A 122,221-nucleotide genomic window follows, 5' to 3' on the forward strand; every position below is an offset into this window, starting at 1 on the left:
TCTTCTTCTTTTTTTTTTTTTTTTTGTTTTTTTTTTTTTTTTTTTTTTTTTTTTTTTTTTTTTCACTATCATGAACCTTGTGTATTTTTCATGCTATTCCTTCTTCAATAAAATTTTTTCTTAAATATAAACAAAAAAGGTATAATGTCCAACTTAATTCTGATAAAACTACTTTGGTTAGGCTCAAGTTGTGAAGGTTTGAGTGAAGTTGGGTCATCCCAAGTTGCAACTTACCATCACCAAATGTAAGGCAATAGGAAATTCATATCATTTGAATTAGGATATCCATATAAGGTTTGGTAGTGTGAAGCTAAAATTGCTGATCAAGCACAATTATGTGTTAATTACGATCGATGTTTCATTTAATGGAAGCTTCAACCTGAGTCTTCCCCAAATCCGTATTAATTGCAAGCATTGTACAAATCTATTTCAATTCACATAATAAAATAGAAAATAAATTTTGTAGGAAAAAAGAAAGAGTCTAGGGATTAGCATTTCGATTTAAATTTAAAAGATAATATTAGATAGAAATCTGCAAATATTCTTCATACATATATATATATATATACATAACATATTACTTCTATCCTTGCTATAACTAGCAATGATAATAAATAAAACAATAAAATAAAGTAGTTTATCTAGAGGATTCAAATCGTCCAACCAGAAGCTCCTCTTCTCTACACGTCCCACAAAAGATACTCTTCTCCTTTACCAAGGATAGGCAACAAAACAATAAGCAAAATGGACTAAGAAAAGAATGAGCGTTAACTAATCGCAAAAACAATATTGTTACCAATGGAACCAACCAAGGAATATTGTTACCAATTACATGATATTAGAGGGTGAACACATTAATGAACCATTTTACTTAATGAACCATAGAAATAGAAAAAATTCACTCTTTACAGAAGAAAAAAAAGATTGGCTCTACTTCTCAACAAATTGAAGCCAGAATATCAAATGGGGATTTATTTGTATTAACAAATACAAATTGAATTGAAGTGTTTAATAAAATATACTAAAGAACTAGTTACTTACATTGGGAAACAAGCTAGGACCTTGCCATGACGATGATCTTTTGGCAGGCTAAGCACGAAGTGATGGAATTTTGATAGAATTAGTACATCTCGATGAAAGTCAGGGTCACGGTACTCCTTCTTCCTCATCCAGTGAAACTCTTGAATGGTAAATATATCAATCAAAATAGAAGCTTCATGGCAATCTGAATCACACCTGGATCTCACACAACAGATTTTGTTGCCATCATCATCATCATCATCATCATCATCATCATGAACTCTAAATTTTGATCCAAATCGAAATCCAGCAACAAGAGGAGCTAAGCAGAGCCTGTAATCTTTGGCTACCATTGATTGCTCTTGGCACAGGGGCTTAGCATATTTGTCATATGCTATGTTGATTGGGTTAACCCCAAAACGCGAGGGCTTTGGGCCACGTTTTTTTGGGCCGCATTTAAAAAAACGCGGCCATAGATGTGCTACAGCCCCGTTTTATAAAAACGGGGCTTAAAAACCTGACCTGAAGCCCTGTTTTAAAAACGAGGCCATAGACTGATTCTTCAGCCGCATTTCATTGGGCCTGGGCCGCATTTTAAACGCGGCCAGCTATGGCCCCATTTTAAAACCGCGGCTCTAGGCCATTCCGCATTTTAATTATTTCGCAAACATAAATATTTTTTTTTTCTATTAACTAGAGCTGTGTTTTAAACATGCGGCTCTAGGTTTCGTAAAGCCGCGTTTTTGAGACGCGGCTTTAAATTTGGTCTGAAGCCGCGTGTAAAAAACGCGGCTTGAACTATGGTGTAAAGCCGCGCGTTTAAAACGCGGCTTCAGCCAGGGATCAGGCTACGTTGTTTAAACGGGGCTTCAGGCCCAAACCTATAGCCGCATGTTAAAAACGCGGCTCTAGGATTTGTATAAATAGCAGAGTAAAAAATCTTTTAGCCCTATTTCGAAAGCACTCAGCTCTCAGCTCTCATCCTTCACCGATTCCGTTCATCCTCATCCTCACTCGCCATCGCCGACCCACTAAATCTCACTCCCGCCACTACATTTCTTTTCTGTTTTGTGGCTTCCTGGTGTTATTATGAATGTTAGTCTGAGGATGAACAGGAGATGTGCTCAAGAACTATTTATTGTACAAATATTGACAAGAAGGTAGTTTTGGAAATATCTATTGTAATTCCGATGTAATTAAGGGGCCATTATGCACCTGTTTCTTATTTCTTTCTTTATTTGACTCACTTTCTTCTTGAACTCTTATCTATGTCTTTTGGACATTATTTCCTTGCATAGGTTCAACGCCGAGGCTCCTGGGAGACTACCATCATTCAACTCGTATTGCTTTTGTTGAGTTCACAGTGGTAATTGCCAAGGGTGAGACTATCATCATTCTGAACCAAAGTTTATCCATTGTTAGAGTGCTTTTTATATATTATCCATTCAGCATGCACAACTTTATAGTACTGCAAAAGAAGCATGCACAACTTTTTTCACAATGGAAATTAGTATGTATTGTGAAGAAAAATATAGAAAGGTCTTGGGTGAGTGCAAAAAAGCCATGCTACTGTGGAATGGGAACAAGTGAGGGATAAAAAAAATTTGTGGATGCTCTATTCTTGTTTGCCTAGCTGTTTCCATCTTAACATATATATTTTTTATTATTTTAATTATTTATTAAAAAAAAACATCTTTACATTTGTGTCAGTAGACAATCTGTGGATGCTTTGTGCTTTTTTGTAATTGACTGTTGTGTTTTACATTTTTGTAGTGCCCCACATGTAGACAAGGCACCCTAGAAGCATCCGAGATAGCTATAGGAAGTTAGAAACAGTCATGTGTTGTATTGAACTTGATGTCTACTTTGTTGTTGTATTGAACTACATATATATATATATATATGTGAATGATAATTAGAATTGTGACAGGTTTAAGAAAATTTTGAATTTTGCTAGAATAACAAGTTAGAATTGTGTGTGTGACAGGTTTTTTTAGTAGCGTTTGACAAACTTATAGTTGCGTTTTGTATTTGCATTCGTCATCTGGCCTACAAAAAAGAAAAAAAAATCTATAGCCGCGTTTAAAAACGCGGTTGGAATATTAGTGGGTACATGTCGGGCTGGGCCTTAGGCCGCGTTCTAAGCGCGGCCTAAGGATGCGTCCTATGGTCGCGCTTTAAACGCGGTCATACGTCTGGTTCTACGGCCGCGTTTTAAACGCGGCCTGAGGACAATTTCTTAGGTCGCGTTTAAAATGCGGTTGTACGTATGGTTCTACGGCCGCGCTTTAAACGCGGCCTAACAACCAGTTCTTAGGCCGCGTTTAAAACGTGGCCGTACATCTCGTTCTACAGCCGCGTTTTAAACGCGGCCTAAGTACTGGAGCTTAGGCCGCGTTTTAAATGCGGCCGTAGGACCAGTTGTTAGGCCGTGTTTAAAGCGCAGCCATAGGACGTATCCTTAGGCCGCGCTTAGAAAACGCAGCCATACACCCTCTGAGGCCTATAGTCACGGGTTTTAGGCTATATTTAGAAGAGCGGCCTAAAGAAATGCGGCTATAGGCCAAATCAGGCTATGGCCACGTTTTTGTGACCTATAGCAGCGTTTTTAAACCGCGGCCATAGGCACTTTTTTTTTGTAGTGGTTGACCAAGTCATCATCCTTCGAGAGAACACAGGCACTCATGAGGAGGTCAATTGGATGATCTCGCAGCACACCAAAGCATAGACCACCGCCACTATCAACTAAAACACCCTCTTTACTGAAAGGTAAGTGCCCATCAACATGTTTCCATCCGGCACGAGGCTCGGTTACATCAAACATACATATACCTTTGAATGTTTGGACCCCCAATTACAAAAATACCAATTCAAGCTTTATATCAAACAATTAATGTGCGGAACATGATAAAAAGCTTATAACAAAATTGATAAACAATCTAAGCCAAATATAAACACATCCACAGTAGTAAATATAAAGCAAAGATAAAGAGAAGGAAGATGCAAACACACGGACAATGCACGATGTGTTATCGAAGAGGAAACCGAAGTTCTCGGCGTAAAACCTCTCCGCCGCCCTCCAAGCGGTAAATAATCCACTAAAGAATGTAGTTGGGATATGTGAACAGCAGAAGACCCTCCAAGCCTAATCTACCCAAGTACCTAAGCCGTCCAAGCTTCTTGCTCCAATGAGATTACACCGAACCTATTTCTTCTTTAGCTTCCCGGATTGCGCTACTATACCATAGCATCAATCAATGTATATTGGTTCCTTCCAAACTGCTTCCCTTAGCACCAAATGAACCTTCTCACAGACGTGGGTGTGGTGAGATAAGAATTTGGCAAAGAACCTCTCAAGGGTATGACAATGGAGAGGAAGAGAGTAGGGGAATTTGTAGAAACTCTAAGGTAAAGATTGTGGATGAATCAATCTTGTTTTTCTCTAGGATTTCTCTCAAAAATTCTCTCTGGAAGCTCTCTCAATTTAGTGGGTATAGGGGTCTATATATAGTGGTGTGTGTTTGGAATACGAAGAGTCAGCTTTTGTCAAACAGGGCTGATTGGCGGCTTGGCCTCACGACTAATCTGAGTTGCGAATTCAAACCACGAGATAACGGCCTGGCCAGCATGGGACTTTTGTCCTATAGTGCGACAACTGGCGCGACCCTTCAGCTCCCCTATATACATCTCACGTGCCTGCAGTTGGCGGCTTGCCAGTCGCGAGTCAGCCACGAGTCCTAGCCGCGAATCTCTGCCTTCTTGCACATACTTGAGCTTTTCTTCACATCTTCACACACACTAGCCTTACAATAATCCCACTTAAATACAAGGTTACTAAATGATTAAATTACAAGCAAATTGGTACGGAATAAAGCCAACAAGATGGTTGATAAATTTCAACCTTACAATTCATGACTATGCATGAAAGTTATTGTATATATATATATATATTTTAATTTCTATTAGCTAGATCACAATTCTTAAATAAATTGAACAACCATTTCATCACCCCGTTATGCATGTAATGTTTGAAATGTTGTTAGTTAGTACATGATTGCTTGATAAACAATATTTAGTAAAAATTATTTTAATTCTATTTAAGAAATTTTTTGTGCAAATTTTATTTTCATGTCCATTTTTTTAATCTAATAGATTTAATTTTTCACGTTAGTTTAATTGAATAGTTTTGTGTTTATACGTTTTTTTCTTAACAACGATTGATAATTCACAAAATGAGTAAACAACTTGTTGAGTATTGCAAAAGATACAAATATGAACTTTAACATGAGCATGAACATGAAGGGAGATTTCTATTCATTTTCTTGAAGAAAAAATGTACTTACAGAAAATTACAAACTTTATTAGGTAAAGAAGAATCAAAGTTATAGATAGCAAAATCAATAAACCAAAAATTATAAGAGCCTAAGAGGGGCCATTACTCATTTGAAACAATCCAAAATACTCAAGGACTTAAAAAAAAATAAAAAATAAAAAACCATCCTCTCCACACTTGCATCACAACTGCTTTAGCTCAAGGAACACAATATATATCTCTATATCTTTTTATTTTATTTTAATTATTTAAAAAATAATTACAATATGCTGCTAATCTCGCAACTTGAACTTTTTTTCCCTGACTCTTGCAATTTGAACATTTTCTCCCTTAAACCCTAGACACTTTGTGTATGGAGAGGTGCCAATTCAGCCACATGGCCCTTGACACACATATATATATATATATATTTTATATCTCATTTAATAAATATAAAACTTCCTTTAAAAAAAATTAATATGTTTATCATAATTAAGGGAAATCCTAATGGGTACTTCACTTGAGCATATGTGAAAAAGGCAGATACATACCACAAATGGTAAAGGAAAAAGAAAAAGTTGCTAATCCATTTTAATATGGTTAATTGCTTTGCCTCAATCAGTCACCCAAACAACAAACCGCTTATGCATACCACAACCAAAAATGACAATGCAACATTAGCCATCTGTAATTGCTAATTTGGAAGTATAAATTTCTTTAATAGCTCTACCTTCGTTTCTTTTGGCTAATATGTCTTTACTGAATCAAAATCAAACCACAAAAATTATATAAAAATCACCAAATTAGAGTTTAAAATTATAATTAAATTTTTAAAAGAAATCTAAGTACAATTGCACAAAAATTCCATGTAACTAAGTCACACTTAGGAATATTGAACCCTTTTTCCTTTGTATAAATAGGGGGGTCCCAATGGGATGAGGGGACTAACAATTTTCGCTCCAAAACATTTATTGTAGGAATATAAAAATTTTCCATTGTATACTTTTCACAATTAAAGAATATGACTTGTCAACTAAACAAACTAGAGTTTTTAGTGCCTATAACAATTTCACAACATCAAAAACAAACCCCAATGTATACATTGTCAAATCCCATAGTCTCCGATTACATCAAATGAGTGTTTAATTTTTCTCGCAAAGTATTGAATAGTAAAACTTCTAGGCCATAGTCTCAATTACAACTCTTAATCATGTTGGACTTGGATGACACCTATCAACAACGTATAATTATGAGATGCAGAAAATATTTGGAGTGTACACAACGTTTAGTAAGGGACCTATTCCAATTTAATGATCCTAGAATTTTGTATACAAGTAATAATCAAGGAAACTTCCGCCTAAAATAAGTCGGACTTTTGGCAAGAGAGAAAATTGATGTCTAGACAAATCAATCTAAGGCCGACCAAAATAGACCATATTCTTAATTTCTTATCTCTATTTGTTCCATATACAAGACTTACAATCAATGCTTGGCGTATAAAAGTTGAACATCTTATCTAAAGTTCATCCTCTGAAAGCTTGAGAAAAAATTCTATTATTTTAATTATTTATTAAAAAAAAACATCTTTACATTTGTGTCAGTATACAATCTGTGGATGCTTTGTGCTTTTTTGTAATTGACTGTTGTGTTTTACATTTTTGCAATGCCCCACATGTAGACAAGGCACCCTAGAAGCATCCGAGATAGCTATAGGAAATTAGAAACAGTCATGTGTTGTTTTGAACTTGATGTCTATTTTGTTGTTGTATTGAACTACATATATATATATATATAATTGATAATTAGAATTGTGACAGGTTTGAGAAAATTTTTGAATTTTGCTAGAATAACAAGTTAGAATTGTGTGTGTGACAGGTTTTTTTAGTAGCGTTTGACAAACTTATAGTTGCGCTTTGTATTTGCATTCGTCATCTGGCCTACAAAAAAGAAAAAAAAAATATATAGCCGCGTTTAAAAACGCGGCTGGAATATTAGTGGGTACATGTCAGGCTGGGCCTTAGGCCGCGTTCTAAGCGTGGCCTAAGGATGCGTCCTATGGCCGCGCTTTAAATGCGACCGTACGTCTAGTTCTACGGCCGCGTTGTAAACGCGACCTGAGGACCATTTCTTAGGTTGCGTTTAAAACGCGGCTGTACGTCTGGTTCTACGGCCGCGCTTTAAACGCGGCCTAACAACCAACTCTTAGGCCGCATTTTAAACACGGCCATAGGACCAATTGTTAGGCCGCGTTTAAAGCACAGCCATAGGACATATCCTTAGGCCGCGCTTAGAAAACGTAGCCATACACCCTCTGAGGCCTATAGTCACGGGTTTTAGGCTATATTTAGAAGCGCGGCCTAAAGAAACGCAACTATAGGCCAAATTGGGCTATGGCCACATTTTTGTGACCTATAGCCGCGTTTTTAAACCGCGGCCATAGGCACTTTTTTTTTGTAGTGGTTGGCCAAGCCATCATCCTTTGAGAGAACACAAGCACTCATGAGGAGGTCAGTTGGATGATCTCGCAGCACACCAAAGCATAGACCACCGCCACTATCAACTAAAACACCCTCTTTACTGAAAGGTAAGTGCCCATCAACATGTTTCCATCCGGCACAAGTCTCGATTACATCAAACATACATATACCTTTCGGTGTTGACAACAAGAGTTTAGGGTCATCATGAACCACATATGCTTCAACCTTAAAACGATCATCTTTTCCTACACACCAAAACTCAAGATCATCATCAAAAGGCTCAAGAAGAGCACTCCATGACTCTCCATTCAAAACCTCAAATCTCTAAGCCGAAACATGTTCCTTCCACAGACTAAAACTTGTGGGAAAAACATAAATCTTACCCTGGATGACAACTACGTTAGGGCGACACTTAGAGCGTTAAGTAGGGGTCCCTCTTCAGTCTTCAAGTAACTTAGACTTTGTATCATAGAGATAAACTTTCAAAGATGGTTCATCATCAAGACAGAATTGACCGCTTACCATGTAGATTGTTGAACCCAAAGCAGCAAAACCCATGCCACGTCGATACTTTTCATATTTCAATTCTAATTCCTAATTGTTGATATCCAGACGCTATCTCTACAAACATCGAAGTCCAACCCGTAGATTGATATATCACCCCCATGCTGTTCATAAACAATGTAAAGCTTATCTGCACGAGACTACTTCAACTATTTTGATTTAGATTTAGATTTAGAATTAGAATTAGGGCTAGGGCTTGGTTTTCTTTTAGTATTGTCATTATGAAAGAGAGAGAACGAGAGAGCGAGAAAAGACTAATGTTGGTGCCACAACTTGTATCACAACTCGTCCATGTGGCAAATTATAATTGGTGGAGGGGTGATGGGAGTCCATGTGGAAACACCCCTCTACCAATCACAACTCATCACATTGGCGAGTTGTGGCACAGGATGTGCCACGAGTTGTAGCACCAGCATAGCTAGTGAGAAAAAGAGATTGTTACCGTGAATAAATAGCAAAAACAAAGTAGTTCACCGCCTTGACAAAAATTTTAAAAATAAATAAATAAATAAATTTTTTTTTTAAAAGCTCCACCCCACTGCGGATTAAACAAATTTTTTGAAAAGGAAAATTGAAGTTATATAATAAGAAAAAATCCAAATTAGGTAAGAATTAAGTGTAAAACTCATGTTTTATACAATTCAATAAGATATTATCATATCAATTTTTTTACTTAAAACTCAATACTTCTTAATACATCTAATAAAATCTCAATAAACTCCTAGTTGAGTTAGATTTTCATATGGGTATTAGAATTAATTAAGTATGATTATGTCTATAATTTAATATGTGAAATGATGATGTGTCATCTTGGGATTTGAGGGTCTAAAACTTGGTTTTTACACTACATCCTTATAAAATTTAATATCAAAACATAAATAAAGCATTATATATTGGGTAAATTGCAAAATTCACATATGAAAGTGTTTGTTTGGCTTGCTTTTTTTTTGTCAACTTATTTTTGCTATTCATGGGTCCCACTACACTTTTTAGTACTATTTATGGGTTTCACTGTACTATTTCAACTAATATTTACCTTTATCTACAGTACTTTCAACAAAAAATTTTTAATTTTAGCAAAATAAGCGGATCCCAAACAGACCCGAAGTTTAGGGTACTTAAATTTTATATCATGAAGTTTCAAAATTTGGATTTGACCCCTAAAGATACATATTATTTTGATAGTTACACCCTCCGTTAGTTTTTTGTTAATTTTTCCATTAAGTGACACATTATCTTACCACATGTATTACACTATCTAATACTAGCACGTGTCATAAGGTTCTTTTTTATTTTTTATTTTAAGTTTAGTGTCATAATGTTTTAAAGTGAGACAAAGATAATGTCCTAATTCTTAAAATATTTCTCTACGTGAGGTCTTTTTTAATTAGTTATTTGTACGTGAGTTAGTGATTGATATGAATGGAAAAAACTACTTAAAATTCAAACTCTTGATTTTTATTTTTTTTCCAACTCTCATGAAGATAGGGGTGAAGCTACATGTTAGGGTTGGGGGACCAAAATTTTGAAAATATCTATATATTATATAGAAATATTTAATACTTTAATAATTAGCTCCCAAAATTGGGACTTCCCCTCAATGTTCTTAAAAAAATTGTCTAATTGGTCTAGTAGTTATAAAAAATATATTGTTTCTCAAATTCATTTTTTATTGTAAATTGTGTTCTCTTATCTCTTAAAGTTTTGGATTATTCATGTCTTTAAACACTTCATTAATTTAATTGATTTTTTTTTACTCGCAATAGTAGACAATTTGGTAACTTATATTAAAAATAAAAATTTTAAGGATTTCATTATGGAAGATGAATTTAATTCTATGAAATATTTAATTTTAAGGATTTCACTATAAAAGATACTAATTTCTCTGTGTGTGTATGGAAGTTTGTATAGACTAATAAATTAGTAACACAAATCAACCCCCAAACAAAAATTGTATGAGGATATTTTAGTACACAAAATGATGAAATCCAAATAATGAATTATGTTATTAGTAGTATAAATAATTAAGTAATTTTAAAAAATCTTTAATATCTATTAAATTAAAATTTTATAACATTGTATAAAAAACAAAAATGATCACATGAACAAATTGGATATTCTCCCTAGGAAAACTATGAGCATTCAAAATTTTCTTCTCAATAAAAAATAATAAAATAAATAAATAAATAAATAAATAAATAAAAAACTTAAGAGAAATATTAGTCCGAAATCAAACATAGCACCAAGAACAATTCTGGACCTAAATGTCTAATACAAACACAAAATTACATAAATTAAAAACACAATTACAAAAAATTATGGCATTTTCTTAGCATCCAAACAGGAATTAATTTCTTCTATTTATATTCAAATATGGGTTTGGTTTGATCCTTTGACTATAAAAATAATAATAATAATAATAATAATAATAATCTGGGTTTGGATACAATTGTATATATGGCATGTGGTCGGATTTGATGAATACAACCCAATAACAAACAAGTCTCTTCTCAACCTCTGATCCCTGAATTCCACAATATACAAGCCCACCATGCCACCATCTCACCCATGCTCACCCTTCTCAAGCATCACACTCTGCAAAACCATCTAAGACTTGAATCAAGTCCATGCCCATCTGATCAAAACTGCCTAAATCCACTACCACTGGCTGCTGTCGAAGTCCTCAAATTCTGTGCGCTTTCCAATCACAGTGTATATAATACGTACAAAGGTGTTCGACCAAATGCCCGAACCAAATTGCTTTTCTTGGAACACTATAATCAACGCCCTTGCTTTTTTTTTTTCTTTTTTCTTTTAGTGTTTGTTAGGAAAGAAATTTTGTTGTTCTTGGAAATATTTTGAATGCTCAAAACTTTTCTGGGGAGAATATCCAATTTCTTCATGTGATAAAATTTTAAAAAGTTAATATTTTTAATTTGATTAATTTAATAGATTTTAAAGATTTATTTTTATTTTTCAAAGATTTTTAAAATAATTTAACTATATTGAATATTGTAATACACAAGACATATTTTTATTGGATCAATTAGTCCATTTGACAAACTGATGTGTCACTTAACAGACACATTAGCCCAAAAAAAAAAAAAAAAAACTAACGGAATGTGTAACTATCAAAACAATACATAATACTAGGAGTCAAATCAAAATTTTGAAAATTCAAGTCAAACTATCAAAACAATACATAATGTTAAGAGTCAAATCAAAATTTTGAAAATTCAAGTTGAAAAAATTCAAATAACTCTAAATTTCAAGGGCGTATTTTGTAATTTATCATTATATATTTAACAAATTACAGCAAATCAAAGTAAGCTAGTCAGGCTCATTGGTCTTTCGAGGTATCTCATAGGAAAAGAATAGAATAATCCTATCAAAAGTTGTGCATCACTTCTTTATATTAAAAACGATGGGAAAATAAAAGTTAGGCAGCCTCTCATTTAGTCATTTGATCAAAAATATTTAAATTTAATTTCAGCCTAAATGTCATGAGCCTTGTAACTTAGGTGGTTCAAATCCTCACACTTTGTAAGTTTTAACTATTGAACTATCTCCAAAAAAACTTAGGCCTTTAGAGTTATAATATTTATGGATCCAAGTCTTATTTCAACTCTTAATATCTTTTTACTAAACATTAATTTTAGTTTTATATAATTATATAAATAAAAACAAGAATTTTCGGACAACTCACCTAACTTTGACATCACCCCCCAAGTACAATCAACAAGTTTTACAATGCCAACCTCCTCTAGTCCAGATACCAATCAGCACTACAAATGAAGAAAAACTTATCCTTTCAATCTCTATTGGAAGATGGAATTCCAATGACTAGACTGTACTCTTTTTTCCTACACTTAAAATAGTACATCCCCTTAGCTAAAGGCACAAGTAAGGGTTTGTAACAATACAAAAACTCATCCAAGGAGAAGCTCTCTCAACCATCACTCATGATTCCCCATAGCACTTAAGCTCCAACAAAAGCACACCAGGTGTTAGGTGCCAATTGAGAAATGGCTACGCCTAGTCTTCTTAATAACTTCCTAGTAAGGTGATTCAGAGGGAGTCTCAATCCACTTACGAAAGAAGCCTCATACAAACTGGTCCCTTCACTGCCATGAGAATAGCTCTTCTCCCCAACCTCAGCTAATCTAGTAGGTGCATTGTGGAAATCTGAAAGTTTGATCATATCTTGCTCAACTTTGTTTTGGAAAGGGAAGAGCAACACTTGTTTACCTCCCACTCTTCAGGCAAGATAAAGGGACAATCAGGACCCTCAAATGAAGAGGAGCCACCTTCTTCATCTACTGGGATGGCACCTAATGACCCAACATCAGAAGAATTGCCTCAAATGACTCAACATTAGACAATGAGCCCTCCCTTAGCTTAGCATTTGATGAGTCTTCTCTTAACTCAGCCCTAGACAAACTTGTCTGTGATGACTCTAAAGAAAGGACATCATCAATTGAATCTATGCTCACACTTGGAGGTAACCCTCATTCATCCATTTTTCTACATTTGGATGATGAGGGGCTACTGGTAGACCCAAACTCACTCATACTTACCCCTACAATGAAAAAATAAGGCTAAGTCCACCCTACTCGTCCAACTTTATGATCCTTATCTAATTAATGGAATAAAGAAGGGTCAAGATGACTTACCAGTACCAATAAACAAGGTTCGGATGATTAAGAACTTGAACATATAAGAATTCAGATGGGAAAAAGACCAAACGTGCAACAGTCGAATGAAGGGGAAGTAGGCAACTGAAGGAGCTCTCAAGAGGGCTTAGGCAAAAATTTGGGAAATAAGTGAGGTCTGAAAAGGAAATTCAACTATTTATAAGCAAAAACCTGAGGAACACCAAACAACAAGATGGCGAGCCAATCAAAAGCTGCTACATGTCCAAAAAATTATATAAATAAAATAAAAAAAGGGAGATAAAATGAGAAAAAAAGTACAACAAAAACAATGAATGGTACTGAGATTTTGTGGCTTGTCCAAAAAAACATATTTTTATTGGATCAATTAGTCCATTTGACAAACTGATGTGTCACTTAATAGACACATTAGCCAAAAAAAAAAAACTAACGGAATGTGTAACTATCAAAACAATACGTAATACTAGGAGTCAAATCAAAATTTTGAAAGTTCAAGTCAAACTATCAAAACAATACATAATGTTAAGAGTCATATCAAAATTTTGAAAATTTAAGTTGAAAAAATTCAAATAACTCTAAATTTCAATGGTGTATTTTGTAATTTACCATTATATATTTAACAAATTATAGCAAATCAAAGTAAGCTAGTCAGGCTCATTGGTCGTTCGACGTATCTCATAGGAAAAGAATAGAATAATCCTATCAAAAGTTGTGCATCACTTCTTTATATTAAAAAGGATGGGAAAATAAAAGTTAGGCAGCCTCTCATTTAGTCATTTGATTAAAAATATTTAAATTTAATTTTAGCCTAAATGTCATGAGCCTTGTAACTTAGGTGGTTCAAATCCTCACACTTTTTAAGTTTTAACTGTTGAACTATCTCCAAAAAAACTTAGGCCTTTAGAGTTATAATATTTATGGATCCAAGTCTTATTTCAACTCTTAATATCTTTTTACTTAACATTAATTTTAGTTTTATATAATTATATAAATAAAAACAAGACTTTTCGGACAACTCACCTAACTTTGGCATCACCCCCCAAGTACAATCAACAAGTTTTACGATGCCAACCTCCTCTGGTCCACATACCAATCAGCACTACAAATGAAGAAAAACTTAGAGGCTGTTTGGATGAGCAAATCTCATAACTCAATTCTTAGTTTTCATAACTCAATTCTCAAAAATTGTGGGACCCATAGTAAAATACTCGTTTGTCTGCACCAATACTCTATTTCCATAACTCTGTTTCTAATACTCAATTCTCTACTTTTTGAGTTATGAGTTATGGAAACTGAAAACAACTTTTGGCTGTTTTCAGTTTCTAATTCTCATAACTCAATGGCATTTTGTAAATAACACTATATGAGGGACCCACTGCCATACTTTTAGCCACAACTTTTGACCATCTTTTTTTTTTTTCTTCTTTCTTTACTGGGGTTCACTGTCTCCGCTTTTTTTTTTCTTCTTCACCTGGGTTCACGTCTCACATATTTTTATTGGATCAATTAGTCCATTTGACAAACTGATGTGTCACTTAATAGACACATTAGCCAAAAAAAAAAAACTAACGGAATGTGTAACTATCAAAACAATACGTAATACTAGGAGTCAAATCAAAATTTTGAAAGTTCAAGTCAAACTATCAAAACAATACATAATGTTAAGAGTCATATCAAAATTTTGAAAATTTAAGTTGAAAAAATTCAAATAACTCTAAATTTCTAGGGTGTATTTTGTAATTTATCATTATATATTTAACAAATTATAGCAAATCAAAGTAAGCTAGTCAGGCTCATTGGTCTTTCGAGGTATCTCATAGGAAAAGAATAGAATAATCCTATCAAAAGTTGTGCATCACTTCTTTATATTAAAAAGGATGGGAAAATAAAAGTTAGGCAGCCTCTCATTTAGTCATTTGATCAAAAATATTTAAATTTAATTTCAGCCTAAATGTCATGAGCCTTGTAACTTAGGTGGTTCAAATCCTCACACTTTTTAAGTTTTAACTGTTGAACTATCTCCCAAAAAACTTAGGCCTTTAGAGTTATAATATTTATGGATCCAAGTCTTATTTCAACTCTTAATATCTTTTTACTAAACATTAATTTTAGTTTTATATAATTATATAAATAAAAACAAGAATTTTCGGACAACTCACCTAACTTTGGCATCACCCCCCAAGTACAATCAACAAGTTTTACGATGCCAACCTCCTCTGGTCCAGATACCAATCAGCACTACAAATGAAGAAAAACTTATCCTTTCAATCTCTATTGGAAGATGGAATTCCAGTGACTAGACTGTACTCTTTTTTCCTACACTTAAAATAGTACATGCCCTTAGCTAAAGGCACAAGTAAGGGTTTGTAACAATACAAAAACTCATCCAAGGAGAGGCTCTCTCAACCATCACTCATGATTCCCCGTAGCACTTAAGCTCCAACAAAAGCACACCAGGTGTTAGGTGCCAATTGAGAAATGGCTACGCCTAGTCTTCTTAATAACTTCCTAGTAAGGTGATTCAGAGGGAGTCTCAATCCACTTACGAAAGAAGCCTCATACAAATTGGTCCCTTCACTTTCATGAGAATAGCTCTTCTCCCCAACCTCAGCTAATCTAGTAGGTACATCGTGGGGAATCTGAAAGTTTGATCATATCTTGCTCAACTTTGTTTTGGAAAGGGAAGAGCAATACTTGTTTACCTCCCACTCTTCATTCAAGATAAAGGGACAATTAGGACCCTCAAATGAAGAGGAGCCACCATCTTCATCTATTGGGATGGCACTTGATGACCCAGCATCAGAAGAATTGCCTCAAATGACTCAACATTAGACAATGAGCCCTCCCTTAGCTTAGCATCAAATGAGTCTTCTCTTAACTCAGCCCCAAACAGACTTGTTTGTGATGACTCTAAAGAAAGGACGTCATCAATTGAATCTATGCTTACACTTGGAGGCAACCCTCGGTCATCCATTTTTCTACATTTGGACGATGAGGGGCTACTGGTAGACCCGAACTCACTCATCCTTACCCCTACAATGACAAAATAAGGCCAAGTCCACCCTACTCGTCCGACTTTATGAGCCTTATCTAATTAATGGAATAAAGAAGGGTCGAGATGACTTACCAATACCGATAAACAAGGTTCAAATGATTAAGAACTGGAATGGGCAAGAATTCGGATGGGAAAAAGACCAGACGTGCAATAGCCGAACAAGGGAGAAGTAGGCAACTAAAGGAGCTCTTGAGAGGGCTTAGGCAAAAATTTGGGAAATAAGTGAGGTCTGAAAGGGAAATTCACCTATTTATAAGCAAAAACCTGGGGAACACCAAACGACAAGATGGTGAGCCAATCAAAAACTGCCACATGTCCAAAAAATTATATAAAATAAAATAAAAAAGGGAGATAAAAAGAGAAAAGAAGAACAACAAAAACAATGAATGGTACTGAGATTTTGTGGCTCGTCCAAAAAAGAGGGAAAACCACAGAATGGGGGGCAGCTGATAGGGAACTTTTTAGCTAACTCCATGGTCAACCTTCTGAAATAAGCTACATCTTCCGAAAATATTGACTTTTAGAAATGGAAGACTCAATACAACAAACATAACCTATCACGTCTACTCCAATGAGTCGTCCTTCACCTACAAAGACTTATAAGGACATTACAAGTCCATCATTCAATACTCATCCGTCACATACAAGAACGGGTGAGTGAGCACTTGCGAGCTTGACCTTGACACCCGTCTGTCACCCCCATCAAAGAACGGGTGAAGATAGGCATACGAAGCCTACTTTACTACTATGGTCGCATAGTAGCTATTACCTAAGACTCTCCTACATTTACATACCTACCGGCAAAGGGATAACTCTCATCTCCTACAAGTCAGCTAAGGAATAACTTCCATCTCCTACAAGTCAACTCAAGGATAACCCCAAATCCCTACGGTTCAACTATGGTGGTCATCCACAAACCCCTATATAAATACCAAGACACCCCAATTTTGAGGTACACCAAAAACACAATTCTAAATCTCTTATGCTTCGAGAGTTTTAGAGATCTTATGAGGTACTGACTTATTCATAAGAGGGTCATTGGCGAGTAGGCCGACCCTACACTCGTGCTCTCTGAGAGTGTGTTCATCCTTGTAGGTCTTCAGGAGCTCTTCATTTGGACCGTCGGCTCACTGACATTTTTTATGCATCATCAATGTGTATATATATACTGCTTGACATATATTGAAATTGTGACTTTAAGTCATAAGTTCAAACGATTTCGGGCAATGTGTGTACACACACACTATGTGCAATAAACATAGCCCATTTTTTAAAGTGGATTTGTCTTTTAGATTCTACCCGTAAAATAATATTTCTACGTGGTAGTTTAGCCATTTTCAGTGTAAATGGAAAATGTTAGAACATTCACATTGGGTCTTGCAAATGTCATATGTTGGTTCAATTTAGCATCAGAACCTCAAAACCCCTCATTACCCGATCTTGCAAAGTCTTGTAATTGCCAAAAAAAAAAAATTTGCAATTATGCTACAGTGCCATCCTAAATGTATGATGGCACTGTAGCAAGATTGAATAAATTTTTATTATATTTAATTCTCTCTTTTCTCTCTCTATATATTACTTTTTTCTCTCTGTCTTCCTTCTCTTCTCTCTCACTATGGTTCTTGGTTTGCTCTCTCCTCTCCTCAAAACTGAAACCTATTTTCTCAAACCCAAAATCCCATGTGGTGGTGGTAGCGATGGAGGTAGGTGTCGGCGTGGGTTGTAATCTATGGTGGCGGCATGGATTTTTGGTCGGTGGTTTTGGGGTGGTTTGTGATGGTGGGGTCTATTTGGGTTTGTGGTGTGGGTTTATGGTGTGGGTTGATTTGGGTTTGTGATGGTTTGCAGTGCAGGTTGATTTAGGTTCTGCGATGGTCTTTGATGTGGTTTGGTGATGTCGGTGTGGGGTTTTGATTTGTGTGGGAGTAGGTTTTGGGTTGGTAGGTGGCAGCGCCGTGGTGGGTCTAGGTCGTGGTGGGTTGTAGTGGCATGGGGGTTTTGGTTGTGAAGGTGCAGTGGTGGCATGGGTGTGTTTGTGGGAGATGGGGTGAGAGAGATTGGATTATATTATTTTATTGTGAAGTAAATATAATTTTAATGAGTTAAATAGGAAAATAAAAATTGGGATGTTTGGTGTATTATAAAATGGTATGGTATAAATAATAAAGTAACTTTTGAGATGGTAAAATAAAATATTTTGTAGAAACTAGATACGAATGCTCTTATGTTACATTAATCTGATATGTTATTTTTAAACTGTTTTGATTGATTTATTACTTCGGCAAGTTTAATGACGCAGGGGGCTCAAATAGTACATAAATGGTTTTGTAGGCAACCCCAAATTATAAGTCAGGTTCAATCATAGGAAATAAGGTCAAAGGAATTTGAGTGGGTATATATTAAACTCTTTTTGTGCAGCAAAATAGAGATGCATTATTATTAAAAAGAAAAAAGAAAAAAAAAAAAAGAAAGAAAAAGAAAAAGCTCTCAACGAAAAAGTGTGAAGAGAATTTTTCGTGACTTTCAAAAGATAGACTTTCTCCAAATTGGCTTGGATTAAAAATTGTTGAGAAAGTTATACTTTATTTCCTTAAGCTAATATTCTCGTAATAGTTGCCCACCTAAATTATGAGAGTGCACACTTACCCTCTCTAAACTATTACATTTTGCACTGCTATGAGTAATGGTTAAGAAAAGTAGGTGTACATTCTTATAATTTAAGTGGTAAGTGCCAAAAAAAAAAGTATAGTTTAGGAGATAAAAGTAAAAGTAATATAATTTATGAGAATAAAGTATAATTAATTTCCTCAAACTATTTCAACATAATAGTTATAAAGACGTGTATACTTTACTTTTAGTTACATGATCTAATAGTCAATTGGACAGTTTGTAAAATATATTGTAAAATAGTTTGTAACTTTATTATTTTCATAACTTTAGTATTTTCTATAATTTAATGATCCTGTGATAATCATATGAATGGTCACATTAATAATTGTAATGAAATTACTACAAATCATTGACAGAAAAACTTCTAATTCAAAAAAAAATTCATCATTCAAAAAGGAAAATACTATTGGTATACCAACTTTCCGTACAAAAAAAAAAAAAAAATGATCATGACATTAGCATGTGGTATGCCTTTTGCATGGACTCTGACTAAAAAAAGCACATTACTATAGAGCCGCAAATCGATCGTTGATCAGGTAAACACAAGACCAGAACGCTACACGTTAAAAGACCAACAAGATTTGAGATTAGTCTATTGTAGTGAATACTGTTAGCGAATATAGTATTCAGGTTGAACAAGTCCATGTCTATTCCTTTATCAACCAACTTCTTCACGGCTTAAAATGAGCTTGTTCCAAGTCCCCATTCAATAAAATAAAAAAAATAGTCGAAATTAGAGATTATTATTTTCCATGTTTGAATTTTACTACTCTATTTCCCATCAACTGTCAAGAAGAATTGCTACAGTACGTTCCAAATTGAAATGTTTAGGCATTTTTCTGTCATGCATTAAATTCTAAGGTTTACCTTTTGGACTTGTTTCAATTAAACCTTAAACTTTTAAAATATTTCATTTAACCTTCAAAGTTTTTAAAAACTATTCATTTACACCTTATAGTTCCACATAATTTTATTTAAACATTAGAGTTTTGCATAAATTTCATCTAAACCTAGTTTGAAATAAATTTCATTTAAACCAGTTGATCACATGATATTTAAATCGGTTAACAGAAAATATGATAAAAGGTTTAAAAGTTCTTAAAAACCTTAAGATTTAAATGAAAGATACCAAAAACTCTAATATTTAAGAGATAATCTACCATTTTTTTGGGTTTTTTTTAAAGAAAATTTTTGTTTAAACAAAAGAGCATGAGAATTACGTAAATTTTTCTGAATTCGGGGATTGGCAAATAATAATGGCAAAGAGAATTCAAATATAGGACTATTCATGTTAAATGGTATCCACCGTATCTACCGGGCTCCAAACAACCCAGAAGGTCTTGTAGACTAGTTCCTAGTAATTAGATGACCATTCTCTTTCAAGTCCCCTTGATTTTCAACGAAATCTACAGAAGTTTGTAGGAAAAGGTGCAGATAAGACTGAATATTCAAACAAATAGTTCAAGCAAGTATTTTGAGATTCTCAGAATCAAACTTTTTGTCTCCTATAAATATATCAGTCCAATTAAAACCATTTCATGCATCATTCCAACCATCCATCATTCTTTGCATGCAGAATAGTCAATTTTAACGTATCATTATGTTCCTCCTTGTCCTCGTGCTTGCATTGGTTTCTTCATCCCAATATGCTTATTCTTCTTCAGTAACTTTGGCTTCTTTTTCTGCCAATGCTGAGAATGAAGCAGCACAAGGGAAGGAAGCAAAGGCTCTTCTAAAATGGAAAGCCAGCCTTGAAATAGAGAACCAGTCTCCCTTGTCTTCTTGGAGTGGAAGCAACCCTTGCAATTGGACCGGAATAAGTTGCAAAAAGCCTGGAAGTGCTGTCACCTTTTTAAATCTTTCAAGTTATGGTGTCAAAGGTACGCTTCACAATCTCAGCTTTGTATCCTTCCCCAATTTACTCGGTCTTAACCTTTCTAACAACTCACTCCATGGAACCATTCCCTCAAACATTGGCAACCTCTCTAAGCTCTCCCATCTTGACTTTTCGGCCAATCAATTCACCGGAACAATCCCATTTGAAATAGGCCTGCTAGGTTCTCTGAGTAAACTTGATTTGTCATCTAACAATCTTACAGGTTATATCCCCACTTCTCTTGGAAACCTAAGCAATTTAAACATTTTGAAACTTACTGAGAATAATCTTTCTGGTCCCATACCTCACCAATTAGGAATGTTAAGTTCTCTGAGTGAACTTGTTTTATATACAAACAAGCTCACGGGTTCTATCCCTTCTTCTCTTGGAAACTTAACGAGACTCACTATGCTAGTGCTTTGTGAAAATCAATTGTCTGGCTCTATTCCTCCATCATTGGGAAAACTTAAATTCCTCACTGCCTTGGGATTTTTGTCAAATAAACTTGTAGGCACCATTCCCCCTGAAATAAACAATCTTACACATTTGAAATTTCTTCAACTATCTTACAACCANTGTTTGGTTGCAGAAGGGGAGCCACATATATTCATGTTTTTGCAACCACTGGAGAATTTGCTTGAAAGATTAAACTCAAAATTGTTGCTCGCTATTTCTAAACTGTATGGAACTTTCCAAAGAACATATATAAAGACTCATTATTATAGAAGTCTAAATATTTTATTACTAATCAGCAGCTAAAAAATTTAAGAATTGTACATCAATTGCAGCCAGAGAATTAAGGTAATTAAGTTCCATCATCCTCTCAAAAGTAGAACATGACTCTTGAGTGTCAATCTTTTTTCTTTGCAGAGCTTGCATACACAATGGAAGTTAATGACAAATGTGATATATATAGCTTTGGAGTAGTAACACTGGAAGTAATTATGGGAAGGCATCCAAGTGATATCATCTTGATCTCTCTTTTGTCTGCATCTTTGTCATCATTAACATCAACAACCCCCCATCATATGCTACTGAAAGATATGTTGGACCAACGCATAACACTTCCTACATATGAAGTTGCAGAAGAAGTGGTTTTTATGACAAAGATAGCACTTGCATGCTTGCATGTCAGTCCACACTCTCGTCCAACCATGCAACAAGTTTCACACAAGTTATTGGCTCAAAGATATCCTATTAATCCTTTACCAACCCCTTTACACATGATCACATTGGGAGAGCTAATTAATCCCAACAATTCGTCCGCATAACTTCTTGAATATATTTACTGTACCACACTTAATTTCCGTAATTTTTTTTCTTTTGTATTTGGTGTTCCCATTTTCATAATTTTTTTTTTTTTTTTTTTGGGGGGCTGAATGTAATGTTTTATTGTTGGAAGATTTTTTTTTGGGTCTTTGAAAGGAGTTGAGAATGATATCATTGAATCTGTTAGAATATCATGCCCAATCCATTATTAGGCCCAAGCCCATGTACATGCAGTTGTACAACTTTACACACTTTTCATGTTTAGTGTGATTTTCCAAACAAAATTAATCTGTGTTGGACATGTTATTTTGATTTACATTAAAGAAAAGAGTTTGCGCTCAACATTGTTTCATGCATTAACCATTAGTATTGAGTCAGAAGCCATTTGAAGGCTACAAGTTTAAGAGGACTCACTCAGTGAATTATCTAAGGCAGACAAAAATTTCACGACCCTTGCATGGGCAAGATTAGGAGATACAGAACACCAACTATTTAACCTAGTTTTTACCCTTGTTGCATGATTTTTGTGGGGGAGACAGTCGTTTCAATACCATTGCGAGAGCCTTAATTCCTTGAGCCTAAACTGTCTCAAAACCTCCCCCTGTGACTGTGAGTGTATTTTTTATTTTCTCTTTATGAACTTATTCTTGAGTTTCCCATTGAGCATTTTTTTTCACACGAGTAATTCTGATTATTTCAAACCATAAAGATTCTGAAAACTCTACCAGTTACCATTTTCATTGGTAGAAATGTTTCAAAAGCTTTCTTTGGGGTATCGAAGTTTTGAGTTGATGTAGACAAGTTTGTAAAAGTTGAGATTAGACGTAGAGTCTAGCCTACAAAATTTCATGAAAAAATATTGATTTTGACTATTTCTTCTATGGTGAATTTTCCTAGAAGAATGGATACCCCTGGAGCGATTTTTCTATTAAAAAATTCTTCAAGGGTTTTCCACTTTACCACCGGATGTTTTCTTTTAATTGATTTATGTTAAACTTTTTCTCTAGAACGTAGTGGTTATTAATATGGTTGCACTATATGTCAAAACTGTGAACTCTAGGCAAAAGCTACGATTAATCCGTTAATTAAATCATTGGGGGTAAATCTTAGATTTTTCAAAACGGAATGTTTGAAGCAGCGACAACAAAGATTGTTGCAGCGTTTTGGTGGATCGAAAATGGCAATATGTAATATGGCATCTCACAAAGAAGGGTTGCTAGAATTGAAGACATGTGCTTCAGCTTAAGTGGATAAATTTAACTTAGTACTCTATGTTTCTAGAGACACACAGATGAAAAGAGTTATGCAAGCGTTGTTTTTACTTTTTATTTTATTTTTCCAGATGGTAAACAAAGGCAGATAGCACTTCTAGAATATTGCCTAGCTGAGAGAACAAATAAAAAAAATGTGAAGATTTTAATGCATTCTGTGATCCACATCATTATCTGATAACTATAACCAACAACTACATGAGTTTTTCCTCTTTTCCGGTCAGATCATTTAAGTCATCAGCCCTTTCAACAGCAGTAGTCAGTGATTGCATCAGTTTTTGTTATCCAAGCAACTCTCTATCTTTGCAGCTAACATGGAAGGTCATGCAGTGGGTGACCCTTTTGGTTTCTTTCCATTATCTTTCGTGCGAGGGAAATTTGCTTGCCAACCACAAAAATGAATGCCTTACCCTTCCCTCCAGCGCCTCTAGCAGTTCTTCCAACGCGGCGCACATATTCACTTGGATCACGTGGGAAGTCAAAGACCACAACATGATCCACCCCAGCAAAGTCAATTCCACGTGATGCTCTGTGAAAATTTTCAGAGATGAAAGTTACCATATTATGGGTCTCATCTGATTGTAAGGCTAATAGCCTGGACATAACACTAGTGCTGTCTAAGCATACAGGTAAGTTCTGCATAAAAAGCAAAAAACAAATACCTGTCAGTGCAAATCAAAAACTGAGAGACTTCGTCAGACTGAGAACTGGTGAACTCCTTGATATTTGCAAGCCTTGATTCTTGGGCCACAGCAGCATGGAAGGGTAGAACTTGGGCACGAGTTCCTTTTCTATCGAAACGTTTGAATACATTCTCAACTTTTCTACATGTGTCAATCTGCAAATTGAGTGTATAAACTAACAAAAATAAGAAAGGTTCAAATAACTTATAAAGTAAATGTTTTGATGAGAGCTAACAAAGTAAATGTTACAAGAATGATTCATTCTTAGAGCTCTAACTTTCTCTATACATGTTGATTGAGTAAGATACTAAGAATGTAACATAAAAGCACAGATGCACAAGCCAGCTGTTCTCGAATTTCACAAGAGAGACTTAAGAGCTCAAATGTACCTTGTTACAGAAAACAATAGTTTTTGAAACTGGACTTCCCTCCAGCAGCTGCAGAGCAGATTTCTTATTCAAAAAAGAAGTTTCTGGAGTTTTTTCAATCCCATCTTCTCCACTGCAGTCTACAAGAACCTGGAAATGCAACATAATGATTAATATAAATTATTTGAGAGTTTGTATTTTTTTTTTTTTTAATAATTCAATAAAAGTCTGGTTAATGTATGCCCTAACTGCCCTTAGGGCAAACATTAATCATCCATTTTAGAAAACTTTTTTTTATGGGAAATTAAAAAAGCTATAAAAAAGGTTCATTTTTTTCATTTTTCCATAAAAGTTTCCTAAAATAGTTTATTAATAGATGCCCTAAGGGCATACGTTAGTAAAACTCATTTAATAATTATAGCACCTGCCTGATTTTTACCTTACCTGAACACCCATGCCAACAACAGAATCCTAACAATTAACATTAACAGAGATGTCTCCTTAAGATTCAATGTTCCATAAACAGCCTTCCTTGAAATTAGATGTTGGATTAAGGCTTAAAAAAATACATTATTTTTAAGTAATAAAGAATTTTGTTGAAGAAAGAACTCAAAATATACATAGTTATGAGTATCCTAAAGAATTCCAGCCTAAGATTTAAGATCTAACAAAATCAACAAAGAAAGCACAAGATATCCCAACAATAATAGCACGACATTGAAACAAAGAACCCCAGAGAACTGATTTGAGATTTTGTCTTGATAGTAGATTACTCAACACCTTCAAAAAATCAATTTTTTGCTCTCAAATTGTCCACATAATGCAATTGGGAGTCGCATTTCAAAATGAGGCTGTTGTTATGTTGACCAGACAGCCCTTGCCAGCAGTAGTAGACATCTATTACCTTCTTTGACTTTTTTAATGTATCCCAAAAGCAGAAAATACAAAAGAACACAAATCACTAGTGAGCAACCAATGTACCAATAGATGATCAATTCACAACTACACTTGCGCTAAAGGAACTCAAACCAGAAACCACCTTCCTGCCAGCTCAAGCAACCAAGGAGGAACTCCAAAATAGGCAAAACTGGGAGGTTCTGACCAGTAGTGCCGAATGGCTCTTTGGTCCACAAAATTAGTGCCAAACACCACTTACTAAGCCTCAATCAGCACTTTGATCCTGTTCAAGAGTGCTGATCAGCCCATTGGTTTCATTTTTCAACAGCAGCTCCTTGAAGACAAAAAACACTCATTAACAGCTGGCAACTCCAGTTAGAAACCTAGAGGGGTTATCTCATATAACAAGGCTAATTAGGAAGTTAGTTAGAGTAGCCAATTGTAGCACATGCATGGGAATTTAAGCACATGAATGGTGCACTAAAAGTGTATTGAGTCCCTATGGTGTGAGTCTTTGGAGGTCTATATGGCAGGAATGGATGACTTTTTCCCAGCACCTTCAGTTCGACGTGGGCGATGGTTCTAGAGTGAAATTCTTGGCATGACATATGGTGTGATAATTGTCCACTCAAGGAGACTTTCCCGAAGCTTTTTTGCATCAGTTCTGTTAAGGATTCCTCAATTGCTTATCTATTCTGACCTCATTGGTTGTTCGCTTCTCTAGACCAGTCCAAGATTCAGAGTTGGAGTCACTGGTTTCATTTATGGATCTTATCTATTCTGAGGCTGTTAGGGGTGAGGGAATAAATAGACTTTGCTGAAAAATTGCCAAGAGTCAGTGTTTTGAGGTGTGTGATTATTATCTTTCCCTATATTGCCCAATGACATTTTGTCCCTTGGAAGTTGGTGTGGAGTTCGAAGGTCCCATCTAGGGTTGCATTCTTTTCTTGGACTGCTGCGCTAGGGAAAATCCTAACTACTGATAATCTTTGGAAGAGGCATTTTTTTATTTTGGTTTGGTGCTGTATGTGCAAAAAATGGGGGGAGTCAATGGATCATCTTCTCCTCCATTGCCTTATACCTTATGAATTATGGACAATGGCATTTGTTTATTTGGACTCCATTGGGATATGCAGAAGAGAGTGATTGATATGTTTGCAGCTTGGCAAGGGTCTTAAGGCAAGCATAAAATATAGCTATTTGGAAGGTTGTGCCTCATTGCATAACGTGGTGTATTTGGCAAGAACAGAATTCCAGAAGTTTCAAGGGAAGTGAACGAACTATCCTTGAATTTAAAGCCTTCTTCCTTCGTTCTTTGTTAGATTTGAGCTTTCTTTCTCTGCCTTGTTTTTCTGTCTTAAATTTATTTGAGCATTTACTGGGGTTGTTTTTCTTTCTAATAAAACACATGTTAAATATGGGAATAACCATATTTGAAATTGGCCATTGGCTTAATGAACAACTAATACGAATGGAGCAAGTCCTTGTATAAATGCTCAACTTGTAACTCCTAAACTGATAAGTGAATAATGCTGCAATTTTTTGGATCTCTCTCTCTCTCTCTCTCATATTTCTTCAATAAGCTAATAAACTATAACACTCATCAATTTTGCGATTTTCTCAAAATCCAACCCTTGTTTAGTTCCATCATCAATCATATTTCTCCATCACCTAAGCAATTACACCTAAACCACAACTTGATCCTTACATACACACGCAACAACTGACGATGACAACATTACGCTTAATAAGATTATCCACAACTGCATCCTCCAGTTGATATAGAGCCTTCAACTTCTAATTCCTAATAAAATTTGCCCTTGTGGGAATTCTCCAATCTTTGAAATTAGGCCTCAGTTCAATTTTCATCCCTCAAATTTAAAAAGTTACAATTTGTCCTTGAATTTTTTAAAAGGTGACAGTATTATCCTTTTGTCCATCAACTTTGAATTGAATTGAACACATGGCTAACAGAAGGTTGGTGTGGCAAAGTTATACTCTAATGTTGGATTCAATTCATGGATAGGACAATCTTGCTACCATTTAAATTTTACAAGGGAAATTAGAACTTCTTAAATTTAAGGAATAAGAATTGAACCTAAGCCTAATTTCAAGGTGAAATTGTATTTCAAGGGCTTAAAGGATGGAGGTAGAAGAAGAATTTACTTATCACTTATAAAAATGTGTAGAAAGTTCTCCATAGACATTTATGTTCGCCAAATGATTAGGTAACATCTTTGGGAAAGATTTCGGAAGATGTTCAGCTTTAGTATTCAGGACTTCAGGGAATGTAGAAAGTTCTCCATAGACATTTATGTTCGCCAAATGATTAGGTAACATCTTTGGGAAAGATTTCGGAAGATGTTCAGCTTTAGTATTCAGGACTTCAGGGAAAGTTGGACTAAAAAATTTATCAACACAAGCAAAAGTGATAATATTGTTAACAAGGAGAACAGAATGGCAGTAAAAAAGGACAACAGAGGACAGATTTGAATCATATGTCCCAAATATTATTCATGTACCCTTTTGTCAACAAACAAGGATGAATATTTCAGGTTTAATTAATGTTGAGTAGATTACCAACATGTATGACTTAGTTTATTTTTCGAGAATCTCTGTTTTCTTGTCCCTGTTTCAACATCAAAATGCCAAGTTGGATCTTCTTCTTCTTCTTCTTTTTTTTTTTTTTTTTTTTTTGATAAGAAATGTAAAGGATCTTGATCCAACATAAGAGCCTTTGTCACTTATCTACAAATTTTCCAAGAAGTCAAGAACATAGATTACAAAATTATTCAGGTTTCATTTTTTTCATTGTACTTATCTGTGTGCAGCATAATAATATTAATAGCAATGTAATAAGGGAAAAGTTAACAGATGCCTTAAGAGCATTGGTTTAGGAAAATTTTTTAGAAAATTTGTATGGGTAAAGAAAAAAGCAAAACTGAATTCACTATGAAAGAATCGAAGTTCATACAAAAGGACTTACAAGCTCCCCGCTTGACTTCCTAATGCTACCTACCAGTAGAACTTACTGACACGACCCCGTGCAAGCTCTGAATTCACGGACTCCTTCTTTCTTGAATTCTTCAATCAGCTACAAGCACCCACGCTTGATATTCTTTAAACTTCAATGGTAGCAATCTAGTTGATCATCAAGATGTTGAAGTAATCTCTATCTTGAAAACCCTAAGTTTTGTGTAAAGGAAAACTCCTCTAGATCTCACAAGAGATTTACATAAAACAGCAATGTATGAGCAACAATACAATTGGAGCAACTCTTAAAATGTGGCTAGGGTTTTGCCTTATATACCTAGGGCAAAAATATAAAACCGTAAACGTTTAATGAGTTAAGGCTAAGTTGGAAAAACTATAGAAAACGCAATCTGGTCGACTTTCGATCAATCGAGTCTATTCTTCGATCGATCGAGCCAAACCGAAATGCCCCAATGCATCTACAGTCTCTTGATTCCAACTTTACAATAATTAATCAACTTTGAGCAAGCTTAAACAAGACTAAACATATTGTTTTGATCATGGTTTGTCAATATTACAAATTAGAGTTTTAAATACATAAATTCCTAAACCTTTAGAACCTAACAATCACACATAAGTCCTCCATTGCCACGATACTCTCAAGGTAGCAAGATATATTTAAGACATGCAAACGTCGACTAATATGATTTTTCTCTCAGGTCTTAAATCACTAACAAAAACAGAAAACCTTAAGCAGATATAATAGTGGGAGCAAACTGTAAACATCACCATTAGCCAAAACCACAAAGGTACTTCCAAATACGGGATATCTAATGATGACAGGCATGTCCTATATACATAGAACCATCTGAAAGGAAGTTAGTGTTTATTTCACCTCAATCATGGGCTAAAAATGTGATAGCTGCCATGTTTCTTCTTCACCAGTACGGTCTTTTCCAGCACCACACTTTTTCTGACATTTAAAAAGTTCAGTTAGGCAAAAATCACCAACCAAGCTGCATTCAAAACTAACATAAAGCAATTACCTTATGCATATCAAACTTTAAAGAGAAAGTTCCACAAGAGGGACTAAGAAAGTAATAAACAGAATCCTAATTTGAAACATCTTTTGTCTCTTTCTACATTCTCTTTCTCTATGTGCAGTGCTGCTCTACAACTTTTGCGGTAATGTACAAATGCTTTGGAAGCTAGGGGACCAACTATTTGTTACTCAAGTTGAGAGATCGCTTTGTTACTGACTAATTCCTAGTTGAATCCTTACCTTTGGCACCAACTGGCTCTATGCAGAGCCACACTGCTAGAAAGTAGAAAGTAGAAACTAATGCTAAAAGAGGGACACAATTTTGATACAGGAAATGATCTAATTAGGAAGGCTGTTTTTATTACAACTTCAATTTATGGTGAATATCATCCAGATAAAATATCTGCTCCTGAAACTCTGAGCAAACTCACCAAGCTTCTTTCAAATTCTAAATTTTAGATAAACCAACTCTAAAATTGGAAACCAACTCTAAAATATAGCACAAACCAACACTAAAATTGGTGTTCTTACTGCCAAGGTGGTTGGAAAAAAATAATAATCTCCTAAGTCCATAGGTTCATAGTATCGTGTCCTCCCCACACTCCCAACCAAATCTAATCTTATCCCAAGTTATGGATAAGGGTTCCCACGTCTCACTCAAGTTTCACGTCTCGCATCCCAAACTCAAAAGAAATTTTGTTGTTCTTGGAAATATTTTGAATGCTCAAAACTTTCCTGGGGAGAATATCCAATTTCTTAATGTGATAAAATTTTTAAAAAGTTAATATTTTTAATTTGATTAATTTAATAGATTTTAAAGATTTATTTTTATTTTTTAAAGATTTTTAAAATAATTTAATTATATTGAATATTGTAATACACAAGACGTATTTTTATTGGATCAATTAGTCCATTTGACAAACTGATGTGTCACTTAGCAGACACATTAGCAAAATAAAAAATAAAAAACTAACGGAATGTGTAACTATCAAAACAATGCATAATATTAGGAGTCAAGTCAAAATTTTGAAAATTCAAGTCAAACTATCAAAACAATATGTAATGTTAAGAGTCAAATCAAAATTTTGAAAATTCAAGTTGAAAAGATTCAAATAACTCTAAATTTTAAGGGCGTATTTTGTAATTTATCATTATATATTTAACAAATTACAGCAAATCAAAGTGAGCTAGTCAGGCTCATTGGTCTTTCGAGGTATCTCATAGGAAAAGAATAGAATAATCCTATCAAAAGTTGTGCATCACTTCTTTATATTAAATACGATGGGAAAATAAAAGTTAGGCTGCCTCTCATTTAGTCATTTGATCCAAAATATTTAAATTTAATTTTGGCCTAAATGTCATGAGCCTTGTAACTTAGGTGGTTCAAATCCTCACACTTGTAAGTTTTAACTATTGAACTATCTCCAAAAAAACTTAGGCCTTTAGTGTTATAATTTTTATGGATCCAAGTCTTATTTTAACTCTTAATATCTTTTTACTTAACATTAATTTTAGTTTTATATAATTATATAAATAAAACAAGACTTTTCGGACAACTCACCTAACTTTGACATCACCCCCAAGTACAATCAACAAGTTTTACAGTGCCAACCTCCTCTAGTCCATATACCAATCAGCACTACAAATGAAGAAAAACTTATCCTTTCAATCTCTATTGGAAGATGGAATTTCAATGACTAGACTGTACTCTTTTTTCCTACACTTAAAATAGTACATCCCCTTAGCTAAAGGGGTTTGTAGCAATACAAAAACTCATCCAAGGAGAAGCTCTCTCCACCATCACTCATGATTCCCCATAGCACTTAAGCTCCAACAAAAGCACGCCAGGTGTTAGGTGCCAATTGAGAAATGGCTACGCCTAGTCTTCTTAATAACTTCCTGGTAAGGTGATTCAGAGGGAGTCTCATTCCACTTACGAAAGAAGCCTCATACAACTGGTCCCTTCACTGCCATGAGAATAGCTCTTCTCCCCAACCTCAGCTAATCTTGTAGGTGCATTGTGGAAATCTGAAAGTTTGATCATATCTTGCTCAACTTTGTTTTGGAAAGGGAAGAGCAACACTTGTTTACCTCCCACTCTTCAGGCAAGATAAAGGGACAATCAGGACCCTCAAATGAAGAGGAGCCACCTTCTTCATCTACTGGGATGGCACCTAATGACCCAACATCAGAAGAATTGCCTCAAATGACTCAACATTAGACAATGAGCCCTCCCTTAGCTTAGCATTTGATGAGTCTTCTCTTAACTCAGCCCTAGACAAACTTGTCTGTGATGACTCTAAAGAAAGGACATCATCAATTGAATCTATGCTCACACTTGGAGGTAACCCTCATTCATCCATTTTTCTACATTTGGATGATGAGGGGCTACTGGTAGACCCAAACTCACTCATACTTACCCCTACAATGAAAAAATAAGGCTAAGTCCACCCTACTCGTCCAACTTTATGATCCTTATCTAATTAATGGAATAAAGAAGGGTCAAGATGACTTACCAGTACCAATAAACAAGGTTCGGATGATTAAGAACTTGAACATATAAGAATTCAGATGGGAAAAAGACCAAACGTGCAACAGTCGAATGAAGGGGAAGTAGGCAACTGAAGGAGCTCTCAAGAGGGCTTAGGCAAAAATTTGGGAAATAAGTGAGGTCTGAAAAGGAAATTCAACTATTTATAAGCAAAAACCTGAGGAACACCAAACAACAAGATGGCGAGCCAATCAAAAGCTGCTACATGTCCAAAAAATTATATAAATAAAATAAAAAAAGGGAGATAAAATGAGAAAAAAAGTACAACAAAAACAATGAATGGTACTGAGATTTTGTGGCTTGTCCAAAAAAGAGGGACAACCACAGAATGGGGGGCAGCTGATAGGGAACTTTTTAGCTAACTCCACGATCAACCTTCCGAAATAAGCTACGTCTTCTGAAAATACTGACTTTTCAAAAATCAAAGACTCAATACAACAAACATAACCTATCACGTCTACTCCAATGAGTCGTCCTTCACCTACAAAGACTTATAAGGACATTACAAGTCCGTCATTCAATACTCATCTGTCACATACAAGAACGGGTGAGTAAGCACATGCGAGCTTGACCTTGACACTCGTCTGTCAGGTGTGGTGGATTTTTACTTGAAATGTTTGTGGTGTTTGTCTGTGTTTAGGGAGAGGGGGAATTTATGGGTTTTGTTCCTGGTGGTAGGGGTGGCATTTCTTAACGATGGTGGTGGGTTTCTTGTGGCAGAGGTGGTGGTGATGGGTGGTTGAAAGAGAGAGACCATGGGGAAAAGATAAACAAATTGATGTGGGAGAAGGGGTGAGAGAGATTGGATTATATTATTTTAATGAGTTGAACAAGAAAATAAAAGTTGAGATGTTTTGTGTATTATAAAATGGTATGGTATAAATAATAAAATAATTTACCCAAATAATAATAATAATAAAGTAACTTTTGAGACGGTAAAATAAAATATTTTGTTGAAACTAAATATGAATACTCTTATGTTATATTAATCTAATATGTTTTTTTTTTAAACTGTTTTGATTGATTTGTTACTTCGGCAAGTTTAATGCTGTAGGGGGCTCAAATAGTACATAAACGGTTTTGTAGCCAACCCCAAATTATAAGTCAGGTTCAATCATAGGAAATAAGGTCAAAGGATTTTTTTTTTTTTTTTTTGAAGAAATATAGAACCACTATATTAAATTTGAGTGGGTATATATTAAACTCTTTTTGTGCAGCAAAAAAACTTGCATTAAAAAAAAAAAAAATGCTCTAACGAAAAAGTGTGAAGAGAATTTTATGTGACTTTGAAAAGATAGACTTTCTCCAAATTTTAATGACGTAGGGGGCTCAAATAGTACATAAACGGTTTTGTAGGCAACCCCAAATTATAAGTCAGGTTCAATCATAGGAAATGAGTTCAAAGGGATTTGAGTGGGTATATATTAAACTCTTTTTGTGCAGCAAAATAAAGATGCATTAAAAAAAAAAAAAAAAAAAAAAAAACAGTCAACTAAAACGTGTGAAGAGAATTTTATGTGACTTTGAAAAGATAGACTTTCTCCAAATTGGTTTGGATTAAAAATTGTTGAGAAAGTTATACTTTATTTCCTTAAGCTAATACTCTCTCCTAATAGTTGCCCACCTAAATTATGAGAGTGCACACTTGCCCTCTCTAAACTATTACACTTTGCACCACAATGGATAATAGTTAAAAAAAGTAAGTGTACATTCTTATAGTTTAAGTGGTAAGTGCAAAAAAAAAAAATGTATAGTTTAGGAGATAAAAGTAAAAGTAATATAATTTATAAGGATAAAGTATAACTAATTTCCCCAAACTGTTTCAACATAATAGTTATGAAGACATGTATACTTCACTTTTAATTACATGATCTAATAGTCAATTGGACAGTTTGTAAAATATATTGTAAAATAGTTTGTAACATTATTATTTTCATAACTTTAGTATTTTCTATAATTTAATAATCTTGTGATAATCATATGAATGGTCACATTAATAAGTGTAATGAAATTACTACAAATCATTGAGAGAAAAACTTCTAATTCAAAAAAAATTAAATAAATAAAAATCATCATTCAAAAAGGAAAATATTATTGGTATACCAACCTTCCTTACAAAAAAAATGATCATGGCATTAGCATGTGGTATGCCTTTTGTATGGACTTTGACTAAAAATGCACATTACAATAGAGCCGCAAATCGATCTTTGATCAGGTACCAGAACGCTACACGTTAAAAGACCAACAAGAATTGAGATTAGTCTATTCTAGTGAATAGTGTTAGCGAATATAGTATTCAGGTTGAACAGGTCCATGTCTATTCCTTTATCAACCAACTTCTTCACGGCTTAAAATGTGCTTGTTCTAAGTCCCCATTCAATAAATAATTTAAAAAAAATAGTCGAAATTAGAGATTATTATTTTCCATGTTTGAATTTTACTACCCTATTTCCCATCAACTGTCAAGAAGAATTGCTACAGTACGTTCCAAATTGAAATGTTTAGGCATTTTTTTGTCATGCATTAAATCCTAAGGTTTTCCTTTCGGACATGTTTCAATTAAACCTTGAACTTTTAAAATATTTCATTTAACCTTCAAAGTTTTTAAAAACTATTCATTTACACCTTATAGTTCCATATAATTTTATTTAAACATTAGAGTTTTGCATAAATTTTATCTAAACCTAGTTTGAAATAAATTTCATTTAAACCAGTTGATCACATGATATTTAAATCGGTTAACAGAAAATATNAACCACTATATTAAATTTGAGTGGGTATATATTAAACTCTTTTTGTGCAGCAAAAAAACTCTGCATTAAAAAAAAATGCTCTTAACGAAAAAGTGTGAAGAGAATTTTATGTGACTTTGAAAAGATAGACTTTCTCCAAATTTTAATGACGTAGGGGGCTCAAATAGTACATAAACGGTTTTGTAGGCAACCCCAAATTATAAGTCAGGTTCAATCATAGGAAATGAGTTCAAAGGGATTTGAGTGGGTATATATTAAACTCTTTTTGTGCAGCAAAATAAAGATGCATAAAAAAAAAAAAAAAAAAAAAAAAAGCAGTCAACTAAAACGTGTGAAGAGAATTTTATGTGACTTTGAAAAGATAGACTTTCTCCAAATTGGTTTGGATTAAAAATTGTTGAGAAAGTTATACTTTATTTCCTTAAGCTAATACTCTCTCCTAATAGTTGCCCACCTAAATTATGAGAGTGCACACTTGCCCTCTCTAAACTATTACACTTTGCACCACAATTGATAATAGTTAAAAAAAGTAAGTGTACATTCTTATAGTTTAAATGGTAAGTGCAAAAAAAAAAATGTATAGTTTAGGAGATAAAAGTAAAAGTAATATAATTTATAAGGATAAAGTATAATTAATTTCCCCAAACTGTTTCAACATAATAGTTATGAAGACATGTATACTTCACTTTTAATTACATGATCTAATAGTCAATTGGACAGTTTGTAAAATATATTGTAAAATAGTTTGTAACATTATTATTTTCATAACTTTAGTATTTTCTATAATTTAATAATCTTGTGATAATCATATGAATGGTCACATTAATAAGTGTAATGAAATTACTACAAATCATTGAGAGAAAAACTTCTAATTCAAAAAAAATAAAAAATAAAAATAAAAATCATCATTCAAAAAGGAAAATATTATTGGTATACCAACCTTCCGTACAAAAAAAATGATCATGGCATTAGCATGTGGTATGCCTTTTGTATGGACTTTGACTAAAAATGCACATTACAATAGAGCCGCAAATCGATCTTTGATCAGGTACCAGAACGCTACACGTTAAAAGACCAACAAGAATTGAGATTAGTCTATTCTAGTGAATAGTGTTAGCGAATATAGTATTCAGGTTGAACAGGTCCATGTCTATTCCTTTATCAACCAACTTCTTCACGGCTTAAAATGTGCTTGTTCTAAGTCCCCATTCAATAAATAATTAAAAAAAAATAGTCGAAATTAGAGATTATTATTTTCCATGTTTGAATTTTACTACCCTATTTCCCATCAACTGTCAAGAAGAATTGCTACAGTACGTTTCAAATTGAAATGTTTAGGCATTTTTTTGTCATGCATTAAATCCTAAGGTTTTCCTTTTGGACATGTTTCAATTAAACCTTGAACTTTTAAAATATTTCATTTAACCTTCAAAGTTTTTAAAAACTATTCATTTACACCTTATAGTTCCATATAATTTTATTTAAACATTAGAGTTTTGCATAAATTTTATCTAAGCCTAGTTTGAAATAAATTTCATTTAAACCAGTTGATCACATGATATTTAAATCGGTTAACAGAAAATATAATATAAGGTTTAAACAAAAGTTCTTTAAAACCGCCTTAAGATTTAAATGAAACATACCAAAAACTCTAATATTTAAGAGATAATTTACCCTTTTTTTGGTTCTTTTTTTTAAGAAATTGTTGTTTAAACAAAAGAGCATGAGAATTACTAAATTTTTCTGAATTCGGGAATTGATAAATAATAATGGCAAAGAGAATTCAAATATAGGACTATTCATGTTGAATGGTTTCCACCGTATCACGCGGGCTCCATACAATCCGAAAGGTCTTGTAGACTAGTTCCTTTGTAATTACATGACCATTCTCTTTCAAGTCCCCTTGATTTTCAAAGAAATCTACAAAAGTTAGTAGAAAAAGGTGCAGATATTCAAACAAATAGTTCAACCAAGTATTTTGAGATTCTCAAAATCAAAATTTTCATCTCCTTCTATAAATATCAGTCCAATTAAAACCATTTCATGCATCATTCCAACAATCCATCATTCTTTGCATGCAGTATCTTCAATTTTAACGGATCATTATGTTCCTCCTTATCCTCATGCTTGCATTGGTTTCTTCATCCCAATATGCTTATTCTTCTTCAGTAACTTTGCCTTCTTTTTCTGCCAATGCTGAGAATGAAGTAGCACAAGGGAAGGAAGCAAAAGCTCTTCTAAAATGGAAAGCCAGCCTTGAAATAGAGAACCAGTCTCCCTTGTCTTCTTGGAGTGGAAGCAACCCTTGCAATTGGACCGGAATAAGTTGCAAAAAGCCTGGAAGTGCTGTCACCTTTTTAAATCTTTCAAGTTATGGTGTCAAAGGTACGCTTCACAATCTCAGCTTTGTATCCTTCCCCAATTTACTCGGTCTTGACCTTTCTAACAACTCACTCCATGGAAACATTCCCTCAAACATTGTCAACCTCTCTAAACTCTCCCATCTTGACTTTTCGGCCAATCAATTCACCGGAACAATCCCATTTGAAATAGGCCTGCTAGGTTCTCTGAGTAAACTTGATTTGTCATCTAACAATCTTACAGGTTATATCCCTACTTCTCTTGGAAACCTGAGCAATTTAAACATTTTGAAACTTGCTGAGAATAATCTTTCTGGTCCCATACCTCAACAATTAGGAATGTTAAGTTCTCTGAGTGAACTTGTTTTATATACAAACAAGCTCACGGGTTCTATCCCTTCTTCTCTTGGAAACTTAACGAGACTCACTATGCTAGTGCTTTGTGAAAATCAATTGTCTGGCTCTATTCCTCCATCATTGGGAAAACTTAAATTCCTCACTGCCTTGGGATTTTTGTCAAATAAACTTGTAGGCACCATTCCCCCTGAAATAAACAATCTTACACATTTGAAATTTCTTCAACTATCTTACAACCAATTCACCGGTCATTTACCAGAAAATGTATGCCTCGGTGGATTGCTTGAAAATTTTACCGCTAGCGGCAATCATTTCACTGGTCAAATACCAAAGAGCTTGAGAAATTGCACTAGCTTGATAAGGTTTAGGCTTGATAACAACAAATTTATAGGAAATATAGAAAATGATTTGGGCATATATCCACGTTTGGACTATATGAATTTGAGCAACAACAGATTTCACGGTGAGCTTCCAAGGAATTGGGGACAGTTTCATAGCCTAACAAGCCTAGATATATCTAACAATGATATTTCGGGTAGGATACCTCCTGAGCTTGGGGATGCAATTCAATTACGTGCAATTGACCTCTCCTCAAATCATTTTAATGGGGAGATTCCAAAGGAGTTTGGAAAGCTGACATCATTGCTAACACTTCATCTAGACAATAACAAACTTTCTGGCAACATTCCTCATAGTATTGGAACGCTATCCAAACTAGACAATCTTAACCTGGCAGCAAACAATCTAAGTGGCCCAATTCCTCAATTGATTCAATCTCAAAACCTATTGTTCTTAAATTTGAGCAAAAACAAATTCAGTGAACACATCCCATTTCAAATTGGTAATTTGCAATACCTCCAACTTCTTGATCTGAGTCATAATTGTCTAACGGGGGAGATGCCACAACAGCTTGGGAAATTACAAGTCTTAGTAACTCTAAATCTTTCCCACAACAACCTTTCAGGGCTCATTCCACCCAGTTTTGATAGAATGTCCAGCTTGATATCTGTTGACTTGTCCTACAATCAATTGGAGGGTCCTCTTCCAAACATTCCAGCATTTGGCAGCAAAGGATCAGGGGACGCATTTAGAAATAACAAAGGCTTGTGTGGCAACGTCACTAACTTGAAGGCTTGCCCCTCTAAAGTTAACCACAATATTGTCCCGGTTAAGAAGGGCAATAAGGTTGTGATAATAATTTCAGTCCTTGCCGCGAGCATTGTCATATTCATTGTTGTTGGAATTTCATTAATTTTCTTTCGAAGACTTCGGAAAGTGCAAAACAAGCCAAGAGAAGCACAAAAGCATAATCCATTTGCGGTGTGGAGCTTTGATGGCAAAATGGCGTATGAAAACATCATTGAAGCCACGAATGATTTTGATGATAAACAGTGTATTGGAGTGGGCGGCTATGGCAGTGTATATAGAGCTGAGTTACCAACAGGTCATGTTGTTGCTGTTAAGAAATTTCATGGACTACGTGATGACAACATTGCCAATCTGAAGTCTTACACAAGTGAGATACAAGCTTTAACAGAAATTCGCCATCGTAACATTGTGAAGCTTCATGGTTTTTGTTCACATCAACGACACTCATTTTTGGTTTATGAGTTCATGGAAGGTGGGAGTCTATGGAACATACTAAACATTGAGGAACAAGCAATGAAATTTGATTGGCTAAAGAGGATAAATGTTGTTAAAGGTATAGCAAAAGCTTTGTCTTATATGCACCACGGATGCTCACCTCCTATAATTCATCGTGATATATCCACTAAGAATGTTCTACTAGATTCAGAATATGAGCCTCATATCTCTGACTTTGGCACGGCGAGGATCTTGAGACCCGACACATCCAATTGGACTTCATTCGCTGGCACTTTCGGATATACCGCTCCAGGTATGATATTTTATGTTGGCATGCATGGTTTATCTTTATGTAGCCTCTAATAATAAAAGTTGTGCAGTTGCCAAATAGGGTGTAAGCCGTCATATGTTGGAGCGAACTAATAATTACCAGAAAATTATTAGATATCTTATAGTATAGTTCATATGGTACTCTAAACCAATAAAAGCAAACCGTTTAATATAAATTTTTTCATATGAGCCTTTTTAATTTATATCATATTATTTTAATAGGTGACTTTTTTTTTTGGTGCAAATTATCACATCAGTCAAAACTCCAACACTAGATTACTCCTAGTATTTAGTGAGAACACATGTTCCTTTGAATTTGCATCTTGATTGGTGTGTATATATATATATATATATATAATCAAATAGGATTTTATTTTAGAAACAAAACCAAACCAAGTTTATTTACATCAAAAGAGGTGTTGTGCCACTAGGATTATCTACCACAAAAGAAAGACAAATTAAAGTCTATTTACACCCAACCCATCCTCTCAAACATTAGAACATACTTAACAAAAGATGGGCTTTGAGCATATTTTCTTATTCTTTCTGCTTGATATGTTCCTCTCATCTGCAACACCGTTAGCTTCACGGTAGATGTGTTGCAGCTTAAAGTCCCATTGTCGACCTAGAAGATCCCTACAATCATAAACTACCAGAGACATTCCAACGGAATGATTGGATTGAGAAGTTAGGAGATGAATAACAAATGTAGAATCAGTTTCCTAGTAAATATATCTAAAACCCAACTCTCATGCCATGAACATTATTGTTTTTGATGATTTAGGATAATAGTGCACACCTCACAGGGTCTTCTATAAACTCTAGTGTTTGGTTGCAGAAGGGGAGCCACATATATTCATGTTTTTGCAACCACTGGAGAATTTGCTTGAAAGATTAAACTCAAAATTGTTGCTCGCTATTTCTAAACTGTATGGAACTTTCCAAAGAACATATATAAAGACTCATTATTATAGAAGTCTAAATATTTTATTACTAATCAGCAGCTAAAAAATTAAGAATTGTACATCAATTGCAGCCAGAGAATTAAGGTAATTAAGTTCCATCATCCTCTCAAAAGTAGAACATGACTCTTGAGTGTCAATCTTTTTTCTTTGCAGAGCTTGCATACACAATGGAAGTTAATGACAAATGTGATATATATAGCTTTGGAGTAGTAACACTGGAAGTAATTATGGGAAGGCATCCAAGTGATATCATCTTGATCTCTCTTTTGTCTGCATCTTTGTCATCATTAACATCAACAACCCCCCATCATATGCTACTGAAAGATATGTTGGACCAACGCATAACACTTCCTACATATGAAGTTGCAGAAGAAGTGGTTTTTATGACAAAGATAGCACTTGCATGCTTGCATGTCAGTCCACACTCTCGTCCAACCATGCAACAAGTTTCACACAAGTTATTGGCTCAAAGATATCCTATTAATCCTTTACCAACCCCTTTACACATGATCACATTGGGAGAGCTAATTAATCCCAACAATTCGTCCGCATAACTTCTTGAATATATTTACTGTACCACACTTAATTTCCGTAATTTTTTTTCTTTTGTATTTGGTGTTCCCATTTTCATAATTTTTTTTTTTTTTTTTTTGGGGGGCTGAATGTAATGTTTTATTGTTGGAAGATTTTTTTTTGGGTCTTTGAAAGGAGTTGAGAATGATATCATTGAATCTGTTAGAATATCATGCCCAATCCATTATTAGGCCCAAGCCCATGTACATGCAGTTGTACAACTTTACACACTTTTCATGTTTAGTGTGATTTTCCGAACAAAATTAATCTGTGTTGGACATGTTATTTTGATTTACATTAAAGAAAAGAGTTTGCGCTCAACATTGTTTCATGCATTAACCATTAGTATTGAGTCAGAAGCCATTTGAAGGCTACAAGTTTAAGAGGACTCACTCAGTGAATTATCTAAGGCAGACAAAAATTTCACGACCCTTGCATGGGCAAGATTAGGAGATACAGAACACCAACTATTTAACCTAGTTTTTACCCTTGTTGCATGATTTTTGTGGGGGAGACAGTCGTTTCAATACCATTGCGAGAGCCTTAATTCCTTGAGCCTAATCTGTCTCAAAACCTCCCCCTGTGACTGTGAGTGTATTTTTTATTTTCTCTTTATGAACTTATTCTTGAGTTTCCCATTGAGCATTTTTTTTCACACGAGTAATTTTGATTATTTCAAACCATAAAGATTCTGAAAACTCTACCAGTTACCATTTTCATTGGTAGAAATGTTTCAAAAGCTTTCTTTGGGGTATCGAAGTTTTGAGTTGATGTAGACAAGTTTGTAAAAGTTGAGATTAGACGTAGAGTCTAGCCTACAAAGTTTCATGAAAAAATATTGATTTTGACTATTTCTTCTATGGTGAATTTTCCTAGAAGAATGGATACCCCTGGAGCGATTTTTCTATTAAAAAATTCTTCAAGGGTTTTCCACTTTACCACCGGATGTTTTCTTTTAATTGATTTATGTTAAACTTTTTCTCTAGAACGTAGTGGTTATTAATATGGTTGCACTATATGTCAAAATTGTGAACTCTAGGCAAAAGCTACGATTAATCCGTTAATTAAATCATTGGGGGTAAATCTTAGATTTTTCAAAACGGAATGTTTGAAGCAGCGACAACAAAGATTGTTGCAGCGTTTTGGTGGATCGAAAATGGCAATATGTAATATGGCATCTCACAAAGAAGGGTTGCTAGAATTGAAGACATGTGCTTCAGCTTAAGTGGATAAATTTAACTTAGTACTCTATGTTTCTAGAGACACACAGATGAAAAGAGTTATGCAAGCGTTGTTTTAACAACAAAGATTGTTGCAGCGTTTTGGTGGATCGAAAATGGCAATATGTAATATGGCATCTCACAAAGAAGGGTTGCTAGAATTGAAGACATGTGCTTCAGCTTAAGTGGATAAATTTAACTTAGTACTCTATGTTTCTAGAGACACACAGATGAAAAGAGTTATGCAAGCGTTGTTTTTACTTTTTATTTTATTTTTCCAGATGGTAAACAAAGGCAGATAGCACTTCTAGAATATTGCCTAGCTGAGAGAACAAATAAAAAAAATGTGAAGATTTTAATGCATTCTGTGATCCACATCATTATCTGATAACTATAACCAACAACTACATGAGTTTTTCCTCTTTTCCGGTCAGATCATTTAAGTCATCAGCCCTTTCAACAGCAGTAGTCAGTGATTGCATCAGTTTTTGTTATCCAAGCAACTCTCTATCTTTGCAGCTAACATGGAAGGTCATGCAGTGGGTGACCCTTTTGGTTTCTTTCCATTATCTTTCGTGCGAGGGAAATTTGCTTGCCAACCACAAAAATGAATGCCTTACCCTTCCCTCCAGCGCCTCTAGCAGTTCTTCCAACGCGGCGCACATATTCACTTGGATCACGTGGGAAGTCAAAGACCACAACATGATCCACCCCAGCAAAGTCAATTCCACGTGATGCTCTGTGAAAATTTTCAGAGATGAAAGTTACCATATTATGGGTCTCATCTGATTGTAAGGCTAATAGCCTGGACATAACACTAGTGCTGTCTAAGCATACAGGTAAGTTCTGCATAAAAAGCAAAAAACAAATACCTGTCAGTGCAAATCAAAAACTGAGAGACTTCGTCAGACTGAGAACTGGTGAACTCCTTGATATTTGCAAGCCTTGATTCTTGGGCCACAGCAGCATGGAAGGGTAGAACTTGGGCACGAGTTCCTTTTCTATCGAAACGTTTTAATACATTCTCAACTTTTCTACATGTGTCAATCTGCAAATTGAGTGTATAAACTAACAAAAATAAGAAAGGTTCAAATAACTTACAAAGTAAATGTTTTGATGAGAGCTAACAAAGTAAATGTTACAAGAATGATTCATTCTTAGAGCTCTAACTTTCTCTATACATGTTGATTGAGTAAGATACTAAGAATGTAACATAAAAGCACAGATGCACAAGCCAGCTATTCTCGAATTTCACAAGAGAGACTTAAGAGCTCAAATGTACCTTATTACAGAAAACAATAGTTTTTGAAACTGGACTTCCCTCCAGCAGCTGCAGAAGAGCAGATTTCTTATTCAAAAAAGAAGTTTCTGGAGTTTTTTCAATCCCATCTTCTCCACTGCAGTCTACAAGAACCTGGAAATGCAACATAATGATTAATATAAATTATTTGAGAGTTTGTATTTTTTTTTTTTTTTTAATTCAATAAGAGTCTGGTTAATGTATGCCCTAACTGCCCTTAGGGCATACATTAATCATCCATTTTAGGAAACTTTTTTTATAGGAAATTAAAAAAGCTATCAAAAAGATTCACTTTTTCATTTTTCCATAAAAGTTTCCTAAAATAGTTTATTAATAGATGCCCTAAAGGCATACGTTAGTATCATTTAATAATTATAGCACCTGCCTGATTTTTACCTTACCTGAACACCCGTGCCAACAACAGAATCCTAACAATTAACATTAACAGAGATGTCTCCTTAAGATTCAATGTTCTATAAACAGCCTTCCTTGAAATTAGATGTTGGATTAAGGCTTAAAAAAATACATTTTTTTTAAGTAATAAAGAATTTTGTTGAAGAAAGAACTCAAAATATACATAGAATATATGAGTATCCTAAAGAATTCCAGCCTAAGATTTAAGATCTAAACAAAATCTACAAAGAAAGCACAAGATATCCCAACAATAGGCAAAACTGGGAGGTTCTGACCAAAGTGCCGAATGGCTCTTTGGTCCAGAAAATTAGTGCCAAACACCACTTACTAAGCCTCAATCAGCACTTTGATCCTGTCCAAGAGTGCTGATCAGCCCACTGCTTCCATTTTTCAACAGCAGCTCCTTGAAGATAAAAAACACTCATTAACAGCTGGCAACCCCAGTTAGAAACCTAGAGGGGTTATCTCATATAACAAGGCTAATTAGGAAGTTAGTTAGAGTAGCCAATTGTAGCACATGCATGGGAATTTAAGCACATGAATGGTGCACTAAAAGTGTATTGGGTCCCTATGGTGTGAGTCTTTGGAGGTCTATAAGGCAGGAATGGATGACTTTTTCCCAGCACCTTCAGTTCGACGTGGGTGATGGTTCAAGAGTGAAATTCTGGCATGACATAGGTGAGATAATTGTCCACTCAAGGAGACTTTCCCGAAGCTTTTTTGCATCAGTTCTGTTATGGATTCCTCAATTGCTTATCTATTCTGACCTCATTGGTTGTTCGCTTCTCTAGACCAGTCCAAGATTCAGAGTTGGAGTCACTGGTTTCATTTATGGATCTTATCTATTCTGAGGCTGTTAGGGGTGAGGGAATAAATAGACTTTGCTGGAAAATTGCCAAGAGTCGGGGTTTTGAGGTGTGTGATTATTATCATTCCCTATATTGCCCAATGACATTTTTTCCCTTGGAAGTTGGTGTGGAGTTCGAAGGTCCCATCTAGGGTTGCATTCTTTTCTTGGACTGCTGCGCTAGGGAAAATCCTAACTACTGATAATCTTTGGAAGAGGCATTTTTTTATTTTGGATTGGTGCTGTATGTGCAAAAAATGGGGGAAGTCAATGGATCATCTTCTTCTCCATTGCCTTATACCTTATGAACTATGGACAATGACATTTGTTTATTTGGACTCCATTGGGATATGCAGAAGAGAGTAATTGATATGTTTGCAGCTTGGCAAGGGTCTTTAGGCAAGCATAAAATATAGCTATTTGGAAGGTTGTGCCTCATTGCATAATGTGGTGTATTTGGCAAGAACGGAATTCCAAAAGTTTCAAGGGAAGTGAACGAACTATCCTTGAATTTAAAGCCTTCTTCCTTCGTTCTTTGTTAGATTTGAGCTTTCTTTCTCTGCCTTGTTTTTCTTTCTTAAAGTTATTTGAGCATTTACTGGGGTTGTTTTTCTTTCTAATAAAACACATGTTAAATATGGGAATAACCATATTTGAAATTGGCCATTGGCTTAATGAACAACTAATACGAATGGAGCAAGTCCTTGTATAAATGCTCAACTTGTAACTCCTAAACTGATAAGTGAATAATGATGCAATTTTTTGGATCTCTCTCTCTCTCTCTCTCTCTCTCTCTCTCTCTCTCTCTCTCTCATATTTCTTCAATAAGCTAATAAACTATAACACTCATCAATTTTGCGATTTTCTCAAAATCCAACCCTTGTTTAGTTCCATCATCAATCATATTTCTCCATCACCTAAGCAATTACACCTAAACCACAACTTGATCCTTACATACACACGCAACAACTGACGATGACAACATTACGCTTAATAAGATTATCCACAACTGCATCCTCCAGTTGATATAGAGCCTTCAACTTCTAATTCCTAATAAAATTTGCCAAATTTTTTGGATCTCTCTCTCTCTCTCTCTCTCTCTCTCTCTCTCTCTCTCTCTCTCATATTTCTTCAATAAGCTAATAAACTATAACACTCATCAATTTTGCGATTTTCTCAAAATCCAACCCTTGTTTAGTTCCATCATCAATCATATTTCTCCATCACCTAAGCAATTACACCTAAACCACAACTTGATCCTTACATACACACGCAACAACTGACGATGACAACATTACGCTTAATAAGATTATCCACAACTGCATCCTCCAGTTGATATAGAGCCTTCAACTTCTAATTCCTAATAAAATTTGCCTTTGTGGGAATTCTCCAATCTTTGAAATTAGGCCTCAGTTCAATTTTACATCCCTCAAATTTAAAAAGTTACAATTTGTCCTGGAATTTTTTAAAAGGTGGCAGTATTATCCGTTTGTCCATCAACTTTGAACTGAATTGAACACATGGCTAACAGAAGGTTGGTGTGGCAAAGTTATACTCTAATGTTGGATTCAATTCATGGATAGGACAATCTTGCTACCATTTAAATTTTACAAGGGAAATTAGAACTTTTTAAATTTAAGGAATAAGAATTGAACCTAAGCCTAATTTCAAGGTGAAATTGTATTTCAAGGGTTTAAAGGAGGGAGTTAGAAGAAGAATTTACTTATCACTTATAAAAATGTGTAGAAAGTTCTCCATAGACATTTATGTTCGCCAAATGATTAGGTAACATCTTTGGGAAAGATTTCGGAAGATGTTCAACTTTAGTATTCAGGACTTCAGGGAAAGTTGGACTAAAAAATTTATCAACACAAGCAAACGTGATAATATTGTTAACAAGGAGAACAGAATGGCAGTAAAAAAGGACAACAGAGGACAGATTTGAATCATATGTCCCAAATATTATTCATGTACCCTTTTGTCAACAAACGAGGATGAATATTTCAGGTTTAATTAATGTTGAGTAGATTACCAACATGTATGACTTAGTTTATTTTTAGAGAATCTCTGTTTTCTTGTCCCTGTTTCAACATCAAAATGCCAAGTTGGATCTTCTTCTTCTTCTTTTTTCTTTTTTTTTTTTCTTTTTTTGATAAGAAATGGAAAGAATCTTGATCCAACATAACAGCCTTTGTCACTTATCTACAAATTTTCCAAGAAGTCAAGAACATAGATTACAAAATTATTCAGGTTTCATTTTTTTCATTATACTTATCTGTGAGCAGCATAATAATATTAATAGCAATGTAATAAGGGAAAAGTTAACAGATGCCTTAAGAGCATTGGTTTAGAAAGATTTTTTAGAAAATTTGTATGGGTAAAGAAAAAAGTAACCAACTTTTTTGACAGCTTTTTATATTTCCCTTGAAAGTGGTATTTAACTGTTTTAAAATGGTCCACTAACAAATGCCCTAAAGGCACTCATTAACAAGACCCCCCTATAATAATAATAATAAAAGAAAAATGGGGAGGGGTGGAGATAATACTTGAAACCAACCTCTTCAAGGCCAGGGCTCATACGGTGCATACCAGGTCCCATGATCAATTCACAATCAGGAAAAATTTCAACTAGTTCGTTGTATATGTCTCTTGGCAAAGTCGCAGTCACAAATAGATACTGTGTGGTAACAGGTGAAGAATTTATCAAAGTTTTCTGTGCTACTTCAAAATCCTCATCATTGAAGAGTATATCGACCTCATCCAACACAGCACTGCAACGCAAGGTTTCAATTATTTTTAGTGCTGGGTAAGTGTCTTGTAAAACATAGTTGTGCCATGCAGGTTGATGCACACACGTGTGCACAAAGCACACACACACATAGGCAATAAAATTGAAACGCGCTGTTGAAGACCACATTTGATGGGTCACAACTAGGAGTTCCTAACACCAAAGTTTGTTCCCAAAGATGATGGCAATGTAGTTGCAGCATTAAAGGAAGCATGAGGCACATTCAGCACAGCTGTTGGTTAGCTATTGTCAGATTAGTATGACCACAAACCAGCCAGAGTGTTTGATGTCCTAATCATGTTCCACATGCCACGCACATAACATAACATATGTTGAATTGTTTGATAATAAAAAAACATAAGTTGAATTGTTTTCATTTCTTAATAGTCCTGAGGAAGGCATGCATATATAAATATCCCTATGGTTGAAATTAATACTTTAATACAGGAGATTGGGGGATATGCTTGTAAAGAAAGTAGACAATTACCAGCTTGAAGCAGCATGCATGACCATATTGGGACTATAAAAGGACATTAAAAATAGAAAGGTAATGATATTATCATAAGAATTTAGTTTGAACATGATCAGTCCCAGGATATCTTTGACGTGGCTCAGTTCTTTATTCTACATTTTCGTCAGTCTCCTCCACAACCCCTTTTTAACCATTTTCAAATACAAACTCTAAATCCATTCAAACTTCCAGATATATAAGTACTTACATACATATATCTATGTGTGTATATCCACATGCGTATATTTCATTAATCACACAACACTCAAACTACATCATCCACTCCACACTATGCAATCCATGTATACTTTTGCATTGAAAACTTTTTCTCCTTTCAAAAAAGCTTTACACTACTGTTTTATTGCTCATTGCAACATACGCTACACTATTCTAAAACATGCTGGTTAACTTGCTTGCCCATTTCACACTCTAACAAATTATGGTGCTGCTTATTATAAACCTAGATGACAAAAAACAATACAAGATAGATGGGGAAGGCATACATTGCACAAAGGTTCAGAATAAAAGGCTTATAATGTTCAAAACCCTCAACTAGGCACAATTACAGGACAAAGAAATTTGTAGTAAATTAAAGGGAAATAGGTTACCATCTTAGATTTGTTAACTGCAAGAAGCCCTCTTTAATCAGAAACATAAAACGACCAGGTGTTGCTATTAGAACATCAACACCTTGTTCTAAATATTCCAGTTGAGTTCTCTGTCGAAAACCACCTGTCGCAACCACAGATTTAAATGGAACCCCAGACTTTGAAATCGATCTGCAATTACTCAAAACCTGCAAAGGGTTTTTGCTTTTATTAACATCCATTCTGTATTAGAGGGATGAAATGAGACCAAATATCCAATTTTTTTTTTCTAATCTCAAATGAAAACAAGCATCATATCGCATTTGTAAATGGTGAAATTACCTCTACGTGTCCTGGTTCTCAATTACCTATTTAACAATTCTTTATGGAATAACTTGAATTGCCCTACAAGCAGAGGGCCCATAGTAGAACTTAATACAACATATACACCTTAAGATTTCTATTTCCACTAGAAGGATATTGAGATGGTTCACTACAAAACTTTTTTTTTTTAATAAGTAATGCCACTACAGAACATACATAGAAAAGAGTGCAATGTGAACGAAGACAGTACTACAATAAAATCCTTACATGCAAACCAACAAATGATTCATACAAATCAAAAAATCACTAAAATCAAGGTGGCTTTTGATACTCATAAGGAAATAGAATTAGAGATTCTACATAACAAACCCAATAACTCTACACATTTATAACAACATACTATTATATTACACAATCACATCCCATCATGATACTCAATACCAGAGTATCATCTCAGTAATGGATGAAATCCATTATTTTGATGTCTCAATCTCAAATATGTCTTTGTCCCTATTATTTGGGCAAGCTTCATGACTTCCACTTCCCAAGTCTGCCGTATCTAGGGCTTCTTTTCACTCTTTTTGTTAAGTTCCCTATCTAGGGCCATTCCATCTGCCAAATCCCATCTCCTGTCTTTTGATTTCCACTCATCCTGGCAGCCTATCTGATCAATGACAGGGATGACCTTTGGTAAATTTCTAGTAGTCCATACATTCAGGTAGCGAATGAAAGACCTAGATTTTGGAACTTTTTTTTTTTTAACATAAGTAATAAGGTTTATTAGAAAATTATGAAAATCAAGTCCACAAGAGGTATACCAGATGAAAAATACATCTAAGCTTTAAAAGCACAATGATCAATAAACTCCAATAAGTTTGAGAAAGAAAATTTCCCCAAGGCCAATAACCACTCAAACAAAGTCCTCAGAAAATTAAATTTCACATCTAAGGTTGACCTCTCACATCCTTCAAAGTTTTTGGCATTTCTCTCCCTCAAAATACACCACATCAAACAATGAGGAATGGCCTCCCAAATCTCACTATTGGGAGACCAGAATATTGGATCTAGAAAGCACTTGGAGGGCTTATGGCTGTGTGGCCCTCATTCAGCTGGAAGTAGGAAATCAGTTCCATCACAAGCAATGACATAGTATTGTTTTAGGGTTTAGGGAAACTTTAATCGCTTAATTTACTAGAGAAGAAATACTATCCAATAAGTTTAAGGAGAAAGGTAGCTAATCAGGCTAATGAGGTATAAATCCGATCCAACATTAACAAAGTCATGGCTATGATTCTGTTTCATGTCTATAAGCTTAAAATTTGCAAATTTCTTTCCTTCAAGGTTTAAAGTTTATTGTCAGCCTACACGTTCCAGAGGTCCGTAAGAGTGATGGAAGGTGCAAGGAGAATGTTCTAGTGAATACAATCAATAAAAAAGGTGCAATGACAAAAAATTTAATATACAAAATTATATGAAGTATATATTGTTTTGTAGCTTGTGCTTTGTGGAGTGAAGTCTTGAAGATGTTTGGGATTCAATGGGTAATGCCATCGTCTGTAGAAGATCTATTAATTGACTAGAGAAATTGGTTTGGGAAACACTCCTCAAATATAAGGAACCTTTTGCCAGCATGTTTGATATGGAAAGTGTGAAAGGAAAGGAGTAGCCATATGTTTGACTTTGGATTATCTTCGACCCTTGTTCAGTCATACCCTGTTAGATTGGTCTCGGGTTTGTGTTTTAGTGTTTTACACATTGTAATCCCATTTTTACTTTTAAAACTCTCTTAGATATTCTATCTAATTTATTGTAATTTTTGAAAGAATCTTTGTGCTCATCATCATGAAAATAATTTTTTTTTTGGCATCAATAAAATTCATTACTTTCCCAAAAAAAATTGCATATACAAAAGGCACCGGTATACTATTTTTACAGAGAGAGACAAGGTAAAACAAAAGGAAGAACTGGCAATAAACCATGAGATAATAGGTCAGCTGTCATCTAAGCAACCATGTATAGAAATTAGCAACAACATTAAAAACCAAATAAATTAAAATGAAAAAAAGATGCAGCAAAGCAGTGAGTTGAACACAATAGCACTGACCTGAGAAGCCAACTCAGCAGTTGGTACCATGATGAGAACTCGAGGACTTTTTGATGAAGATTTGCTAAGCTCTTGAAGTTCTTCTTGCCTTAGACACTGAATTATTGGTGCAAGATATGCCAATGTCTTCCCTGAACCACTTTGATCAGCTATAACACAGCTCCTTCCCTCAATAATAGGTGAAAATGCCATGGCCTGTCAACCAAGATAATCACACAGGCATCAGTTGCACTCAAACTTAAGAAAATCTGCTTTAGGGCATAACTTTCTACAAGAACAACATAAAGTTCATAGTCCAGTCTATTAGATGTGTATCATATACAATTCAACTCAACAGAGCCTTAATCCAAATTATATTAATATTATATGTTTATCATATGTTCTAAAAAATAATAATAGTGCATTAAAAATGCGAGGGACCAACCTAACAAACTACTATTTGAAATATAAAAATCGAGGTGCCCATTTACTTGAACCTAAAGCAGAAGTTGTCATTCCCACAGTCGTATGATTAGGTATCTAGATGGATGCAAGAAGTCTGACATGACAACCTCCCAGAAACTGGAATGCAATATGATTATCAGTTTATCACCATAGACACAGATCAAAGCAAATGAAAAAACTATACGCTTCCATCAGTTGATTAGAATACCAGAAGACAATATACAAACATGACATTTATGAAAAAGCTAAGAACTTTGTGATAAGTGAGTGAATTTAAATAAAAGGCCAAGGAGAGTGCAATCCAATTACAGAATTACACAAGAGAAACTCTACTAATACTGTTCTTTATACTTGCTTGCCTACAAATACTATGACAACCAAAATTATGAAAATCCAGGTCTATTGCAAAAGAAGAAGAACATCTTGAAATACAATCACATTACAAGGCGGTCAAAGTGGCAAGTCAACAGAACTGCTGACCATAGGTCAGATAAATGTTACTTGCAAGTAAGAAGCTATTAAGTACAAAAATGGTAGCAGAATTAATCCATAGACCAGATCATTCACAATAAATGAGTAAATTTGTGGGAAAATATTATGATTTTGACAATTCTGGAATTGGATAGGACCTGAATTATGGGCCCAATCAAATTCTTCTAATGAAGATAATGTGTGTGTGTGTGTGTGTTTCAAACTTGGTCAACATGAAGATGAGGTTGATGTACCTGTATATGGGAAGGGCGCAAGAAACGCAACCCCCTTAGAGATTCAATCATAAATTCACTGCAGCCCAAGTCTCTAAAGGATTTTTTACTAAAGAAGCCACTGTCAGTGGATAAGTTCCACCTTTGCTTTAGAAGGTCAGGCACTTCAGATTTGAAGTTGCGCGTGGATCCTCCCGTGCCCCAACCTCTAAAGTTGCTGGCAAAGCTTGGAACTGAAATCCCTGATGTCTGAGTTTTAGTGTCAGATTTGTAAGGTTTACCTCGTGTGGTCGGATGCTCTAAGCGTTGTTCAAAACCATGTTTCGGGGTCATGTCAGAATGATCAAAATCTTCTGTTGTGCCTGTTATTTGTACCATGTCACTGACTTCTTGTGATTGGGAAGCTCTTGGAAGCCTTCCTCTATGTCGAAAGGAATTTTCTTTCTGCTTTCTCCCAATATCTTTAAGTTTAGGGTGTGAACTGACAGACTTGCCATGTGAACTATCTTCTACAAATAGTTTGTTATCATTTTTGCTTACATCTTGCTTCATCTGAGTATTCTTGACTAGAGCTCTCACTCTCTTTGCTTTTAATCTTCCAAAATTTCCAGTGAACCCCCTGGTGCTTGCTTTTGGAGAATCACTGGTTGAAATAGCTGGCACACAACCAGTGTCAGTCAAACCAATACAACCTATGTGAGCATGGGAATAAATGAACAAATGTGAGGTTATTAAGAGGGGAATAGGGAAGAGGTGTCTTACAGGTTTCATGGCATAAATATAAAAGAATATGGTACGCATCAGAAAATCACTAGTTCATCAGTAACATTTCCAAGTTTAATGCATAGGGTACCTCTCTAGAAGTTTTACAATTCAATCATGCACAATAAAATCATCAAAGATTTGAGCTTTTTGGACTCTTTTCTGGTTAATTCTTTTTTTGGAGTCCAACCATTGAGGTCTGAATATTGAATATGAATTATAAGGTATATTAGTTAGTAATCAGTGTCAAAGATTCTGCACATTCCAGAGAGTAGAATGAATATCCTGTGAGGTAACACCATCTTTTTTCTTTTCTTTTTTTTTAAAGGAGAGTTAACATCATCTGTATCAATATCCATAGGATCAATTATAACAAGTCATGTGAATTAACTAAATCATTTAGCCTTTTTGGAGCCCTCCCTTAGATGAGGCAAAATTCAATTGCAATTGAGTTCTTTCAAAGCCATTCATTTGGAACATAAGGCCAATAGAATTCAATTCACTTTGGGGCCAAAGAGAAGAGATTTTGATTGGGATAATAAAAGTCAGAACTACCCAGAACCCCTTCTTCACATGCCCATGGCATGGCAAGTTGAGCTAATCCACTCCTCATTAATCACCACCCATCAGTCTTGTGATTTGCTTTAATACGAGATCTACTAATATGATTTCCATAGCAGATACCAATAGAGAAAATTTTCTTAATTATTACGCTTTATTATCTCTAGGTCTAGGTCTTTTCTTTGAAGCTAGAAACATATGCCCTTGATATTTTGAATATAAATGCCTCTGGATAAGTTGAACAAGAGTAACAATCCGATGGTGATAGATTATAATTGTTTCTACAAGCTGATTTAAGTTTTTCTCCAAAAAGAAGTGTTAAATTACCAATTGTCCCAAAAGTTTAAGCTATTGGGAAATGGTAAATTTAATCATTTAACCAATACTTCTAACAAGAAGGTTTCAATTTCAGATCAAATCATTGGGGTCCATTCAATTGAGATTTTCAGTTCTATCGAAAGATGATTCCAGTTTAATTGGAAATAAAGTGTGGAAGTAGCAAGAAACTGAACAACAGAGCAGAATATGAAATTTTGAATATATATATATATATGAAAAAACAAATAGCACCTTCATTGGCATAATTGCTACTGATGGAAGTTGTGGTATCTCTAGCATCATCCCTATTATTGGGAATGACAGTGGTGGTCGTGGTGATGGAGGGTTGCCAAGAGAGAATGTCTTTTGAAGGAATAGGAGAGTCAGGATGACCATCATCACTTCCTCCCCAAACAATGAACTTTTCACCAGTGTCATTGTCGATAAGCTGATAAGCTCCAGGAGTTTCCATGGGGGTGCGAGTATACCTAGCTCTAACAACCAATCTGACCCCCCTCTCATTGCAACGGTGGGATGACTTCCAGTTCAGCTCACGGAGTCTGGATTTAGTTTTGAGGCTCAAGTTTATAGGTATTGGAGTTGGAGGAGCTTTTGCCAGCAGCATTGCGTTTCTTCTCTCAGATTCTCAATGACACATAACAACAAATTTCAAAACATTTCTGCAATAACTGGGAAGAAAAAGAAAAAGAATTAAGCAAAGGAAACAGTAAAAAAAACTCAATAATTGAAGCAAAAGGTAGGCCAAATAAAGAAAGAGCGTGCTTGTTGGTGCCATCAATTACCTGCACATAGAGATGCTTGCTAGAGCTAGAGACAAATTTGACCTTTCTGGTGTTCCTTCTACCTGCGAGAACAAAAACATATACCAGTAAATAGAGAATTAGAGAGTCATCAATGATCAAGGAAAATTCCATTTGAAGAAATGTATTTCACCAAAGTACAAAAACAGAGAAGAACCAGTTCATGCTCCCATCCTCTTGAAGGAAAACTAAATAAAAAATTTTAAACTAGTAAAAAATCAAATAAATATCCCTATAGTGACCCAGTTTGCAAATATTTATTTTCTATTCAAAGGGAATAATAATCTGGTAGGTAAGCAATCTGCTTTTGTAATTTTAGGTTAAGCACGGTCATAGATTCCAGTTTAGATCCAATCTTATATGCCCAATTTCCGAGTCCTTAATTATTGAAAGAATGTAAATTATTCTGATCCATCCTATTTTCCTAATCTAACCTCATCTCCTCTTGAGGTGGATAGCAAGTAAAAAATTTATCCACTTGAAGCCCCCCCCCCCCCACCCCCGGGCAGGTCCATTTGTTGCTGCTAGTATTCTTTTTTCTTTTTTCTTTTTTTTTTGGGGTAGAATTTGCTGCTAGTATTCTAGTGAAGACAAGCAGGGTCCTAGCAACTATGCTACCTCACTGAGAATAGAATACCTGCAATCACTGTATAGCACCTCACCAGGAGTACCACACTCAGTTAGAGAACATGCCTCATGAAAGTCATTGGTTCAAAATGTCCTCCCCACCCCTCCCTTTAGGGCTGCTAATCCATTTGAATTTTTTTAGCACAAATCTCCTTGGTGCGATGGCAAGTGCCTTCCACCAAAAGAGATTGGTCGAGGGTTTGAATCCGAGAATCAACCTTCCAAACAATTGGGAGTAAGGCTACCTACCATAATCTCTCCCAGACCCCCATAAAAATGGGAGCTTTGTGCACTAGGTACAACAAATATATTTCCAGACCCTAAAATTTGGGTTAGGTTCTAATTTATTGTGTGAAATTTAAAAAGTTCTTTTTTATTCCTCAAAAAATAGTAAAAGTAAGTTAGTCCTTTTGTAGCCTTGACATTATAATTTGTACTACGTGGTGCTCCTTTATAGTATTAAGGTTACAAAATGACTAAACTGGTACGTTTACAATCTTTTGAGGACAAAAAAATGAACCTTTTCAAGTTTGACAGGCCAAAATAAAACCTAACACAAACTTTAGGGGTCAATCATATATTTTCACTCTTTTTATTATTAATTTAGAATTGCACACGTATTGGGTTTTGAGCACATAACCTCAAGAAGGTGCCCCTAGTGCCCCATTGCTGTTGCTAGTTTTCTAGTGTAAACAAGCAGGGTCCTAGGAACTTTGCTACCTCATTGTTAGAAGATTATATGTGGTCACTATATAGCCACTCCCCGAAGGACCTAGTGGGTTTGAACCCACGACCTCACCTTCAAGCCACACTTTTAAGAAAAGGAAGCGCCCTCTGAGGCAAGGCTCACTAGTCAAAAAACAGGTAAATTGCACTAACATCCCTCGGGGGTTAGGCAAATATCAAAAGCCTACTCCTATATTCAAATGACACTTAGCGCCCTCAAGTTATTGTTATTATTTTTATGTTATTTTTCTTGATTTTCTCCCATCATTGAACTAGTTTGGCTAGTTAACACTAACTGTGGCTGTTTTGGATAAGATTTTAGTTTGAAAAATGTATATTTTGACTCAATTTGAAATGGCACATAAATGGTTGTAAGAATGTATTTGTTATATATATATCGAAACCTCAAGGATGAAATGTGTTTAAGAAAATAGGAGTCTGACTTTTTCTCAAAGGAGAGGAGTGTATTTACGAAAAGGTCCTAAAAGTTCATAGCCAGTGCAAAAAGCTCTCACTTTGGCAGGGTCTGGGAAAGGTAATTCGTAGACAGCCTTAGCCCTAATTTATTTTGGAGAGATTGATTCCCCGACTCAAATTCGTGACCTGTTGCTTTTATTGGAAGGCACTTGCCATCCCACCAAGCCCAACCTCTTGTGTAATTTAACCCCAAAATAAACACCTCTCTTGTCTTTCAACACCTGAAACAGCAACTCTCAAGCCACTGGTACACCTCCATATAAAGTTATAAAAACTTAAAGTTGAGTACTAACTTCAACTCAAAGAACACTCTATAGCCAACAACAACACAGGCGCAAGAGCTAAGTAACTCAAATAAAAAGTGAAGCTGAGCAGAGCTCACGCACACTCACTCATTCAGTCAAATTAGTAGGCATTGTTTGAAACCNGTAGCATTTTGGATTTCTGCTTAACTTTAGCAAAGACCTCACAAAATTTACTCGTCTCCCTATTAATTTGTTATGTTATACAAATTTCCTTTCCTATGTGGAAAAGGTATGTTAGATTCTGAAATCTCATTCATTTGTCCCCCATAAGGATCCATTATCATTAAATACTCTCTCTTTCTTTTAAAAACCTTTCCATATCCCTTCTAGTCCAACATTTGATATGGGTTCCTTGACAAAGTCTGATTTTGCTTTGAAGAAGTCCTTATTGAATGGTTTTTCTATATTGTAAGACTTCTAAGGGATCACTGTTGAAATCCATTCAAAGAAAGGAGAGATTGTATCCAATTCATTTCAGTTGCAATTTTGGCTTAAGTCCCCAACTCTGGGAAGCTTTCATTCATCAATGGGACTAGTCTGTCAATTCCTTCAAAAATAATTGAATAAAGGAAGCTTGGACCATCTTTTGAGTCCCATTCCCACATTTGAATGATGACTCTAATAAAGAGATCTTCATGTAGCTTATTGAAATGTATTGCCACTCGCTGACAAGCTTTGTGGCACCTTGCTAAGTGTTTCTAATATTGAAAAATCACTGTTGGTGGAACTTGAACCGGCTTGATTTTCCAGGAGAGTATGACTCCAAAGCTTGCTCCACCACCCCCCTAATAGCCCAAAACAAATCCTCCCCATTGCTTCTCTGTCCATAATTTTTCCATTAGCATCTGTAAGCATCCAGGACATTATCTGCTGCAAGGCCATACTTCCTCAACAAGGTACCTGTTAGAATGATGATTAAACAAATAAATGTCATTCAGAACTCGAGAAATTCATATGTGAAGGAAGCATTAGAATAATGGTTAAATAATTGAAATCACAATTAATTTCTTAATAGTTATGTTATGGGAGAATTACCAAACTGCCGCTGCTAATGTGCCCACCTACCCCTACACTGAGCATCGTCCTGCTGGAAATCCATGGATTCCACTTCTCTTGGCAATACTATAGTAAAGCTCGTCAAGTGTTGCCCCAGTCTGAACCCATGCAGTTTCATCTTCAAAATTTGTCTCAACTGATCTAAGATTGAAAAGATCAACTAAGATAAATGGGTTTGTAGAGTTTAGGATAGTCCTTCATAATCATGGCCTCCACTTCTGACTTTGATTTGTAAGTTGTACTTTTTGCTACAAAGAATGGTTGCTTGGATTTCAGACTCTTGAAAGGTGTAATGATGAGAAGAGGTTTTGGTGTGAGAATTTAACCATCTAGGATTTTGTTGGGACGGTTGCAAAGATACAAATATAAAGAGGAGTTTGATGTGTAAATAGTCCCCACAAATTTGGTGTAGGGACAAATTGTGTAGACATGCACTGTATGAAGGTTTGTGGGTTGGATAGAAAAAGGGCGTTGCCCATGATAGTGATATTGAAAGCAGATCGAAAAAGAAGTGTAAGACTCATATCTGTCTCTCTTCTGTGTGTGGATTAGGGTCACTAGTATATGGACTTTTGTTTAGTGCTCTGTCTGTCAGGCTTGCCAGTGCATTTTGGTGTCACTCTTTTGTTCTCCTAAATTGTAATTGTCTTAAGGCTCTATTTTGTTGTATTTTTTGTGTTATATATGAATACAATATGAAACTTGATGATTATGAAGTTATTAATTTAAAAAAAAAAATTATATTCAATATTATTAAATATGAAGTTATATCATATTTTTTTCTCTTTGCTGTGATATCTAGTATGAATGTCTATTTTACTATTAATAACAAGATTCACTGTTTGGATTTCAACATTTTGCGTACTAAAATTTCCTCACACAAATTCTTAAACTCTCTTAAATACCCCTATCTTTTATATGGAACTATTAATATATGGTGACCCTTATTATATTTATTCTTTAAACGAAAATTTATCTAGACTCTATATATTTATTCTCATACTAAAAATAGATAGAATTTTTGCATGACGTGATTGAATGCTCTTAAGATGCTTGTTTGATACCCAAAACATGTTCTGATATTAATTATTATCACAATAAATTTAATAATTTATAATTTAAGTATTAGTAGAATAGAGATAGGATTTGAATTTGGATTAGTGTTACTGTTCTTTTATCATGCTAAATCGTGTAACTTGTAGCATACTAATTGGAAAAAGGAACTTACTGACAGTAAATATGATTGGGGCAATTCTAAAAAATACAACTTTCTCTTAGATGTTGCTTGATGTCAAGATTGGTTGAGTAGCTGATCTTGTACATATGATAGCATAGCATGTGTGCATTTCTGTGTAAAATTAAGCTTTTTTTTTGGAGGTGGGTGGGGGGGGGGGAATTGTGGCACCAATTTCTTCTACTAGAAGGAAATGAAAAGGAAGTGTGTGTGTGTGTTTTACCATTTTGGTTGCATAATGGGCAAATATAATTCTGTAAATGATCACATTTTCCCTGAGAAAAATCTTGCCTTTAGGACTGTAAATCCTGGGTTTTATCTGACAAATAACTTGGTTATATGAATTAAGTAAAGAACATGAAAAATTCTGCTTTTGAACAGGGAAGTAATACCCCGGTTGCTTTGATGGAAGACCCAATTCTGGTATCTGCCTCAAATTCATTCAAGGCTATCCCAGAGAGGAAGTTCTCAGTTTATGAAGAGTCTAGCGTGGAGGGATTGAGTAAATGGACAAAAAATAATTGGGCTTATGTGTTCCAACTTGAATATGCAACTATTGGCCTTGCATTTGTTGATGTGTGTTCCAAAAAAAAAAAAAAAACATTTAAGATACTACCATTTGGAATTTTAGATATAAAATTGTAAGGTTTTATGAATTGATTACAATGTTGGAATTGTTGTCAACTTGTTATGCAATAGTTGTCACTAGACAGATCACTATAGCGCCATTTAGAATTCTCATTTCCAACTTCCTTCTTAACGTCTGTTTTTTCCCCTTTCATATGATAAGCTTGTTGGCACTGATGAAGCAACAACCTGAGTGTGCCTAGTTATTCACAACAAGCAAAATGGAATGTAAGAATTGATCGAATGTTGGTCCTTTGCTTCTAATTTTGTTTTCTTAAGTGCAGGACCTCAGTTGCTCATATAGATTCTCCAAATATTGTGGACGTGGGACTCTCCCAGTCCCATATGTCAACTCGTGTTATTGGTCACAATTTGGATGCTGAGTTGGATGTACTCTCTATTTCTCTATAGTTTTGGCTTCTCAACAATGCCATCTCCTTATCGATCTGAATTACTATTACTTGGATCGAAAAGACTGCATAATTAAATGAATGCAGGTGCAGACCTTACTAGTTAATGCATGCAGTTAAAGCTTGCAGCCATGTTCTAAAATATTGATTTTAATCTTTCAACATTTTTCAGGTACAAGCTTCCACTGGATTAGTTACCCCTGCCTGTTTTGATAGAACTTCAAGATGTTTGGATGAGATTGTTAGGAGAATTCGAGTCACCGCATCCTATGAGGACCCCAGTTGGAGTGGCAAGTTGCTTGAGACATATGATACTCAAACTGATCAATTCAGAATTGCTTCATGCTGCTGGTACAATAGTTAAACTACCTACAAAGTACAACTTCTATTATCTGCATTCAAAGAAAGCATAGGATTCATTGCTTTCCAAAGCAATTCTCTGTTTTTTTTTTTTTTTTTTTAAATGTATTTCCTCACTCTTCCCTCCATTTATGTTGAAGCTTTGAGCTCCTTTCCTTCGATACAGGAGCTTTCGCCAAAAATATATTTCTCGGACACTTCAAAGCCTTTCTAATTTTGAAATTATCCTCAGATATTCTACTTCTCCTTCTGCTGAGGCCCCAGATTTTGTGTATAATTTAAGAAGGTATCGTCTGATCTATATATTACTAAAAGCTGAAGCGTAGCGTTTAATGCTGCTGCTCTCATGTTGCGCCACATCAGCTGCCACGTCATTTTTAAAATATATATATAATTTGTCCTACAATTTTAAAATTATTTTTACAATTTTCAGCCTTATAAATACAGTCCACTACTTATTTATTTACTTCCACTATCACCCTATAATAAATCTAGCCCACTACTTATTTATTTACTTCCACTATCACCATATAATAAATCTATATAATTAATCTAGCTCACCTCTTATTTATTTAGTTCCACTATCAAGTCCAACCCAAAACCTTTTCAGTTTAGTTTTAGGATTTTGTGTGAGATTTTTCAGCTTAAAAGAAAAAATGAAAAAAAAAAAAACAAAAAAAACGTTGAAGCCTTTCAAGCTTTAGTTTTTTTTTTTTTTTTTTTTTCCTATAATTGTTTTAACATTTATTTTTTTAATATTTACATTTCTCCAACCTTTCTATCTTTCCCTTACCATTTCATCTTCCCACTACTTCTTCAATCTTTCTCCCTCCCTTACCTTTTCATCTCCCCACTACCTCTACATTAATATCATTCTTTCTTTTTCCCTTCATCTTCCTTTTATTTTTGTCTCTTCTTATTCACACCCTCTTACTATAAATTTGTCACTATCTCTTCTATTCTATGCATAGTTTTTCCTCACAAAAAAAAGGTACTCTCTCTCTCTCTCTCTAAATTTTTTGGTGGATTTTTTTATTTTTATTGCATCTCTACTTTAGGTTGATAATTTTATATTCTTTAAAACTCTATTTTGGGTTAATGCGATTTGGTTTTGTTTTTTAAATTGTTGTTGTTGTTTTTTATTTTATTTTTTATTCTATTTGATTGTTAAATGTTAAAATTTGTATATATACAATAATTGTTTATTTGATAATATGTTTTGGGTGGCCGAAATTATAATTTCTACAAAGAAAATAACCTTAATAGATTATCAAAAACAAAATTTTATCATAATATTGGTTCAATTAATCATTGTTAAGTTTTATTAATTTTTTTTAGTTTACATTTTTTTGGTGTTTTAGATTGTTCCTATGTTACATATATGATTGTTCCTATAATAAATAAAAATATAATTTCAAAATGCATTACTCATTATTAGATTAGTTTAAATTGTAAAAAAAAAAATAATAATAAAACCACCATAAAAATAATTATCACGCGCAACGCGCGGGTCCGCGACTAGTTAAAATAAATCTTGGATTTACAGTTTTTTTATTAGGACGTTTTGGGCTTAAGGGGAGGTGGAAGGGAATGGACCTAGTGACCTCTGCTTCATGAGGCATGGTCCCCAGCCAATTGGGCTACCCTTTGGGGTCCTCGGTTAGTCTGCGACATAAGTGTCTTAACTAGTGCTTACTAGGCAATAAATTTATGAGCATTACTCAATATGCATTTTGGATGCCAAATATATGATAGCCATTGACTGGATAGAGAACAAGATAATTTACGAAAAAATAAATATATTGGCTTTTGTGTCTTTAATAACAACCCCTGCACCCTCAACAGAAAGGGAAAAAAAGGTGGGTGGCATGTATAAAGCAATATTTTTTCTTACACACACAAACTGCAATCAAAATGTACTAAAAAATAGAAATGAAAATGAGATGCAAAGAGGAATGAAGAACTTGCAACACCTATATTCTTGTTTTCAAAATCAATTGTTGTTGAAAACTTGCAGCACAAACTGCAATTAAAATCTTATAAAAAAAGATTTGAAAAGAAAATGAGATGCATAGAGGTATGAAGATATCTTGTGAAATATGAGATGTATACCCATTTTGTTGGAAACTTGCAGCACATATATCTTGTGAAACAATGATTGGTTAGAAAATAGAAATAGTTTTTGCATTTATAATTTATTTTCTAAATTTTCCTTTTCAAGCAACGGAATATCTGATTGAACACCCAGATTGGAGAGAAACCTTTCCTAGAAAGCAGCCACGAGTCTTCAAGAGGGCCGGGACGGAATATGGAAAAGGTGCTGAATCGATTACAGTTATAAATCTCTTGGCACAACTTTTATGAACAACTCTTTTTTTAGATATACTATCACAAAAAATTGTTCATAAAGGTTGTGCCAAGAACCTCATAACCTTTATGAAAAACTCCACATGAATATTTCCAGTTTGGGTCGAAATCATAGTGATTCTTCCAGGCACCTGAGAAACTTGCATGTCTTCAGTTTGAAGATGACAAAATACAGTGACAATTCTGTTTGTTGCACAAAATCTAATCTGAACTCTCATCATGTACTCGATTAAATAAATTGGTGCGCTATTTTTCTGAGGTTGCCCAACTGGATATGGAAATCATTCAGTACATTGATCTAATATGTGACTGGTATGTGACATCAAATATGGAAAATTCATAAGACGTTTTGTATACGCTAAGATATTATGATTACATAATTGCATAATAGAAAATACAAAGGAGCGGAGTGAATAAGAGAGAGAGGACCTTTTTCTAGAATCACAAAATACAAATTAAGGCCTAAAATAAACTACTACCAAAATAAGGTCACAAAATACAAACCAATGCCTAAAATAAGTTATTACCAAAGGTCAGAAGAGGACATCATCTCAACCCCAACTATTTACTTAAAGTTCGCCTTGCAAGGATTTCCTTTTGGAGTTCATGATAAAAAAGTTTTTGTGATTCCGACATGGCACTTGTATCAACCATCATAATTCTCTCATCCTCCTTAATTCTTTCAATACGAAGCCTTTCCTTTTCAATATTAATTCTTTCATTCTCCCTCAACTCTTCCAAGCGAAATTTTTCCGTTTTGATACGAAGAACCTCTTTTTCTTGTGCACACGATTCTTCAAGAAATTTCATTTTCTTTTTCAGATATTCCGCAACTTCTTTGTCAGTATCTTTTCTCTTTCGATTGGGCTTTTCAGCTTTCCTACCTATTGGTCTCTGGAAATCCATAGTGTCATCAAGCAAGACATCATCCCTCCCGGCTTGATCTTGATCTAATGAATCCGGAGTTTGAGGTAATTCTTTTCTCAAATTTTCCCTAGGCTTATTGAGTGTCCACTTTGGTAAATTCTTCAACAAGAGCCAACAATGTTCGAATTGAAAATTGCACTTGTGTATCTCTTTAAACAAGTCCTTGGCGTCAATCTAAAAAACAAAAAAAAAGCATTATGCAATTAACATTTTCTTCAAAGCATTGCAATATAACACAATTGATACCTTCATTTGTTCCGTGGTAGCATTTGGATTCTTTGCTTCAACTTTAGCAAACACCTCACAAAACTTACTCGTCTCCCTGTTAATCACTCCCCATCGACTCGTCAGGGAGACAACAGTACGCGTAGAATCCTTCTTGTGGTCGTGGAAGTATTTGGCGATTTTTGTATAAAATGGGGCTTTGTTGTTTGGGTCATTATTACCACCATGATGCACGGCATCGACGCTAGTATTAAGCCACGCCAACACAAGAAGCTTGTCTTCCTCTACGCTGAAGTTGCCACCCCGTTTTGATTTCTTAGCGGGAGTGACAATTTCAGCCTCGGATGGAGAATCTTGTACAGACATTATTATTGGATTTGGATTTGAATTTGTGGGCTACCTAAATTTAATCAGAACCAGCAAAGAGTAAATTTTTCATTAATTACGTATAGAACATATAAACATTGAAAAAAAAAAAATTTGGGATGAATTTGAATTAACAATAGAATTGGGGGAAAGTTTTCTGCTATTCATGATAATAATTCATAGTTCAACTGAAACGAAGAAGAAGAAGAAGATGACAGAGATGAGTTTTTACCGTTGAATCGGCGAAAATGGAAGCTGAGATGAGGCAGAGAGAATCGGAGAAACCCTAGAAAGCTGCTGATATGTGAAGAAGAGTAGACGGTGAGGAAAAATGATTTACCTGTTCCTGTTGTATTAGTCTATAAATAAAGGGGAATTTAATTACCTTTTTACCCTTAAGGGCTTAGAGCATTGGGCCCCAATTGTAAATTTATAGGATCAAACCCATAAAAGTTTGCATTATCCGAATTGTAATTGTACAAATATTTATGTTATGTTTGTTTAAGCAAAAATATTTTTTTTTTTAAAAGTCATTTTCTAAAAAGTATTTTTCATAAAAATTATCTCATTTTTCATAAAGTATTTAATATTCAACTCAAATCAAATTACCTTTGAATTGTGTATGTAATATCCACTATGAATATGGATTCCATTGTAACTAGATTCAATTTAAGCTCTTATTGTGTTGAAGCAGACCATAAGGCCAAACCACATAAAACTTCCTCATTTTTTTTCTCTTTTCTATATCACTTTATCACAAATTTACAGAATTTTCCATTAAACATGAAATATTATATGTTTACTAACCATTTTTTTTAATGCACTTAACATTAAAAACAAATAAAAACAAAAACATTATTTTAAAATTATTTATAAGTTGGGGATTCGATTTGAAACTAATGAAAAAAAAATATAAAGTTTAATTGATAATAACTTAATTTTTTGTAAACATATGGTTTAATTTAAAATATATAAATTATATATAGAGATTCAAAAGTAATTAAAAAAAAACTGTTGGGCCTTATGGTCCCAATTGTCCTAAACCCCAATAAACCCCATAGGCCTAACCTAGCGAGAGCAGCCTATTGACTCAGCCCCAAAACAAACGTCATTCACGGCACACTTTAATATTGTTCTGGGTCTCTGTCTCTGTCTCTGTCTCACTCTCACAGACACAGAGTCTCAGCCTAGTACTTCTTCTCATCAAAACGAAGAGGAACAAGCTGTGCGTGCATTGCAAGTCAAGTCAAGCCAAGCCAACATTCCTCCCTCTCTGTCACCGACTCACCGTAACTCACTCTCACTGACTTGGGTTCATTCTCCAACTGGGTTGGATTGTGTGATGTTTCTGTTACATATTGTTTTTTGGTTTGATAATTGATAAGCTCTGTAGAGACTAAAAATTGCTCTGCTCTCTCTGTCTCACACTCACTTCCTCTCTGCTCAAAACAAACCATTTCTCTGTATGCCAATACTAAAACCCATTCTTATTTATTTGATTTTTTTTTTATCCATCTTTTTTTTTGTGTGTTTTCCAAATATGCAGATATTCATGGGTGTCATTGATATCTACAACGCCTCCTCTCTGTGCTTGACCAAACCCAACACTGGTTTTCAAAATTTTGTGGTGCCTCAATCTCAATCCCACAGACCCAGTTGCTTGATTCAAGGAAACGGCAGGAGGGTCGTTGCTATGGCTTCCACTGTTCCTTCTTCGATAGAACATGTCAATGAGGTTCAACAGGGCTTGACTGGTGACTCCTTTATTCGACCCCATTTGAGGAAATTGTCTCCTTATCAACCCATTTTGCCTTTTGAGGTATTTTTCTCAGTAACCCTTTAATGTTTTCTTTTGTCTGCTTTTGCTCATTTAGTTGATTTTTTAAGACAAAGATTAAGTCTTTTGAGATTGTGGATGATTTTTGGCTGTGGCAGTAGTTTGTTATGTATTTTTATGTGCACAATCTTATTTAGGAGAGTAATAACAAAACAAAATCAAGTTTGTTATTTTATTTTTTATAAATCAATTGTTACAAGAAGTTGGGGATTAAAACCCTAGTTCTCCTCATCAAGGAGACTAGACAATGCCATTGAACTACAAGGCTCTTGGCAATAACAAAACCAAGTTAATTAGTATTCGGCAGTGTTGGCGAGCAGGGGGATTGATGTTTGAGGATTTCGATCTTCTTCTGCCTATACTATGCTAATGGTGTAACTAAAGTGGGCCAAGTACCAAACTTATAAAAGTGATGTTAGGGACTACCTTTAAAGCCAAAAGAAACCTTTACGCAACCAAAAGAAACCAATTTAAGGGTCATCCACATTGTGTCACACAACATAAAGACTATGCTAACAGAGGTGCTTTTCTTAAACACAATGATTAGTGATGGTTGACCATCATAAGGCTTTACTGGATACTCCAACCTCATCAGGTATTCTCACTCACCTAGTTTCAGCAAATAATGAAATTTGAATGTGGCAGTCCACCTTAATAAAAAGCCCTTGCACTATGACCCAATATGGCTATATATTTGTTCAAAATCACTACCGGCTTGAAATAGTATCATATTGTTGATTTCTTAATTGAAAAGGGTTTAGCACAAGAGGTCTACTACATTTTCTATGGAAAAATGGCAGCTATATATAATCAATTTAATAGACAAGTGGTGTTTGTATACTTATTAAAAAGCTTAAAACAAGGAAATAAAATTTCATAGAGAATGGTGTTTGTTTCTCTCTATGATGGGGTTGATTTTTTTAAGTTAAATGAGATGTTTTTCACTTTTAGTTTTATATGGTTACGGCCCCCAGTTACAATGTCACTTTAGTGGAAATCCATGTTCATTCATAATCTGATATCCAGATTAATGAATGGTGTTTTTTGGTACAGGTTTTATCAGCCCGTCTTGGAAGGAAGCCTGAAGATATCATCAAATTAGATGCGAATGAAAACCCTTATGGTCCTCCTCCAGAGGCAAGTTGTATGTGACATTATACTTTTGTTTTGTGACTTTGGTTTTGTTGAAGATCCTTAAGATATGTTTATTCAGTGTTTACTAGATTTGAAGACAAAGAAGAGTCCTGTCACTGTCTTGATTGCAGGCACCATACTGAGTGTTAATTTCTTCCTAAGTAGAAATTCAGATTGTTTGTAGGTTTTTGAAGCTTTGGGCTCAATGAAGTTCCCATATGTCTATCCAGACCCTGAAAGCCGTCGCTTACGTGCTGCCCTTGCAGAAGATTCAGGACTTGAATCTGATTATATTCTTGCAGGATGTGGTGCAGATGAGCTCATTGATTTAATTATGCGGTTAGAAATTGAAATTTTGTATTTATATAATTTTCCAAATTATAATGCCCTTAAGTATCTAATTATGTGCCTAAACTCAACAGTCAAAAGTTCCTAATCTTGTGTAGATTTTGTTGTTGATGAATATATGCTGCAGTTGTGTGCTTGAACCTGGTGATAAGATTGTGGACTGCCCTCCAACCTTTACAATGTATGAGTTTGATGCTGCAGTTAATGGGGCACTTGTTATAAAAGGTAAAGATAAGATATCTGCTTTCTTCTAGTCTCTTTCACCATGTTGGAGTTTCTAATATTTTATTTGTTTCATTAATAAAAATTCTTTATATTTGGTCCCTAAACATCCTTCATTTCTCTGCTTGCTTTTCTTTTCATTTGACTGTTGCATCATATGTGCATAACCTCCTGCAATTTCATGTTTTTCTGCAGTCTCCAGAAAGGCAGACTTTAGCTTGAATGTGGAACAAATAACGGATGTTATTGAACGAGAAAAACCCAAATGCATATTTTTAACATCTCCTAACAATCCAGATGGGAGGTAATTCTCAATTGTTTCTTTTCTTTTTGTATATTTGACACAATTAGTTTACTTGATTGACTTGAGGTCTCCAGCATGTCCTTACCTTACTTCCCAGTAATAAACATTCTAGCACATTTGAGAGAAGGACAAACTCTGGAAGGGCACATTTATGAAAAGTCGAAGTATCTGCACAAAGCTTTCTTCTATTGTGGACTTACAAAACTAGTTAGTCTGAATTTAGGCTTTGATCCATTTAAGAGATGTTTATGGTATGGTTTGGGAGATTCAATCTATTCCTTTAACATGTGTGTTAATATTGGTGTATGATGCAGATATGTCCATTTTTAGACAGAATAAAGGATTTTTTTTTTTATATCTCTCAAGGGTTATTAACTGAATATGCTCAGATTGTGTTGGTGCTAGACTAGAATTTAAGGTGTGTTCTATTAATTACTTGTAGAATGAAATGCTAAGGAGATCTGATTGTAGAATACATAAGGGCCTGGATGACGAGAAAGAATGTTAATAGAGGTGTCCTCTACTTGTGCGATCTGACTTTCAGGCTTTGAACTCAGTCTTTAGTTTAGCGTGGTTATGCTGTTCTGTTGTAATGAGTTTGTAGACAGTATTTAAAAATAAAATGTTTGAACTTTATGCATAATTTCTAGTCATGTAATTTTGTCGTGACGTATTATGTTTCCATGCTACTTACCATATGCAGTGTAATTGATGATGAAGATCTCTTGAGAATCCTTAAGCTTCCCATATTAGTGGTGCTAGATGAAGCATACATTGAGTTTTCAGGGATAGAATCAAAGATGAAATGGGTGAAGAAACACGAGAATCTAATTGTTCTTCGGACATTTAGCAAAAGAGCTGGTATGTATATATTTTAATGCCTTTTCTTTAGAGTCAATTATTTTGGAACTTGCTTGTCACCCCAAATTATTCTGTTGTGGTAGCATCAATCTTGTTATTGAATTGCTAATACAAGATTTATTACCATCTGCGGTGTGAGTTATTAGACTTTATTAAATTGATTTGAATTATCTGTTATATGCTTGTAGGTCTCAAAGAATAAAATAAGAGTTCTTGACCCCATACACACAAAAAGGAGGGTGGGTGGGGTAATAGAAAGATTACAACAATAGGTTGGGAGAGAATGAGAGGAGAAACTCAAAGTTCCCCGACAGAAATAAAATAAAATTAAGTCCCCAAAATTGTATCAAGTTCATTGACATGCTAGAGATTTGTTTTGCTGTTTCTTAGCATTAAGATCGAAACTTGTGTTCCTGTAGTGAGAGCTTTTTACCTTTTCTTTGTTAGGGTAAATTACCCCTAAAGTTTGGGAGGGTTTGGGTTTTACTCCCTGAAATTTTAGAATTTGGATTTTATCTCCTGAAGTCCCAGTGTTTGGATATTAGACTCTGACGTTTTAAAATTTAGATTTTACTCCCTAAATTTTAGAGTTGTTTGGATTTTACTTCTAAAATTTTGGGGTGTTTGGATTTTATACCTTGAAGTTTGAATTTGGAGTGTAAAATCCAAACACACCTAAATTTTAGGGGGTAAAATCCAAATTCTAAAACGTCAATGTGTAAAATCCAAACACTTCCAAACTTCAGGGGATAAAATCCAAATTCTAAAATTTCAGGATGTAAAATCCAAACACCTCCAAACTCTTGGTGTGTAATTTGCAATTTACCCTCTTTGTTATTAATAAGTTGTGCTTGGAATCTAAGAACCCAAAGCAAAACCTAGAATGAAGGATATTTTATTTCTTAGAGAATGTACCTGTTTTTATAACAGATGCTTGAAATGGTAAGCTAATCACTATGGAAAAGTATATTTGCATATTTAAAACCACACAATTTTAGTTGCTTTCTTCAGTTTTACAGTTTGTTTAATAATACTCTTATTACCTATCAAAAAAAAAAATACAGTTTTAGACCATGATCGTGAATACTGTTGTACCATTTGCCTATTTAACTAAAAAGGGTCATACACAGTGCACAAGACTCCTGCTTCTTTGGGGTTTGGGAGAGGTGGTTAGTAGGAAGCTTACCCTCAATTTGCCTACATACTGGTTTTGTTTAATCAAAGAATATATATATATATATATATATTTGTTTTGCAAATGCCCAAAGCCACCAAAACTAGCTGTAATGACTACATGTGCAGACACCAAAATTGACCTGTTAAAGATATTTAATTTTGTTGGACTTGGTTGATTGTGATTGATGTTGATTCACATAGATTGATGCTATAAAAGAGATTGGATTGCTATTTTAGTTTTATTTTTCTGTTTTCATCACTTTGTGTTTATTCTAAGCAAATCCTATTTGCTGATTCCTAAGTTTATTCTTTCTTTTTCGGTTATGTTAGTTTTCCCCAATCTCCCTTCCCTTTTTATTTCCCGAACACATGTTCCCGACTTCATTGTCCTGTTTTGGTATTAGAATAAACCTTGATCTAGTTTTCTAACAAAACCATGGAAGCTGTCACAACTGCCACCCTCCCCAAAAACGATAGTCCTTAATAAGAATCCAATAATCACATAATCCGAGACACCCACCATCCAACCATCGTCAACACGTGATCCAAGATCACCCCTCCATCACCTCCTATAGCCAAGCTCAAAATCAGTTGATTGACCCACCCCCAAAGAGCTCAAATTCCCTAAAACCTATGCTTTTCAACTGCTAAATATAATGCATCAACTTTGATTCATCTCATACAAAAATCCTGTCAACCACCATCACTGATGTTTACCTTCTGCCAAAATCCCTCCTAAAAATGAAAACCTCTCATCACAACAAAGACCAAGCCACTTGTGACAACCATCAAAAGCCTCAAATACAAACCCCTGCTGTCCAAACATTGCTTATATCCTTGCAAATGTAACAAGGCCCAATCACTGCACAATCAAATGCAAGTATACCGTCTTTGCTGTTGGGTCCCCTACCACTTCCCACAGTCTGTCGCAAGCTCCATGTCAACTGGCAAATCCATCGGCCTTATGATTGTGCTGCTGAAATCAAACACAATCCATAGATTACAGCCTCCATTTTACTCAGTCTAGTACTACTGCAGCTCCAAGCCACCTATGGCTTCAAACGTCGCTCATGAGCCCTCCATGCATTGGCGATTAAACTTTCCAGGTCCCAATGTGCTGCCACTGTCACTTCTGGTATCTATAATTTGGTCTCGTTATATAATGGAAAAGGAAAGGGTGTTTTTTTATTTAAAAAAAAAAAAAATCCCTTTTCAATATACCTTTTTTTTTTTTTTATTTTTTTTTTTTTATATTTCCCGAACACATGTTCCCTACTTCATTTTCCTGTTTTGGTATTAGAATAAACCTTGATCTTGTTTTCTAACAAAACCATGGAAGCTGTCACAACTGCCACCCTTCCCAAAAAGGCTAATCCTTATCAAGAATCCAATAATCACATAATCCGAGACACCCACCATCCAACCATCATGAACACGTGATCCAAGATCACCCCTCCATCACCACCTATAGCCAAGCTCAAAATTAGTTGATTGACCCACCCCCAAAGAGCTCAGTTTCCCTAAAACTTATGCTTTTCAACTGCTAAATATAATGGATCTACTTTGATTCATCTGATACGAAAATCCTACCAACCACCATGATTGATTTTACCTTCTGCCAAAATCCCTCCTAAAAATGAAACCCTCCCATCACAACAAAGACCAAGCCACTTGTGACAACCATCAAGAGCCTCAATACAAACCCTTGCTGCCCATGCATTGCTTATATCCTTGCAAATGAAACAAGGCCCAATCACCGCACAATCAAATGCAAGTATCCTTTTAGCCACTGACAACCTAGAATAGCCCCGTCATTGCTGTTGGGTCCCCTAGCACTTCCCCCAGTCTGTTGCAAGCTCCATGTCAACTGGCAAATCCATTAGCCTTATGATTGTGCTGCTGATCTCAACCACAATCCATAGATTACAGCCTCCATTTTACCCAGTCTAGTGCTACTGCCTGACCAATTAGTTCCAAGCCACCTATGGCTTCAAACATTGCTCATGAGCCCTCCATGCATTGGTGATTAAACTTTCCAGGTCCCAATGTGCTGCCACTGTCACTTCTGGTATCTATAATCTGGTCTCTTTATATAATGGAAAAGGAAAGGGTGTTTTTTAAAAAAATTAATTTTTCCCTCTACAATATTGTGAGTGTTATCTGCAAGAATGTCCGTTTGCTACTTTGGCCCCAGATGTCTAGATGTCCTAACTCATTTATCTATTGACTAATAGGCACCTTGTAATGTACCATAATTATGAAGTAGGTTTTGTCTTTGAAATATTAACTCCTATGCTTTTTTAGTTGATAATCAATTTAACTCCCTGTATTTACTGGTTTGTGTTCAATATGGGAGGTTACATTTTACAAATGTTTATTATACCATTGTGATTCTTCATATTTACTTATTTTTAATTTAATTTGTTATATTTACTTTGAAAATGTTTTAGCTTCTCTTCTTGATGTGAAATGTTCAGAATCTTAAATTGCAAATGTACAACTGGTGCAGGTTTAGCTGGACTTCGTGTGGGATATGGAGCATTTCCTTTGAGTATCATCGAGTATCTTTGGAGAGCAAAGCAACCTTATAATGTTTCAGTTGCTGCTGAAATTTCTGCTTGTGCAGCTTTGCAGAATCCCACATATCTTGAGGTTAATTATTTTTTTTGGATAGGTTGAGGTTAATTTTTGTCCTATTGGGATTGTCCATAATTATACTAATAATTTATGTTTAGGCTTGATAAATTAGTATTACTTCCATTCAATGTCGTATCTGATTTGAATCAACAATCTCTTAACAGAAAGTGAAAGATACGTTAGTACAAGAAAGGGATAGGCTATATAATCTTCTTAAGGAAGTGCCATTTCTCAATCCATATCCGAGCTATTCTAATTTCATTCTTTGTGAGGTTGCATCTGGAATGGATGCTAAGGTGTTAAAGGTATGCAATTTTCTCACTTACATCATGAATTTAGACTGTTAGATGACTATTGGTTCTGCATCTAATATTTGCCTTGTATCAATAGAGACAGGCTGACACACGTCTCTGTGACAAATTATGTGTTTGTGTGTATAGTCTTTCTTCTCTATAGTTTTACATATGAATCTCTCTCTCTCTCTCTAATATATATATATATATATTTAGGTTGCAATTAATTTAGGATGAAATTTAGCCAAAAAAAATTAGGATGAAGTCACTTTAAGTGCCTGATGTTGCTATTTAGGTTGCAAATTAATTTAGTATGAAGTACTCTAATCAGAATTATGAGTTGACTTCATAGGAGCTGAGTACGAAAATGGACTGAAATGTTGATTATGGAGTTCAGGGTTGTTTTGTTTTAATTTTAATTTTTTTGTTTTTTTTGTTTTTAATTTATTAGATGCAATTTTGGTACACTTGTGTGCTAAGATCAAGCACTTCAGGGTCTTTAGTAGAATGCCTTTCTGCAGTCTTTAAACATCTTCATTGAACCATTGTCCTGAATTCTGTTCTGTTCTGGCCGGAATGGCCCGAAAATACTGTACCGGTAAGCAAACCCAAATGAGATACCTCCTTGTTCCACCTCGGGAAAAATTTTGGGCCATTCCGGGTAGTTCTGGTTGATTTCGGCGAATACCGGCTGGTATTCAAATTTCAGTCGGTATAGAATTGGTTCCTCTTCTTCGGCTTGTTCAGTTTTTCTGGGTTACTCAGCAGTGGCCCAACACTTTCCTCCATTTTATTCTCTGTTGTAGACAGCCATAGGCCCTTATCAACACTTTTCCTTCATTTTTTTTCTTGCATTGTTGACAGCCTCAGACCTCCTTTTCTCTCTCTCTCTCTCTCTCTCTCTCTCTGTGCGTTTCTTTGTAACTTGGCCTGTCCATCTGTGTCTTGTTGGTTGTTATGGCTTTTTTTTTTTTTTTAATAAAAAAGCATTTTCAATAAATGTTATCCAACCACCCTTAACCTTATAGCTTGCATGGTTGTTATGGACTATGGTTTTATTTTAATAAAAAAGCATTTTCAATAAATGTTATCCAACCACCCTTAACCTTATAGCTTGCACCCAGTAACAAAAGGAAGTTTTAAGAAGCTTTTCTTGAACTCCCAAGCCACACGTGTACTATAAGGTCTATTACTTATCAACTTTTAAATGTTTTTTCTTTAATAATGAATATAGATGGGCATAAGATATTATTGGGTTTGAGTTAAGATGGTTGGGACTTGGAGTAGGAACATTGATTTAGAGTTTTTAACATTGCTAATAAATTAAATAAGTTTTGACCAATATTTTTTAGTGTACATATATATTTATACACATTACTGGTACTCTTGAAAATGGTATGCCAGTATGTTCCGGTACCAAAATATTCCGTTCCAATGACTAAAGTGAAATGGCTTCCAAAACGGAATTCATAAAGCTTTGAACCAGCTATCCAGTCTTCTTTGTTTGTTCTTGTTCTTTCCTTTTAAAGCTTTTCTACAGGTTACTTATAGCTCATTTTGCTTTGGAACTGTTACACTGTCACTAAAAATAGAAAAAAAAAAAAAAGAAAAAAAAAAAAAGAATTATGCTGATAACCTTATTTTGGTACAGGAGGACCTTGCAAAAATGGGTGTAATGATCCGCCACTACAACAAAAAAGAATTGAGGGGTTATGTCCGTGTATCTGTTGGGAAGCCTGAACACACAGATGTCTTGATGGAGTGCCTTAGACGCCTGTCTTGATTCTTTGCCTGTGCAGGGGCATCATCATAGGGAGCAGAATTTGATTTGAGAGGTCAAATTTGAAATTGTCTTTTTATTCTACTTTGAACTGTATTATATAAAATCGCAATATTTAGTTTGTAAATTGTGGAGCACGAATGGATTTTTGGTGTCAGTTTGATACCTTTTGTTGTTGAAAATGGGTTATACATTTTTGCTCTTCTCTAGATTTTACTCTAGTTATGGTTAAACTTTCTTTGATAGAGAACGAGAGAGAGATGCTCAATTCTCTTTAGATTTGTCGTCCCTAGTGCTTGCTTACCCTTGCTGTGCAATTGGGTATGTAAACGTTTTATAAAACATTGCTAGCATGAGCTGTTACGCTGTGGTACCCTGTTTACTGTGTGATCTTGAATTGTAAAAGTATGTGAACTTAAATCTTGTCCTACAGCAGGTGTGTATACCAAGTTAATAAGGATTGTATAAGGGAATACAAGAAGTTCTAATCATCCTTTCAGGGTTTCACATAGACAACCAACAATATGAACAAACTAAAGTGCACACACAAAAGAACAGTGAATAACCAATGTAAATGTAGTGCTTTTCGTCTCTGCCTTTAGGATCCTGACATTGTGAAAGCAAGAAAATAATAGTAAATGAGTTGGAGCGGATAAAGATAGCTGCCACTTTCAACCAAAAAGAAAGGGCAACATAACAAAGGAATGTATAGTTCTTAGTGCACATTTGTTTATGGAATTCCATTACTATCCAAAGAATACATGTACAACAAAACAGCTACAAGAGATGAAGTGCGCACTGCACAGAGATAAAACACAATACCAGCAAATGCATAACCGCGACAAAGCCAAGAAAGTGTATTATTATTGAAGAAGTTCCAAGACCACCCAAAGAGTACACACAACAAACAACTTGAAAATTTGAAAATCCGGATTTCTTGCAAAAAGCCTCAATTTCTTTATTAGTTCTCATTTGCCCTTCAAGCTGCAAAAACACACCATTATCAAGCCCAGAGACATGCTGAGAAGCCGTACTTGACTTTGGTGCTTCTGGCATGAGTAGCTCAATAATAACACCTTCCCATTTTTTGGTAGTGCTATATAGCAATTCCTCGAAATTTTCTTGCATTTTTCATCACTCCAATTATGGAGTGTATTCTATAAGTATAATGCAGACACATCGATGATATATATTGAAAATTTGACAAGAAGTTTCACTTCTTCCTTATTATCTACTTTAGACAAGTATCCAGATTCTACCTTAATCATAATTGCATCCCCATTAGGTGCATTATGAAACATATCTCTTCCAACATACTCAATACCTATATTGAATGTGAGCAATCATTATATGAATGAATTAAGATTTCAAAAGACACTTAAGCTACGGAAGCAATGAGTTTGGGTGAGGGGGGTTGGGCCTTCAAATTTCCAACAGTGTGAATTCCACAACTGCAGAGACCTAAAAGGAAAGGAGACACGATCTGATACACTGTGCTGGTTACCGAGCACTATAATGAGAGAGGTACTGATCTTCCCTGGTCTGGTGCAGCATCAGCCTCCTCATTGGGTAGTACATTGCTTGGAGAGCACAACAAGACAAGTGCAGCTTCCCCTCGGAAAAAGCAAGGGACAAAGCTCCTCATCCTCTCTCCTGCTCTTTGTACCATTTGGCGCTGTCCTCCCAGCACGTACTCTCTACGCAACATATTTTCTTTCTCCTCCAACAAGAAAATATGTACTGTAGGCTAGCTGTTTTTAGCGTTTGAGAGTGCTAATAGGAGTTTCACACCTGTCCTCATGTATCAGAAAACATTCCTTTTAATATAAAAGGGAAAAGTATATTGAGCATCCTAGGTATCAGAATAGAGAGAAGAATAGAAGAGGAAAAGATAGGAGAAGAAAGATGAATACACAAAAAGTACAAAATGTACAACAGAAAGAATGCAATGTCGGTTTTCTAAAAAGGAATACAACTTCTTTGCAGGGATGAGGACATAAAATCCTTACTCCCACTGTGGTTTTTCACCCCCTCATTGCATGGGGTTTTCCACGAAATCATCCTGTCCTTGTTTCTCATTTTAATTTTTGTTCTTCCTTTTTCTTGTAAGCGCAAAAACACCATTTTTAGAATCTTTAGCAAAAATGGTTTCTAAATGTATCCTTGTTGAGGTTTAGAGATCTTTACAAAGTACACTCTAAAATCTAACTTGCATGCACATGGAGTCATGTCAATAAGTCATCTACTAGACGTAGGGTCTAGGGATAATAATTAATCTCATATTATGTACTTTAATTCTATTTAGTGACCTTTTTGGGTTTAGGGAACCCCATAGTCGATTTTCATTTGGACGCTATCTATTAGTTTTCCACTTGGTCACCATATGTTGTGTACTTCAATTCATTGTTATTACTTTTCATATGGTGATATGCTAAACTTTAAAGATTAACCTATGATTATATGGAATATATATTTGGTTAATTGTTTTGAGTTAAATAATCCATGGTTTAATAATTAAGGGGGTCTAAACAAGTGTTTTCGCTATCAAACCAAGATAGTCTTGTAAGTAGGCATGAATAAGTTAACTAAAGTAGGCTATCAAAGAACTTGAAGCAAACACATTTTTTAGTAGTGTCATTTAATACATTAAACTTTCTAAAATTAATTATTAAGTAGATTACTCCTACTAAATAAATTAAGTATATTATACCGGGATAAGATGGCGCACTTTGTCTCACATGAGGCAAATTAAAGTTAATGCCTTTAATGCCAAAAGCCTTATAGCTGAATTGACACCTCCTTATGTACAAAGTGCTTGGGGGTCTAGGAGGAAAGAGTTCGAACTGCGGGGTTAGCAGCACGTTGTAATTATTTCTCCAAAAAAAAAAAAAGTTAATGCCTTTAATCCTATAATTTTTTTTAAATTTTTTTTTATTGCCTTTAATGGGAGAGTTCTTAGCAATGATCATATTTAAACATTTCCCAAGAATGTTTTTCATATTTATTGCGGCCATATCATCCATGCTTTTGTTAAGCATTTTGTTGAAAGATGGATCCATATCCATATATATACTGGAATATGGAAACTCCATGCACTTTCTCAAATTGATTACCACCTTCAAGAATGGCATCCTTCATATACAGGCTAAAATGTAGAAACAAAGTAAATGACAGAGGGAGATACAAAATACAAGGATTCCCCCCAAACATATCAATTGCCGAGGATTAGGCCAATTTTGCTTAATAATACTATTTTAAAAATTATTTTTTGTAACTTCAGACTATTTTAAAAGTATTTGAAAATATATCCTTTCTAGCTTTTTACTCATCTCTAGACGAGTTAAACTGAACATTTCGAACTCATCTCTTGATCATAGACGAATTCAATGCTAGAAGATCCAAAAAAACTATTAAAACTTTTAAATAATATTTCTGTTTTGTCAATTATTGTTTTAAAAGTAATTTAGTAAAAATGGCCACTAAGATTAATGAATAACATTTTCTTTCATTTGAGGCACCATAATAGATAAATGAGAATTCTATTTAATTATGATGAAAATTAAGTCTATTGATAATAATTTTTTTACAACAATTGATATTATATGTTATGATTAATGCATAATAAAATTAGCGTTAATGGTGTACTCCATAAAAATGATCTTGCTATAATCATAATAGGTTATGTCAACAAGTATGAAAAAGATTGTGAAAAATTGTGTGCCCAGCATATTTATATAAAATGTTGCTGCAATAGAGTGGAGATTATTTTTGCATTTACACAAAAACACAAAAAGATTATTCTAGCAATGATCCCAATTAGGACCCAAGGAAATAGTTGCATGTTGGAGAATAGAATGGCCTGGGGGCATGACTCATCCTCTTCACTTAGGGTGGGTGTAACATGGTTTTCTATGGAACCTGATGAACTAGAAATTTACGATCGTCATAAATCTGAAATTGTCATTAACCAAGAGAAAACGTCATGCATTTATTATGCTCATTGATGACAAAGCATAACGGACGGAGCAACGGTCACAAAGTGAGCTGTGAACTTTAGACAAAGATTTTGTAACACACTAGTTGTTGAGCATAAATACAGCGATTCATTGCCCATTAATGAGGCACACAACAATAAAAGAGAAGGCAACAGAAGTTAAAGGTACACACAAAATACTCTACAAAAATCACTCTCCAAACAATTCTCTCTAAAATCTTTCTTCCTTACTGACTTAGGTATTGGAGGCGGTTTGGCTAACGCCACACTAGCGTGTTACTCTTTCACCCAATTCCATTTGCAGGTTTTCCTCCAACAAAGACAACTCCAATCACAATTTCGTCCATCCGCTACGACGAGGAGTTCAACTCTTCCACCATGGTGTTGCCTGATATTTGTTTTGTGCTTGGGGTGTAAATTTAAATCACAAGTTTAGGACACAGAAATTTTGCAATGTATTGACATAATAATATGATTTGTGATTGTTAAAAGTCTTGTAACTCAATTAGTGACATTTTTTTGGTATTTCAATAGTCATCTAAGGTTCAAATCCTTCATTACCGGTTGCAAGTATCAAATTAATAAAAATTAAGACATAATCTCTTGTGATGAATGTATAGTAATTTTGTTATTATTTATATTTTGATCACAAAAATACATGTCAATGATTATTAGAAAAAATGAAGAAGAAGAAAAAAATATTGTGTCAAAGTTGCAGTACCGTGGCCTTAGTCCACAAAGGTTCTTAGAGTTTTCGATTAGACACTTGAAACTTCAGCCGTGTCGACATTACCTTATTATTGAGAAGTCAAATGCAAAGCAAAGCCATCGCCATCCACATATTCACCATTAATGGAAATGACATCCTACTAAGCAACTCACTTGCAATTTTTTTTTTGCAAATGTTTTCTTCAAAATTTTCTCTATAGCGCACGAAATATCCATTCCTTTTAAAATTGCAACCTTTAATGGCAAGCAAGTGTAGAAAAAAAAAATCTCAAATCATAACTCATAAGCAATCATGATGGTTCTTTTTAGTGTAGCAAAATCGGTTCTTTTCAGTTTCACCAATGAGGTAAAAAACCTATGACAATTTCTACGTCTTTGGAGTAAGTATATCATCAAACAGTAGTATTTGGAGAAAGTATCTCACCAAAATCTTATAAAGTATCTTCTCATTTGATAAGTTTTTCATATCTGTGACTTTTAAATCCTACATGTTATGAGAGAGACATTTCATAAATTGGTCTTTTTCTTTATGGAATAAAACACGTAGAATGAGAATATCCTTTAACTTCTATAAGACTTGACTCTTGAGATTTGATAGTCTCCCTTTGATTAGGAATTGTATATGATATTCTAGATATATGCTTCTTCCCCATCACTATGTGTGTATCCTAGATAGCTATGAATTATACATTTGGAGAGTGATTAAGCATATAAAAAATTGATAGAATGTGTGGGAGACACCTAAGAATGAGAGTTCCATCAATTATTTCAATTCTAACACTAGATTACAAAAGGAGAGTTGCCTCGCTTACCTTTCATTTAGTCAAATATTTATGAACAAAAAATATGTGTGAGAAAATGGGATTGACAACGTAAAATTTTGCTAACTCTTCAATAATTGTAAGCAAAATCTCTTTGGGATATTGATGAGTCAAAAATAACCTGAGGTCATCATTCCCATTAATAACAACCAAAGCAAACATTACACATTTATTGCGCGCGTTGATAATGAAACGTAACAAATGGAGCAATGGTAACTAGTGAGTTGTACACTTTAGAGCCTCCATTGATAACATTCTAGCCGTTGGAAATAAATACAGATATTCATTATCCATTAAGACATGAAACAACTATAAAAGAGAAGAATAACATAATCCAAAGGTACACACAAATACTCAGCCAAAATCCACTCTAAGTCATTTTTCTCTCTAAGCAATTTTCTCCCTTTCTGGCTTAAGTATCGGAGTCTTTTTGGCAAACACCACACCGGTGTATTACACTTCTTTCACAAGCTTTCATGTAGGTTTTCACCGGAGACATGACCAACCATGGGATCATCCATCTAGTGAGACGAGGTTCTCAACTTAGTGATTTTTCACATCATCAGTTTGGTACCATTTGTGGGGACGCAAATCATTCAAGCCATCTTCCCTAAGTGACAAAAGAGAACCTCGTAGCATGAGATGGATGCCGAACAAGTTGCACAACAAGTTCAAGCCCTAATAGCCAACTTGGAAGAAGTAACTCGCCAAAATGAAGAACTGAGGAGAGCCACTGAATCCTAGAATGAGGAACGACAGTGGACTATGGAGAATTAGAATGAAGAAGAACATAGGAGGATTGAAGGAAACCATAATGAGGAAGGATCGGATAGCTAGGCCAATAGAAGGACGAGAGCGTTAGAAGAAAACTCATCCAAAATGGAAAGCGAGCTTTGTAGGAAGAAGATGGATGAACTCAAGAATGCAGTGAAAGACAGAGCCGTGGATAATTTGGATGGAATAATTTGAAGAACAAATTCACCATTCACCACTGGGGTGTTGAATCGTCCTCTCCCACCAAAGTTCTTCCTTTTCCAGTTGGAGTCGTTTGACGGTTTAAGAGATCCCTTAGATCACACCGAATCATTCAAAACTTTGATACTTTTGTAGATGACCCCAGATAAAGTAATGTGCAGGGCCTTCCCAACAATGCTGAAAGGCGTAGCCAAGGTGTGGTTCGCCAAACTACCTTCAAGTATCATTGCAAACTTTGAACAGCTCAGCAAGGGTTTTGTTCATTACTTCATTGGAGGACAATGACACAAGAAGCCAACTGGACATCGTCTTAACATACGCCATGAAGAAGGAGAATCGCTGAAGCAATATGTGACGCACTTCAATAAAGAGTTGTTGTAGATGGATGAAGCAGAAGTTTAAGTCATCCTGATGACCTTCCAAGTAGGGTTACTACCAGGAGATTTCTTCTTCTCAATCACCAAGAGTCCGTCGAAAATAGTGGCAAAACTACTTCACAAGGCCCAGAAGTATATGAATGCAGAGGACGCTATGATTACAAAAGGTGTGACGACCAAAAGGAAACGAGACGAACGAACCAGTCATAACCTTGATAGAAAGAAGGAGACACGAGACACTGGGCATATGTTGGACAAAAAGAAGAACCTCTTAGATTGAAGACCTAAGTTTACCAGCTTCACTCCCCTAGTGATGCCTATTAAGCAAGTATTGATGCAAATAGAAGACAAACCTTCATTGCAATGGCCCAAACCCATTTATGCTCCAACAAAAGTAAGTGACAAAAGCAAGTACCGCAGATTCCACCAAGACCACAGGCATTACACTGATGAATGCAAGCATTTGAAGGACCAAGTAGAAACCCTAATCCGTCAAGGAAAGTTACAAAAGTTTGTACGAAGAACAGAGCCGTATAGACGACAACAGAGGGACGAGAAGGAGAGGGAACCAGAGACGTGAGGCAAAAAAGCCCCCATAAGAGAAATAATGATGATCTCAAGAGGATTGGTAGTGGGAGGATCATCCAAATCACTAAAGAAGGTGTACACGAGAGAAGTGAACAACGTACACTCGCGGTTCCCACCTTCAAAAATGCCTAGATACAGCGAACTGAACATTGTCTTTTTCATCCAAAGTCTTGAAGATAGGTTCAGCACTTTCAGCCTCAAAGAAGACAAAGATAACAAATTTCCTAAGAGAGAACCAGGACATTTTTGCTTGAAAGCATGAGGATATGCTAGGAATAGACAGAGGAGTCATCCAACATCGTCTTAATGTTAATCTTGAGTACAAACCAGTGCAACAAAGACGAAGAATAGTTGTGCCTGAATGCAATAAGGTAGTAGCAGAAGAGGTTGAGAAACTCTTGAAGGCTTGCTTTATAAGGGAAGTGTTCTACCTTGAGTGGCTAGCCAACGTAGTAATGTTAAGGAAGAACAATGACAAGTGGAGGAAGTGTGTCAACTTCACAAATCTTAACAAGGCTTGCTCGAAGGATAGCTTCCACTTACCCAGGATCGACTAACTGGTAGATTTAACTGCCAGACACAAGCTCTTAAGCTTCATGGATGCCTTCTCCAGCTACAATCAAAACATGATGGACAAAGAAGATCAAGAGAAGACCACATTTGTCACTAGCCAAGGGTTATACTGTTATAAGGTGATGCCTTTCGGATTGAAGAATGCTAGGGACACATACCAAAGGTTGGTGAACCGCATGTTTTCTCATCAAATAAGAAGAAATGTGGTAGCAATGATGAAGCAGACCACTTGGACGACCTGAGGGAAACCTTCAACACACTACGTAAGTATAAGATGAAACTAAACTCAACAAAGTGTGTTTTTTAAATTTCATCAGGGAAATTCCTGGGATTCATGGTATCTCAATGAGGCATAGAGACTAATCCAGACAAGATAAAGACAATAATGGAGATAAAGTCCCAAAAGACAGCGAAGTATAGAGCTTAACGGGAAAAGTTGTAGCATTGAATAGATTCGTCTTTCGAGTGACAAACAAGTGCCTATCTTTCTTCAAAATCTCGAAAGAGGCCTTTCAGTGGACTGACGAATGCGAACAAGCCTTGACGAAGCTAAAAGAATACCTAACATAGCCGCGATTGTTAAGCCTTTCAGTAATAAGAGAGAAGATGCACCTTTATTTGGCAGTATCCAATACAGCAGTAAGCTCGGCATTGATCAGGGAAGAGGAGGATGTGCAGAGGCTGGTGTACTATACCAGCTAAGCATTTTAGGGAGTTGAAGCGAATTACCCAAGGCTAGAGAAGATTGCCTTCGCTTTAGTGGTCGTCTCCAGAAAACTACACCACTATTTTCAGGCACATCCCATCGTCGTCATGACAAACCAATCGATAAGAAATACGATGAGCAAGATAGATGCAATAGGATGCTTTGTCCAATAGGCTATAGAGCTTGGCCAGTTCAACATAGAATATCAGCCTCGAGTAACAATCCAAGCCTAAGTCCTCGCTGATTTCATTATAGAATTCACTTATCCTCAAGAAGAAGAAAATCCCTAAAAGAAGACATGGACGATCCAGACAGATGGGTCTGTCACCAAGAAAGTTCGAGGAGTAGGTATGGTCCTCATATCACCAGGAGAAATCTTGAAGTATGCGGTCAGATTGCAGTTCCTAACAACCAACAACGAAGCTGAGTATGAAGCACTTCTAACAAGGTTGAGTATTGCAAGAGTACTTAAGGCCAAGACCCTTATTGTCCAAGCTGAGTCTCAGCTTGTAATTGGCCAAGTAAAAGGAGATTATGAAGTGAAGGAAGAAAGAATGTAGAAGTATTTAAAGATTGTCCAAGAAATCCTACAGTACTTCGATAGTGTCGAGTTCCAGCAAATCCTTTATGCAAAGAATGCTGAAACTGATTTCTTAGCATGACTAGCCTCGTCAGATGAACATGGCATATCTCTTGAGTTATGCATGGAAACAAGGTGATGAAGATACAGGAACAAGACGAATGGATGAATCCCATCATTCATTACTTGAAAGAAGGACAACTCCCAGAAGATAGGAATGAAGCGCGAAAGATATAGATCAGAGCTGCTCACTTCGTTATTATTGACAATGCCTTATACAGACGAGGACACTCCCTTCCCTATCTCCATTGTGCTAACAATGAGGAGGCCAAGGTCACTTGTAGGAAAAACACTTAGAATAGGTTATTATTAGCCAACATTAAAAAAGGATGCATATGACCTCGTCAAAGCATGCGACCAATGCTAATGCTTTGCAAATGTTCAAATGCGACCAGGGCAGCCAATGATGCCGATAACCACGCCTTGGCCTTTCGCCCAATGGGGGATCAACAAAATGGGATCACTACCTATAGGAAGGAAACAATACAAGTTCCTCATCGTCACAATCGACTACTTTACAAAATGGGTGAAAGCTGAGTCGGCAGCGACGATCATAGAAGCCAAAATCACCAGCTTTATATGGAAGAACATAATCTACAGGTTCGAGATTCCTAATGTAATCATATTGGACAATGGGAGGCAGTTTGACAATCCCAAGTTTCGAAAATTTTGCCAACACTTAGGCATCAAGAACCACTACTCTTCTTCAAGAAACCAATCAAAGCGATGAATAGAAGCCTACTAAAATATATCAAAACTCGGCTTGAGGGGGTAAAGGGTGCATGGCTTGAAGAGCAGCCTAATGTCCTATGTGCATACAGGACAAGCACAAGAGTGCCAACAAGAGAAACACCATTTAGACTGACGTTCTGAACTGAAGCCGTCATACTAGTGGAAATAGGATTGATGAACATTTGGATCAAGGCGTATGAAGAGCAAAAGGACCAACAAGAACTCAAAAACAATTTAGACCTGATAAACGAGATAAGAGATGAAGCTATGAAGCGGGTGGCAAAATACAAGGTAGCAATGGCCAGATACTACAACAAGAAGGAGAAAGTGAGAAGAATCGACATAGGCGACTTCGTCCTTAGAAAAGTCTCACAAGCGACAATGGACTTGAAAGCTCAAAAATGGGTTAAAACACGAGCTGTTTAGACCCCTAATTAAAAATTACGGCTAGATTGTTTTTACTTTAACTTCTCTAAGTGCAGAAACAAGAGTAAATGAGCGCAAACAATAGATACTACTCTAAGTCATATTCATTAAAATACGACAATAAAATGAAAGCTAAACGAGTAGGGAAAAAGAATGCAAACACAAGATAACACGTCGATGTGTTATCGAAGAGGAAACCAAAGTACTCAGTGTAAAACCTCTCTGCCTCCTTCCAAGCGGTAAATCGATCCACTAGACAATCAGTTAGGATACATGAATACCAAGAGACCCTCCAAGCCTAATCTACCCGATGCACCTAAGCCCTCCAAACTCCTACTCCAACAAGGCTTCTCGGAACCATATTTTGTCTAACTTTCTGGATCTCGCAATATGCCCGATTGCATCTGCCAAAGCTTGGCTTCTTCCAATGCTTCCTAGCAACACTAAATCCTCACTTGACACTCAGAATGGGTGTGATAAGTGTTTGGGCTATCAACCTCTCAAGGATATGGAAATGGAGAGGATGGAGTTAAGGAAAACCACAATGGATTGTGTAGAGAATTATGGGTATAACAATCTCTCACTCTCAAAGGTTGTGGCTAGAGTTTTCTCTCAGAAGCACTCCTCAACATCTGTGGGTAATAATGGTACAAATAGTGTGGGTAGAGATAGTGTGTATCAGATATGACAAATTGGCAAAACAGAATGTTTCGTGGATATCTCGCGGGAAGGCCTAACTAGAGAGACACTCACAAAAACCAGTAGTCACCATCATGTCCTGACTCTTCACATTCCAATCATGTGCTGAGCACATGCTCCACTTCGTGGGAAAGCTTCTCGCAAGCTACCTGCAAAAACTTCTTGCTCTTCACTTTGCCTTGAGTCTTCACACTCTCTCTCACATACACAACCCTTACAAGAAATCCCACATAAAATATATGGTACAAAAGATTGAACATAATTACAATCAAATTTGGCACGAAATTAAAGCCAATATAAAATAGTTGTAAATCACAACTTTACAATCTCTCATTTTGCCTATTCCGTGATAAAACCCCTAAAACAGACTCTAGACTTAAACGTGAGTTTGGGAACAATGGCAAAACTCACTCACACCTAATCTAGAAGCTGTGAAGCACTTGCATGTATATACCTGTGATCTGAAACACTCTCACACAAACAAAACTTTCATTAAGCTTATGACAAGTTGAATACATGGTATATATATACGCAAGTAAAGTGTGATCAAGGTAATAAACACTATACAACAGTTAAGCATATCTTGATCATACAAGAAAAGTCATTAAAGAATGACTACAATGATCATTTAGCAAACAAGTGATCATCCAAACACGCGGTACAATTAAGACCAATTCAAGGATCAATTGCATGTCCAACACACAACCAATGCAAAGTACAAGAAGTATTTGCATTAAGGATACAAGATCCAACAAGGGTACAAGTGTGTAGTACTCAAAATAGTTTAGCAACATCTAAAAGTGCTAAAAAAATGCTACAAAGCAGTGATATAAACAAGTACTTAATATTAAACTGAAATTAAACCAAAGTACTTAAAGCTTTAAAGGAAAGCAATGTAAATAATCCAAGAGTTGTAAAAAACTAATAAAGTTTAAAAACAACCATAAACTGCTAAAACCACCAACAATAAACCAATTATCTATGAATTTGTTTTTCCCCCCCTTAAACTATGCATTCTCTCCCTCGAAAGTTTCTCCCCCTTTTTGACCGGAATGGCCAAAGAGGCTAGAACTAATCTAACTCGGAATTGGATCCTTGCGCCATCGACATGTCCTCAATCTGTGAAGATAGAGCAGTGATTTGTCCTTGGATGTACGCAAATTGGTCAGAGGTGTGCTGCACATGAGATTCAAGCATGCCATACATTTGCTCTACCCTTGCCATAAGGCGATCAAGACGATCGGGTCCCCGTGCTTGTGCTTGAGAGGATGGTTGAGCAGAACTTTCTGGTGCTGAGGTGAATTTTTCAATCTCATCTTCAGTATCTCCACCCTCTTCCTCAACGTTATCCATTGGTATTTAAGCGACGCCAGTTTTGGGTCCGATGATGTGAGCTCTGATCTAGTCACAGTGTTAGCACCAATGGGATAGTCTCTTGGAACTATGATGAGACTGCTTGGAATCTTGAGTCTAGTCTTTGCAATGACACCCATGATGAGAGTGGGGAAAGGCGTTATTGTTCTGGTGTTCCTTTTGGTGATGCTCTTGGTCATAAGATGGAAAATGTGTCCACATATGTTGATCTCTTTATGTGTGTAGAGATCGTATAGGAAAATGGTCCTCGGCTCGGACAACGTTGTCAAGTTGGTGACAGGATACAAGTTATGGATCATGACATATGCTAATGTCCTCATCTCTGCATTGAATGGAATGGTGTTCATTGACTTCTTGTTTAGTAATCCCCTAAGAAGCTCCACCATTGGCTCAAGAAAGTCAAATCGATCATCATATTGCATGTAATTGGCTGAGAAGGTGGACGAACTTCGAGGAATTCTTGGATTGAGTACCTTGTAATGACAAATTACTTGTGACGCACCCAACAGTTAATGTGGTCTCCATCCACACTAGCATTCGAAAAGAACTCTCGGATGATTTCCACGTACACATTGCCACTTGGATTCAGTAGCTTCATCCATATCCTCTCCTTGAACACTTCAGGAATGGAAGTGTCCGCAAGAGTCTCCAATCGAACAACCCTCTCCATGATGATTGTTGCTCGTTTGTAGCAATCGTTATATGCCATATCTGCATCAGCAGATAGGGGTGTGCATAGGTCGGGTTGGGTCAGGTTGAGGGGATTTTTTGACCCAACCCAGCATGGTGGATCAAAAAAATTCAACCCAATCCAACCCATCACATAAATCCAACCCAACCCACATGGGTTGGGTTGAACCTATGGGTTTGACAATTTTTTATTATTACTATTACAATTTTTTTAAATTACTATTACACAATTTTTTTATTACTAATTTTTTTTTTTTGAGGCAGCAGCACTAGTGTTTGTTGCTGCCATTTGAGGAGCCTCATTTGTGGGAATGGGTGCCATAGGAACCTCAATTGTGAAGCATTGAGTTTCAGATGCCATTTATAAATATAAATATATTTCTTTTAAAAATACCAAAGATTAGTATAATGTAACTCTTTAAAGGCAAACAACACTAATGATTAAACAACAATAGTAAAAACAATAGGGAGAGGGCCAGACAAAGACAAACCTGTAAAGCAAGATAGAGAGAAAGGGACATAGCAAGTCGACAAGAGAAAATATTGTAGGGTAAGAAATACACCTGTAGGTTGAGACAAAGCAAAAACATTTAAAAATCAGCCAAAAGAAAACTAAGAAATCAACAAAGCAAAAGCTAAACATTGATCCACCACAGCAAGAGAGATAAACAAATAGAGTGAGTCAGAGAGAGAAAACATTGAGAAACTTTACCTAACATCGGAAGAGATAGCTACCACTGGAAAGATAGAACCACCACCGAGGCGGTGATGATAGCTGATGGATGGCAGTGGCTCAGCAGAGGAAGAGAGTGTTAGAGTTCAAATGGGAGTGAAGTGTGACTGTGTGAGAAATTGGGAGGGGAGGGGAAGAGGGAGGCGGCACATTAGGTTTAGGTTTGTCATTTGTGTGATTGTGAACTAATAGGATGTTATATATAATAGGAGGAAACTAAGGAAGTGTTGGACAGTTGCTTTTTAATTTTTTTTTATTAATTATATAATATATTTAAATAAAAGAACTAGTAGCCATAGGATTTTATATTATGTAATATATATGAGAGTATTAGTAGGAGGAATTGAGGAAGTGCAAGTGCTATCCAGTTAGTTTTCAAAAAAAATTATTAAATAGATAATATATATAATATGTATTGATAGTAGGAACCGAAGTGCCCTACAACTAGTTTTTTTTAAAAAAATTATTAAATATATAATATATTTTAAATATATATTAAATATGGGTGGGTCGGGTCGAGTTTGGCGGGTTTGTAATTTTATGACCCAAACCCAACCCGACTCACTATAAAAATAAAAAATTTGTAACCCAACCCAACCCACCAAACCTTAAAAACTGACCCAACCTGGTGGGTCGAATCGGGTGGGTTAAGTTTGGCGGGTCGGTGGGTTTTCTGCACACCCCTAGAAGCAGATTTGAAGCTGTTGGAGTCCATGCATGGATGCTTGGTTGGCTTCTTGGAAGCAGAATGCTTGATGGGAGACATTTGCACAAGTAACGACACAACAACAAAAAAAAAGTTCAAAAACACAAAAACAGAAGCATAAACTTGATTAGTGTCAAGTTAGTCCAAAACAAGAGCACAACACTTAAAACAGAACACAACAGTGTCAAATGAGCATGCTTTAAGTGGTAAAACATGTAAATATCATTAAAATGCCAAAAAAAAAAAAATGACAATTGTCATGTGTGTGCCACAAGTGTGCATGTAGAGGCATGAGGTGTGCCTAGGAGATGCATGGTAAGCCATGGATAGGCACATTTGGGTAAAAGTGTGTAAAACACACACCCAATGATCAAAACATGTTATACAAGTTCAATCATGGATAATCCCAAAAATTTAAACTCATTGGAGTCCAAAACAACTCAAAAATGCCACATGAGCATTTTATCAAATACATTATATGCAATCAAAAACATATAAAATACTCAAAAATCTTTTTAGGTTTGATCGGCAAGTAATTGCGTATACACATCACATTTGATCATGTACAATCACACAAATGAAATAAGCATTTGTTGAACAAAAGTCTTATGTATTGTGTGTGAGTATCAAATGTGGAATAATCCTTTCAATAAAAAGTCGCTTTCCCTTTTTCCTAGTCAAATATTAGTATGTGCGATGACTTTTGCAGCTCATTATCTCTTTTCATTTTGAGATTTACATGTGTTGAGAACTTTAAGCAAAAACATAAAAAGTGTGGGAAGATATATAGGCACAAATCTATGCATGTATCAAAACCAACAAAACTATTGACCAATCATTCATGACAAGCTTGAAAATCGATTTACAACAGTCACACATAGATTTTAAGATTTTTCCTACAAAGATAGATGTGCATACAGATCAAGCTAAACTCGTAAATGCACTACACTATTAGTACAAAGGTACTAGGCCAAACTCACATGTGATATACACAACACAAGCGAACAAACTTTTTGGAGATTTTTCAATTTTTATGGGTTTTTGAATTTTTTAACACACTTAAAAACAGAATAAGTAAACTAAGATCAACAAAAACAACAAGTACAAAACAAAACTTGTAAAAGAAACATGCTATAAATTGGAAGTAATGACATAGGAGTATTATGTATGTTGTGATGCATGACCCTATGACCCTAAACCTCGGAAGTATTAATGCATGGGCATAGAGAGTGATCATGCATAAGTACCCTTCTTCACCCACTCTTTACGAGTATTTTGGGTGAGAGCTTTAGATGGCGGGGTATGAACATAACTTTCAAACCTTGGAGTGAAGCTAGCAAGGCATAGTGATATATTCTTCAACATTTCCATAATGTCTCCAATGAGATGTCCTTCACTATCTCCCTCGGCTTGTGCTCCCTTTGGTCTTCTCTTTGAAATTTCTTGGCCATGCATTGAGTCAAACTTTTTGAGTGCATGAAACTTCAAACAATTCGGCCTTGTGCGCCCTTGTACGGCACAATGATGACATACATGCTTCACTTAAGGCCCCTTTTGTTTTTTGGGTAATGTCTTCCCTTTTTCCTCTAGTTTTGCACTAATAGTTCTTTTTACAGCAACAGGGGTCTCAAACTCAAGCTTCACTTCTTTGAGTTTCTTGTCATTCTTGGCTGATACAAACCTTACTTCCTTCTTAGGTTCGCTACTAGAACTTCCTTCTCCGGTATAGCCCAAACTGGTCTTATCATGTAAAGATTTTTTAGAGAACAACACGTTGTCAAGTTTCTTGGTGGAGATGTGCTCAACCTTGACATTAGCTTGAATAATTTCAAGTCCAAAAAATTGATCTTAGAGTAAGCTTCAACCAACTCTCCCTTGAGTCCTTCTACTTCACACTTCGCTTCCTTGAGTTTCACAAGTATACACATATGCTCTTCTTTAACCTTTTTCATCTTTTTTACTGCAAGGTTCGTAACTTTGGCATATTTGCCACAATCTTCCAACAGAAAATCATATGCTTCTTGAAGGTTGTTTTCACCTTCATTTTGACATATGTCTTCATCTTCCGATTCTTCAACTTCCTCATCCTCGAAAAGATTACCAAGTTCATCAACCAATTTGCTCAAATCATCCTTTGAATCAACGGAGGCAATTGCCATATAGGCCTTATAATTTCCTTTACCGTCACATTCTCTAACCGTATCTAAATTTGAGCTTTCAAAATCGCTAAGGGTAGTGACAAACACTTTACCCTTCCCTCTCAAATAGTTTAGACACTCCTTCTTAAGATGTCCATGACTATTGCATTCATAGCACACGATTCCTTGAGGGGATTGAGAATCCTTCCCATCTCTCTTCTTGAACTCCTTCTTGTTACCTTTGGGGAATGAAAACTTTCCTTTGTTGAACGACTTCCCACTGTTTTTCATCTTCAGAAATTTGCGAAAGTTCTTTGCAAGGAATGCTACCTCCTTTTCCACATCATCTTCTTCAGAGGAGTCATACATTCTCTCAGTGATGGTTTTGAGAGCAAGTGATTTGCTCGACTTGTGGGAAAGCAGTCCAAGCTCATATATTTGGAGAAATCCAATGAGTTCTTGGATCTTGATCTCATCGAAATCTTTACTTTCTTTTATAACTGTGACCTTCGCAAGGAAACTCTCTAGTAAAGACCTCAAAATCTTTTGGACCACCTTGGCATCCTCAATCTTCTCTCCGAGATTGAGCTTAGCAATTACAATTTCATTGAGCTTGCCATAGAATGAATCAAATGACTCATCATCACCGATCTTGAGCTCTTCAAATCTGGTGGTAAGCATTTGGAGCTTTGTTTCCTTAACTTTCTTGGTACTCTCATAGGTAGTCTTAAGAATCGTCCAAGCTTCCTTGGTAGTCTCCACATGCAATATCCTATGAAATTCATCAGTAGACACACCATAGAATATAGTGTTAATAGCTTTACTATTTGCATTTGCCAAAGCAAGAGTTGCCTTGTCCCATTGGGACTTGGGTGTCGCAGGTTTGACATACCCATTCTCGACAGAATCCTATACTGACTCATCTATATCATACAAGAATGCCTTTATACGGACTTTCCAAAATGCATAGTTGCTCCCATCAAAAAATGGTGGAGCATTGAGCGATTGTGATCGGTTTATCACATAGGGGTCTAGGATCACACTAGGTAATAAAACCATAGCAAGTGTACCCGCTCTGATACCAATTGAAAGCTTGAAAATGTGTTAAAACACAAGAGCTGTTTAGAACCCCAATTAAAAAATACGGCTAGATTGCTTTTACTCTAACTTATCTAATCGCGGAAACAAGAGTAAATGAGTGTAAACAATAGATACTACTCTAAGCCATATTCATTAAAACACAGTAGTAAAATGAAAGCTAAAAGAGTAGGGAGGAAGAATGAAAACACAAGTTAACACGCCGATGTGTTATCGAAGAGGAAATCGAAGTACTCGACGTAAAACCTCTCCGCCGCCCTCCAAGCGGTAAATTGATCCACTAGACAATCAGTTGGAATACATGAATAGTAAGAGACCCTCCAAGCCTAATCTACATGATGCACTAAGCCCTCCAAGGTCCTACTCCAACAAGGCTTCTCGGAACCGTGTCTTGTCTAGCTTTTCGGATCCCGCAACACGCCCGATTGCATCTGCCAAAGCTTGGCTTCTTCCAATGCTTCCTAGTAACACCAAATCCTCCCTTGACACTTAGAATGGGTGTGGTAAATGTTTGGGCTATCAACCTCTCAAGGATATGGAAATGGAGAGGATGGAGTTGAGAAAAACCACAATGGATTGTGTAGAGAATTGTGGGTGTAACAATCTCTCACTCTTAAAGGTTGTGGCTAGGGTTTTTTCTAAGAAGCACTTCTTAACATCTGTGGGTAATGATGGTATAAATAGTGTGGATAGAGATAGTGTGTATCAGATATGACAGATTGGCAAAATAGAATGTTTCGCGGGTATCTCGCAGGAAGGCCTTACCCACGAGACACTCGCGAAAACCAGTTGTCACCATTCTATCCTGACTCTTCGCATTCCAGTCATGTGCTGGGCACATGCTCCACTTCATGAGAAAGCTTTTTGCGAGATATCCGCAAAAACTTCTTGCTCACTACTTTGCCTTGAGTCTTCACACTCTCTCTCACACACACAACCCTTAAAAGAAATCCCACATAAAATACAAGGTACAAAAGATTGAACATAATTACAATCAAATTTGACATGAAATTAAAGCCAACATAAAATAGTTGTAAATCGCAATTTTACAGGACTTGTCCCAAGGGAAATTAGGGCTTGCATGGGAAGGACCTACAAAGTAGTTCGTCACTCCAGAAAAGGATGATACCACCTAAAGGCCCTGAACGGCAAAGAACTACCTCATCCATGGAACATAGAACACCTATAGAGATACTATCAGTGAGAACCCCTGAATATTTCAAAATGCTTACTTTTATGTAGATGTATTTTCCCTTTTTATTGTTTGTTGTCCATAGATGAAAGAATATTTTGTCTCTCCATCAATAAAACATGGGCAGAAGTACTATTTCGAAATTATACGTAGTTGATTCTTCCATTACAAACTATTGGTCAAGTCATCATTGATACATGTCTTCAAAAAAGTATTTATACATATTAACAAACACCATTCATGCATGAGAAAAGTTATTAATTCATAACAAAATCGTCATTCATACATGACTTAATAGAAGTTATTAATACACACAAAATCATCATTCATACATGACTTAAGAAAAGTTATCAATACATAACAAAATTTTCATTCATACATGGCTTAAGAATAGTTGTTAATTCATAGCAACATCGTCATTCATACATGACTTTAGAAAAGTTGTTAATTCATAACAATGTCATCATCCATATATGGCACAGGAAACAATTCGAAGTAAATTATATGCTCAAGACAAACGAGCCCAAAAGATTGTTCAAAGAAAATAAATAGAAGTGCTCAAAACAACGACCTCAAAAAATAACAATGTTTTTTCCTTAAAAAAAAAAAAAAAAGGTAATAAAAATTTTCAAGGAGGATTGGATGGGGAAGGATCAGTAGGGACGCTTTCGGCTACACCTGGCACATCCTCGTCAATAAGGATGCTCTCAACTAAACCTGGCATAACCTCGTCCTCCGCTGCAGCCTCAGAAGGTCGATCTTCCAAAATTTGTTTCTCCACTTCTTTCATATCAAGTTGGGAGAAGTCCAGATCAGGGTGATGCTTGACCAGGTACTTATGAAAGGGTTCAAAACCGTCCACGTGGTAATCATAGAGTTTGTCCAAAAACTCATCCGAAGCTTTAAACTTCTCCACCACCTTAAAACTCGCCTTCTCGACCTTCATGTGGGCCTCATCAATTTGCTTATCCTTCTATTTCGAAATGCCTTCTCAGTGTCGATATCCTTCTCCAAAGTGTTTAGACAATCCTTCTCCTTCTTCGCCTTGTCAGCAAGAGCAGAGATTTGGATCGTCAATGACTCATTCTCGAAAGAAAAAGAAGCAATCCTAGGTTGAGCCTCAACCAACTTCTTATCATAGTCCAAGTACTTTCCTGAGATGTACAAGGACTCTCCCAGCACTTGCAACGACAAATAGGTGACAGCTCAACAAAAAAAGAAAAGAAAAAAGAGGAAAACAAAGGTGTGCATAAAAGACAAGGATGCATACCTGCATAAGCTTATAAACATGTGACGACATCAACTTAGAAGGAGGTTTTCCCATCAAAGGCTCCAAATCCTACAAGGAGATTGCGTCATGGGCCTTTTGCACCGCAGTCCCTGCGTTTTCCCAAAAAGAGGCAATAGAGACCTTGCTCGTAGCTTTGGCCTTAGAGCCACCGCCAAGAGAGATGATCAATTCCAAGGAAGAAATAGGCAAGGCAGAGTGACAGTCTTGAGACTTGGCCACCGAAGAAGTCACCACAGCATCGTCCTTGGATGGTTCATTCTCCCTTTGATGTTTCCTCGATAGAAGGCCACTAGTTAGACTGTACTTGGCTTTCTTCTCCTGAGTCTCAATGAGTTTTGCTTTGCTAAATTTGGTCGCCATTCCTGAAAAAGAGGAAGGAAGAGATGATTCCTTAAAAAAAAGTGTATATATATATATATATATATCATTGGTGTCAATGTTCTTTCGAACTTTAGAGGGTTCTGGACCAAGAAAGTGGAAAAATAAAGATTAGGGGGAGATGAGGTCGTCAAAATCCTTGACGATTGTTGATACTGTATTTTTCCACCCTTGATTTGCGTGTCGGACCTTGAAAAATCCAAAAAATATTATTTTCTCACCATGGGGCCGTGAGAACATCTGATTGGATTGATCTTGACACTCTTGGAAAGATCTTGATTTTTTTAGTTTCTAAAAAGGGGTGGAACTCAAAAATCCAATGGTCAGATCAAAAGTTATGGCTCCGAGAAGTTAGTGATGCATCAATCGGTGCATTAACCCGGTTTTTGTGATATCTCAGTTGTTCTAACTATGATTTTGACCCATTAATAGTTGTTGGAATGAGAATTTTATAATCTTCACACTGACATTAGTTTCAACCTGTTCCGACGACCCTTGAAGGGCCACCGCCTCAAAAAATGCACCGGGGCTATAAATAGCCCCAGGCACCCCACAAACCAGGGGACACATTTTTCTGAATTTCTACTCTTTGCCTGGTTTATTTACACATTTTTCTCTCTTCCAAACACCAAAAAACATACAAAAAACACATCAAAGCTTGTTGATTCTTCTCTCTTCACTAAAAAACCCAAGGTATTGTTTTTATACCTGATCTTCTTTTCCTTGGTTCTACACTTGGGATTTGGGGTTTAAGGGTGTGGATGAAGCTTTTTTGCTATCATCCACACCCCTAACCTTCTAAATATTTTTCTAGCATTTATCTTGCTATTTTTGCTTGAATAACATGATTTACGGCTTTCTTAGCATGTTTCTTGTTTTATTGGTGTTTCTAGCTTAAATCTCTTTGTTGTTATGTCTTATGCCATGTTTCGTGCTTAGATCTATGTTTCCATATGTTCATATGTTTAAATCTACATGTTTAGGGTTTTATGCCATGTGTTCCTTTGTTTCATTCCTCTTTTTTTGCTTTATGTTGATGTTAGGGTTATGTGCTCACATGCTTATATGATGTCGTTGGTTATGCTTTACTCGTATCTATGTGTTTGTGCACTTTTGCCATGTTTTATGCTTAGATCTACATCCGTACATGGCTATATGCTTGGATCCATATTCTACCATGTCTATGTACTAGCTTTCTACATGTTTGCTTGCACATTTTTATGCTTATATGTAGGGGTGTTCACCAAACCGCATAACCACACAAACCGCAAAAACCGCACCAAAACCGCCTACAAAATGGCATAACCGCACCGCACTGCAAGTAATAGTGCACCGCACCGCACCATACCGCATGGTGCAATGCGATTTGCGGTTTTATAATAAGAAAACCGCACTGCACCGCACCCTCTTTATATATTAATATATTTATTTATTTTTAATATTAAATATATTATTAATAGTTTAATAACCCTAGTTTTCCAAAAAAAAAATTAATAACCCTAGCAAGTGTTGACTAGAAAAGCCAACCCAAAATAAAGAAAAACTAGCTCAATAATTTAAAACTTGGCCAAAAAAAAAAATTAGTTTTGGGCTGAGTAGGAAAAACCCAAAATTTGAAAAATATATCGACTTCAAACCGCATTTTATACATAGTACATGTGACCACAAAAATAAGGTACGGTGCGGTTACGGTTTTGACTAAACTCTAAACCGCACCACATCGCAAATGTGACCGTAAAAACAAAGTGCAGTGCAGTTATGGTTTTAGCTAAACCGCACAGCAAAGTGTGGTGCTAAAAATGGCCCAAAACTGCACCGCACCGTACCGCGAACACCCCTTCTCATATGTCTTGATCTATGTTTCCACATGCTTTTGTGCCTAGATCTATGCTCTTTACATGCATTATGCCATCTTCCATGTGCTTGTGCGCTCCATGCCATGTTTGTGTGCCTAGACCTAGGCCATGTATGTCATGTCATGTGCTATTGTAGCCCTTTCGTCACTTTATTTTTCTTTCTTGTGTTTTGGCCTAATGATTAAGACCCGATCTAGACCCAATGGTCTTTGTCATTGTCCACGTATAGGGCTATAAACAAGCTGAGCTTTGTCGAGTAGTGCATGTTCAAGCTTGGCTCGTTAGGAAAAATCAAAAGTTCAAATATGGTTTGAGCTTGTGACAAGCCTAAAAATAGCGTTTGAGCTTGAGCTCGTGGGAAAGACAAAAAGTTTAAGCTTGGCTTGTCTTGGCTTGATTAATTAGTCAAGCCAAAATCAAGCTTAATATCAAGCTCAAACTCAAGCTCAAGTCAAGTTTTTGAGCTTGATATTTTTAAAAAAAAATTACATTAGTAAATGCTTAAGTCTCTAAAATTAAGGAAAAAGAAAAAGAAAATAGTATACTCATTTTATCATGCATCTAGATCTAGTCTTACTTATGATTAACTATTATTCAAATTAATAATTTACATAATTAAATTCATTCATTCATTATTCCTTATCTATAGTTTCAGCAATTGTTCAAAATACAATTTTTACATTCACGTTAGATGGTGAAGGACTAGAAAAATACCTGCTTATAACTATTACAAATGAGAAAATACTAACATGTTTCATAACTTTACTTTAAATGATTGATAGGGAAGGATCATATATGGCCTACTTAATTATTTATTTATTTTTAAATGGAACTATAGTCTAAAGTGATTCTTGATTAGTTTAAAAGGAAGGAAAAAAAAAAAATAAGGCAATATAGGTAGTGATCTCATGTTGGCCATGTCATTATTAAGATATGTGTAATGAGTATATTTAGCTAACACATATAAACTTATAAATGAGTCTATACTTGAATTGTTGTGTATCAAGCCTAATAGCTCACGAGCTTGCTCGTGAACAAATTTTTTTTCATGGGCTCAGCTTGTTTATTAAACAAGCCTAAAACTAAGGCTCAAGCTTGGCTTATTTATAATCAAACAAACATGGACAAGATTTTTATCTAGCCGAGCCTAAGTTGTTCATGATCGACTTGGTTCATTTACAGCCTATCCACATACCTTGGCCCATATTAAAGGGTTTGGATCATTCTATTTGCATGTCTATGCTTGCTTGCTTGCTTCTATGCTTTATGCCTATGTTAGCCTCTCTTGTTCTAGGCTTTGCCATGCTTAACACCCCCCGTGGGTATGTGGTTGTGTGGTTATGTCTAGGGATGGCAATTTAGATCCGATCCATGGATTCCCGGCCCGGCCTAACCCTAATGGGCCGGATTTTACCCGGCCCGATAAAGAATAGGGTCGGGTATGGGTTTTTAAAAAAAAAAAAAAAACCCGAAGCGGGTCCGGGTCGGGTCTGGGTTTTATCAAAAAACCCGAGACCCGGCCCGGATATTACCCGGTTATGTGAGATTACTAAAACCCCCCTTATATATACCATTGTAATTTGTAAACCCTAAGTCACTCATTCCCAATACTCAGCCCAGCCGCCTCCTCTCATTCCTATTTCAATTCACGCTTTAGTCAGTGCCTCATCATGCCCTCACGCCTCAGTCAGTGCTTCATCACACCCTCATGCCTTAGTGCCTCATCATACCTCAGTGCCTCAACAAGCAGCCATGCCTCAACCAAGCTCACAGAAACAAATCAAAGTTTCTCTCTCAAAATTTCTCAAAGTTTCATACACCTCGATCATTTTTTCTCTCTCGAAATGTCCTGTCCCCACTTGATGCCACCACAAGTTGCCGCCACGAGCCACCACCTGAGGCAGCTCCGTCTCTTTCTCTTGCTCAATAGCTAGTCCCAGGTTGAGCCTCCATGGCTGAACCTAAGCACTCTTCCCTCCATCTCTAGATCTAAAACCCAAGGCCGAAGACCTCAAGCTCTCTCTCTCTAATCTCCAACTCATGGCCAAGATTCTCTTCTTTCTCCATTTCTATTTTTATCTTCTTCTTTATATTTATTTTTTGATTGATCCGAAATCTCCTCCGTTGGTTTGGTTATTTCTGGATTTGGGGATTGAAAAATGGGATTTTTTTTTTTTTTTTTTTTAATTTGGGTGTGGCTGTGGAGATTTGAAAAGGAGGATTTTTGGGATTGGATGTTTGGCCGAAAACCGCACTGCACCGCACCCTCTTTATATATTAATATATTTATTTATTTTTAATATTAAATATATTATTAATAGTTTAATAACCCTAGTTTTCCAAAAAAAAAATTAATAACCCTAGCAAGTGTTGACTAGAAAAGCCAACCCAAAATAAAGAAAAACTAGCTCAATAATTTAAAACTTGGCCAAAAAAAAAAAAAAAAGAGAGAAAAATTAGTTTTGGGCTGAGTAGGAAAAGCCCAAAATTTGAAAAATATATCGACTTCAAACTGCATTTTATACATAGTACATGTGACCACAAAAATGAGGTACGATGCGGTTATGGTTTTGGCTAAACTCTAAACCGCACCACATCGCAAATGTGACTGTTAAAAACAAAGTGTGATGCAGTTATGGTTTTAGCTAAACTGCACAGCAAAGTGTGGTGCTAAAAATGGCCCAAAACTACACCGCACCGCACCACGAACACCCCTTCTTATATGTCTAGATCTATGTTTCCACATGCTTCTGTGCCTAGATCTATGCTCTTTACATGCATTATGCCATCTTCCATGTGCTTGTGTGCTCCATGCCATGTTTGTGTGCCTAGACCTAGGCCATGTATGTCATGTCATGTGCTATTGTAGCCCTTTCGTCACTTTATCTTTCTTTCTTGTGTTTTGGCCTAATGGTTAAGACCCGATCTAGACCCAATGGTCTTTGTCATTGTCCACGTATAGGGCTATAAACAAGCTGAGCTTTGTCGAGTAATGCATGTTCAAGCTTGGCTCGTTAGGAAAAATCAAAAGCTCAAATCTGGTTTGAGCTTGTGACAAGCCTAAAAATAGCGTTTGAGCTTGAGCTCGTGGGAAAGACAAAAAGTTTAAGCTTGGCTTGGCTTGGCTTGATTAATTAGTCAAGCCAAAATCAAGCTTAATATCAAGTTCAAACTCAAGCTCAGGTCAAGTTTTTGAGCTTGATATTTAAAAAAAAAATTACATTAGTAAATGCTTAAGTCTCTAAAATTAAGGAAAAAGAAAAAGAAAATAGTGTACTCATTTTATCATGCATCTAAATCTAGTCTTACTTATGATTAACTATTATTCAAATTAATAATTTACATAATTAAATTCATTCATTCATTATTCCTTATCTACAGTTTCAGCAATTGTTCAAAATACAATTTTTACATTCACGTTAGATGGTGAAGGACTAGAAAAATACCTGCTTATAACTATTACGAATGAGAAAATACTAACATGTTTCATAACTTTACTTTAGATGATTGATAGGGAAGGATCATATATGGCCTACTTAATTATTTATTTATTTTTAAATGGAACTATAGTCTAAAGTGGTTCTTGATTAGTTTAAAAGGAAGGAAAAAAAATAAGGCAATATAGGTAGTGATCTCATGTTGGCCATGTCATTATTAAGATATGTGTAATGAGTATATTTAGCTAACACATATAAACTTATAAATGAGTCTATACTTGAATTGTTGTGTATCAAGCCTAATAGCTCACGAGCTTGCTCGTGAACAAATTTTTTTTTCTTGGGCTCAGCTTGTTTATTAAACAAGCCTAAAACTAAGGCTCAAGCTTGACTTATTTATAATCAAACAAACATGGACAAGATTTTTATCTAGCCGAGTCTGAGTTGTTCATGATCGACTTGGTTCATTTACAGCCTATCCACATACCTCGACCCATATTAAAGGGTTTGGATCATCCTATTTGCATGTCTATGCTTGCTTGCTTGCTTCTATGCTTTATGCCTATGTTAGCCTCTCTTGTTCTAGGCTTTGCTATGCTTAACACCCTCCGTGGGTATGTGGTTGTGTGGTTATGTCTAGGGATGGCAATTTAGATCCGATCCATGGATTCCCGGCCCGACCCGACCCTAATAGGCCGGATTTTACCCGGCCCGATAAAGAATAGGGTTGGGTATGGGTTTTAAAAAAAAAAAAACCGAAGCGGGTCCAGGTCGGGTCTGGGTTTTATCAAAAAACCCGAGACCCGACCCGAGACCCAGCCCGGATATTACCCAGTTATGTGAGATTACTAAAACCCCCCTTATATATACCATTGTAATTTGTAAACCCTAAGTCACTCATTCCCAATACTCAGCCCAGCCGCCTCCTCTCATTCCTATTTCAATTCATGCTTTAGTCAGTGCCTCATCACGCCCTCACGCCTCAGTCAGTGCTTCATCACACCTTCATGCCTCAATGCCTCATCACGCCTCAGTGCCTCAGCAAGCAACCATGCCTCGGCCAAGCTCACAAAAACAAATCAAAGTTTCTCTCTCGAAATTTCTCGAAGTTTCATACACCTCGGTCATTTTTTCTCTCTCAAAATGTCCTGTCCCCACTTGATGCCATCAAGTTGCTGTCGCGAGCCACCATCTGAGGTAGCTCCGTCTCTTTCTCTCACTCAATAGCTAGTCCCAGGTTGAGCCTCCATGGCTAAACCTAAGCATTCTTCCCTCCATCTCTAAATCTAAAACCCAAGGCCGAAGACCTCAAGATCTCTCTCTCTAATCTCCAACTCATGGCCAAGACTCTCTTCTTTCTCCATTTCTATTTTTATCTTCTTCTTTATATTTATTTTTTGATTGATCCGAAATCTCCTCCGTTGGTTTGGTTATTTCTGGATTTGGGGATTGAAAAATGGGATTTATTTATTTATTTATTTATTTGGGTGTGGCTGTGGAGATTTGAAAAGGAGGGATTTTTGGGATTGGATGTTTGGCCGTGGGTTTGATGACGCATTTGGGGCTTGTTTCAAAAAACGGGGCCCTTGGGACCCAGCAAGGCGGGTCTGGACCCCGCAAAAAAAAAATTCGTTAAATAATCGGGCCGGGTCCGGGTCGCGGGTCTAGACTCGCGGGTCGGGTCCGAATATGCAAAAACCTGGCCCGAACCCGACCCATTGCCATTCCTAGTTATGTCCGACGCCCATGAAGCCTGGTTTAGATGTAACCACTTGGGATGCATCACCATAATGTCGGTTGCTTTGTGCATACCTTCTCCCTTTTCCACTTCGTGAGATGATATGCTTACCATGCTTGTCTGTGCCACCCGTTGGCTTTATCTACATCTTTACACGCTTGCTTACATGTCCATGCATGAGTCTTGCTTGCTACTATGTCATCCATGCTTCAACACAATGAAGTTATGGACATTCGATCCAAACCTACATTTGTCCCTCATGGATGCCACTTTTTTGTGTGCTCTCTTGCTTGTTTGCCTTTTTGTTTGTTTGTTTGCTTCCTCTCTTGTTTGCTTGCCATGCCTATCATGCTTACCCGCTTTATGCTCTTTCATATGCATTTCACATCTTTTCCTTCCATTGCTTGTTTGTCGGTTTCTTGTCTTTGCCTTTGCATGTACACACATGGAGCAAGGACACATGGAGCAAGGGCATGACTTCCCAGGCGTAAGCAAAAAGGTGCGGGTGCAAGCATGAGCCAAGCAGCTATAGTCAGTAGGCCTAGGAGTTTAGCCTTTCCTTTTGGTTATGTACTCTTTTAAACCCCTTTCCGCCCTTTTCCCTTTCTCCCCTAGATGGTTTGTATTAGGTATATCATGTCGTGTACCATTCGTCCTCATCTCTAGAGTATGGCGACCCCTGTTTATTTTCCTACACTTATATTTTGGGCCATACTCTAGGGATGTAGGCATTTACTTCCCTGCTCTGTATGCTTGCATTGTGCATGATCTATATATATCTATACCAGCTCGCCGCCTTCCAGTGTGATTGTCATAGTTCATGTCACCTAAGGCAAGCGATGCCAAATTTTCGCTGTGAAAGTAAGGTGACATGTCGCTGGGTTTTTGCTGTGGAAATTTGATACTTTGCTTAATGCCTTAGGAAAGCATAGATTGGGAACACACCCATTCAAAAGCCAGATCCCAAAGGCCCCATGCAAGAAAGCCCCAAAAGCCAATGCTAAAATCATGTTTTTACTGCCAATTTCTGAAAATTAAGGTTTTATCAAAGGACTGTCCGCGGACAAGCATTGTAGGGTGCCTAACACCTTCCCTACACGTAACCAACTTTCGGATCTAAGAATCAAGAATTTTTGCCATCCACATTAGATTAGGAAAAATGCCATTTTTTTTTAACCTAGGATTGGTGATAAAATCAACTAGAAACAGGTGACCAATCACACTTTAGAAAAACCTAATGATTGGTGGCGACTCCACTTACCTTTGGTAACCCCTTAAAATTTGGCCCAGATTTCTGCCATAAAACCAAAGGTAGAAAAATACCCTCCTCCACTGAGAAATAGAGAGCACCCGAAGCCCTGCGCAAACCACACCATCATATTCTGAGAGGGGCCCTCCAACGGGGTCTCATGCGCATAAGAGCTATCGCCATAGCAGGTGGTTGAACGAAGGCCCGCGATTGTAGCGGTGGTTTTTTCGCTTCTACCCCAATCGAGGCCGAGCGTCAACAACGGTCTCCAAATACTCTTTAACCTTCTCTAGAAAAGCATGATATCGCCTCTTCAGCTTGGGACAGACTTTATCTACACAAAGAAATAGCGCACAACAGATTTAGAAAGCAACAAATACACGAGCATAGAAACATGTAAACACGAGTACGAATAAAGGATGCACCAGACACAAGATTCCCCCAACTACGAAGCGACTTGGGAGCTTTACTCGGATCCTTACCAAGTATGGTCTCCCAACCTTCACCAAAGACGAAGAAAAAGCTCATCTTTTAGTTTTGAAGAGAAGAAGGGGAATCAAGAATCAACCTTGAGCTGACATCCACACCACCATACAACAAATAACTATCCTTCACGAGTTGGGGACTAGTTGGGCAAGAGCAAGCAACAAATGGCTAAAAAGCTCCCTAAGAAAGGGGTGGATGGGAAAGCAAAGACCAATGATAAAGTTAGCCTTGTAGAAGCACAATTCATTAGCGTAAGAATGACAAGCTCTATCATCGTCATTGGGGATCCTAACCTTGACCGGTAAAGGGAATTGAAACCTATTCCTAATTCTCCCCTCGTCTTTCCCTTCCAAAGCACAACAAGTATCCCAAGCTTTGTAGGGAGTTGATGGAGAAGTAACCTCAAGAGCCCTATGATCCTCAAACAAGACAAGCTTGTCTCAAGTTCACTAGACCTAACCTTACCCTCTCCCAACTTAACTAGCATTTAGGCAGACCCCACAGAACGATGAACTAAAGGAAAAAGGGAACACAAAGTGAACCTAAGGGGACAATTTCTACCCACGAAAAGCCATCCTTGGGGCATCATCTACCTATAGCTTCAAGTAAACTACACAAACGAGCAAAGAAAAAAGAAATTGAGGGACAATCCAACCTAACCACAAAAAATTCTACCATTAAAGAAAGAAAACAAAGAAAGAAACATGAAAGACTTACCAAAAAATGAATGGGGAATGAGGGAGGCTTAAGGGAAAAAAAGGCTCTAGAGGAGTTGAAATGCCACGAAGAAGGAAAGAACAAAGCAAAAAATGGAAAGAAAAGAAAAGGAGGGAAAATGGTAGAATCAATGGAAGAACATGCGTGGGAATGCCCAGATTTGCTAACACGAAGAAGACATCCTGACCGTACACGTGGCATGTAGCAAATAAGACATCAATTCACAATAAATGTGTCGAACATGGGACACAAAGCGACAGACAGTTATGTTCTTATCTTGTCTCAAAGACGAAAATATGAACAGGAGGACAACTGATGAGTCAAAATAACTTGGGGTCGTCATTCCCATTAATGATGACCAAAGCAAGTGTTACACATTTATTTTGCACATTGATGATGAAACATAACGGACAGAGCAACGGTAACCAGTGAGCTATGCACTTTAGAGCCCTCATTGATTAAAAAAACTAGTCGTTGGACATAAATATAGACATTTATTATCCATTAAGACAGGAAACAACTAGGGAAGAATAACATAATCCAAAGGTACACATAAATACTCAGCCAAAATCCACTCTAAGTCATTTTTCTCTCTAAGCAATGTTCTCCCTTTTGGACTTAAGCATCGGAGTGTTTTTGACAAACACCACATCAGTGTATTACACTTCTTTCACAAGCTTTCTTGCAAGTTTTCACTGGAGGCACGACCAACCACTGGATCATCCATCCAGTAAGACGAGGTCCTCAACTTGGTGATTTTTCGCATCATTAAATATGATAAGAGTAGTTTGTAATGCTCCTTTATTGTCTGATGCCTTAACATTTAGAACCAGAAGCTATAGTCACTTGATCCTCAAGTAAGACCCAACAAGCCTCAACATTGGTCTTGATATTTTGATAAAGTCATGAAAATAGGCCATTCTGGACTCCTAAAAATTTCATCAAGTCCTTCTAATTTCTTCTTTCTTTGAAGTAAACTCCAAATTTTAATTGAAATCAACTTCAAATTGCATATGCCGGACATTCTAGACTCCTAAAAGTTGACAATTTATTTTTTTCCCTTTCCAAAAACCATATTGCTCCATTTTATCCAAAAATAAAAATAAAAACAAAGAAAAACAAAATGTATCCCTCTATCTCTTTCTCCTTTTTTATTAGCATATGAGTGGACAATTTGTTTTTTTTTCTCCTTGACCTTTCACATTTTGATATATGTGTCTCTCCATCTCTTTCTTCTTTTTAATTAGCATATGAGTGGACAATTTGTTTTTTCTCCCTGGCCTTTTATATTTTGATATGACCATTATGAAAACGTAAAAAATTTCTACCCTTCTACAATATATTGCGCAAAACGCGGGTTATTAATTAGTTTATATAAAAAAATTATTTAACACATAATGTTATTTGTCCATATAATACAAACTATACGTAGAAAACTGCCGTATGTCATTATAGTATGATTTGAGAAATGAACATTTGTCATCGTAATATGCATCACCCGATTGGGATTCAACTTTTATAATATATAATGTAATTAAATAATTAGATTTATTTATTGAATTCCATAACTACCCAAATGATTATATGCATAGCAAACAACTACATGAGATGGAGTAAGATTCAATGGGTTAAATGGGATACTTTATGTCGCCCAAAATCTGATGGTGGTATGGGCTTCAAGGATTTAGCCCTCTTTAACGATGCACTATTCGCAAATCAAGCTTGGAGGCTATTGCACCATAAGAATTCACTCTTCTACTGGGTGTTCAAATCAAAATTCTTCTCTGATTGCTCAATTATGGAAGCTATTGATTCTACTTTAGCCTCATACGCTTGGCGTAGTATTTTAAAGGGTCGAGATGTCCTTTTGAAGGGAGCTAAATGGAGAGTGGGCTATGGGAAATTCATTAGTGTGTGGCTTGATGCTTGGCTGCCACCTTTAGACCATCCACGGATCTTATCACCAATGGTTGCAGGTTATACACAAAGGTTTTGATCTCATAGACCCAATTTTGAAAAGCTGGGATGACAGTCTGCTACATGGTCTATTCAACCCCGAGGAGGTAAGTTTGATAAAGAGCATTCCCTTGTGCATTACCTTGGTTGAAGACAAGCTTATATGGCCCTTCATAGCATTGGGTGAGTATACAGTCAAGTTTGGTTACAACTTCCTAGCAAAGGAAAATTTGATCACTCAGGCTTCAGAATACTCGGTGCAAGATAGTGGGATTTGGAAACTAGTTTGGGGTCTTCGGGTCCTAAATAAAGTCAAGAATTTCATATGGAGATCATGTAGAGATGCTATTCCAATGACGAAGAATCTAAAAAAGAGATAAATCCTCCAAGATGAAATCTGCGATCACTGTCAGCAGGTTCCTGAAATGGTTCTCCATGCAATCTGGGAGTGCCCGACCCTTTCACCAATCTGGGATTTAATTCAGAAATTTTCTTTCTGCAAAAACCACTCGTTCCATGACACTAAGGAGCTACTACTCTATGCCTACGACAAGAAGAAAAATCTCGAGTTGATGGTAGTCATAATGTGGATTGTCTGGTTTCGCAGAAATCAAATCAGAGTGAGTAATAAAGATTATCCCATAAATCAGGAAATTTCAAACTCTCGATAAGCTCTTTCAGACTTCCATCGTGCAAACATGGTTCAACAATCCCAAGCTTTGGTGTCTAGCACAAATCGGGTTTCATGGATCCCTCCACCAGAAAATTCACTCAAGGTTAACTTTGATGGGGCAACTTTCAAAGATATAAATAAAGCTGGTTTAGGCGTGGCCATCTGCAATGATCTTGGACAGGTGCTTGCATCCCTCTCAGAACAAATTCAACTACCACTTTCTTCTGATCTTGTGGAAGCATTAGCAATGGTGAGGACCATCTCATTTTCTTAATAACTTAGCTTCTCCAACTTCATTTTGGAAGGCAATTCCAAATTGGTAATAAAAGCTCTTAAGAATAATGATGAGCCTCTATCTCCATTTGACCACATTCTTGCTTCGGCCAAAGCCATTACAGATTTCAATTGTATTTCTTTTTCCCACACTCATAGAATTGGCAATGCTGTTACTCACAACCTAGCAAAACATGTCACAGGTTTTAAGGTGTGGATGGAGGATGTTCTTCCGCACCTCTATTTTTAGTATTATTAACCAATCATGGCTAATTTTTTTAATGATATTCAAAGTCTTCATTCTCAACAAAAAAGAGAGAGAGAGAGAGAGAGAGAGAGAGAGAGAGAGAGAGAGAGAGAGATGGAGTACGTAACGATAAAATACAATACAAATCAAAGCATAACACAACAACGTCAAAGTGTGTATAATTATTTATGAAATTCCATGACTGTCCAAAGATTATACGCACAACAAACAACCTGAAAGTCTGAAAATCTAGATTCCTTGCACAAAGCCTCAAATTCTTTCCCAGTTCTCTCCTGCCCTTCAAGTTGCAACAATATGGCATTGTCAAGCAAAACACATACTTGTTAGGGTTATATTTTGTGTAATTAGCTAATCCTCTGACAAAATGCACTTTACTTATATTTGGGTAGATCTAAGATGGGTTTAGTACTTCAAGAAACATGTTGCTCAAGTCAGGTATTAATGACATGAAGATTAGTCCAAGAAACAAGTGAAAAAAAGCTGTTCATTAAGTCTCGACAGATAGCTCAACAAAAGTTGTTCATTAGTTACGTACTTGGGATCTGTGCAAAGGGTTAGTCACAAATTTGAGGTTTGTGCATCAAAAGAAAGAATGATACTATAAGATCAAGTCGAATTGGGTATTGGAGCAAAGGTTCAACTGTAAGTTGGTATTTTGGGATAGGCCAAGGGAAGTTGCTAAAATTCCTTATACTTGTAACCTCTTGATTATTGATTAGTGGATTCTTGGAAGTGGTGATCTTAAATTCACCCGGTGGGGTTTTTGCCTTGCGAGATTTTCCTCATTTATCAACAAATCACCGTATCAATTTATTTTCCGCTGCATTTAGTTTAATTGGTGATTTGTTGGTGTCTTCACGATTTGCATGCAATTGAACCTAATTAATCAACTTGGGTAATTAAATTAATTAACCGGGGTCAAGCTATCTTAACCTAACAGTACTGAGAAGTCGTACTTGAGTTTGGTGATTTTGGCATGAGTAGCTCAATAATTACTACCTTCCCATTATTTGGTAATGCTTCATAGCAGTTCCTCAAAAGTTTCATGCAGTACTCATCACACCAATTATGAAGTATATTCTACAATTTAAATATATACACATCAATGATTTTTTGTAAAAATTATTCCAAAAATTATTCTACTCATACTTCATCATTTACTTTAAATATAAATATCCAAATTCTACCTTAATCATAATGGCATCCCCTCTTGGTACATTGTGAAACATGTTACCTCCAACATGCACAAGACCTACATAAAATATGAGTTATGCTCTCCATTTTGGAACTATCCATATAGATATAGCAAACTCGATACCATTTCAAGTCTAAAATGATAACTTTAAGTCTCTCTCACTCACTCTCTCTCTCTCTCTCTCTCTCTCTCTCTATATATATATATATATAATATAATTTAAAATCTATACTTTTCTTTTTTGGGATGCCAAATTTATAATTAAGTTTTCGTTTTTTGAATAAATAGTAATACTTATTAGAACACATACGAAAATAGTAATTATATTTTGACATAGTAATATAATTAAGTTTTCTATTTTGCTAAAATCCACATTTCTATTTATAATATGATTTATTCACTTTTTTTTTTTTTGACAATTTTAATTTGGAATTTATTAATTTTAATTTGGTATTAGAAGTACTGCCAATGGGGTAGCACATTCTTTAGCTCATTTTGCTAGACATCTTAGTGAGGATATTGTTTGGTTGGAGGATTCCCCTCCACCAGCTTTAGAAGCATTGTATTTGAAAAACACAATATACAATATAAATTTATTAAATGACTAGAATTAATATTTTCAAAGTAAAATGATAGGATATGATTTATCAAATGAAAAATTTTAGTTTGCTTATTGATAAAATCACTCAATAACGACCTAAACCTTTATGGGTGAAGACAGACTCAGTTAAAATAAATAAATAAATAAATATTAGAAATTTTCACAGCAATTGTGTATGATGCATACTATATAAAATAAAATAAATTTATTTACCTCAAATGTGGCTTTTGACATTATTAAGCTTAGGGAAGAGAGAAAAGTGTAAGTTTGATATGTGTGATTTTTTTTTTTTTTTGGCCCCGGGGGTGGGGGGGTGTTAAGAAAAGGTTTGAGATGTATGAAATATATTTTAATGAAATATAGCGTAAATTAGATAATCTGATTTGAGGTATTTTGAAAAGTAAATATGTAAAATAGAAAAGAAGTTTTTATACTAAAATAGACATGAATTTTGGCACGAGTTGATTCAAATGTCTAATAGCATTTTGAATATCGAGAAAGAGAATTTGAGTTTGCTTTAGAGAATGGTAGGTGTTTAAGGCTTGAAAGAGTGATAGTGACAATGAAAGTGAAAGTGAGAAAGTATATGATGTCAAAGCATTAGGAAAAAAAAAAAAGGTCATGTACGCTAATAATTGGGGTTCTTGGGTGTAATGTAAGTTAATGTTGATTGTTGGGGAGTTGGGGAGGAAAAACTAAAACTGATTTTGACATAGATATGGAACTCAAAGAAAAGGATGAATTAGGCAATTTGTAAATGATGCCATAAGATGAAACCACCTGAGTCCAATCGAAAATTTGAACATGCGACTTGCACCTCAATTTCACTTAACAAATGGTCCAAATTTGTGGAACCAAAAATAAATAAATATATATATATATATTTACAAGATAAAATTTCTACTATAACCTAATTTAAGTGTATATGTATGTAAAGTTTTCTCTTGAAGATGTGAACCCCAACTTTTGCCCCCCTACACCTCACAAGTATTTATACTTATGGACAACAATCATTCTGTGACAATGGACGATATGCTATACAAGGCCATGAAGTATATGAATGGTGAAGATGCCATGATTGCTCGAGGGGGTAGGCCAAAGAAGAGAGAAAGACAAGACGATCCCCATCCCGACAAAGGAAGAAAGTTTACCGAAACAAACGATCGAAGGGACGATAAGAGATCAAGACCTCTGCCTGGGAGAACTATCAACTTCACACCACTAAATACACTACTGGATCAAGTCCTCATGTAGATAAGGGATGATGCAATGCTGACATGGCTAGAGAAGCTGAAGGGCAATTCGAACAAAAGGCCTAGAAACAAGTACTGCTGCTTCCACCAAGACCGTGGGCACAACATTTCCGAGTGTTATGACCTAAAGCAACAGATTGAACCCCTTATTAAGCAAAGAAAGTTACAACATTTCATCAAGGGCAAATAGAACCCGCAAAGGGACCCTGAACCTAACCAACAGGTTGAAAAAAGTCCAAGGGCCCCGCTTAGGGAGATAAGGGTGATCGTAGAAGGAAGTACAATGGCTAGTTCCTCTAAGAAGGCAAGGAAGACATACTTGCGGATGGTGCAAAGTGTCCAGATTTCTAGCCGACTGCCTTTAATGACTAGGTTCAGCAACCCAGCCATCAGCTGCATAGAAGAAAACACCTGACGACTCCACCACCCTCATGACGATGCCCTCATCATCAACCTGTCGATAGCAAACTTCAACACTCGATGGGTACTAGTGGAAAATGGGAGTTTGGCAAACATCCTCTACTACCCTACATTCAAACAGATAAGGATCGACAAGGAGCGTCTCCTACCTTCAGACACACCGTTAGTCAGATTTTGTGGTACCAAGGTTTTTCCTATCGGGACTATCACTCTACTAGTAACCATTGGAACGTACCTTCAGCAGCTCACTAAAAAGGTCAATTTTCTAATCATTGATTGCTCTTCTGCCTACAACACCATTGTCATCAAGTGACCTACGTTCAATGCATGGAAAATAGCCACGATTACATACCACTTACTGGTGAAGTTCCCAACGGAGTATGGGATAAGAGAAGCACATGGAGACCAGATGGCCACTCATAAATGCTACATAACTATATTAGAAATGGATGATCATTTGTTGGCATTAAGCATCAAGGAACAACGAGTTGTAGCAGAATTGACAGAAGACCTAGAAGCGATCTACCTAGACGACAACATCCTGAGTCAGATCATCTGTATCAATAAGCAAGTTGATCCTTCAGTCCGCAAGGAGCTCACATTTTTCCTAAAGAATAATCAAGACATCTTCGCTTGGAACCATGAGGACATGCTGAGGATTAATCCAAGTGTCATGGTCCACAAGCTCAATGTGTGCCCATCCTTCCCTTCCGTTTGACAAAAGAAGAGGGTCTTCACCCAAGAAAGAGATAGAGCCATAATAGAAGAAGTCCGCAAGTTGCTAGAAGCAGACTTTATTAGGAAGGTATATTATCCTTAATGGTTAGCCAATGTGGTGATGGTAAAAAAGGCAAATGGCAAGGGGAGGATGTGCGTAGACTAAACTGACCTGAACAAAGCCTACCCGAAGGACAATTACCTACTCCCTCATATCGACCTCCTCGTGGACTCAACGATTGAACACCAGCTATTGAGTTTCATGAATGCTTTCTCTAGGTACAACCAGATCAAGTTGGATGAAGCTAACCAGGAGAAGACCTCATTCGTGATGAGCCAACGGCTCTTTTATTACAAAGTCATGCCATTCGGGTTAAAGAACGCAGGGGCGACATACCAAAAGCTTGTGAATAAAATGTTCGTCTACCAGATTGGGCAGAATGTCAAGGTATACGTATATGATATTCTTGTAAAGAGCACAAAGGAGAATCGTCACCTGGATGACCTTCGAGAGACATTCAAAACCCTACACCTTTACGACATGAAACTCAATCCCAACAAATGCATATTCGAGGTATCATTGGGAAAGTTTCTAGGCTTTATGGTGTCACAGCAAGGTGTGGAGGCCAACCCCAACAAAATTCAGGCCATATTAGAGATTACACCCCCAAAGAACATCAAGGAGGTGCAATGCTTAAATGGTAGGGTGGCAGCTTTCAATAGGTTCATCTCTAGAGCGGCAGACAAGTGCTTACCATTCTTCAAAACACTAAAGAAGGCCTTCGAGTGGACCAACGAATGCCAAAAGGCCTTCCAAGAACTGAAGGCATACCTTGCATCCCCACCACTACTCTGTCCGTCTAAACTTGACGAAGAGATCTCCCTCTACTTAGCTGTATCCCCAATGGCCATCAGCTTAATGCTCATTTGAGAAGAAGATCACACATAGTTTCCCGTCTACTACACCAACTAAGCGCTCCAAGAGGCGGAAGGAAGGTATCCCCTATGAAAAGCTAGCCTTTGCCCTGGTCATGGTCGCCTGAAAACTTAGGTCGTACCTCCAAGCACACATCATAGTGGTCCAAATAGATAAGCCATTATGAAGGGCAATGAACAACCCAGAGGCAACTGGACGGTTAGCCTTTTGGGCAATAAAGCTCAGTGAGTTTGACATACTGTACTGACCAAAAACTGTGATCAAGGCCCAAGCCTTGGCCAACTTCGTCGCCAAATTCACAAAAAAGGAAGATGAAGACAAAGGACCAACAACATGGACGATATAGACAGACGGTTCATCTAACCAATGCGCTAGAGGAGTGAGGATTGTCCTGCAGTTTCCAAAAGGAGATTTAGTAGAATGTACGATCCATCTCCAGTTTTCAGCAACCAACAATGAAGCTAAGTATGAAGTGATCCTCTTGGGTCTCGACCTGGCTAAAGCAATAGGGGCCTCATTAGTAGTCGTACATAGCGACTTACAAGTTATTGTCAGGCATATCAACGGAGACTACGAGGCCAAAGGAGAACGAATGAAGGAATATCTAAGCATAGTCAAAGCAAAGGTGAGCCAGAAGCTCTTGGATAAATTTGTGTAAATCCTGAGGGAAGAGAATAAGTAAGCTGACCATCTAGCCAAAGCAGCATCCGCGAAACACATGGTCGTCACCAGTCAGGTACTATCCTTCGTCTAATACTCCCCTACCATTGACAAAATAGATGTACAGGTAATTTCCATGGGAGCCGACTGGACGACACCAATCGTCTTGTACCTTAAGGATGGAACGCTCCCGAAAAACCATAATGCTTCCCATAGGCTAAAGGTGTAATTGTCACATTTCGTACTAATTGGGGATGTCCTTTATAAAAGGGGCTTCTCTCGTCCGTACCTAAGATGTTTGGTCCTTGACAAAGTAGACTACATCATGAGGGAAGTCCATTAAGGAGTATGCAGAAACCATTTGGGAGCATGCTTGTTAGTTCATAAGCTCATACGAGCAAGGTACTATTGGCCCACGATGCAGAACGATACTCGGTCCTACGTAAAGGCGTGCGACAAATGCCAACGGTTTAGAAATATCATATGACAGCCGTCGAAATAGCTAACCCCAATGAGCGCTCCCTGACCATTCACTCAGTAGGGGCTTAACATAATGGGACCCCACAACAATGCGGCAACTCAAGTTCCTTGATATGGGAATCAACTACTTCACTAAGTGAGTCGAAAAAAAACTTTTGGCCACTAATACGGAGAAGAATGTCTGAGGCTTCATCTAGAAAAGCATCATTTGTCGCTTTAATATCTCCAGAATCTTCGTCTTGGACAATGGCAAACAATTCGACAACGATGCATTCAGAGACTTCCGCCAACAGCTAGGAATCAAAAACCACTATTCATCACCTACCCACCCACAAGCCAATGGTCAAGTCAAGGTTACAAGCCAATCCTTGCTCAAGATGATCAAGACTCAGCTCGAGGGGATAAAGGAGATATGGCTAGATGAATTACCGTGTTATGAGCCTACTAAATGACAAGTTGCATGCCTACAGGCGAAAAACCCTTCTTCCTTGCATTTAGAGGTGAAGTCGTCATCTCAACAGAAATTGGGTTAACCAACTACAGGGTGGTCCACCATGATAAGCATAGGAACGAAGAGGGAATGTGACTATAGTTGGACTTTCTGGATGAAGTTAGGATGACGGTTGAACAACAGATCACACATTATTAGCACCTAATGGCAAAGCACTACAATACCAAGGTCAAGCCTTGACACTTTCAGGTCAGGGACCTAGTCCTAAGGAAGGTGACAACAGTTACCAAAGACCTCACACAAGGCAAGTTAGGCCCTAACTAGGAAGGACCTTACAGAGTTATCGACTGCTGTAGAAAGGGGACCTACCACCTGGAGACCCTCAATGGACAAAGACTCCACCACCTATGGAACACCGAGCACTTACAGAGATACTACTAGTAGTGGATGACTACAAACTATGTTATTGCTTTTCTTTTCTTTATGTTTGTTAAAGTAGGATATTAAGTATTTTTATTATTGAAATAAAACTCTTGAGAATTATCAGACACATTATCTACGTTTTTCTACATTATTCGTGCTTTTTAAAGATCTACCCTTTAAGAGATTGTCCACAAAAATTCTACGTCCTACCTACGGAGTAGACGGATGACCAAGGATACCAACGGGTACCTAGTCACAAAAAAAAACCTAAGTCCTACCTACGGGGTGGACGGATGACCAAGGATACCGATGGGTACCTGGTCACAAGAAAACCTAAATCATACATATGAGGTGGACAGATGACTGAGGATACCGATGGGTACTTGGTCATAAAAATTCTAAGTCCTACCTACAGGGTGGACGAATGACCAAGGATATTGATGGGTAGCTAGTTACAAAAAGCTTAAGTCATATCTACAGGATGGATGGACGACCAAGGATACCGGTGATACCTACTCACAAAAATCCCAAGTCCTACCTAGAGGATGGATGGGTCACCAAGGACACCAATGGGTACCTTGATCTTGAAATTTATCAAGTCCTACCTTTGGATGGGCAAAACACCAAGAACACCAACGGGTTCCTTGGTCCGAAAAATCAATTAAGTCCTACCTATGGAGTGAACAGATCCCTAAGAACACTAACGGGTGCCTAGGTCCAAAAATTACTAAGTCCTACCCACAGGCCTAAACTATTCTAAGTCCAAAGGAATAGAAAAATGATCAGAACTACCAACAGTTACATAGTCACAGACAAAAAGTATTACCAACAAGTATGCAAGTGCAAAGACGTAGTCAAATCCTTACGACGGATGGGGGCATATTTGCAATTACAATAAGCAAACAAAACAAAGGCAACATGCAATAAATACAGGCAATGTATGAAAAAAGTAGTAGATATAATAGAAACTCGATGAGGATAAATGTTTATGCATTAAACCTAAAATAGGGCCTTCCATTGTCTCAATTATTCTTACAAAATATTTTAAAAAAAATTAAAAGGGGGAAAACTAAAATAGTGGAATATCAGAAGAAGGTTAATCTTTAGGAGCAGACAGACCCTTCGAGGCAGACGAACCTTCAAGAGCAATCAGATCATCAAGAATAGTTTGGCCCTTAGGATCATGCTAGTCGACAGTCTCAACATTGGAACCACTAGGAGTCGGCAGGACGGTGTCATTAATAACCACTTGAGACAAGTCTAGATAGGGGTAAAGGGCAGCTACCTACTTAAGGTAGTCATCAAAGGCGTTGCCATGAAAACCGCCGCATTTATCATAGTACAGTTGAGAAGTATGAAACCCCGCCACAATGTCAACCTTGGTTCGCTCCATTTGTTCACAAAGGGCGGCCAACTCCATCGTCAAATTGGTGTTCGCCTTGGCCAAATCTTCATAGCAACAGTTCTCCTTCTCCAATGAGGCAATCTTCATCATCAGCTCAACGTTGAGAATACGGGAAGCTTCCTTGTACTGATCCAACTGTTTTGCTTCATATTTCAAATGCTTACGCTACCAACGGACCACCCCTTCCTTGGCCTCACATCTGTCTTGAAGAGCCTTCATCCTCACCATTGCCTACAAGAAAACAACGATTATAATAGGGAGAAATAAAAGCAAAAAGAAGGTAAACCTGACGAATACTTACCCTTGCCAAGTCAAAAAGGCTAAAAACCCCTAAGTCCTTAGTGGCATACTCACTACATTCACCTAGGTTCGTGCCCTTGATGATTGAGTTAACCATCTCAATAGCATACTCCTTGTTGCTCACTAGTCTCTGGACGAGGCTAGAGATGACGGGACCATAGGCTAACATGAGACCTTTGCCAGTGCTATGACAAGGAGGAGGGGGAGATTTCTGCGGTTGATCTTCTTAGCTTGCCTCGATAGATTGACCCGTTGCCTTCTTGGCAGGAGGGTCATCTTTGCCTACACCCTTCCTCTTGGGAGCAACTTTAAAAGGGAGCATCACCTTAGGAGCAAAAGCCAACACTTCCCCCTACTGCTTAAGGTGAGCTGCAGCAGAATTCCTCACCAAGGCCCTTTGTCTACCATTGTCCATCTCTGAAAAAAGATAAAGAAATATCAAAGATGGATGGGCTAGAATAGACTATCAAAAAGATAAGCAATCGGACAAAAGGGAACTTACGTCGACAAGTAAAAGCATCTAACCAACGAGTTTTGACCGTTGGCTCTGGACCACTACAGGAAGCGTGGAGGGTGTCAAGCTTGACCAAATCCTTCCACTTTCTTTGCCCAAGCGGAATTGCCCAAACTCGCTTGAGAAAACTCTTTTATTCTTCACTTATTTCTGGACGGGCTTGGGCTGAAAACAAATCAGAAGCAGTAGGTCAATTACATAATCAAAACTTACAGGATAAAAAGAAAACAGACACCGACGACTCACCAGACTCATTTAAAATACCCCAAGTGTTATCAAACTCATCAGGCATGGTATCTCACTCTTTAAGTTTACATACCCAGTCCATCCCCTGTACAAAGAAATCATATTCTTCCAATTCCTATTAGAGTCAGACATGTCTGACTCCAACCTAAACGACGGTTTCCTTGCCAGAAAGTGATAAATACCCTTCAACAAGTGTATCTACTGAGGCCTAAAGTAGTAGAAAACCTCATCAAAAGTGAGGTGGTGATTACCACCACTCAACTAGCCCTATATCACTTCGGCCCCAATGAAGATCCTCTACACATTTGGGGCCATCTGGCTGATGGATAAGCCTAAATAATTAGCAAGCTAATGGTATAGCTCCACCAGCAGCAACCTTAACCCAATGGTGAATATGGTGTCGTACATACCGACATTTGTTGTCCTATCCAAGTAACACTTCTCAAACTTCCTTGGCAACCCTATGGAGATGTGTTCAGGAATTTGATAACGGTTGCAGAGATTGTTGAAAACTTTCAAAGACATGGTTAGGTAGAAGACATTTACCGTCCATATCAAGGGAAGGATGAAGGGTCTATGACCAACACATTCTACTTCACCTACAACCCTGTCACCTTCCCCATGATCTTCTACCTCATCACCGTCACCTTCTTCTTCATCCTCACCTCTCCCTCTTCCTCATCCTCTTCTTCTCCTTCCTCTTAATCCCCTTTTTTTCTTCCTCCTCTTCCTCCTCGACAAGAGAATGGGCAGACGGCTCCCTTTTTGGGGACCATGTTAAATCCTCCATGGGCTAATGCCCCGACGGATAGACTTCGTCGTAGCCTGCACCCTTAGGGACTGACAATGACTGTTCACTTGTCACTTCTCTATCACCTGACATCTATTCACCTTCAAGCGATAGATGTATTCTAAGAACCTATTTGTGCAATGGGTCTCTAAAATGGATGACTAGCTAAGTTCAAAAAACAATAATTGAAATAGAATAAAGAAGACTTATGTAGGAAGGAGTCGACGGTTGCTCACTGGCCGAGACGACGAATGTAGATGAGCACGGAAGCAATGACGGAACAGCTCAAAATTACAGCTCTCAAGAGATGAAAACAAAGTAAAAAGAGAAAACTAAGGAAGAGGAATTATTAATAAGGCGAATGAGGTTGGTATACGAAGCAACGCTTCTGATTAGAAACGAAGCCAATCAACAAGCTCCATATGTCACTTAGCATTCATTATAAATGTTACCTACCCCACTAATGATGCACTGTTCAATGAGGCAATTAATGACCATAAAAACTCTTATTACTCCGAGACTCGTCAGGCATAGCCGATGGGACCACGGAGTAAGGGGGAGCTAATAAGGGTATTTTCGTAATAAGATTAAGATTCTTGAACAACAGAGCCTGTTGAGGAAAAGGAATCTTACCGACAATAAAGTTGATGACCTTAAAGGAACCGTAGGCCCTAAAGAAACCTTCAATCTCAAAAGAATTTGTTTGAGGCCTCATACCCTACGCCAGTAATTGGGCCGACAACCACATGCAGACGGATCCTTGTGAAGTTGATGGATGCATCTCTCTACTAGGTCGACGGATGACCCCGGCGAATGGAGAAGCATACTGACGGGTCCCACGTGGCCTTACATAGTCTACACGCATATTCTTATATGGAAACATCTTGCGCACCACGCACAAAGACCCTACCACATGATCCTCACTTTCTAGAGATGGAGAGTATCCCCAAGATCTTGGTGGCATTAACTCCGCCTTCTCCCTATAAGGAAAATCCCTACATTCCCAGGATCTAGGTCTCCTCCACATCACTATATAAGCAACAGGCCTCCTCCATTCTCAGGGACGCAAAAAATCCCTAATTCTCTCCCTATAAGGTTCTTAGAGATTTCTCATTTGCTGACTTATCCTTCCGAGGGTTTTTGGCCGGTACCCCACCAGTACCTTCTATTTGGTTCTTGTTTTCTTATTCTTCAGGTACCCATCGGTGCAATCAGGAGCCATAAACTCACTGAAAATTTTCTTGCATCATCACCATGCAAGCTTGAGCGATAAGTATGATAGGAGAAGAAGAATGGTGGATTTACTACTACTCTTCCTTTCTCTAATAATAATAAGCTTGCTCATGTTCATTTGCATGGCTATTCTTCCGCTCCCAGTATACATTCTTCCTTCGTCCATAATTATCTTATCTTTCTCAATTCTAAAATCTCTAGCATCTCGAAATTCCAAACAAAAAATATTACTAAAAGTTGATAAAAAACAATTCAATCAAAATACTTGATAAGAAGAAAAGAATAGTGTATTAAAACAATGTTAACAAACAATTTAAATTATTTGTAAAGGCGATACACCTGACAATTAAACATGAAATCCAATTGACATAACCGCGATTTCTTGGACCCAACTTTTACTATGTATTATAATATATAAACTTGGAAGAGCTTCATTAGCTATAGAATTTCAAATTGTAAGTAGATTTCTAATTAAACCTCTTCTCAAAAAAGATTTCTAACTAACCTAGAAATTATAAGAGGGGTTTGGTTTACCTCTGATACTTTTTTAACTGAGCATGTCCTTTTGTTTTAGATATACAATGGCAAATGGTAGTGGGTTTTTAATTTTCACATTTTATTTAGTTAGTAGATGATGTGATAGTTTCTTATTAAAACAAAAGGAAATTTCAGTTAAAAATATACTGAAGATAAGTTAAACCCTTATAACAGAAGGAAAACTATTGACAATAAAGGTGTATTAGGAATAAAATTGTCACACTTGATATAATGGAAGATGTTTTACCTCACTTTTATGTTGTAATTCAACGGCTGTTTCTTAATAAAACTTACAGCTTCTTTCTTAAAAAAACAAAAAAATAGCAACAAAAGTTGAACCCATTGCTCAAACCCAAAACATCAATGCCCCCTCTTCAACTTCTAGTTAGGAATATTTTCGTATGGGCGTAGGCCCGTTTTGTCGCACGAACTCATGATCCACCAGAAGTTATGTCGGGGTAGTTTAAATTCCGTCATTTTTTATCATTTTTTTTTAAATAATTCCTTTAATACATGTGTTCGTGTATTTTTGATCTGTCAATGTACATATTTGTGTGTAACAATTCCATTTTCTGAAGCTCACTCGATCGAATTGCACTTTCTTGACTGAAATTCTTCAATATTTCACATTGAACAGAAAATTCTGGCATCTCCCACTTGTACACCCAACACTATTATAATGAAAATTGTTCATCAGTTAAAAATAAATTTGTAGTGCAATTTTCCTGTAAAAATTATATGAACATAAATAAGCAACATAAAACTATTGTTCTTGGTCTCTGCCATTTTATATTTCTGACATTATGTAGGGAAGAAAATAAGGAAAGTAAAGATAACTTCTACAACCAACCAAAGCATAAGCACAACAAAACTAAGGAATGTAGAGTTTATAGTGTATATTTATTTATGGAACTCCATAATTATCCAAAGATTACACTCATAACAAACATCTACATGAGATGAGTAGAAAGAGATACAATACAATACAAATAAAAGCATAAGCGCAAAAAATTAAGCTAAAGAGTGCATAATTATTTATGGAATTCCATTACTGCCCAAAGAGTACATGCACAACAAACAATCTGAAAGTTTGAAAATCCAGATCCCTTGCACAAAGACTCAAATTCTTTCTTAGTTCTCTCTTGCCCTTCAAGGTGCAACAACATGGCATTGTCAAGTCTAGACACATGTTGAGAAGCCTTACTTGACTCTGGTGCTTCTGGCATGAGTAGTTCAATAATAACTACCTTCCCATTATTTGGAAGTGCTTCATAGCAATTCCTCAAAAGTTTCATGCAATTCTCATCACTCCAGTCATGGAGTATATTCTGCAAGAGAAATACAGATACATCAATGATTTCTTTTATAAAAATTTGCCAAAAAGTTCCACTTATTCTCTATTGTATCCAAATTCTACCTTAATCATAATGGCATCCCCTTTAGGTACATCTTGAAACATATCTCCTCCGACATGCTCAACACCTGCATCAAATATGAGTTGTGCTCTTCATTTAGGAATCATCCATATGGATAAGACGATAACTTCAGTGTATTTCTTTTCTTATATTTAAATATAAATTAAAGAATATATATTTAAAATTTAATAATTAAGTTTTGGCATTCATATTTTTCTAATATTTACATTTCAATTCATAACATGGTTAATTCACTTAATCTCTCTTGCAACATAATCAATATTAGCTTGGATTTTATTAATTTTAGTTTTGAAAATTTTCTTTTTGTATAAACTACGGTAACAAGTGCTATCAATGAAACTCAGTCAGCAATACATGAATTTTTAAAAGAATTAGTCAACTATTTTTATATAATTTAGTTCATGACTTGGAGTATTTTTCTCCATTTGTAAAGGTTCTTTTAAATTTTATAGTTTTTAAAATAAATCCAAATGATCAAAAAAA

At 36.2% G+C, this 122,221-nt stretch overlaps 6 protein-coding genes across 8 annotated transcripts; 3 read left to right on the forward strand and 3 right to left on the reverse strand.

Annotated features, from left to right (window-relative positions):
* Window positions 1–20,371: 20,371 nt before the first annotated feature.
* On the forward strand, window positions 20,372–23,001 carry LOC112032778 (probable leucine-rich repeat receptor-like protein kinase At1g35710). Its single transcript, XM_024065533.2, has 3 exons — window positions 20,372–21,327; window positions 21,436–21,448; window positions 22,924–23,001. Exons 1-3 carry the CDS (start codon window positions 20,372–20,374, stop codon window positions 22,999–23,001), a joined length of 1,047 nt encoding a protein of 348 aa, XP_023921301.2.
* A 216-nt stretch (window positions 23,002–23,217) lies between these two features.
* Window positions 23,218–31,709, reverse strand: LOC111999364 (DEAD-box ATP-dependent RNA helicase 50). Its single transcript, XM_065765323.1, has 6 exons — window positions 31,667–31,709; window positions 31,242–31,324; window positions 24,683–24,709; window positions 24,260–24,388; window positions 23,850–24,025; window positions 23,218–23,716 (listed from the first exon to the last, which is right to left on the reverse strand). The coding sequence occupies exons 1-6, from the start codon at window positions 31,707–31,709 to the stop codon at window positions 23,497–23,499; spliced, it is 678 nt and encodes a 225-aa protein (XP_065621395.1). The 3' UTR covers window positions 23,218–23,496.
* Window positions 31,710–36,577: 4,868 nt separating this feature from the next.
* On the forward strand, window positions 36,578–39,118 carry LOC112032775 (MDIS1-interacting receptor like kinase 2-like). The gene has a single exon (XM_065765324.1). The coding sequence runs from the start codon at window positions 36,578–36,580 to the stop codon at window positions 39,116–39,118; it is 2,541 nt and encodes an 846-aa protein (XP_065621396.1).
* Window positions 39,119–42,083: 2,965 nt separating this feature from the next.
* Window positions 42,084–54,374, reverse strand: LOC111998557 (DEAD-box ATP-dependent RNA helicase 50). 2 transcript variants are annotated; one of them, XM_065765319.1, is made up of 9 exons: window positions 54,311–54,374; window positions 53,760–54,196; window positions 51,888–52,522; window positions 50,719–50,913; window positions 48,312–48,499; window positions 46,962–47,175; window positions 43,126–43,257; window positions 42,716–42,891; window positions 42,084–42,582 (listed from the first exon to the last, which is right to left on the reverse strand). In XM_065765319.1, exons 2-9 carry the CDS (start codon window positions 54,130–54,132, stop codon window positions 42,363–42,365), a joined length of 2,133 nt encoding a protein of 710 aa, XP_065621391.1. In that variant the 5' UTR covers window positions 54,133–54,196; window positions 54,311–54,374; the 3' UTR covers window positions 42,084–42,362. The 2 variants fall into 2 exon arrangements, with proteins under 2 accessions (XP_065621391.1, XP_065621390.1); XM_065765318.1 differs by having other exon boundaries at window positions 51,888–52,558.
* Window positions 54,375–62,846: 8,472 nt separating this feature from the next.
* Window positions 62,847–64,383, reverse strand: LOC111997498 (uncharacterized). 2 transcript variants are annotated; one of them, XM_024029593.2, is made up of 3 exons: window positions 64,268–64,383; window positions 63,691–64,069; window positions 62,847–63,618 (listed from the first exon to the last, which is right to left on the reverse strand). In XM_024029593.2, exons 2-3 carry the CDS (start codon window positions 64,033–64,035, stop codon window positions 63,079–63,081), a joined length of 885 nt encoding a protein of 294 aa, XP_023885361.1. In that variant the 5' UTR covers window positions 64,036–64,069; window positions 64,268–64,383; the 3' UTR covers window positions 62,847–63,078. The 2 variants fall into 2 exon arrangements, with proteins under 2 accessions (XP_023885361.1, XP_065621397.1); XM_065765325.1 differs by having other exon boundaries at window positions 63,691–64,065; window positions 64,268–64,378.
* Window positions 64,384–65,141: 758 nt separating this feature from the next.
* Window positions 65,142–74,836, forward strand: LOC111984644 (histidinol-phosphate aminotransferase, chloroplastic). Its single transcript, XM_065765320.1, has 10 exons — window positions 65,142–65,324; window positions 65,582–65,854; window positions 66,926–67,009; window positions 67,191–67,345; window positions 67,482–67,579; window positions 67,772–67,880; window positions 68,584–68,741; window positions 72,427–72,569; window positions 72,719–72,859; window positions 74,499–74,836. Exons 2-10 carry the CDS (start codon window positions 65,588–65,590, stop codon window positions 74,628–74,630), a joined length of 1,287 nt encoding a protein of 428 aa, XP_065621392.1. The 5' UTR covers window positions 65,142–65,324; window positions 65,582–65,587; the 3' UTR covers window positions 74,631–74,836.
* The last annotated feature ends 47,385 nt before the right edge of the window (window positions 74,837–122,221 follow it).

The sequence above is a fragment of the Quercus suber genome, unplaced genomic scaffold, assembly GCF_002906115.3.
Source record: "Quercus suber isolate HL8 unplaced genomic scaffold, Cork oak 2.0 scaffold_621, whole genome shotgun sequence".
Classification (NCBI taxonomy): Eukaryota; Viridiplantae; Streptophyta; class Magnoliopsida; order Fagales; family Fagaceae; genus Quercus; species Quercus suber.

Excerpts from the sequence above, each read along its gene's own strand:
- LOC111998557 (XM_065765318.1), bottom strand. The coding sequence starts at position 54,132 with ATGCTGCTGGCAAAAGCTCCTCCAACTCCAATACCTATAAACTTGAGC. Across the intron at positions 52,559-53,759 it reads TAGCAATTATGCCAATGAAG|GTTGTATTGGTTTGACTGAC; the intron begins GTGCTATTTGTT and ends ATGCTCACATAG. Across the intron at positions 43,258-46,961 it reads TGAGCCCTGGCCTTGAAGAG|GTTCTTGTAGACTGCAGTGG; the intron begins GTTGGTTTCAAG and ends TTGCATTTCCAG.
- LOC111999364 (XM_065765323.1), bottom strand. The coding sequence starts at position 31,709 with ATGTTCAAGTTCTTAATCATCCGAACCTTGTTTATTGGTACTG. Across the intron at positions 24,710-31,241 it reads TCTTGCCTGAAGAGTGGGAG|GATTCTGTTGTTGGCATGGG; the intron begins GTAAACAAGTGT and ends GTTAATTGTTAG. Across the intron at positions 24,026-24,259 it reads CTATTGTTTTCTGTAACAAG|ATTGACACATGTAGAAAAGT; the intron begins GTACATTTGAGC and ends CTCAATTTGCAG.
- LOC112032775 (XM_065765324.1), top strand. The coding sequence starts at position 36,578 with ATGCTTGCATTGGTTTCTTCATCCCAATATGCTTATTCTTCTTCAGTA.
- LOC111997498 (XM_024029593.2), bottom strand. The coding sequence starts at position 64,035 with ATGTCTGTACAAGATTCTCCATCCGAGGCTGAAATTGTCACTCCCGCT. Across the intron at positions 63,619-63,690 it reads CTACCACGGAACAAATGAAG|ATTGACGCCAAGGACTTGTT; the intron begins GTATCAATTGTG and ends TTTGTTTTTTAG.
- LOC111984644 (XM_065765320.1), top strand. The coding sequence starts at position 65,588 with ATGGGTGTCATTGATATCTACAACGCCTCCTCTCTGTGCTTGACCAAA. Across the intron at positions 67,346-67,481 it reads CTCATTGATTTAATTATGCG|TTGTGTGCTTGAACCTGGTG; the intron begins GTTAGAAATTGA and ends TATATGCTGCAG. Across the intron at positions 72,570-72,718 it reads AGAATCCCACATATCTTGAG|AAAGTGAAAGATACGTTAGT; the intron begins GTTAATTATTTT and ends ATCTCTTAACAG.